This window comes from Ovis aries, chromosome 5, assembly GCF_016772045.2.
Source record: "Ovis aries strain OAR_USU_Benz2616 breed Rambouillet chromosome 5, ARS-UI_Ramb_v3.0, whole genome shotgun sequence".
NCBI lineage: Eukaryota > Metazoa > Chordata > Mammalia > Artiodactyla > Bovidae > Ovis > Ovis aries.
The window spans coordinates 14,327,155-14,434,560 of NC_056058.1; the positions used below are offsets into that span (position 1 = coordinate 14,327,155).

Genomic DNA, 107,406 nt, shown 5'->3' on the forward strand with positions numbered 1-107,406 from the left:
CCATTTTTCTTCCTGTACCAGAAATGTGACCTGTTATTTTTTAAGGCTATCTTGTTTTTAAATTTTATTTTATCGAAGTATAGTCAATTTACAGTGTTGTGTTCATTTCTGCTGTACAGCGAAGTGGTTCAGTTATTCACATATATACAGTCTTTTTCATATTCTCTTCCATTATGGTTTATCACAGGATATTGAATAAGGCTCCCTGTGCTCTACAGTAGGAACTTATTATTTACTCATCTTATATATAATAGTTTGCATCTGCTAATCCCAGACTCCCAATCCCCCCCCACCCCCTTAGCAACCACAAATCTATTCTCTACGTCTGTGAGTCTTTAAAGCTATTTCTGTGTTGGAGAGAGGGGAATGGGACTAGGGTGAGTTAAAATTCCACCAAGCTCACTGTTCTTTATTGAGATTCAGCCGTATTTCTTGTCTAAGTACTCCCTGAATTACTGTGAGCGTTTGGTTGATTGCCAGCGTTCTAAAAGTGTTGATTCGGACAAATTCTGCAGTTTTTCCATTGCATTCATGGAAGGGCAAAATTTTTACTCTGCCATTTTTGCTGACATTTCTTTTTTTTCTTTCTTTCTGTTTTTTTGATGGTTAGAGTGTCTTTGATTTGGCTAGTGGGAGCCTTTCACTCTGGCTCTGTGTCCATTTAACATGTGCTTATCAGTTCTTTTGCCGATCAGACTTTCCTTGCCCAAAGCCTGGAATCACCCATTTTCCAAAAGAGACCCGGTTGGTTTTAAGTGGAGAATGACATTCAGAAACCAAGACCTGAGTGTTAAGTGCATCGTTATTATTAGGGTGTCACTGATCCCAGGACCTCTGAGTAGACAGACAGGAAAACAGATACATGCACATTTATTTCTCCATCAGTCAGTTCAGTCGCTCAGTCGTGTCAAAATCTTTGGGACCCCATGGACTGCAGCACACCAGGCCTCCCTGTCCATCACCAACTCCCAGAGCCTGCTCAAACTCATATCCATTGAGTCGGTGATGCCATCCAACCATCTCATCCTCTGTCGGCCCCTTCTTCTCCTGCCCTCAATCTTTCCCAGCATCAGGGTCTTTTCAAACGAGTCAGCTCTTTGCATCAGGTGGCCAAAGTATTGGAGTTTCAGCTTCAACATCAGTCCTTTCAATGAACACTCAGGACTGATCTCCTTTAGGATGGACTGGTTGGATCTCCTTGCAGTCCAAGGGACTCGCAAGAGTCTTCTCCAACACCACAGTTCAAAAGCATCAATTCTTCTGCACTCAGCTTTCTTTATAGTCCAACTCTCACATCCATACACGACCACTGGAAGAACCATAGCCTTGACTGGACAGAACTTTGGTGGCATATTTCTCTATATATATCACAGATTTGGAAATGACTGAGCAACCAAGCACACACACATATATGTTGAAAACCATGAGTTCACACCAACACTAAATACAGTAGAGTTCATTTTTAATTTGCCCTCCATTTTTTTTTTTTTTTTTTTTTTTGGTCACACAGTTTTCAGCATCTCAGTTTCCCAAGCAGAGACTGAACTGGAGTCATGACAGTTAAAGCCTGGAATCCTAACCTCTAAGCCACAAGGGAATTCCCACTCCATTCATCTTTGTAACACTCTTCTCTGATGGTGGGAAACCTGGTTCCCATTATCCTGGATGCATTTATTTACTTATTTCATCAGTCCCACCATATGTATAGCCAACCTCATCTTCCCATCACCAACCCTTATACTGTGTAGATGCACTGGGCACTGACCCCCTCCGGCCAGCCAGACAGGCCCTCCTGTTGTTGTCCTTCTTACCTCACTTGAGCTCTGACATCCCATACCACTCATCTCTCCACTAGGATGCTCTCCTCCCCAAGTCTGGACTCCAACACTCTAGTGGCCGTCATTTTGAATGCTTCCTTCTGTCATCTAAGAACTGGCTGATCTATCTTGTCCCCAAAACACCTCTCCATCCATGTGCGCCTGTCCATACCCAGAGCTTGCGCCTGCCCATCCTCTGGTGTAGAAGCTGCAATTGCTGTTGGCTCACCTACAAGGAGTTTTTTTTATTGTTAATTAAAAAAAAGAAAAGTCACACCACATGGCATGTGGGATCCCAGTTCCCAGGCCAGGGGTCAAACCTGTACTTCCTGCAATGGCAGCAGAGTCTTAACCACCGGACCACCAGGGAAGTCCCTGAAGGGCTCGTTTTTATTTCTGAAACCCAGCTCCTCGAGGCTTCCTTGCATTTACCACTCTGACTAGGAAAAGAAAAGTGTGGGGTCTTCTAGTTATCACCATAGAAAGGAGGATCTTTGGGAAATTTCTGCATTATCACCAGTGGAAATCCTGTCATCACTCTTTCAACACTTATTTTGTGCTAAATGCTTTTCAGACACGATCTCAGCAAATCTCCACAACACAGCTACTACTGTCCTCATTTTACCTATGAGCAAACAGATTGAAGGGCTTCCCAGGCGATGCAGTAATAAGGAATCTGCCTGTCAATGCAGGAGGTAAAAGAGATGTGGGTTTGATCCCTGGGTTGGGAAGATTCCCTGGAGGAGGAAATGGCAACCCACTCCAGTATTCTTGCCTGAGAATCCCATGGACAGTGGAGCTTGGCAGGCTCCAGTCATAGGGTTATAAAGAGTTGGACATGACTGAGCAACTGAGTACACGCATACAAACAGAGGTTCAAAGGTCACATCAAATGTCCATGATCCATCAGCTTATAAATGCTGGGGCTTAATCCATGAAAACACATCATTTTCTTTTCTTATATAGGTTTTTTTTTTTTTTTTTTTTTTTTTAGTTTTTGGTCATGCCCTGCTGCATATGGGATCTTAGTTCCCCCAGCAGGGATGGAACCCACACCCCCTGCGTTGGCACAGAGTCTTAACCACTGGACCACCAGTGAAATCCCAAGCACATCATTTTCATTCATCGCTGTGTCTCTCAATTCAAACCAGCTCAAAAAATACCCATTGGAGTGCGGAGTGAGAATTGATAGTTTGCATCTCTTAACTGAGAAGTCTAAGAGAAAGAGAGCACCAAAGAATTGATGTTTTTGAAATGTGATGTTAGAGAAGACTCTTGAAAGTCCCTTGGACAGCAAGGAGATCAAACCAGTCAATCCTAAAGGAAATCCAGTCCTGAATATTCACTGGAAGGACTGAAGCTGTAGTTAAAGCTCCAATATTTTGGCCACCTGATTCGAAGAGCTGACTCATTGGAAAATGCCCTGATACTGGGAAAGATTGAGGGCAGGAGGAGGAGTGGGTGACAGAGGATGAGATGGTTGGATGGCATCACCGACTCAATGGACATGAGTTTGAGTCAACTCCAGGAGATAGTGAAGGACAGGGAAGCCAGGTATGCTGTAGTCTATGAGGTCACAAAGAGTCGTACACAACTGAGAGAGTGAACAACAAGAAAAAGAGAGAAGAGGACAAGTTTCAGGTTCAAAAACTTGAACCTAGCTGTCTCACCCAGAAGGTAACCTTCTAGACCAAAAACTGGCAAATGTTTTCTGAAAAGGGCCAAATATTCTGGGTGTCATTTCTGCCACAGTTACTCCACTGCACCCCTGTAAAAACTGGGACAATATGTATCAGTGGCTGGGTGGGGCTGAGTTTCACTAAACTATTTATAAAAACAGCTGGAGCCAGCTGTTCAGAGGAAGGAGACTGATTCTGTTTTATTCACTGCTACATCCTAGTGTTAAGAACACTGACTGGCAATTAATGGGCAATTCAAAGATGATAATAAATGAATTATCACTTGTGTATTCTTTTTTCCCCTTTATCTCTTTCTAAGTTTTTTGGGGGGGGCATGCCATGTGGCTTGAAGGATCTTAGCTCCCCAAACAGGAATTGAATGCACGCCCTTAGCAGCAAAAGCACAGATTCCTAAGCACTGGTTGTTGTTCAGTTGCTAGGTTGTGTCCGACTCTTTGCCACCCCATGGGCTGCACCACGCCAGGCTTCCTGTCCTTCACTGTCTCCCAGAGTTTGCTCAAACTCATGTCCACTGAGTCGGTGATGCCATCCTTTGAGTCGGTGTTGCCCACCCCTCCTCCTGCCCTCAATCTTTCCCAGTATCAGGGTCTCTTCCAATGAGTCAACTCCTCGCATCAGGTGGCCAAAGTACTGGCACTTCAGCTTCAGCACTGGTCCTTCCAATGAATATTACCTAACCACTGGACCACCAGGGAAATCCCATCGCTTGTATATTCTTGATGGAAAAGTAGTGATACAACCAGAGTGAGCAGTGCTGGTGGGATGGTTGGACAGAGCATGGGAGATTCAGCTGCGCAACATATTCAAGGTGTTTTGGAGGAGTTTTTGCTCTTTAAAGAAAGGAGCAGGAATGGGACTCCCATGGGGGTCCAGTAGCTGAGATTGCAAATTCCAAAGCAGGGGACATGAGTCCGATTCCTAGCTGGGGAACTAAGATCCCACAGGCTATGCCAAAAAAACCGTTTTTTAAAGGAGAGAAAGAAATGAATTTTATTGGGCAACTGTTTGGTGCCAAGAGACCTAACTTTTCTCATGACAGACTTGTGAGGTGGGTCTGTATTATAGACTGAATGCTTGTGTCCAACATCCCCACCTTGGTATTCCTACTTTGAAACCTAATCCCCAATGAAATAATATTCAGAAGTGGGGTATTTGGGAAGTAATTAGATCAAGAATGGGATCAACACTCTTATAAAAGAGACACCAGGGACTTCCCTGGTGGTCCAGTGGTTAAGATTCCAAACTCCCAATGGAGAGGACTACGTGGTTCAGTCCCTGGTCAGGGAACTAGATCCCACATATTGCAACCAAGGGTTTACATGTTGCAAATAAGACCCGGCACAGCCAAATAAATTTAAAAAAAATTTTTTTAATAGAGAGACACCAGAGAGCTTTCTCCCTGCTTCTGCCCCCTGAGGACATACCCAGAAGGAGATGGTCTTCCATGGATCTGGAGACATATCCTCAGGTTGTGCTAATGGTAAAGAACTCGCCTGCAATGCAGGAGGTGAAAGAGATGTGGGTTTCAGTCCCTTGGTTGGGAAGATCCCCTGGAGGGGGAAGTGGCAACCCCCTCCAGTATTCTTGCCTGGAGAATCCCATGGGCAGAGGAGCCTGATGGGCTACAGTCCATGGGGTCACAAAGATTCGGACACGACTGAGCACACACACAAAAATACAAAATCCTCAGCAGATGCCAAATTTCACCACATATTGATCTAATTTATTTTATTTTGGGGCTGCACTGGGTCTTGTGGCAGCATGTGGGCTCTTTGTTGTATTGTGCAGGCTTTCTCTAACTTAGTTTCCAAGCTCAAGCTTAGTTGCTCCATGGCAGATAACCTCCTGTCCCCTACATTGAAAGGTGAATTCTTAACCACTGGACTCCCAGGGCAGTCCCCTCACACGTTGATCTTAGACTTCCAGCCTTCAGAACTCTGAGAAATCAATGTTGGTTGCTTAAGCCCTCAGAAGTCTATGCTATTCTGTTACAGCAGTCTGAATGGACTAAGATGATCTATGTCCCCATTTCTCATATGGGGAAAACTGAGGCTCAGGAGTTGAGGAGACACACCACTCATGGCCTCAGAGCTAGAGACACAGTTGGGAAGGTGGTGGCTTTCCCATCTCCAAAGACACATCAGCAGAGTTGGAACACCAGCCTCTCAGAAAGGTGAGACAAGACACTCTATCGGATGGGCTATTCCTACTACATTCATTATAAACCTCTCTGCCTTGTAGGGCTTCCTTGGTAGCTCAGCTGGTAAAGAATCTGCCTGTAATGCGGGAGACCCAGGTTCAATCCCTCAATCCCTGGGTCGGGAAGATCCCCTGGAGAAGGAAATGGTAACCCACTCCAGTATTCTTGCCTGGAAAATCCCATGGACAGAGGAGCTTGGAGGGCTGCAGTCCATGGGGTCACAAAGAGTCAGACACAACTGAGCAGCTAACACACACTGCCTGGTGTTCAATACTTCGTGATTGGATCCTGAACTGGCCACCCCGTTTTTCTCTCCTGGGGCGGCAGAGGCCTGCTGAAAAACTTTCTGTTCCTCTAGGAAGCCACATTCTCTTTCACTTCCTAACCTCTGCATGTGCTGATTGCCCGAACAGAAAACACCCATTCTCCAACCACCCTGTCCCATCTCCTCTTGAACAATCAGTCCTTCAGGATGTAACCTTTCCCCTAGAACATGATCTTAAGAAAGCTCCACAGTATTTTCCAGCATCCTCGAGCCATTCTCCAAGTCTCACGGGACTCCAATGGGATGTCCTGCAGACTGAAGGCAGTTCTGACACCATCCACCTGGAGACCAAATGAAATCTGTTAAAAAAAAAAAAAAAGCAACTGCATATATGTTAAAGATCTCATTGGCTTTATCCAATGATGCATGAATCAGGCAGCATCCAGTTTGGCAGACAGAAAGGAGCTCTGAAGAGCTGTACAAGGCTAGAGGTTTTCTAGGCAGATGGGAGCAGGGTCAAGGAAGTTGTACCTGAAAAAAAGTGGGTGGGTCATTGCAAAGTTATTTTCCAATAGAGGGATGGCAGAGGTCTATCAGATGATTCCTGACTGGCTGGTTTAAGATTTCATTTCTGAAACAGCTGAAACTGTCATGAAGGCTGAGTTAAGCTTTATTGAGGCTTTCACTGGCTAAATCAAAGATCTCCCTTGGTATTAATAAATATCACATTGCCCTTGAAAATGTGCGTTATCTTAAAATATTTTTTGACATTGATTTCTGACATAATTCCACAGTGATAAGAGAACAGACTGTATGGTTTCAATACCTTTAGACCACGAAATTTTTGCACCTTGTTTTATGTCCCTGGATATGTTCCAGTGTCTCCTAACTTATAGTCTATGGAAACTTGAATAGAATTTGTATCCTACTGTTGTGTGAAAATCGTATAAATTTTAATTATGTTGGATTGGTTCATAGTGCTTTCCAGGTCCACTATATCCTTCTACTTTTCTGTATATTCATTCTATTAATTTTTGAGAGTTTGATATTGAAACTCCAGCCAAAAATCTTAACTTATCTACTTCAAAAATTTGTAATATATAGTGAAACAATTGGAGAAGGAAGTGGCAACCCACTGCAGTATTCTTGCCTGGGAAATCCGATGGACAGAGGAGCCTGGCATGTTACAGTCCATGGAGTTGCAAGAATCGGACACAACTGAGTGACTAAACCACCACCACCAGGTATATGTAACTTTGTTCTGTATTTTCCAAGTCTCCTGTAAATGTGTTATCATGCCTTCATAATTAAATTTTTTTAAAAAAAAAAAAAAGAAAGAGAGAGAAAAGACTGAGTTAGGTGTCGTGAGACTTACCATACGTAACTCCACTGTTGGTCTGTTGTCTTATTTTTTTTTTAATCTTTATTTCTGTGCATGCATGCTAAGTTGCTAAGTCATATCTGACTCTTTGAGACCCCACAGACTGTAGCCCGCCAGGCTCCTCTGTCCATGGGATTCTCCAGGCAAGAGTACTGGAGTGGGCTGCCATGCTCTCCTCCAGGGGATCTTCCCGACCCAAGGATCAAACCCACGTTTCTTATGTCTCCTACACTGGCAGACAGGTCCACTAGCGCCACCTGGGAAGCTCCAGTTATTTCTGTACGTACCTTTATTTTTGGCTGTGTTGGGTCTTAGTTGCAGCGGGCTCAGTAGTTGAGGCCCTCGGGCTTAGTTGCACCCCAGGCATGTGGGATCTTAGTTCCCTTACCAGAGATTGAACTCGTGACCTCTGTATTGGCAGGTGGATTCTTAACCATTGGACCACCAGGGAAGTCCAGATATATTTCTTATTCTATCACAAAAGCTGTCCTAGGTTCCCTCCGGGCTGGGTCAGGTTGCCTCTTCTGGGCAATCCCAACCCCCTTTTCAGGTATCACACAAAAGTTCTCTGCTTTCAGATCTGTGTCCCCCTCCAGATTGTGAGTTCCACAGGAGACCGTGTCCTTGGAATCAAAGCAGATGTTCGACAAATGTCTAGTAAACAGATGAGATGAGTGAAGAAATGTTGTCTCATTCTATTGCCTATTTCATCTTCTTACCACCCAGACATGCGTAACTGTCCAGTCCTCCATTCCCACCCAGAATCTCACCTCTCTCTTCCACTGACAAATCACATCTTTTAATGCCACCTCCTCCAGGAAGACTTCCTTTCCCACCCACTTGGAGCCCCATCCAAAACCAGGTGAGGAGCAGACTCTGTCATCCCTTAGAAGGTCTCATCTGACAGCAGGAAGATTTCCCCAAAGACTTGCCCCAGGTTAGACCCCACCTTCCTCCTCTCAGACGAGTGCCATCCGCTGCTTTAGAGGTGTCATTGAAATAGGGCTCAATGGGCTGGGCTGGCCTTACAGAAACTTGCCAGCACCAGAATTCCAGAACTTCAGCTAACATCGTAGACTGGGAGAAGACCATCCTGGGCTGCGGGCAGGAAATCAGGGAACCAACAGCCTATTGGGTTTCTCGCCAGGCTGGACAACGCCACCCAGTGGTCAAAAAGGCTTCGACATAGGTTAACAGAACAGACACTTTCCTGCCTCCTTGACTTCGTGTTGGCTGGTCCTTTTGCCTGGCATGCCGCCCTTCCTCTGTCTCTTGTCTTACCTGCTCTTTAGAGTGACATCACAGTCCTCCAGTTTGCTCGTTTCCTCACCTTGAGCCTTAGCTCCTCTAGAGCCCCAGGAAGGAAGGCATGTCCCACCATACATTCTGCCCTGCAGTAAAATGTCCTGAGTCAGCTGCTCCTCCAGCCTCAACGGCTCCACTCCTGGTCATGTGGGTAAACTGTGCCCCACGTCTTGGAACAGGAAGACTTCCAGGAATAGGACCACGTTTCTTCCATCTTTGGGGGGAAAACCTCTGGGTATCATCACACTTCTTAGAAGAGGGCTGTTCTCATTCTTGCCTTCACCCCTTCCCCAAATCACCAGTGACGGTATCTACCTTTCCTTTGAGAAAAAGAGCAGACCCATTTTTGTCTTGGTCCCACCCGTGATAGAGGTGGCCACTTCCTCCTTCCTGCCTGAACTCCACTTTCCTGGGACTCCCCTGATAGCCTCACCTGCTGTGTCGCCTTCTTCCTCCTGGGCTGCTCCTGCTCCATCTCCCTTCCTCTTCTTTTGCCTGACCTTGCAACTTGCTTGTCATTGATGAATCTTTGCTATCCAAGTCCTCTTCTTCTGTTGGGAGGACGAGAAAGGAAGAATGCCAAGGATGGACTGATTGTCCAGTTTCTCCAGGATTGCGGCCAGCCTGAGGTTGCAGAGGGCAGCAAAGTCAGAGGGAGACACCAGGGCCAGAGCCTAGTAAGAAATTACCCAAGATCCAATAGGTCAGAAGTGAAAACCCAGGGACTTTCCTGGTGGTCCAGTTGTTAAGACTTAACGCTTCCAGCGCAGGGACCTCCCTCCTGGCACTAGTGATAAAGAATCTGTCTGCCAATGCAGGAGATGCAAGAGACGCAAGTACAATCCCTAGGTCAGGAAGGTCCCCTGAAGTAATAGGCAATGGCACTCTGCTCCAGTATTCTTGGCTGGAGAATCCCATGGACAGAGAAGCCTGGCAGGCTACAGTCCATGGCATCATAAAGACTGAGAACAGGTACACCTGCGCGCGCGCACGCACGCGCGCGCGCACACACACACACACACACACACACACACTTTTCCAGTTCAGGGGTGCATGGGTTTGATCCTTGGTCAGGAAACTAAGATCCCACATTCTGTGTGGTGTCGCAAAAAAAGCAAGAATGCCCAAACTGGTTTTAAACACCAAATGGCCACAAGCTAGGGAGACCAGGATGAGGCTATAAAACCATCTTATCCTGATGCTGTTTCAGGTACTTGGTCTTTAATCATCTTCCTTTCTAGCGTCTCCTATGATGTTTAGTCTGCTCAGTTTTCAAACCTCTTCTTCGTGGATCCCTTCGGATATCTTGTGTCATTCTATGGTCTATTTCCAAACTGTTCTTTGACTTGTTTGTTTCAACTCTGGCTCCTCTATATAAAAGTTATCTATTATCTATTATCTAATTGCTACACACTGAGTGGATTAACATGCATTTATTATTCCAGGCTTTTGTGGCTTAGGAATGTAGCTATGTGTTAGTGGATCCTTTGCCTAGGGTCTTTCTTGATGACCTAGGGGGTGGGTTGGGGAGTTGGAGGGAGATTCAAGAGGGAAAGGATGTATGTATACATAGGACTGATTCACAACATTGCACAGCAGAAACTAGCACAACCATTGTGAAAGTTGCTCAGTCGTGTCCGACTCTTTGCAACCCCATGAATTATACAGTCCATGGAATTCTCCAGGCCAGAACACTGGAGTGGGTAGCCTTTCCCTTCTCCAGGGGATCTTCCCAACCCAGGGATTGAACCCAGGTCTCCCACGTTGCAGGCAGATTCTTTACCAGCTGAGCCACAAAGCTAAACCCAAGAATACCGGAGTGGGTAGCCTATCCTTTCTCTAGCAGATCTTCCTGACCCAGGAATCAAACTGGGGTCTCCTACATTGCAGGCGGATTCTTTACTAACTGAGCTATCAGGGAAGACCAAAAATATGTGAAAGTTCACTCAGTTGTGTCCAACTCTTTGCCACCCCATGAACTATATAGTCCATGGAATTCTCCAGGTCAAAATATGGGAATGGGTAGCCTTTCCCTTCTCCAGTGGATCTTCCCAACCCAGGGATTGAACCGAGGTCTCCTGCATTGCAGGTGGGTTCTTTACCAGTTGAGCCACAAGGGAAGCCCAAGAATACTGGAATGGGTAACTTATCCCTTCTCCAGAGGATCTTCCAGACCCAGGAATTGAACCGGGGTCTCCTGCATTGCAGGTGGGTTCTTTACCAACTGAGCTATCAGGGAAGCCCACAACCATTGTAGAGCAGTTATATTTCAGTAACAAAATAACTACCTTAAATTCAAGCTGGAAGACTCATACGTTCTGATTTTAAACAATGCAAATCTATGGTAACAAAACAGTTCAAAACAGTGTCGTTCTGACCCAAGAAAAGATGTATTACCAACAGAAAAGAATTAAATGTCCAGAAATAAACCCACGCATCAATGGCCAGTTGATTTTTCACAGTGGTGCCAAGTCCATTCAAAGGGGGGAAAAATAGTATCTTCAACAAATGTTACTGAGACAACTGGATTTCCACAAGCAAATGAATGAAATTGGACACTTGGATCACATTGCACATAAACATTAACTCAAAGTGGAACAACAGCCTAAATATAAGAGCTAAAACTATTAAACTCTTAAAAGAAAGCATAAGGGTAAACCTGTATGACATTGTATTTGGCAACAGATTTTTAGACATGACATGCAAATCACAGGTGACCGAAAAAATAGATAAACTGGACTTCATCAAAATTTAAAACTTTCATGCATTAAAGGACATCTTCAAGAAAGGGAAAACAACCTACTGAGTGAGAGAAAATACTTGTAAATCATATATCTGATAAGGACTTGATATCCAGAACATATAAAGAAAATCCGCACCTCAATAACAACAAAAACATACAATTCAGTTTAAAAATGGGCGAAAGACTTGAATAGACATTTACCCCAAGATGATGTACAAATGGCCAATAAGCACATAAAAAGATACTCAATATTATTTGTCATTAGGTAAGTGCAAGTCAAAGCCACAGTGAGATAACAATTCACACCTACTAGAATAACTATAATTTTTTTTAAAAAATAATAAATATTGGTAAGAAGGTAGAGAAATTGAAACCCGCAGGCTTTGCTGCTGGGAATTTAAAATGGTGCAGCCACTGTAGAAAACACTTTGGTTGCTCCTCAAAAAGTTAAACATAGAATTATCATATGGTCCAGCAATTTCACTCCTGTTGTTCAATCACTCAGTTGCAACCGCATGGACTGCAGCACACCAGGCTTCCCTGTCCTTCACCGTCTCCCAGAGTTTGCTCAAACTCACGTCCATTGAGTCGGTGATGCCATCCAACTATCTTGTCCTCTGTTGTCCCCTTCTCCTTCTGCCCTCAATTTTTCCCAACATCAGGGTCTTTTCTAATGAGTCAGCTCTTTACATCAGGTGGCCAAAGTATTGGAGCTTTAGCTTCAGTGTCCGTCCTTCAAATGAACATTCAGGATTGATTTCCTTTAGGATTGACTGGTTTGATTGCCTTGCAGTCCAAGGGACACTCAAGAGTCTACTCCTGGGTATATATCAAAATAATTGAAAGCAGGGACTGAAATAGACACTTGTACACCTGTGTTCATAGCAGCATTATTCACAGTAGCCAAAAGGTGGAAACAACCCAAGTGTCCATTCACTGATGAGTGGATAAGCAAAATACAGTTTATGCAAACATCAGAATATGACCTAACTTTTAATAAAAAGGAAAGAAGTTCTAACACAACATGAATGAACCTGCAAATATTTGCTAATGGAAACAAACCAGACACAAAAGGACAAATATTGTACGATGCCACTTACGTGAAGTGCCTAGAATAAATTCATAGCGACAGAAAGTGAAACAGAGGTTACCAGGGTCTGGGCAGGGTAGGGGGTGGGTAATGGGGAGTTTTTAAATAGGGATGGAATTTCTACATGGGAATGATGAAAAAGTTTTGGAAGTAGGTAGTAATGATTGCACAGCATTGTGACTGCACCAAATGCCACTGGATTGTACATTTTAAATGGCAAATGTTAGGTTACATGTATTTTACCACAATCAAATATTCTCAAAAAAGAAGAAGAAGCTGCCATGTCTCTTAAGTTCTAGGCTCAGAACTAACTAGCCCAACATCACCTCTGATGTATTCTGTTGGTCAGAACAAGTGACAAAACCAGCTCAGATTCAAGCGATGGGAAAACAGACTCCACTTCTTCATAGGAGGAGCTATATGTATTATCCCCCTGTCTGCTCTTTACAAGACAAAGTATCAAGTCTGAGCTCACAGTGATCAATATCACAACAAACAAATTTTGAGTTAAAAATCTTAATCTCAAAAAAAATTTTGTGCTAAAACTTCTTATCCTCTAAATACTGAGATAAAAGTAATTTAATCAGTTGAAAGATGCAAAATTTGACTCTGAAGAAATGATAACCACCTCCCCCACTACTGGAAAAAATCACAGAGAGAGAATTGACAGTTGGTAAAAGAAAAAAAAAATTGGACAAAAAGAACCCAATGAATCAAATGTTTACTGCAAAGATCACATGGAAAAAATGTTCCTGATAAAAATTATTTCAATCAAATAAAAGTAAACACTGAAAAAAAATGGGGACAGTTTAAGTGCACTGAATAAAAGCAAAGTTATCCAGGAATCTAGTTGGCTAGATGCAGCTTAGGATTCAAAATCTTTTCCAACAGAAACGTGTTGGATTTTTTTTCTCACTGAGCTTTTAAAAATGGAATCAAAGTGTCCCCAGAATAAAACCATCCTTTGTGTGAGCATGGCAGGGTGAGTAAGAGAAGGTCAAAAGCCCTGGGCATCCTTCTGGCATTTAATTTTATTCCCCAGACACCAGACACCAATTATCTCCTAGGCAAATTCCCAGAAACGATCCAGTCCTTATGTCTTTCTGGGCTTCTCTGGACCCCACCCAGGTTTGTATCTCTGCAGACCCCTGTCTCCCACCTCTCATAACAGTCCAGGTATTTTGTTCCTTGAAAGATGTAGGTCACACTAAACTGTTCTTTTCTGGGGGTGAACCCCAAGATTTGTCCTCACTCCTCCACACTGGGGAGCAATGGGCAGCCAACTCAGAAATTATCCCTTGGTGGTTACTTGGCCCTCACCACATCCTGGGTATTACTCTTGCCCTCCTGACTCGAGACCATGTGTTCCATCTCTAGGGCTCACCTAGTGCTTCCCAGGTGGCACAGTGGTAAAGAATCGACCTGCCAATGCAGGAGATGCAGGTTCCATCCCTGACTTGGAAAGATCCCCTGGAGGAGGAAATGGCAACCCACTCCAGCATTCTTGCCTGAAGAATCCCACCGACAGAGGAGCCTGGTAGGTTACAGTCCATGGGATTGCAAAGAGTCGGACACAACTGAGCAACTGAGCACATCCCATATCCATGTCCACAGGGATCCTCCCCTCACCTCTTAAGTCTGCTAGGAATCAATGGACAATGTCCATGAGGTTCACTTCAGCTTCATACTCTGCAAATACAAGGCCACCTTGTGACTATGTCAGGACTATGAAACGTCTAGCACATAAATTTTAAACGAAGGGAGCAAATAGAGACGTCCCAGGTGGTCCAATGGTTAAGTCTCCACCCTTCCACTTCAAGGAGCATGGCTTCAACCCTGGCCCAGGCAATAAGATCCTCCTCCCCAAAAGGAGAGGGAAGGCAAAGATATGCTTTTCTGGCCATGTGGCATGCAGGATCTTAGTTCCTCAATCTGGAATCAAATCCCAGGCCCTTGGCAGTGAAAGCACAGAGTCCTAACCATTGGACTGCCAGGGAATCAAAGATGTGTTCTTTAAAAAAAAAAAAGAAGTATGGGGAAATATGGGCATGTGGAGAAGGAATTCATTATAATTATTTTTACCATTGAGTTTTTAGAAATATGCTTCAAAGCTTTTCTGAACAGTTCCAGAATTTTAATAGATGCAATGTACAATAGATAGTAAGAGAGAGGGGGAGAGAGAAGACATCCACTGAGGGAGTATAGACAGTGGCAAGAGGGTGTAGACAGACTCAGAGTGGAGACCAGAGACAAAGAGAGAGAAGGCAAGCAAAATGTAGATTAGACAGAGTGTAGACTGAGGCGGAGACAAATGACAGGGGCAGGGAGTGTGGCCTGATGTCGTTCACTGCTCCCCAAACCAGAAGGAACCTCCTACCTACTATTTAGAAGACTGAGATCTCAGACCTCAGTAGGTCCTGACATGGCCCATCTTGAGTCCCAGGCTTCCCGTTCCCATTTCTGTCTCTTTCCATTTTCAGCTCCATTCTGAGCTGACGATGTCACCCTATCTTCTGTGAAAGGGTCCTTCTTCCCTGCCCCAGCCCCTCCAGGACCCTTCCCTGCATCTTGGGGTGTAAGCGTGTCCTTTTTGCTAAGTCTTGCCCCCTATCAGTAACTCCCCAGCCTGAATGATCCTTCCACCCTTCCCTTCCCTTCCCTGTTAATCATCTTGGGCCCGCCATTCATTCATTTATCAAACATTTTATAAGCAGTCCTATGTGCCAGGCCCCTACTCAGCAATGCTGAGGACCACGGAAGGAAACCTGACCTAGGCCCTGCATCACTCCCACCCTGCCCCCGTGGGTCTAAGAGGTGTTGGGGGCGTGGGAGTCATGTAAGCAGTGATAACGGCATGCTCACAGTTTGATGGAGGAACATTAGACACTTAAGAGAAGATATTTAACCTGGCCTAGACTAGCGGAGGGCCTGAGTCCCCGGTGTGACACCCCAATCCCCCAAAGCCCCGCCCCCAACACAAATAGGGCAGTGTGAAGATGCTGTCCCTCAGCCGCAGGGACTTCTGATAACGCCCCTTCTCAGATCCAACCCTTTAGCCTCTACCTGCTCAGCCCCTGTCCCAGGGCTGATCTAGGCCACGCCCCTCTCAGCCCCTCCCCTATTTCATTCACGCCCGAAGTCCCACCGCCCGGGAGGGCAACTGCACAACAATATCGCAATCTCATTGGCCAGAAAGCGTTACTTCACCGCCCTCCTTCAGTGTCATTGGCTCGCTAGATGTCAATTTTCTTTATAGCGGCCCAACAGTTGCCATGGCCGAGGTTTGAGGGACAGATAATAATAGACGTCCCAGGACGTCTCATTACTGGGCAAAAAGCCCGGCTCTGGGCGGGGCTTAGCGCCAAACGCTCGCCTGCCTCTGTCTGCGGTTCCTCAGGGACGCAGTCTTTCCTCAGAGACACACCCCTCTCTCCTCGCTATTGGTCATGCCAAATGTTGATCAACAGGGCGCCACATTTCGATAGGCAAAACTATCCGTCCTTCACTGCTTCCCTAACTTCAATTCGCTTCTCTCCTTAAAGGCGGCAACCTTCTGGCCGTAGCCAGGGCCCGCCTTACGATATGACCAAGGATTGGCCAAACACGCCATCACTCCTTGACAGTGGGCGGAGCCAGAGCGGCTGGGGGCGGTGAATTGGCTGACTGGGCCTCGGGGGCGGGGCAGCGGCTCCTGTCAGCGGGTGAAATGGCAGCGGCGGAGCCGGCGGCGACCGCGGTCCCGGGGGGCGGCTGAGGGGGCCGGGCCGGGCCGGGGCTGCGGGGCGAGCGACACGGCGGGGATCCGGCGGCGCGGCCCGGGACGGCGAGACTTGACATGGCGATGGCGCGCTCTTCACAGGTAGGTAGGCGGCACGGGCCGGGCCTCCCGGGCGCCTTCTCAGGCCCGCGGCTCCGCGTTGCGGCCCACGGGGGCCGGGCAAGACCGGGACTCCGGGCCCCTTGCCCCGGAACCCGCCCCGGGAGCCCTCGGCACTCCCAGCACGGACACTGGCCGTCAGCCTCGGGCCCTGGCCCCTGCACATCCTCGTTCCTGGAGCTTCCCGACCCCTCTGGGCCCCTCCCAGGACCCTTCCAGGTGCCCTCCTCCCCCACACAGCGCCCTTCCCGGGAGCCCCCCTCAGGCCCGTGACCCCCGCTTACCCTCTTTACTGATCCTCAGGACCCCTTTCCAGGCCCTTCAGGGCTCCCCCAGTCACCACCCCACAGACCCGCCCCCTGCAAATGCCCCCTACCCCGCCGCAAGCCCAGGACCCCCGCCCTCCCTCTCTCCGGATCCCCCAAGACTCCTTTCATCTGTAGACCCCTGGTCACGCCGTCCCTCTTCTCACTTCATATCCCATCCCTGGGCCCAGACCTGCCCCCACCCCCAAAGATACCAGCCTTAGAGCCATACCCCTCCAGTCTGACCCCTCCTCAGCCTCTGTAAATCTGGATTCCTGCCCACAAGCCTCACCTCAGCCTGCTGGCCCATCTCCCACTCCCAGAAGCCCCATGCCCAAGGGCACCCCTGAAAACCACTCCTGGGATCCTCCACACACACACCCCTGAACCTGATTCCCCTCAATCCCTGCTCCTGAAAATCCACCCTCACTTTGTGCTTGGAACAGCCCAACAGATAGTCTGAACCCCCCAACCAGGGACACCCACCCCTCTGAGGGCTCCACTCACTTGCACAGACACACACACACCTGAGAGCTAACAGAGCAAAAGCTATGAATCCTCAACAGCTCATACTGATATGAGTATGAGGGGCCCAGGGTGGGTGTGATAGACGGCCTGGACCCCTCATACACAGACATTCAGGAGCCCTTCACACAAACACACACACACAGAGTCTGACTCTTGGATCCCCAGCACACACAGAAACACTTAAGACCTCCAACACAGACCCAGGCAGTTGGGAACCCCCAACTTGCCTCCCATACACACACACACACACACACACACACACACCACACACTTGCCTCCCATACACACACACGTGCATGCATGTGTGCACACACACACACTTGTCTCCCACGCGCGCACACATGTGCATGCACACGCACACACACACTTGCCTCCCATACACACATGCGCATGCACACACACACACACAACTCCTCAGCACTTTAGCACTCCTCCTTGGAATTCACCTGCCCAAGTCCTCCTGGAAGCCGCCACCAGCTCCCAGCTCAGGCAGAGACTCCGATGTCAACTGCCTGCCCTGCCCCAGATGGCCAGCCTTTCCGTCCACACCAGCCTGCCTGAACCGGTACCCTCACCGTAGCCTTGCAGGTGGCAGAGTGACCCAGAATCTCCCAGCATCCCTGTGGACACCTGTCCCAGACCTCTTCCCATTCATCCATCTCTCCCCATTCATCCATCTCTCTCCCTTCAAAGGGAAGGATGCTCCCTCTTTCTCTCCCCTACACCAGTCTCCCCCAAAGACCCAGTGCCTTCCCCCTGATTGATGCCACCCGTGGCATAGGCTGGGGGTGCCGGCTGCCCCTGGCCCCAGTCCTGAAGTCTGACCAGACTGGTAGGACCAGCATCCTGACCCCATCACGCCTGCTGGCCTCAGATGGCAGCAGCTCCCCAGATGCCGCCCATGACTGGCCCGGGAGCTCCTTCCCCCATGGCCAGTGTGTCATGAGAAAATGAAACAGCTTCCACCCACCCTGGCATTTGGGACCCGGTGGGGCTGGGTTTGGGCCTGCCAGAAGCAGGCAGCTCTTTGTTAAGGAATATTTTCAGAAGGGAAAAATGTGCTGAAGAGGCTCGGGTGGAACACGAGTGAGGAATTGGCTTGGTTTTGGTTTTTATTTTTTTTTTCCCCACCTTGGCCTGACTGGGATGGAGCTGGGCGACCTGTGTCCACATGTCTTTCTAGGTGTTCTGGCTCTTTCTGCCCAGACGGCCCTGGCTGGCTGACCCACAGCCCACCCCCTCGTGTCCAACCTGTGGGTTCCCCTGGGCTTCAGCAGTTGCCCGCAGGTGGTCCGGCCCTGGCACAGGGAAGGGGCAAGTCACGGAGGGGGCCAGATCAGAGAACTGGGGAGACAGCGTGTCCAGGACCACAAGGTTGGGGAGGAGCCCCAGGTCCCCCCCAAGGGGAGTCTGGATCAGTCCAGTGCTGCCTGCTCTCTCCTTCATCTGACCTGAGCCTACCTGGAAAACCCCAGAGAAATAAGCTCAGCTTCTCTATGGACATTCACCAGTGGTTTCTGGGTGGCTCTGGGGAAAAGTGCATCTTGGCTTGAGGCCTTGACTTACCCATCTGGAAAATGGGGAGAGAAATCCCACGACCAAGACCTGGGACTTCAGGGGAGCCAGCGAGATTAGGATGTGTCCCTGAGTGTCTCCCTGGGCACCATGTGAAAGAGGGGTCCATGGGGTCTGTGGTCACTAGTAGAGTCACTGGCCTTCTCAGTCCCCTGGTTGTAATTTGCTGATGCCTTGGTGAGTAGCAGCTGTTCTTCCATGGCTGGGCTATGCTCAGGGCTGAGAGTCTGTTATGAGATTTGTGGTCACACAGGGACCTCCCAGAGGGACAGAGGGCAGTCGGGGGTCCACTGGCTGGCGATGCCCACACCCCATGGAGCCCTCTGATATGGGGCAGAGCGAGGTTTGTTCTGTCCACGTGCTGAAGGGAGGAGAGAAGGGGAGACTGCTGAAGGTCACAAGGTACACAGGAAGCAAACTCCACAGCCTCCCTGGGGAAGGGGAGACTTTGTGCTAATGCACTGAGGTCAGGAGGCTCCCAGGACAGACTGTGAGCTCCTCAGGAAAAGACGAGAAGGCTCCCAAGGAGGGCTGGTGAGCGACATCGGTGCCCTTTTACCCTGGTCTGGGGGTCCGGGGCAGGTCTTTGTGTCTGTGCTGTTGATGTACGGTACAGGGGGCACAGAGGATCCTGATCTCAGTTTCCCCATGCAGAATACAGGTGCTGGTTGGTTGTTCCAGGTGAGGCCCCCAGCAATGAACTGGGAATTGAGTCTGGGGTTAGGGTATGAAGGAATGTCAGATATGGCCCATGCCCTGTGTCTAAAGCCCCTCTCCATTTCAGGAGGCCAGAGCTGAAACCAGTAGGTCATGCCAATCAGGCCGTGCCATGTGCCATGCCTGGTGCCAGCCCCATTTACATATCATCTCACTTAATCCCCCCAAACCACCCGGAAGAAGTGGCATTCCAGCCCCTGCCCTGACCACCACATCCCGTGTGGGAACAGGAGACAGATTAATGGATGGCATGTGCTGGGAGCAGAGGGAAGGGCCCGGCGCATCCCAGAGGCATCAGGGAAGGGGGAGCAGGGATGACGTATGAGTTGGGAGAGGAGCTCTCTGGCTCTCCAGGCAGGCGTGGCTGGGAAGGGCATTCAGGCAGCCCGAACGCTTGGACCAAGGCGTGGGCAGCAGGAGCGAGCGTGGCGAGTATAGGGAGGTGCATCTCCTGGGTGGGTTTCATCCTATACACCTTCATGTCCTGCATGCAGTCCACGGGGCACATACTGGGGGACCCTCCCTGGTCAAAGGAGTCAGTATTTGGAACTGAACTTGGAACAGCAGTCAACCCTACCCTGCCCAGAGATGTCTGCAGCACGCATGCTCTAGAAGCCGAACACAGGGCAAGGGGGAGGTGAGTTAGGAGAGCTGACCGCCAGGGCCAAGGAAGAGATTGGGCCCTCCAGGGAGATCTCAAGGGCCTCACTGGCACAGTTCACCTGCACTTCTATTTCATTTCTCATCATGATGTGTTGGTGAGATCGTTTCTTTTCTTTTTCTTTAATCTTTCGGCTGTGCCATGCGGCATGTGGGAACTTAGTTCCCCAACCAGGGATCAAACCCGTGCCCTCTGCATTGGAAACATAGAGTCTTAACCACCGGACCTCCAGGGATGTCTCCATGAGATTGTTTCATTGGCGGCTGTTTTCCAGTCCACAAGTCCCACAAGGGCAAGGCGCATGTCTGTTCATGGCTGAGTCCAAGGTGAGAACAGGGCATGCAGAAGATGTTCAGTAAACACTTGGTTGGTTTCAGGAGCTGAGCATCCTCCCTACTCACCCACTTCTGCAAGAGGGCCTGGATCTCTTCTGCAGAAAGAGGTTGTGTCCATCTACTTGGAGAGCCCCCAAGGACAGGGTAGATGCACCCCACCTCAGCCCCCAGCCTAGCCAGCCTTCACAGCAGGAAAGCTACCATCTTGACTTGAAGAGCCAAGAGCTGTACAGGATGCCATTTCTCTTACCTGTCCCTGGAGGGCTTCTGGGGGCTTTAAATTATTTTCTTTGTCATCTTCAGGGACACTGAAATATGGAGAAATGAAGGATTTGCCAGGAAGGAACTTGTGACAGTGGCAGGAAGTATTAGCTGCTGACATGAAGGATAGTAAAGTTTTGGGGTTTTTTTAGGTCAGAAGAGATTCCAATGGTCATAATAAAATCTGCCCGTCAGATTTTAGCCTGAGGTTGTTTACTGCTGCTACTGTTACTACTAATAAAGGTGATTATAGTTTTACTGCATTTAACACTTAAACAGAGCCACCACGGAAGGGATGGGCCTGCTGAGGAGGGGAAGTTTGTTTCTTCAGTCCACAAATGTCAGATGCCTGATGGTACACTGGATGCTGGGGATCCAGTAGTGGGCAAGTCAGCCCCTGCCCTCATGGAGCTTTTCATCCAGGAGAATATTACAGGCCAGTTCCCCTCCTAGGCACTTGACAGGTTTTAGCCTGTACATTCCTCCCAACAAAACCTGTGAAGTCGGTACTATCGTCAGCCATGTTTTCACATGAGGAAATTGGCATAAAGTGCATCATACCCAGATCAGAAAGCAAGAAACTGGGAGAAGAGGGATTTGAACCCAGGCTTCTGGCCCCGAAGTCCTCCTTGGAGACCAGGAGACCTGGGATCAGTTATCTACACACATGACCGGGGTGGGAGGTACATGGACATGGAAACATTCTGTGTGGTACAGAAGAGAGGCTAGAACTGGGGATGAGAGGAGGGCCAGCAGTGACCACTTGGATTCCAGCAGCTGTCTTTGTTACCCAGGAGGCAGCTCGCCCATCAAATGCCCACCCCATTGCCAAGGGAAAGAGCCCAAGACATCAGAGTCAGTGTGGTCTGTGTGCCCCACCTGACAGTCCGCCAGTTGGGTAGATGGGGTCAGGTATCTTTGAAGACTTCAGGTTCAGAAATGATTCTATGTCCCTGTAATCGTTAGAGGTAGAGCAGGGGACTTCCAGGCCAGGGACCAGTACTTCCTGTCAGATCAGTGGCAGCATTAGATTAGAAATAAAGTGCATGTAAGTGTACTGTGCTTAAATCATCTTGAAACCATCCCCCTGAACCCCTGGTCCATGGAAACACTGTCTTCCATGAAATCAGTCTCTGGTGCCAAAAAGGCTGGGGTTGGGGACGGGGGGCAGAGGCAGAGCAGGTAGGGAAACAAAATTAAAGGAACCATGGGGTCTTTCTTCCTGCCTCAGAATGATGGAGCACACACCCTCACTCTCCCTGGTGAAAAAGAGTAACTCATTTACAGAGTGCCCACTGCACTCCATGTTTCACGTGAGTTATTTCTAACGTATGCAGAGAGAGTGGCAGCTCAGCGGATTAGCTTGGGATTAAGACTCTAGAGTCAGAAATCCAAGTGCAGGGAATTCTCTGGTGGTCCAGTGGTTACGACTCCATGCTTCCAGTGCTGAGGGCTCAGGTTCGATCCCTGGTCAGGGAACTAAGATCCCTCAAGCCATGTGGTGTGGCATGAAAGAACAAAATGAAGTGATTAAAAAAAAAAAAATACTTGAGTCACTCAGTATTTTAAAAAAGAAATTCCAAGTGTAAATCCTTCCCCTACCGCCTCATCTGGAGACCCTGTGAGTGACACTACCCACAAGGGGACCTCTCCCTTGTTACCACTGTCCTGTACTTTCCTGTCTAACCTGGTACAGAATCTTCTTTCTCTTTTTTTAAAAAATTTTCAAATAGGCTTTAGGGACTTCCCTGGTTGGTCCAGTGGTTAAGACTCTACAATTCCACTATAGGAGGCACTAGTTGTATCCCTAGTCTGGAAACTAAGATCCCACATGCCTCATGGTGCAATCAAAAAATAATAAAATTTTAAAATAAAGTAGACTTAGTTTTCAAAACAGTTTTAGGTTTACAGAGAAATTAAGAGAGCACAAAGCGCTCACACAGACCCCACACCCGCACCCAGCTTCTTCCCCCTGAGTAACCTTACCTGGTATGTTTGTTCTAATGAATATATGGACCAGTGTTCAGTTCAGTTCAGTCGCTCAGTCATGTCCAACTCTTCGCAACCCCATGGACCACAGCACTCCAGGCCTCCCTGTCCATCACCAACTCCCAGAGTCCACTCAAACTCATCTCCATCGAGTCTGTGATACCATCCAACCATCTCATCCTCTGTCGTCCCCCTCTCCTCCTGCCCTCAATCTTTCCCAGCATCAGGGTCTTTTCAAATGAGTCAGCTCTTTGCATCAGGTGGCCAAAGTATTGGAGTTTCAGCTTCAACATCAGTCCTTCCAATGAACACTCAGGACTGATCTCCTTTAGAATGGACTGGTTGGACCTCCTTGCAGTCCAAGGGACTCTCAAAAGTCTTCTCCAACACCACAGATCAAAAGCATCAATTCTTCGGCACTCAGCTTTCTTTATAGTCGAACTCTCACATCCATATATGACTGCTGGAAAAACCATAGCTTTGACTAGACAGACCTTTGTTGGCAAAGTAATGTCTCTGCTTTTTAATATGCTATCTAGGTTGGTCATAACTTTCCTTCCAAGGAGTAAGCATCTTTTAATTTCATGGCTGCAGTCACCATCTGCAGTGATTTTGGAGCCCCCCAAAATAAAGTCAGCCACTGTTTCCTCATCTATTTGCCATGAAGTGATGGGACCAGATGCCATGATCTTAGTTTTCTGAATGTTGAGCTTTAAGCCAACTTTTTCACTCTTTCACTTTTATCAAGAGGCTCTTTAGTTCTTCACTTTCTGCCATAAGGGTGGTATCATCTGCATATATGAGGTTATTGCTATTTCTCCTGGCAATCTTGTTTCCAGCTTGTGCTTCATCCAGCCCAGCATTTCTCATGATGTACTCTGCATATAAGTTAAATAAGCAAGGTGACAATATACAGGCTTGATGTACTCCTTTTCATATTTGGAACCAGTCTGTTGTTCCATGTCCAGTTCTAACTGTTGCTTCCTGACCTACATACAGATTTCTCAAGAAGCAGGTCAGGTGGTCTGGTCTTCTCATCTCTTTCAGAATTTTCCACAGTTTATTGTGATCCACACAATCAAAGGCTTTGGCACAGTCAATAAAGCAGAAATAGATGTTTTTCTGGAACTCTTGCTTTTTTGATGATCCAGCGGATGTTGGCAATTTGATCTCTGGTTGCTCTGCCTTTTCTAAAATGAACTTGAACGTCTGGAAGTGCACGGTTCACGTATTGCTGAAGCCTGGCTTGGAGAATTTTGAGCATCACTTTACTAGCATGTGAGATGAGTGCAATTGTGATGTGAAAGGTGAAAGGTGAAGTCGCTCAGTCGTGTCCGACTCTTTGCGACCCCGTGGACTGTAGCCTACCAGGCTCCTCCATCCATGGGATTCTCCAGGCAAGAATACTGGAGGAGGTTGCCATTTGCTTCTCCAGGGGATCTTCCCGACCCAGGGATCGAACCCAGGTCTCCCACACTGGACGCAGACGCTTTAACCTCTGAGTCACCAGGGAAGCCCAATTGTGCGGTAGTTTGGCCATTCTTTGGCATTGCCTTTCTTTGGGATTGGAATGAAAACTGACCTTTTCCAGTCCTGTGGCCACTGCTGAGTTTTCCAAATTTGCTGGCATATTGAATGCAGCACTTTCACAGTGTCACCTTTCAGTATTTAAAATAGCTTAACTGGAATTCCATCACCTCCACTAGCTTTGTTCGTAGTGATGCTTCGAAAGGCCCACTTGACCTCACATTCCAGGATGTCTGGCTCTGAGTGAGTGATCACACCATCATGATTATCTGGGTCGTGAAGATCTTTTTTTGTACAGTTTTACTGTGTATTCTTGCCTCCTCTTCTTAATATCTTCTGCTTCTGTTAGGTCTGTACCATTTCTGTCCTTTATTGTCCCCATCTTTGCGTGAAATGTTCCCTTGGTATCTCTAATTTTCTTGAAGAGATCTCTAGTCTTTCCCATTCTATTGTTTTCCTCTATCTCTTTGCATTGATCACTGATGAAGGTTTCTTATCTCTCCCCGCTATTCTTTGGAACTCTGCATTCAGATGCTTATATCTTTCCTTTTCTCCTTTGCTTTTGGCTTCTCCTCTTTTCACAGCTATTTGTAAGGCCTCCTCAGGCAGCCATTTTTCTTTTTTGCATTTCTTTTTCTTGGGGATGGTCTTGATCCCTGTCTCCTGTACAATGTCATGAACCTCTGTCCATAGTTCATCAGGCACTGTATCAGATCTAGTCCCTTAAATCTGTTTCTTACTTCCACTGTATAATTATAAGGGATTTGCTTTAGGTCATACCTGGATGGTCTCGTGGTTTTCCCTACTTTCTTTAATTTAAGTCTGAATTTGGCAGTAAGGAGTTCATGATCTGTGCCACAGTCAGCTTCCGGTCTTGTTTTTGCTGACTTGTATAGAGCTTTTCCATCTTTGGCTGCAAAGAATATAATCAATCTGATTTCGGTATTGGCCATCTGGTGATGTCCATGTGTAGAGTCTTCTCCTGTTGTTGGACCAATATTGATACATTGTAATTAACTAGATGGTAACATGGTAAAGAATTCACCTGCAAGTGCAGGAGATTCAAGAAATGCAGGTTCTTTCCCTGGGCCCAGAAGTTTCCCTGGAGTAGGAAGCTGGCAACCCACTCTAGTGTTCTTGCCTGAAAAATGGGCAGAGGAGCCTGGCGGGCTGCAGTCCATGGAGTCGCAAAGAGTCAGACACGACTGAGCGCCTGGGCACACACATGATTGACTAAAGTCCATATTTTATTCAGATTTCCTTAGCTTTTCCCTTTTTCTGTCTTAGGACCACATCCTGGATCCCACAGGACATTTTGTCATCACATCTCCTGAAACTTCTCTTATCTGGGACAGCTTTCTTAGGCTTTCCTTGTCTTTGATGACTTTGACACTTGAGGAGGACTAGTCAGGAATGCTCTAAAGCATCTCTTAATCTGGATCGGTCACATGATTTTCTCATAGTCTTGGGGAGGAAGACAGAGATGAAGGGCCCTTCTCATGTCAGCATATTAAGGGCACATGCTCTCCATGTGACTTATCACTCACTAATCCTATTGACCTTGATCACCTGGCCAAGTGGCGCAGGGACTTTTCTCTTCATTCATCCAGCAAAGACATTGATTGAGAACCTGCTAACGGCCAGATGCTGCCTTATAGGCTTGGATTAAAACATTAAGAAGACAGGCCTTTGCCCCCAGTACGTTCATGACCCAGTAGGGCAGGCGGGTGGATATACAAAGAATTGCTGTAGAATGTGTCTTGGGGGACTTCCCTGGTACTCCAGTGGTTAAGAATCTGCCTCCCAGTGCAGGGGATGTGGGTTCGATCCCTGGTGGGGGAACTAAGATCCCACATGCTGTGGAGCAGGTAAGCCCGTGTGCTGCAACTACCGAGCCTGCAAGCCTCAACTAGAGAAACTCACGTGCCCCAACAAAGACCCAGCGCTGCCGGAAAAACACCAAAAAGTGTGTGTTGGGCTGGGCTGTAGGGTTAGATATTTTCGGAGAGAGGGGAGAAAAGTGAGCCCGCATACTGGGGGTGGTGGGGTGGGAGGATTTACCAGGAAAGAGTTCACCACAAAAAGTCTGTTCCTTTTTATGGCTGAATACTATTCCGTCATATGGACAGACCACATTTCACTTATCCATTCATCATTTGGGTTGTTTCCACTTTCTGGCTATTGTGAATCGAGCTGCTATGAACAACCGTATACAGGTTTTCACGTGGATGTATGTTTTCCGTTCTCTTGGGTAGAATTCCTAGAAGTGGAGTTGGTGGGTCATACTGGTAACACTTTTTTTTTTTTAAGAGAGAGCCTATTTATTTATTTGACTGCACTGGGTGGTCCTTAGTTGCAGCACACAGGATCTTTTCAGTTGCATCATAAAGGATCTTTAGTTGCAGCATGTGGGATCTAGTTCCCCAAATAGGGACCAAACCCCAGTCCCCTGCTTAGCCACTGGACCACGAGGCAAGTCCCATATTGGTAACTATCTACCTTTCTGAAGAACTGCCAGACTGTTTTCCACTTTTGTTGTTCAGTCGCTAAATCGTGTCCTAATCTTTGCTACCCCAAGGAGTGCAGCACACTAGGCTCCCCGGTCTTTCACTGTCTCCCAGAGTTTGCTCAAACTCATGTCCATTGAGTCGGTGATGCCATCCAACCATCTCATCCTCTGTCACCCTCTCCTCCTCCTGCCTTCAATCTTTCCCAGCATCAGGGTCTTTTCCAGTGAGTCGACTCTTTGCATCAGGTGGCCAAAGTATTGGAGCTTCAGCTTCAGCATCAGTCCTTCCAATAAATATTCAGGGTTGATTTCCTTTAGGATTGACTGGTTTGATCTCCTTACAGTCCAAGGGACTCTCAAGAGTCTTCCAGCACCACAATTTGAAAGCATCAGTTCACTGCTCAGCCTTCGTAATGGTCCAACTCTGACATCCATCCATGACTACTGGAAAAACCATAGCTTTGACTATGTGCACCTTTGTGGGCAATATGATATCTTTGCTTTTCAATATGCTGTCTAGGTTTGTCATAGCTTTCCTTCCAAGGAGAAAGAGTCTTTCAATTTCCACTGCGCCTCATCTTTTATTCCATGGATTTCTCTCAATCAGTCATAGTAAGTTTGGGTGATCATTTCTGAGTCTCTTCTCCTCCCTGTTCCACATGCTCTGGGTGGGCAGGGGCTGTGCCTCTCTTTGCCCAGCAATCTTTAGTCCTCACCTCAGTGAGGTGAGGAAAAAGAAGGGAAAAGCTGGGGGCATGGGTGTCACAATCACAGACAAGCCTTTCTGTTCATTTAAGTCCTGAAAGCAACACCACCAAGGGCCTGAAGGGATAAGGGCCAAGGCGAGGCCTGTGGAAGAAGGGGCCTCTTGCTGGGCTGAGGCAGAGGAGGAGTCCCAGGAGGCCAAGGAGCCCAGTGTCTCAAAACTATATGGGAGTGGACTTTGAGAAGGAGGTAGTGTAGGGGATTTGCCTGATGGCCCAGTGGTTAAGACTCCAAGCTCCTAGTTCCATCCCTGGTCAGGGAACTAAGATCCCACAAGTCATATGGCATGGGAAAAAAATTATATTAACAGGAAAAAAAATTTACCAGGGGGAAGAAGCATGGTTGTCAGTGTCCAAACGCTCCTGCAAAGGAGGAGAAAAGAGAGGTAGAGGGACCCTGGCGTCTGGACCTCTCTGTACCAGCCCCACCCTGTCCCCGGCCCTAGCTCACCAGCAGTCTCCTCCCTCTCCTCTGGCTTGGCTTGGCCTCCTGAGCCATGCAGCCAGCGTTTGGGGGCATGGAGGGTAGTGGTGCCAACAGAGGCTGTGTTAGGTGGCCCACCGCCCACTCTTTAGGCCAGGATCCTGCTTTGGGTGGCCACAGTGGAGCAGAAACAAAGGGCATTGAAGTTGAAGCTGTTGAGAGGCTGGGACCCCAGACCCGGAGGGTCTGTGTGTGGATCTCAGAGGCTAGTGGCTCCTCAGCACTCGAGGGGACCTGCCTTGTTTCTGTGCCCAGCCAGCAAAGGGTGGGACAGCTGTATGCCCCGAGGAGATGGGGGCCCATTCACCTGGTTCCACTCCACATCCCCTCTCTAGGACAGTGCAAGCCCTCAGACAACACCCAGTAAGTGCCAGGGGAGGAGAGGCTGAGTCAGTAAGAGTCCAGGCGCTCAGAATAGAGGGGGGTGGGAGACAGGCCTGCTCACAGAGCTCGGAGGGCAGAGAGTCCGTGTCCATTCCTGTCTGCTGGATTCAGGCACGGGGAGCCTTGGTCAGTGCAGGAAGGGTGTGTGTGAGTGTATATGTGTGCACATGTGGGCAAAGGGGTGTGTGGGTGTAAGATAGCGTATGAATGTGTATCTGAGTGTGTAGGTGTGTGATTGTGTGTGTGTGTATCAGAGCATGTGTGCATGAGCATGCAAGACTGTGTATTAGTATATCCGTGTATTGATGTGTGAGATGGTTTATGAGTGGGAATGCATCTGAGTGTGTGGGGTGTGAGGTGTGGGTAAATGTGAGTGTGTGAGTGTGAAGTAATGTGTGTTCATCAGCTTCCAGGCTGCACAGTATTTAGAGAGTTGGGGGTGAGTCAAGAGAAAGTGCCTGAGGGATTGGAAGACCCCGCCTCTCAGACTGCACATTTCAGCCCTGGGTATGGGATCAGGTTTATTTCTTATGTGAAATACACATTAATATGTGATAAGTATCTGAGCAAACTCTGTGAGCATATGGCCCGAGTTGTTTCTTTTCATCAGAAACCCAGAGCTGAACCACTGGGCTCTTTTCAGGCCAGGGTGTAGGGTGGTGGGGCGGGGAAAGGCAATGCACTTCTGAGATTAGGGTTCCCCTCGGCTCAGCAGGGAAACAGTGGGCCCCAGCCCGAGCCACATGTGGCCTTTGTTCCTGAGCCCCACATGACTCTTCAAATCCAGCTGTGCTTCCAGACTTTGACCCTTTTCCCCACCTCTCCTCTCCCACCCCAGTCCTGATGTCAGGAAACCCACACAGCCTTCCTGCCTGCCCGCAGAGAGCCTTCCAAGTCAGCACTTGTTGTCCGCAGCCCATCTCTGTCCCGCAGCCACAGACTTTGACTCTGCGGGAAGCCCCAAGCGGCCCCCACGGTCCCTCTCTCAGGAATGATCAGCTCCTGGCTTGGAGGTGTGTGTGGCTTGGTCTTCAAGGCAGGTGGTCCCTGGGCCGGGCAATGGGAGGAAAAGTTCTTCCGGTTCTGAGGGGAGCCATCACCTCAAGTTTCTGCCGCTCGCTAAAGCTAGAGCCCTCAGTACCCACCCAACTCAGGGGGCCCTCGGGCGCCCGAGGGAGAACCAATTCCCTGGGGAGCCACAGAGTCCTGGGGTGAGAGTTCTGGGCACCCCCACGAGGTGAAAGAAAAATGGTGTCCCCCTCCCACCCCATGACAGCCCTGGGAAAGGAGACTAGACTAAAGTGCATGGCCAGGGCCAATTCCCACTGACCTGTGGGCTTGCGAGTGTTGGTAGGGGGCTGCACTTGGGCTGTGGGAAGGTGCCCAGTGACCTGAGGGTGCTAGGCAGGTATGTTTTTGTCCTGTCACTGTCCTGCTGCCACCTAGGGGACAAGATGCCCCTTCTCCAGAAACTGGCCAAGAGCCCCTCTGTGGTTGAGCTGTCCGAACCTCCACTGGGGTCCAAGGGAGCCTCACTTCAGATGCTGGTCCATTTGAGTCCAGAGCCTCTGTTTTTGGCATAGTGCTGAGCCACCTCTCCTAGGTCTGGCAGAGGGGAGATGCCAGTGTCCCTGAAGCTCCCAGGAGGGTGGGATCAGACCCTCCACAGGCAGAACAGCAGAGATGGGCCAGCACCAACCCGGCACATGGCAGGCCAAGATCAGGACACCAACCAGAGCCTGTGCCTCTCGCTCTGCACCTGCCAGAGCACAGATTCCCAGCACTTGGATGTGCCCCTGGCTTCCCAGCCCGGGAGGAGTTGGCTCTTCCGGCCATTGGCAGCACCAGACAATTAACAGTAGAGAATAATTGCTTTCTGGCTGTGCCAGCAGCCCACTCTGGTTGATGAGACAGGGCAGGTCAGATGCTGAGGCAGGGCTCTCAGGTCAGACCACAGCTGGGGACAGGGACCAAGGCTGACTAGAACAGGCACCAGAGCAGGGACGTCTGCAGGTCCTGGCAGGGGCCCTGAGTAACGAGCAGCCTTGGCCCCTGGCCCTGCTGAAGACTCAGGGGTGTCCGCTGGGAGTTGGTGTCCATGCCCAGGGAGAGCAGAATAGCACAGGCCCTGGCCGTGGCCCTCCTGACTCCTCGCTGGCGTCTGGACCATAAAAGTAGGGAGCCTGGTAGCCAGCACCCGGAGCAGAAGGAGCCAGCAACTGGACTGGGGTGCCTGGGGACAAAGGGTGACCAAGTGAACAGACCTGAGGTGGGAAGCCTGGGGTGAGGAGATGTCTCAGGTGAGCAGCAGCCTCACTGGTCCAGAGCCAGCAGGATAGGGCAGGCACCCCTCCCAGTGCTGACCACACGTGTCTCTGGTCCCCAGACAGTGCTGTGACCTGACCCTGCTCACAGCTGAGGAGCCTGACCACCATGGCGAGCCCCACTCTGAGCCCCGACTCCTCATCCCAGGAGGCCCTGTCAGCCCCCACCTGCTCCCCCACCTCTGACTCCGAGAACCTCAGCCCCGATGAGTTGGAGCTGCTGGCCAAGCTTGAAGAGCAGAACCGGTGAGTTGGGCCCTGGGGGACCAGGTGGGGCCCCAGGGTACAGCCTGGGCCCCAAACGGAAGCTCCTGGGTGCCCCCTGCACCTAGAGCCCTAGGCCAAGTGACACTCCTGCAGAGGCTAGGCAAGGGCATTTGCCATCACCTCCCAACAGGCATTCTCCCATTCGGGTGAGGAGATCATGGGGTCAGGGCCCAGTGAGCCCTGCCTGCACTTTCAAACCTTTGTTGAAGGAAAGAGTAAAGCTTCTGACCTTCTTCCCAACCTTCTTCTCTGGCTCAGCCCCCGTTTTAAAGTGTGGATTTTATTATTATGCCAGTAAGTCGAGGCCAGCAGATCAGGAGATGACCCCAGGAAGTCTGGGGACTTCCTTGGTCAGCATTTAGAACACTGAGCTTCCACTGCAAGGGGCATGGGTTCAATCCCTGGTTGGGGAACTAAGATCCTGCATGCCATGTGGTGAGGCCAAAAAAAAAACAAAAAACAGTTTGTTACTCACAGATTCCAAGAAGAGGGGCACAGTGCACCATGCACCCTGCGGGGCCACCCGGGGAAGCGCCAGGACCAGTCAGGAGGCCGAGGGAGTGAGAAAAATGTGGGTGAGAGCCTTTATTATGGTTTCCACCAGGAGTGGTGAGGCAGTGTGATCAGGGTTAGGACTGGCTAGTCTGAGTAACTTCAGCAAGCTGGGGCACAGGGTCTGGGCCTGTTAGTCTTTATCCGGCCCTGGGTAATTAGGGCAGAGGACAGTGGCCCTGAGTGCTAGCACCTAACAGGGGTGGTTGGTTTTGTGGACTCTGGATTGGTTGGTTTGCATATGATAGGTGCACTGACAAGCGAGTCTGTAACCATTTCTGCGGATCTGCGAGGCCTGGGAGGGGCTGTCCCTCCAGAGTCAGGGAGGCCCCAGATGTCAGAGCATCAGAAACAGCTGGTTAATGCAGCCTCTTGTGAGCCAGGGGCCCCCAGCCAGCCACTCACCCTCTCTGTACCTCATCTGTAAACACATCTTAACAAAGCCTGCCCCTCGGGACTAAATGAACTGATCCCCAAGCTTCTCAGCCCAGGGCACAAAGTGGGACACATGTATGGCAGCCTCTCCAGGGACCCAGGATCAAAACCAGAGCTCAGAGAGGTTAGGGCACCGGCCAAGGTCACACAGCAAGTGCCATGCAGGAAGAACAACTAAGACCCAATCTGGGACCCCAGGGAGGAGGGGCCGGGCTCTCTGGGGTCCAGGGGCTGGGGCTGGAAGTACCTGCAGCCACCCCCCACCCCCTGCCTGCCTGCCTAGGCTACTGGAGGCCGACTCCAAGTCCATGCGCTCCATGAATGGCTCCCGGCGGAACAGCGGCTCCTCGCTGGTGTCCAGCTCCTCAGCCTCCTCCAACCTGAGCCACCTGGAGGAGGACACGTGGATTCTGTGGGGCCGGATTGCCAATGAGTGGGAGGAGTGGCGACGCCGGAAGGAGAAGCTGCTGAAGGTGGGGGGACTGTGGGGCCGGGGCAGGCTGGTTGGTGGCTGGGGGCGGGCAAGGTCCAGGGCTGGAGGTGTGCCAGGCGGAGGGAGGAGAGGAGGGAGAGTGGGCGGGGCTGGCGTCCCAGACACCCCCGCCTGCTTCCTACCTGTGTGCTCCGTGACAGGCTAGAGCACTGTGGCACTCTGTGCCATGAGGTGGCTTAGCCAAGCTCTCTGGGTCTCCGGGGAGGCGTGGATAGGCCCCATCTCCGAGGCCCCGCTGGGAGGCCCTGGGGAGGCCACTCTGGGATGGGATCCAGCCCGGTCTTCTGCTCCCCCTCTGACCGTTCTCCAGGAGCTGATCCGCAAGGGCATCCCACACCACTTCCGGGCCATCGTCTGGCAGCTCCTGTGCAGTGCCACAGACATGCCGGTTAAGAACCAGTACTCAGAGCTGCTCAAGATGTCGTCCCCCTGCGAGAAGCTCATCCGCAGGGACATCGCCCGCACCTACCCAGAGCACGAGTTCTTCAAGGGCCAGGACAGCCTAGGCCAGGAGGTCCTCTTCAATGTCATGAAGGTGAGCCCTGGCCCTGGAGAGATGCTCCGTGGTCGCCGGCCCAGTGGGACCCCGCCCTGACTCCCGTGTGTTCTCGTGCAGGCCTACTCGCTGGTGGACCGGGAGGTGGGCTACTGCCAGGGCAGCGCCTTCATCGTGGGCCTGCTGCTCATGCAGGTAGGTGGCCTGGGTCAGCCCAGCCCGCTCTGTCAGTCTCTTGGAGGTGGACAGAAGCAAGTGTTCCCTCCATCAGTGTAGGCCTGGGGTCAGAGCCTCCCCCCGCCCACCTGTGACCTCCGACAGTCTCCCAACCAAGCACAGAAGGCTGGCCGCTGGTCCTTGCCACTATCCCATCCCGCTCGGTCACCTGCCAGGGTCAGATGGGGAACTCAGGCAGGGGTCTTGGTTCGGCCAGTGTGGTGTTTATGGGACTGGGGGTTTCCTGTGGAGGCTCCAGCAGGCTCAGGACGGGAGAATGGTGGGGACTGGACGAGAGGCTGCCTCCACCATGGGCTCTGGGGTTCAAGTCCCAGCTCCACCGTTTCTTGCCAGGCGGCCTTGGGCTCGCGACTTCGGCCTCTAGACGCTTCCCATCAGTGAAACGGGGACGATATTGACCGGAGGTTTGCCGTGGGGGTCCAGGCAGCCCAGCACCGTCTGTGTTCAGTCAAAGTAAACGGAGCAGAAACAAGCAAAGTCAGGAGAAGAGCAGCGGGCATCCCCTCCCATGCCACCCCCACTCACAGACACCCCCTGCCCCCAGATGCCTGAGGAGGAGGCCTTCTGTGTGTTCGTGCGGCTGATGCAGGAGTACCGCCTACGGGAGCTCTTCAAGCCCAGCATGGCCGAGCTGGGGCTCTGCATCTACCAGTTTGAATACATGTTACAGGTGAGCAGGCCCAGGTGGTCATGCCCACCCACTCCACCCCCACACACCCTGCCAGCCACACTCACGGGTGCTGTCCTTGGCCCTCCCAGGGAGTCTCTTCGACTGAAAATTCCAGGCCTGAGAACCCACCCAGACGCACCAGGGCAGAAAGGGGTCTTACTCCCCAAGGGGCCCTGGAGCACTGCCTGAAGGATGCTTCAGGGGCCAGTCTTTACAGTGGGGGCTTCTCAGAACTCAGGGTTCCCAGAGTCATTCAGGCCAGGATGGAGGGGTTGGCCTGCCTCAGACACACCCCCACACCATCCCTTTATATCTGCTCCCCAGTGTAGTGGAAGGGGGAAAGTGTTGTCTGCCTGCCTTTGCTGATTACTAGAGAGCTGCAGCCGCCTGTTTATAAATAGCAGCCCCCGCAGGGCCCGCTCCTGGCTGGCAGACAGCACCGGTGTACACACACACACACTCACACACTCCGGCCTGCTCCAGAAGCCGGTTGCAGGTGGGGCTGTGCGGCTCTGCACGAATAGGCAGGATGCGTCTGGTTGTGAAAGCCCCCCTCCTCAGGCCTGGAGGACCACGAGGTGCTGTCAGTCAAGGGGACCAGAAATGCCAGCCAGCAGATGGCCCAGAGCCACAGAGAAGGAGCCAAGAGCTCCCGTGGCAAAGTAGCTGGCCACCTGAGTCTGGAGGAGGCCCAGGGCAGGCCAGGGGACAGCCAAGGGTCCGTTCTCCCTGTGGAGGACCAACAGGGGCTCCTAACATCTTCTGCAGCCTCAGTTTCCCCAGTTTCTGTCACTTTCCAGCCATCTAAAGTTCAGGCCAGTCAAAACATCCCTTAAGTATGTCTGGGCACAAAACGCAAAGCATTGTTGGGGGTGGTGGTGAGGATTCCCTGGCAGCTGGGCCTGCTATCCCTGCCTGTGTCTCCCCTCATGCTGCTCAGAGTTCTGGGGTGCTTCTGCCCCACCCAGGGACAGTGTGGTGGGAGGGCTGCCCAGGGCAAGTCAAGGAAGGCTCCCTGAAGATGCAGGTACTTCCGGGTAGAGGGAACCTGAGGGTGTGGAGTGCTGTGCCCAGCGCCCTCCTCATGGTGCCTGGCCTCCTCCCTGACCCCAGGAGCAGCTCCCGGACCTGAACACCCACTTCCGCTCCCAGAGCTTCCACACGTCCATGTATGCCTCGTCCTGGTTCCTCACACTCTTCCTCACCACCTTCCCACTGCCCGTCGCCACCCGTGTCTTTGACATCTTCATGTACGAGGTGAGGACCCCTTCCTCTCCTGGGCGCTCTGGATGGAGTGGCTCAGGTCCCCACTGGAAATGATCCCAGGGCTCAGGGAGGGCTCAGTGGCCCCCTGGAGAGCAGAACCAGAGATGCACTGCCTCCTCTGCCTTTGCAGGGCCTGGAGATCATCTTCCGGGTGGGCCTCGCCCTGCTGCAGGTGAACCAGACGGAGCTGATGCAGCTGGACATGGAGGGGATGTCCCAGGTGGGCAGGGGTCCAGGGTGGTGGGTTTGCCCCCAGCAGGGGCACCTGGGCAAGTGAACCCTTCCTGAAAGATGGGGAGACCCTGGACTTCCTGAGTGCCCTGATCCTTTCCCATCATCTCTGCCCCACAAGATCTCCCTGAAGGGCCCGGCGGAGGGGGTGGCCTGAGGAGCCGCCAGCTCTGCGAGACTTGGGCCAGGGCCAGCAGCCTGGCAGCAGGGAGAGAGGAATGCCAAGCTCGGAAGTCCACCCCTCTTCACCTGCCCCCAGCTCCAGATCCCCTAGAGCCTAATGTGACAAATAGCAATACTAGCCACACCTGGAGGCCTTGGGTGTGGTTTCAGCCCCAGCAACCAGGCCAGGCGAGGGCCCAGGAGGGAGTGAGGGTCTGGGGCTGACCCTCCCCTTGCCTGCCCCGGCCAGCTGCCCTGCCTGCGGAGAAGAGGCTGGCCTGCTTCTCACCACTGTGTCCCCCTCATGCAGGCCCCTGCCCCCTCCCAGCGTTCTCCAGCTGGTGGTTTGGGGAAGAATGCACAAAGGCCATAGTTGTGTTCATGAACACGGGCACTCATTGTCCGCAGCTGCCAGAGGGGGCCAGCTGGGCTGTGGAGCAGAGCCAGCCCAGTCCCAAGCTGCAGAAAGCTATGTCCACCAGCAGCGTGTGCTTAAACTCTGCTTGGAGGCCCCAGGGGCCCTGGGCGAGCAGGCAGGCCCCCAAGGGCTCCTTCTTTCGGCTTCCTCCCTGCCACCCTGATCCTTCATCTTTTTTCACTGCCCTGGGTCAGTGGCATGGCTCCCCCTGCCCCTACCATGAAGGCCCCTCTTCTCAGACCCCACCCCGGCCTTTCCCCTCAGGAGCTCCCGAAGCCTGCTTCTCCTGCAGACAGAAGTCCTGGCCACAGGCAGCTCCTTCTCACGATTCCTGCTTCTCATACTTGCTCGCTCGATCCACATACACTGATGGAGCGCCCACAGGGGGCCAGGCCATGCAAGGCCCCAGGCCAACGGGCTCTGGCTGACACTACTGGCATGCCCAGGCCCCTCCTCCAGGGAAGCAGGGCCTCCCAGGGACTTGAGTGGTCCCAGGTGGTCAGGGCCCACATGTCAGTGACTACCCATGTCCCCACAGTATTTCCAGAGGGTGATCCCCCATCAGTTCGACAGCTGTCCAGATAAGCTGATCCTCAAGGCTTACCAGGTCAAGTACAACCCCAAGAAGATGAAGAGGTCAGTAGCGGGCATCTGGGGTGCAGGCAGTAAGGGGGTCCCTGAGGGTGGGACAGTGAGCACATCGGCCCTCCCCTCTCTCTGCAGGCTGGAGAAGGAGTATGCGGCCATGAAGAGCAAGGAGATGGAGGAGCAGATTGAGATCAAGGTGAGTTCAGGTGGAGATGGGCCAGGCTGGGGCAGGATGCCCCAGAAGCCCCCTCGATGAGGGTGGCCCCACCCAGCATGGGCCACACACCAGGGTGTCCCATAGCCTCGAGGGGTGATCCCTTGGCCCAGCTGCCCTTTCACTCACCACCAAGCCGAGTGAGAGCAAGAGCCACCCCCACCCCCTGAACTGGGGACATGGTTTAACAGGTGGAGTTTCCTGTGCATGGAGATTCAACTCCCAGCCCTCTCCCTTCCCTGAGGTCAGGCAGAAAGTTCCAACCCTCTCATCACAGGATCTGATCACCTGGCTACCAGCCCCATGCTTAGGTGACCTGGGGGATTTCCAAAAGTCACCTCATTAACATAACAAGTAACACCTTGATTCCTTTCTAAGAAAATTCCCAGGGTTTTAGGAGTGCTGTGCCAGGACCAGAGATGAAGACCAAATATATATTCCTGGTAGATCACAGTATCAGAGGGTCTTTCCTGGGCATGCAGAGCCTCTACACACAGACTCCCTTCCATCTCCTTCCCTCTGCTTTCAACCCTCCAGATATGATCTTGGTTATCTCTCCACAGGCATCTAGCAGGCACCTACTATGTACCGGAATCATGGCAGAGACTGAGGGCCCCCAGTCCAGTGGGGGTGGGGGTCAGACACAGATGCAAACCCCAACACAGCCTGGCTCTGTCTTCTTCAGGGACAGAGTCCCACAGTGCCATCTCGGCTCTACTACAAACCAGCTGGGTGACCTGCCAGGAGCGTGAATGCACCTCTCTGAGCCTCAGTGTCCCCTTCTGCAAAATGGGGATGACACTTGCTCTACTGTTCAGATTGTTATTATGAACCACCACCATCATCCCAACTTCCTCTCGAAAGACAGAAACAGAACCTAGATTATAATCCAGGTTACCTGCTGCCCATATCTGAGTGGGGAAAGAGGACCTTATTGTCCTGGCCCTGTTGGTAGGTTTTCTAAGAAAGTTTTGTGTCCTGAACTTTTAAGCATCTCCCTTTCTCAGGAATGGCAGCATTACTGATGCACCAGTCCAAACATGTACATGTGTCTTGCTCGTGCAGACAAGGGCCTGCTCTCACCTGGTGGCCAGGAGGGCTCAGCAGTAGGGAGGGGTGCAGCAGACCCTCAGAACACGTGCCCAGCCTGGAAATCTCCCACAAGACAAGCCTGAGCACCCCCAAGGGCAGGGCAGGCCAGATGCTTTGTCTCTTGTCCCTGCCCTGTGCCCTTTCACCTTTTGCCTGTTTTAAAGCAAACCTGGAATTTGTTTTCATCAAGTACAGTGAGGTGACAAACACAGACAACTGCCTTTAGAAGGACAGTTTGTTACTCACAGTTCCCAGAGGGGCACACCTGCTGTGTGTGCAGGGCCACATGAGGAAACATCAGGGCAGGGCAGGAGAAAAGCCTGGGCCAGAGCCCTTGCTGGGATTTCCTTGGGAAGGGGTGGGTCATGGTTCAAGAGGGTGTGTAGGCAGGTTCAAGAGAGTCAAGATTGGCTGGTTTGAATAATTTCCAGGGCTCTGGGCTATAGGAGTGGTCACCACCTGTCCTGGGACAATTGAGGGCATGGGAAATAATGGTTTGGTGTGTGAGAGGTAAGGGAGGTAGGCAGGGGTGTGACCGGTTAGTATGTAGAAGGCAGACCAGCAGGCATGCTGTCTACTGTCCCTAGGAATTAACTAGTCCTAGGAGCAGCAGTATCTCCGGGATTAGCAAGGCGGCAGGATATCCAAGTATCAAAAATACAGAACAAAAAATTTTTCAGTACTGTGATTAGTACGTAGGCCCCCATAGTCCTTGTTCACACCCTATCTGGTTTTCTCCTGGGAGGAAGAGGAGCGAGGTGAGGTGTTGGTCAGCACACTCAGCTCCTCCGAGGATGGCTGAGCTTGGCCATCCGTGCGTTGAGGCCAGAAAGTAGACAGAACCATCCAGGGGTCAGGGGTCAAGACTCTGGTTCTGGATCCCTATGATGGACAGAGACCTGGGCCTGCAACAGCTCTTGACTCTGGCAAGCTAGGAGCCTCCGGCAAGACCCTGCCTGCCTCCAACTCAGTTTCTCTTGACATGAGTCAGCGCCCATCAATCAAGTCTGTGATCCTCTCTGACCATAGCTGCTTTCTGGGTGTGTTCTGCATGTTTCCATCACCTTCTTCTCTCCAGAAGAATGTCCTGTGTGATACACAGGGAAGCAGGACTCTCGCTGACCCACTGATGGAAGGGCCCACTGCTTAAAGGGCCCTGGGGTAGAAACTAGGAGTGAGGTGGATGTCAACCTCCCCTGCTTCCCAGAAGGCTGTGGAGAAACCTAAAACCATGAGTACCCCCACCAAAACCACCAGCACAGTGGAAGGAAGGAAGACTGCCTCAAAAATTAGAGGGGGGGGGGGTGAGGGAGACAGTGACAACTGTCGGGCGCAGCTGGTTCTCAAAAGGACACAGAAATGTAGTCATCAACAGCATGCACGTTCCGCAAGACCCCTTTCCTTTCCTGGACCTAGACTGCAAGTCTGTCCTCTAAGCCTTGGGGCTCAAATCCAAGCTGTGAGGGGCAGGGATTGTCTGCCAGCAGCTTCTCCCAAAACACAGAAGGCTCTGCCCTTGACAGGCCCGAGTCGACTCCACAGGAGGACACGGATGCTGACTGCCCCCTCCATACCCCCTCCACCCCCACCATACCCCCTCACACAGTGCATATCCACCCAAGCCATCACATTGGTTTTCCTGAACCAAGATTTGTTGTTGTTTTTTTTAAATACCTAGTGGGCCATTCCAAATGAGAATTGGCCTTGACTGTTTTCTGGAATCACCAACTTGGACCATTAGACTCTGGTGCCCTCCTGCCTGAAGATGGCCTGGCCCCAAGGGGACAGACTTCTGGGTGCACAGGAGCAGGACACGGGGCTCTGACTCACTCTCCCCTCTTCCCCCCACTACAGAGGCTTCGGACGGAGAACCGGCTCCTGAAGCAGCGGATTGAGACCCTGGAGAAGGTGAGGGTGCGGCTGCCAGCCTGCGGCAGCAAACCCTCTCAGTCCTAAGCGGGACCTAGCAGCCAGAGGGCTGGCCAGCCAGCCTCCCGCCCCAGGCGCAACCCCACCCTAAACTCCCACCAGAAATCCCATGGGCCCCACCATGCGTTTCCCTGAGACTTTGGCTGCTGTGTAAATTGGGGACCAAGGGGAAGCTTTGCCTGAAAGGGGACTGAGTTACAACCCCATTAACTGCAAACACAGAAATCCATTTGGGTCTGGCTCCCTCCCGGGCTGCCTGGGTGTGGGCTGCTGTGACAAAAGAAAGGAGGAGAAGAGGGTGGCCGTGCACAATGGAGGGGGTGCCATAGCTTTGACCCTTGCCCCAACCTGTTTTTAAATATGAGAGTAGAGATGGGGGCTCTCAACTTCCAGCTCCCCGCTCAGTCTCACTTGACCCACTACTGACCGCAAGTGGAATTTGTTCTTGCCCCAAAGCCTTGAGTCTTGTTCTGCCTCCAAATTAAAACTGCACTCAGGGCCCAGGGCTCCCCCACCAACCCTCCTCAGGTGAGGCCCCATCCCCGCAGCTCCCATGGGTGACCCTGCTCCCCCCCACTCACACACAGACTCCTCCCCAGGACGGAGCTCGCTCTGGCTTTGGCCTTCCTCCCGGCCCTCTCCTGCTGGTTCTCTGGTTCTCCGGTCTCACTCCTCTCTCCCGCTTCTAGAGATAGCCCACCGCGTTAGTGACATGTGGTTCTTGTCTGTCTCCCCTCTCCTGTCCCCGCGCCTTCCGCTCTGCCTCCTCCCCCTGTCGCTCGGAACCCCTCCGCCGGGTAGGAGAGCGCTGCTCTGGCTGATAGGTTAATACAGGTACTGTAGCTTTTCCTCTCCCTCTCCCAGTTCTTCCTGGCGCCCACACATGACCACCAGACGCCTCTGCCCTGGCTGCTGCCATCCTCGGGAGAGGAGGGGGGAGGGAGCAGACCTGGCGCTGTGCATGGGGGCGGCTGGGGACCGCTTCTTCAGGAGACAGAGGCTTCCCTCTGGGGGAGGGGGCATGCGTGTGAAGGCCTGGTGCCTGTGGGCACGTGTGAGTGCACGCAATGCACAGGTTTCCTCTCTCCAGGGGACACTGGTAGGGATAAGGGTGGGGACCCTGAGGTTACATCAGCAACAGGCCCTGGTTGGTGTGTGCACAGCTGAGCCACCCCAACACACACACACACACACATATACACACACACACGCACACGCACACACACACACTCTCCCCTACCCTTATGGCCCCTCGCGCTCTTCTCTGCTCTGGCCTGCAAGGCTGTCCTCTTTTGTCACTCGCCTGTTTCTGCTGCTGCCTCTTCTTGAATGGCTTTCTCTGGAAGCTTCTGCCTCACCACCTGGTGGCTCTGAGCCTGGAATGGGGGGCCTAAATTGGGGGTTAAGGGGATGAGGCTGGGGAGTCTTAGCCTTGGGCAGGTGGAAGTCTGGGGGCCCAGGACTGAAGGAGGTTGGGAGAGAGGTGTACCCCCAAACCTGGCCCCCAGGAGCCCGTCCTGAGCCTCTGGGCCCTCGGCTGTCCCCAGATCCCCGTCATCTGTGGCAGAGCCTGGCCTCTGCTGTGCTGTCCACCCTGTGGACAAGGACTTATTTCTCCTCACCTGGGACAGAGGCTGCAAGCCAGAGCCTGCGTCCCAGGTGGGTCTGTTCCTCCAGATTCCTCCTGGTTCCTGTTCCTGCCTCCCCCCCCCCCGCAACATCCCCAGGCCCCACGGGGCACCCCATCCCAGGCTCTTGAGTGTGGGAGGTCCTCCTCCTCCTCCCACCCCGCCTCCACCCTCTCTGGGCCTCCCCCCTGGCAGGCCCCAGGCAGAGCCGGGGGTGTGAGCAGAGAGTCATGGCACTTCATCCTCGCTGTCCTCAGGGGCAGGTGACGCGCGCACAGGAGGCAGAGGAGAACTACGTCATCAAGCGGGAACTGGCTGTGGTGCGGCAGCAGTGCAGCTCGGCGGCCGAAGACCTGCAGAAGGCGCAGAGCACCATCCGGCAGCTGCAGGAGCAGCAGGTACCAGGCCGGTGCCTGCAGAGCTCTGGGGCACCTGGCCCCAGTCAGCCCTGCCTCAGCCCCTGGCCCTCCTGTTCCTTCCTTGGGGACAGGGCACCCAGAGTCTCCCCCAGCCCCACACCCGGGGGGATCCTGTGGTTTCTGTTTCCCACCCACCACTGGGGCATCCAGCCTACCAGATTACTACACTGAGGGCAAGACAGTCAGCCTCCCCCCCCTCCCCCAACTGTCCCTGCAGGGACCCCGCCCTCCACTGATAGAGCTGTGATTCCTTGGGGGAGCCTTGATGTCTCTCCAGGGTCTGAAGGGCTGTTGGGCTGTTATCAAACCAAACCTAGGCCCACTCATCTGACATGCAGCAAAACCAGCTACCAACACGGCTTGTGGTGAAGGAAACTACAGCGTCTTTTGCAAACAAGGAGAAAGGGCAGCTCATGCTCAAAAGAACCCAGAAAGTCCCCGATGGCTTTTTGGCAGGGGTTTTTTAGTGCTTTCGTTTGTTTATCTGGCTGAATCAGGTCTTGGCTGTGGCGCTCGGGACCTGCTGTCTTCACTGCAGCACGTGGGATCTCTAGTTGCAGCATGTGAGCTCCTAGTCGTGGAATGTGGGATCTGGTTCCCCAACCAGGGATCAAACCCAAGCCCCCTGCATTGGGAGTGTGGAGTCTTAGCCACTGGACCCCCAGGGAAGCCCCTAGGCAGGGTCTTTTTTTAAGAGAGTGCCAGGGGAGAGGGTCTTAGTACACAGGGTCAGCTCATGGACCTTCTCCTGATTGGCTGGTGGTGAGGAAACAGGGTGATGTTTAGGGAACCTCAGTCATCATCAACCCTCTTGCTACAACCAGTCTGGGGCCTGGTGCTGGTGGTCAGTGTGTAGTCACCATGCTCCACCTGGCTGGGGCTCTTAATTTCTGCAGAAGAACTCAAAGACCCATGTCAAGTAGTTATCTCTACTCCTTCAGGAGGGCCTAGGCGTCCTGGGACTCTATGGTCCTCATCATTTACTGCCTGAGGCTGCTCTCTGGAACTCAGCGGAGGCCTTGGAGACTACAGCCTTTTTCTACAAACAAGAAACAGGGACACGGAAGGGCTTTTGTACCCAGGAGGACCCACGGGATCCTGCTTGGTTTCAGCCCCTCCATTTTCTTTGAAACTCAAGAGAAGGGTGGCACAGGAAAAGCAATAAAGTTTTGGGGGGTAGAGAGGTTAATCATACACTCAGCAGGGGAGCTCAGTTTCAGAGCTTCCTCAGGGGGTGCAGCCTTCCTCAGCCATGCATGGTAGGAGTGGGGATGAGGGAGGGTAACCCCCTCCAGTGCCCAACACCTTGCCCTCAGAAGAGGGTCTGGTCTGTGCCCACCAGCCTGAGCTGATGGGTTGGGGATAAGGTGGGGGGCAGCCCAAGTCTGTTGTGGAGTCATGAACTCAGGTGGGTGGTGGACAGCCCATGAGCTGAAGCATGGCAGAGTCCACTTCCCCCAAAGAGGGCTTCCAGAACTCTCCTCCAGCCACACCCAGCAGCTGCCTTCCTGATGTGGTAACCCACTGGCAGCTGTGGCCTCCAAACTCGCAAGTATGACTGAGCACAGGCCCCGAGGGGCAGGAAAGGGTGCTGTCAGCTCCCCACACCCCAGGGCTGAACCAGCAGGGCCTGGCAGTGAGGTGAGGGTCCCTGATGTGGAGAAACCACAGGGTGCTTGAGAAACGGAGGAGAGAAGGAATGGTCATTGGCTGAGGAGAATCCCTCCCCTATGTGTTGACCCTCTGCTCCTGGGGACAGAGGGGCAGAACTTCACTACTGCTGACCCGCATCCACCTCCCGGCTCAAGCTCAAGTGCTGCAGCCCCACCTGGCTCTGAAGCAGCCAGGCCAGTGGGGAAGCTGAGGCTGGACTAACCCTACCCATGGCACAGTGCCCTTCGTCAGGCCAGGTGGAGAGACATTCACCTGCCCCCTCAGGGCTCCAGCCCTTAGGCCTGCTGCAGAGCTAGGTGAGGCAGGGATGTCACTGCAAGGCAGAGGGATGCAGGGAGGGAGTGTGGGAGATGCTGGTGGGGCCCCTGGAAGAGATGCAACTGGGCAGAGCTGCCACAGGGCCCAGGGCCGAGAGAGAGCCACCCACACCCCTGGACTTCAGAGACCCCCAGTGGTCCAGGGTAGCAAGCAGACCTGGGCAGTTAGGCAGGAGGGCCCCATGAAGAAGACCTGGTCAGTGGGGAAGCGGGGGTGGGGCAACTGAGGAGCAGGGTGGCTGGGGCAACTTGCCAGAGAACTGCCCTGCCAGGCCACCCAGGCAGCAAGATGCAGGCTGTGCTCCGACCCCAGGGGCTTCCTTCCTCACTCTCGAGGTCTTCTGTATGGGGCCCACCCGTCACCCCTGGGACTCCCAGGTACCTCTGAGAAGCCCCTGGACACTGACCAAGAAAGTGGTCTCAGCCAACTCTTTCCCCATCTGCTCCTCACAACCCCCATGGTGTGGTCAGGCCACAGACCACACAGCAGGAAGCAGCGCCCAGAGAACTCGCTCTGCATACTCACCCCAATGATTCTGTGAACCAGCCATTGGTGTCCCTCAGGGGGCCTCCTGAGGCCATGTGTGGTGTTCCCAGGACCCCAAGACAAAGCATCAGGGCCCCTGTGGTGTTCTGCCCCTCCAGGGTATATGGGCTTTCTCCTTGCCCTCCTCTGCACCCACAACCTAAGCCCCGCTCCTGGCCCTGGGGGCGGAGGAGGTGGGCCCAGGCCTGGGCCCTCACCTGGCTGGCAGGAAAGCTGCCCACCTCCAACCGCAGCCTGTCGCCCAGCACAGCCCTCTGCCTGCCCCCCAGGATAACCCGCGCCTCACCGAAGACTTTGTGGCCCACCTGGAGACGGAGCTGGAGCAGTCACGGCTTCGGGAGACCGAGACCCTGGGGGCACTTCGGGAGATGCAGGACAAGGTTCTGGACATGGAAAAGGTGTGACTGAGCGGCCGCTGGGTGCACCCTGGAGATGGGGCAGTGAGGGCGCCCCTGGGAGGTGACAGCCGGGCCCTTGCCAAGGATAAGGGGGGCAGCCCCAGGGACTTGAGGGCCAGGCCCTGGAGTCAGAGCCCTTCCCCTGCCTCCTCCCCCATAGTCTCCACAGCAAGGTATGTACCACTCAAGCCCCGGAGGCACGCACACACACACAAACACAGCAGCACGACTCCATGAGAGCCACGCCTGCCCTCATATGCCAGCCACCAGGCCAGCACCACAGCGGCTGTCAGGCCCCCTGGACAGCCCACCCTGACTGTGTATGTCCCCCTCAGGCCCTGAGCTGCAGGGGGAAGGGAAGGCGCAGGCCCATCAAGGCTGCTCCCCTCCACAGCCCCACCACCTAGGGGGCCGCCTTCTCCCACCTGCAGCCCTGCAGGGAGCACCAGGCCTCTTGGTCCCTTCCAGTTCCTTCCAGCCTGGTTATTGTCTCAATTCCTTTGAGCCACCAGAAGGGAAATGCCCTGGCCACCAGAGGGCAGTACTCACCCACTAGTGGAAGCCACACACACATTACCCCCCACCCCCCACCCCAGCTTCAAGCTGCAGTTTGGGGTGTCCTCCTAGGTGGGGTGTCTCTGCCACAGCCTTGCATGGGGCCATTGGCCTCACAGTCCCTAACAGACCCACCACCCAGACTGGGCTTTCCTCTCTCCTCTCTACATCAGAGGGAAATGTGGGCCCAGAAGTTTCACCACCCTCCCCCCAACTCCCAGACAAGGGGCAGCAAGAACCTCCTGCAGCAAGTTGGCTTTTGGTCCAAGAGGCTGGAGCATAAATCTCTCATCACTGAGCCCTTGGGAGGCCAGGATAGGGCCTAGGCCGGCCCTCTGTCCCCTGAGGGCTGTGCTGAAACCTTCTCAGCTTCTGCTGGGCCAGGTCTGGGCCAGGAGGGTGAGGATCTCAGATTCCCAGGTGAGGAGCACCTGGCCTCGCTGCTCTCCTGGTGTTATCAACAATCACTTATGGTGTGGGGGTTGCCCTGGACCAGCCCCCTGAGAGAGCAGGTGCTGTTACTACAGCCGGGTTTACAGACCAGTATTTCCAGCAGGGGCTGCGAGGGTGGGGTCTCCTCCCGGGGGCCTCCTCCTCATTCCCCTGGGCATCCGGGTGTCCAGGGTGCACCCTCTCCCAGCCCGGCTGCCTGTGGTGAAGCCCAGAGGAGAAGGGGCTGGGGAGTGAGGCCTGCGGGCAGCTCTGAGCGCTCCTCTCCCCGCAGAGGAACAGCTCGCTGCCCGACGAGAACAACGTGGCTCGGCTTCAGGAGGAGCTGAAGGCGCTCAAGGTTCGGGAGGGTGAGGCGGTGGCCTCGGCGCGGGAGCTGAAGCTGCAGCTGCAGGAGCTCTCGGACACCTGGCAGGTGAGGGCGGGCCTCGTTCCCGGCGGTCGAAGCGGCCTCGGGGGCCCGGGCGCAGGCTGACCGCCGACCTCTCCTCGCAGGCCCACCTGTCCCGCGGTGGCCGCTGGAAGGAGTCCCCGCGGAAGTTGGTCCTGGGCGAGCTGCAGGACGAGCTGATGAGCGTGCGGCTGCGCGAGGCCCAGGCGCTGGCCGAGGGTCGAGAGCTGCGGCAGCGCGTGGTGGAGCTCGAGACGCAGGTGGGCCGAGGCCGGCCCGGGGAGGGAATTCGGCGCTCGGGGTCGGGCCCTCGGCAAGGCCGTGACCCCCGCCCATCCGCCCCCAGGACCACATCCACCGCAACCTGCTGAACCGTGTGGAGGCTGAGCGCGCGGCACTGCAAGAGAAGCTGCAGTACCTGGCGGCGCAGAACAAGGGGCTGCAGACGCAGCTCAGCGAGAGCCGCCGCAAGCAGGCGGAGGCCGAGTGCAAGGTGCCCGCACCCCCACTCCCCCCATCCCCTAAGCCCTGCCGCGCCCCTTGACCCCTTTTCCCCCACCCCCGCCCCCAGAGCAAGGAGGAAGTGATGGCCGTGCGCCTGCGGGAGGCGGACAGCATGGCGGCGGTGGCCGAGATGCGGCAGCGCATCGCGGAGCTGGAGATCCAGGTGAGCGGTGAGGCCGAGGGGTGGGGCGGGGGGAGCGCCGCGGACTGGCTCGGGGACTGGACCCCGTGCTGACTGGCACGGCCCGCCCTCAGAGAGAGGAGGGCCGCATCCAGGGCCAGCTGAACCACTCGGACTCGTCGCAGTACATCCGCGAGCTCAAGGATCAGATCGAGGAGCTGAAGGCCGAGGTGAGCGAGGGAGGGGCGTGAGAGCCCCGGTGGCCACGGCCAGTGATGGGCCGGGCGTCGGCGTTTTGGGGAGCGGGAGAGGAGAGGGGCCCGGCGGCCGGAATCCGTCTATGGAGACGTCGATGCATGCCTCCAGCGCTCGGGTCCCACCTTACCCCAACCCCCTGCCCCAGGTGCGGCTGCTGAAGGGTCCGCCGCCCTTTGAGGACCCGCTGGCCTTCGACGGGCTGGGCCTGGCGCGGCACCTGGACGAGGACTCGCTGCCGTCGTCCGACGAGGAGCTGCTGGGCGTGGGCGTGGGCGTGGGCGCCGCCCTGCAGGATGCGCTCTACCCGCTGTCCCCGCGCGATGCGCGCTTCTTCCGCCGGCTGGAGCGGCCTGCCAAGGACAGTGAGGGTAGCTCCGACAGCGACGCCGACGAGCTGGCTGCGCCCTACAGCCAGGGCCTGGACAACTGAGGCCGTGCCCCGCGTGCTCGGCGCCAGGGCGCGGGGATAGGCGGGTGGGCCGCCGCCAGCCCGCTCCTGCATGGGCTCCAGCTCTTCACAGACTCCAGGCCCTTGGCGGTTTCACCCACCCAGAGGGCCAGGCCCAGCACATAGCTGGGCACAGAGGGCAGGGCCAGAGGCTGGGGATCCTCACAGTGCCCTGGCAGGCCCACCCTCCCCAGCAGTGTTTTACCCATCTTGGTCCGTTCCCTTCTCGGCCCATTTACCTGGAAGGTCTGCCTCTCTTAACAGCCAGGGCCAGGAGGACCCAAGGGTCCCAGGACTGCACCAACGGAAGCTCCCTCTCCTAGCCGGCCTCCTCCTGGGACAACAGCGGCCCTGCCGGGAAGGGCCCAGGCTCTGGGGCAGGCCTGAGGAGGAAGGTGCCCCTGTAGGCCAGACTTTACCACCCATGAAGGCCCTGGGGACCCTTGGCCTCTGGAGATAGATGGCCAGGCAGGGCTTCCCTGCCTGGTGCAGGCATTGTGGCCCCTGCAACAGAAACCAAAGTCCCCCCTACTGAGTGCAGGGCTGCCAGGGTGTGACCGGCTAGCTGGAACCAGCCAGGGCCTGGGCAGTACCTGTCCCTATTTCCTAGAGGCCAGAGCAGCTGTAAGGAAGTGGAGAGACCTCCCCCTCCCCAGCACCCCACCTCTTCCTCTGTGGCAGCCCCATCACCCCAGCTTGGCCAGTGACAGGGGAGAGGGGCTCCCCATGCAGGCTAGCCTCCTCTCCAGGGGATCCCCAGCCTCCAAGTCCCTTCCTCCTCTGTATCCCTAGCCCCACCCTCCAGCCCCAGGGGAGGAGGCCTCCTGGCTGAGTTCCCCCCACAACCTGCTCACAGTGGTCCCGTGGTCTCTGCTGAGTCAGAACCAAGAACGGTGCCAAAGTCCAACGATGCCCCCAGACCCGACCCCCCGGGACCTCATGACCCCCGGGCTGACCTTCTCGGTGCTCCTGGAGCCTAGAACAGCATCACAAACAGTCCCCCTGGCGCTTCCTGGGGTGGAGATCCATGCTCAGTCCCCTCTTCCCGGTCGCCCACTCAGTGTTACAAAGCCTGGGGACCAGGGTGGGCATCCCAGGGGCTCACCCACATGCCCCCCGCACTGCCCACCACCATTTTGCACACTGCCTGTTCACACTCCACATGTCGCCCAGGCGGGAAAGATGGAAAATAAAGTGTATTTACACAGTCACAACAAGGGGCGCTGAGTGGGGCAGGCCTGGGGGTCCCTGGCCCCTTGTGAAGCAGCGGGGAAGGGAGGAGGCTGTCTATGCCCTTGGGAGCCTCCCACTGTCTAAGAGAACCAGGGGCACAGGTCACAGCAGGCCAGCAGGGCCCCAAAGAGGCTGCCTAGGATGGGGTGCAGTGTGGAAGAGCAAAGTTCACACTGTGCGTGTGAACATTAAGTGTGGGGGTAGGAAGAGAGAGGTTGGTATTGGAGGAACAGGTCAGATGCACCCTTAGAGCAGGCATTTTCAGGAGGATGGCTCTGGACATGGAGAGAGTGGGCCATGATTTCCCATCAGGGCATTTCAGCCAGGGCCTCCCCTGAGAGTCATGGAGAATGAAGGGGCTTGGGCTTGGGGCCTCAGGAGGATTCAGGATCTAGTTTCCTCCATTTGGCATGTACTTCCCGCAGCCTTCAGGGTTTTCTGCTTTGAGCCTGGTTCTGAGGGGTCCCAAGTGCAGTGGAGGAGACAGACAGGGATAAGCCTGCACTAAGAGTGGCAAGTGCCTAGATGAATGTGTAGGGAGATCAGGGAAGGTTTCTTGGAAGAGGTGGGGGGTGGATGCATCTCCAAGGGCAGAAGCATAAGGGTGAGATGTGGAGGGATCAGCAGGAGACACGTGAGATCTGTGAAGAAGGAACAGGAGAAAGTGGGCATGGCCAGACTGGGAAGGGGGTTTTCAAATCAGGAGAAGAAAGATTTTGCACTTTGAACTGAGGGTACTGGGGAGCCATGGAGGGCTTAGGTGAGAGGGGCACCATCAGAGGGACTACAGTCTTGGGGGTCAGCACAGAGACAAAACTGAGCCAGGCAGTGGGGACTGCTCTGGGGAAAGAAGGCCCAGAGAGGCAGGGTTTTTTTTAGGGTTGCCCACAGAGCTGAGGCGTACTCCCAGCTAGCGCAGGGAGTCAGATCCAGGGATGGCAAGGAAGGCTTCCTGGGGGAGACATTTAACTGGGTCCAGCCAGATACCAGCCTGGCCCTGGCCTCTACGCCCGGTGTGGACCCACAAAGTGTGCCCTGCTCTGCTGCATGATACCTGCAGAGCAGCAAGCAGAACACCTGTCATGCACCGGGACAGCTGCGCCCCTCTCACACCACAGCTCCTGTAGACCCATCACCATCCCCACCACACAGTTTGAACACTGAGACCTTGACCATGGCTGCCTGCCTCTCCTGCTCCCACCGAGTAACTCTACCCGGTTAGCTCCCAGCATGGGGCAGGAAGTTGGGAGAACTGGGGCTCTGCCCTGCTCCTTCTCGAGGGCTGGCCTTGGGGCCTCAGCTACCCAACATGTCACGAGTCAGCCCCTACCCTTGGGCTTGTCTCAGCATCTGGAAACAAGGACACCCAGATCCTCACCAGGGCCCAGCTTAGAAAAGGAACCTCTGGAGTTTGTCACCTTAACTGATCAGCTCCCAGGGATGGAGGTGACAGTATCCCATCAAGACTGGGCCAATTTCTCTTCAGATCCTAGGTTGGGAGGCAGTTGCTTCTGGGGTGGGGACCAGCAGGAACCCAGCTTCAGGGACTGGGTCTGTGGGCAGAGAAATAGCCCCACATGGGGTCCCTCTCTGTCCATCTACCTGTCCTGAGGATTGTGGTTCCCCTCGGGCCGCCATCATTTTGGATGTAAAGCAGGACACCCTTGGGGAGGAAAGGCCTAGGGGATCCATTTCCTGCACGGGTACTTGGGAAGAAGGAGGGCCTGGGCTGTGGTTTAAAGGAGCTAGAGTCAGGATGACTGGACTGTGGGAGGAAGGGCAAGGAATTCTGACTCGGGGAGACAAGCAAAGGCAGTGGTTGGCTCTGGTGAGGACCCTCGACATTGGTGCACAGGCAAGGATGCCTGGCTAGAGGGCTTAGGGGGGACGTCCTAAGTTGGGATGAAAGGCAAGGCCCATGGCTGGGAGGCAGGCCCAGAGGGGCATGGTGAGGGCACCTGGAGAGGAATGGGCAACGGAAGCATGCCCAGATCTCCCATCAGCCTTGGAAAGGCTTCTCCTTCCCTGTGCTCCTCAATGCGGTCCGCCCAGGAGGCAGTGACTCCCCTTCCCAAGCCCAGGGCTCAGCTGCGGGGCTGCTCTTTGCACTGCAGCCTCCTTGGTGAGCAGAGAACAGTGTGCCCTCTTGGGAGACCCTGGAGGGACCTGAGATGGCCATCAGTCTCAGGCCTCCCCTATCTCCAACACCCCAGGGTGTAGAAAGTAAAGGGGTGCACACTGTGAGGAAGAACCTCAGGAAGTGGCTTGCACCCTCTCCTGAGATCCAAGCAATCCCTCCCCAAGTGTCTCCCCCAGCCCTGCAAGGAGTGCCTGCTCCCGTGGCAGAGTATAGGAAGAGCTTGGTCAGCTGGCCACACCGGGCACACCTCGTTCATTCACTTTCTCGCGCAGCCCCACCTGGGCCCCTCCTGCACTTGATATTTCCATGAGAAGTCAGGCATAAGAATGCCTACATTCACGCACGCTGGTGGGTGCACGGCGCTGGACCACGGGAACTCTCAGCATTTCCTGATCCCACCGCAGCCCCTCCTTGCACGCCCCTACCCTCAGTGGAGGAACTCTGGGGAAAGCCTTCAACCAGAGCTACAACCTGCCGTGCACAGCCGCCAGCATGGCCTGCCTGGCCGCTCGCGCCGCCTTGTGGTCGGATGCACCCAGGAGGCCCCCCAGCCCGAGACCGCGAAGGAGAAAGTGAACAGGCCTCAGTCTTCGCTTTATTGCAAACTCGGGCTGCGCGGAAGACAATACACTGGACACCGGGAAGAGTCTAGGCCGAGGAACGGACGGGGCTCGAGGGGTGCGGGAGTGCGTTCTAGGCCAAAGGCGAGGGGCTCAAGGGGAGGGCCTTGGCCAAAGGTGTGGTTGGGTCGCAAGAGTGAAGTTAAGTGAAGTCGCTCAGTCGTGTCCGACTCTTAGCAACCCCATGGACTGCAGCCTACCAGGCTCCTCCGTCCATGGGATTTTCCAGGCAAGAGTACTGGAGTGGGGTGCCATTGTCTTCCCCAATGGGTCGCAAGCCTGGACCAAAATTCTAGGGCTCTAAAGGGACTGAGACCATTCCATGGGAAGCCAGGCTCCTGGAGGAAGGGAGGAGGAAATCTAAGACCTTTAAGTGTAACCTGAGGGGCAAATCCTAAGGCAGGGGTCGGGTGGGGTGGGCGGGTGGGGACAGGGTCGGGCTCAGTGGAAGGTCTCCACCTCTACCACGGTCCAGTCACCCTGCGGGGAAGCCACGTCATCCGGGGAGAAGCTAGTGACTGAGGTGATGCTGGCGCGGGACTCGTCCAGCGGAGACAACAGTTCGGCCCAGCGGCCCAGTTCGGCGTCGCTCAACGCAGTGCGGGCGCCCCCCGCGCTGCCACCACCTCCGGCGCCCCCTGGACCACCGCTGCCTCCCGCGGCCTCCTCGGTCGCAGCTAGCAGCAGCGTCCGGCTCAGCAGGTGCTGCACGACGCTCGCCTGCAGCGCCCCCAGCGGCAGCTCTCCCAAGCGCGCCGGCTTCGCGCCACGAGAGGCCGAACCAGCCACAGCTCCGGCCGCCGCCTTCCCACCGCCCGCGCCGGGCCCAGGCCCGGGATCCAGCGCGTCTGTGGCGGGACTCGCCGACTCGGGACCTTCAGCCTCATAGATGGTGCACAAGCCATCAGCAGAGCCCGACCCGGATGCAGGAGACCAAGGCAGGGGCGCTCCTGCGTGGTGGGGGCGTGATCAGAGGAGAGGGAGGGTCTTGCAGAGGGGGTGAAGCAGAGGGAGAGGGGCGGGGATGCACAGCGAGAGCGGGAAGCCCCACCCCCGCCACGAGACTCCGCCCCTCCCTTCAGCTCCGCCCTCAGACCCAACTGTCCTGCCCCCGAGCCGAGCCTCCGACCCCGCCCTCTCACATCCCAGACCCTCGCCCCTTCTACTGCTCCACAGAGTCCGGAGGACTGCTTACCCGGGGTGCTACGGATGGCCAGAGGCGGCGCGGAACCTCGGCTCCAAGCTGCCGGGTGGCAGGCGGCGAGCTCGGCATCGGCAGGCGGAGAGGCTGCGGCGCCTCCTTCGGGCCCACTGTCGTAGCCGCGCAGCTCCTCGGGCGTGCTGGTGGCGCTGCTGCTGTGGCCCGCCAGGTCCGGGCCACTCAGCGTACTGGATGGGCTGCGCGACGGCGGCGGCGGTGGGCCCGGGGCCAGCGCCAGGGTCAGCCGTGGGCCCGAGATGGGGGCATCGGGACCTGGGGTTGGAGGGCGGCGTGGGGCCTGCAGAGGAGGTGAGGCAGGGGGAGAGGGAGGGGTCTGCAAAGTCGGCAAGGCCAGGGAAGGTGGAGCACGTGGTGGGGGCGTGATCAGAGGAGAGGGAGGGTCTTGCAGAGGGGGTGAAGCAGAAGGAGAGGGACCCGCCTGTAGAGGGAGCGAGGACAGAGAAGGTGGAGCCTGCAGAGGAGGCAAGCTCTGAGGAGGAGTGGCCTGTAAAGGGGGCGTGCTCAAAGAAGGCGGATCCCGCGGAGGGGGTGTGGCCAGAGGAGAGGGAGAGTCTTGCAGAGGGGGTGAAGCAGGGAGAGAAGGAGGGGCCTGAAGAGGGGGCAAGGCCAGAGAAGGTGGAGCCTGCAGAGGAGGCAGGCTTTGAGGAGGAGTGGCCTGTAAAGGGGGCGTGCTCAGAGAAGGTAGAGCCTGCGGAGGGGGTGTCGCCTGGGGAGAGGGAGAGTCTTGCAGAGAGGATGAAGCAGGGGGAGAAGGGGAAGCCTGAAGAGGAGGCGAGGCCAGAGAAGGTGGACCCCTCTGTAGGGGCAGAGCCCGAAGAGAGGGAGGATCATGCAGAGGAGATGAAGCAGGGGGAGGAGAGGGTGGGGCCTGCAAAGGAGGTGAGACCAAAGAAGGTGGAGCCAGCAGGGGAGGCAGGCTCTGAGGGGAAGTGGCCTGTAAAGAAGGCGTGGTCAGAGAAGGTGGAGAGTGCGGATGAGGCACGGCCAGCGGAGGAGGGGTCGCCCGCAAAGGTGGTGAGGCTGGAGATGGGGTCTGTATAGGAATGGCCTGTCGAGGGGAAGTAGCCAGAGGAGGTGGAGTCTGTAGCAGAGGCCTGGCCAGGGGAGAGGGAGACTCTGAACGGGGAGAACCCTGCAGAGAGAGTGTGGTCTGAGAGGGTGAGGCCTGTGGAGAGGGTGTGAGAGGCGTGTCCAGTGTATAGGGCGTGGCCTGAAGAGGTGGAGACAGAGGACTGGCCTGCGGAGGGGGCGTGGCCAGAGCGGAAGGAGCTTGAGGAGGGGGTGTGGCTAGGGGAGAGGACAGGTTCCTCACAGATGCTGCTTGAGACAGAGGGGCTTGTATGGGGGCAGCGGCTGGTGGTAGAGGACCTGCCGAAGGTGGTGTGGCTAAGGGAGAGGGGAGAGCTGGAAAAGGAGGTAAAGTCAAAGACGCCTCGGTGGGGAGTACATTATGCAGAGCGGGTGAAACTGGAGGGAGAGGGGCCATGGCCAAAGGAGAGGCGGACCCCTCCAGAAAGGATGTACCCAGGTGTGTGTGTGGAGCCTGCAAAGGAGGTGTGGCCGGGGGAGAGGGGAGGGTCAGCAGAGAGGGTGGAGCCGAAGAGGGAGGGGCTAGTGAATGGGGCGTGGTCAAAGACCGGCTGAGGGCCTGGGAGGGGGGCGTGGTCGGTGGAGAAGGAGGGAGCGCGTCCCGAGAGGGAGTGGCTGGGACACGCGGAGGCGGTGCGGTAGGACAAGGTAGAGAGGATGTGGCCAGAGGAGAAAGGCCCCTCACTGGGGCTGCGCCTTTCCTGGGGGATGTGGCCTGTGGGACACGAAGGGTCTGCAGCCCTTTCGACTTGGGCTGAACAAGAGCCCGGGGTGTTCCAGCCGGGGAGGCTCCAGAGCGGACAGGGGAGGATAGAGGGGTGACGCCAGAGCCCAGGGGGCGCGAGGTTGGCCTCTGGAGGCTCCCGCCGGCGCTGGGTCGCCTCCTGGCGGCAGGGCTCGGCTCCGCCGCGCTGCGTTCTGGGGCGCTGTTCACGGATTTCCTGGAGGCCTCAGTCGTCGGGGGCCGGAGCCGGGCACTTGGAGCTGCCCGGGGGACACCCACCTCAGCGCCCGCAGCCCGAGGCCGACGGGAATTGACCGGGGAGGGTATGGCTGGGGTGGACCCAGAAGAGTCTGGGGACAAAACCGAAGGCCAAAGGTCACCAATACTTCACAGGTCAGGAACCCCGCCGGTTCCTCCCCCCAGGTCACATACCTCTCCGTGCCCCGGTACTCAGGGTGCTTCTTCTGGGTGAATCTGTGGCTTTTCCTCTGGCCGCAGGTTCCTCAGTTGGGGGACGGAGCCCCTTCTGCCCAAGAGGGCCTGGTCTGAGGACAGGAGGGGCTGCGATCAGGGCAAAGCTCCAGCTCCTGTTTCCTCTCCCAAGTCTACATTTCCCCATCTGTAAAATGGGGCATATGCTCTCTCTGCCAGCTAATAACAGCTTTCACCGATTTGCGCCCAGTGATCAGCAAGTGCTCCCACACACTTTAATTAAAGGCTTCCAGATGGAGACACTAACCCTTGCCTAAGGGACTGGGCGGGGGGGGGGGGGGGGGTTGTGTGTTACCTGGTGGGCGCGCTGGCATGCCCGGGGCTAGAGATACAGCCTGAGCCTGGGGTCCTGGCAGGGGCCCGCTCTCCTCTCCCAGCCGCTGGGGGCCTGGAGGCTGTGGGGAGAAGGCCGAGTCAACACAGGTGCCCCAGATATCAAGGGGATGCTGGTGCCTCAGAGGAGAGGAGGCAAGATAGGGTCAGAATCAGGGAAAGAGGCTGAAGTACCTGGGCTCCGGGGGCCTGTCCCAGCGCTCCGCGTTGGTCCCAACTGGGGAGTAACCTCCGGGAGAGCGGTTCCCCGGATGCCCCCAGTTCTCTCTGCCAGGGGCCCTCGCCCTGCGGCGGCTGCTGCTCCCAGAACTCGGAGAGCCGCGCTGGTTACTGGAGGAGGGGGTCGTGGAGACCCTGCGGACTTGGGGATCGGAAGGCCGGGAGGGCGAGAAGCGGGCAGGCGACCGGCGGCCGCTGCCCTGGACTTGTCCTTCTTGTCCATCCAGCACCTCACGAAGAAACAGATTAATCAGCATCCCAGGTCCTGGACCGCTATGCTGCCTGCAAGGCTCTGGGTCCTGGCACCTCTCTGCTCCTCCTGCGTCACCACCCATGGGTGCCCAATTCTCTGCTTGGATCCACTTCCTTCCACCCACCCACCACTCACCAGTGCAGCTGCTCATGGTGGTCCCCAAGTCTCGTCCTTATCGCCTTTCCTCCAGGCCACGCCTGCCTCTGCTCCCTCTCAGGACTAGAGATCAACCCACCTACCCCTCGCCCCCTCAGGGCCTTGACCACCAGCGTCGGGCCAGGGGGCCTGCCACAGGTTCCATATGAAGGGATGAGCACACACCCGGGTCCCCTCGCCAGCCCCCAGAGCAGTCCCGGGCCTCCGGGAGAGACGCCGGCACCTGCCGGGAGGAGGAGCGGTCCCGGCAGCCCGCGCACGGGCTTGGGAGACAAAGAGCCGCGTTCCGAGCCCGTCCCCCTGCGCCAGCTGGGCCCTGGTCCGCGCCGCCTTTCCACCTGCTCGCGCCACTGCTCACCTCGGGCTTCGGTCTTCCTCCGCTCCACGCTGGGTCGCCTGGGGTGGGGCCGGGTGGGAGCGCCGCGGCGGTGGCTGCGGCGAGCGGAGGGCAGGCGAGGGGAGGGGGCGGCGGGCGGCGGCGCCGCGAGGCGGGCCCGGCCCTTGGCGGCGGGCGGGGGAGAAGGGGGCGCGTGCTCTGGATCCAGACCGGGAAGGCGCAGGCGGGAGCGCGCGGAACTGAGTGGGGAGGGGGGAGCGCGTGGGAGCCACAGGCGGCTTCTTTGCGGCTGCGCCTGAGGACTCAGACACCCAACCGGAGGGGCTTCGCGGAGGGGGTAACCCCTTGGGGTGTCCGATCCAGTCTAACCCCCTCTTCCCCATCCGCTGCCACACACACACCTGCCCAGGCCCCCACCCAACCACCTGGAGACCCGAGGCCGGCCTGACCGCGGATAGGCTGGGCCCTGGCAACCAGGAGGGGCGGGACCATCGCGCCTCGTGCCCAGTTCGCCAATCCGGCCTCTTGATGTCCCTGGCCCAGTCTTTGCCTTCGCGACCGCAGAGGCTGCCCCCGGACCCAGGTTTCCTGGGGCTTCCACCTCTCTTTTACCCAAAGCTTTTTCACAGACCCCAGGAAACCTCCTATCTCGTTGAGCTCGGGAGACTGGTGGGAGAATGAAGCCCTGGGAAAGTAGGGGTAGGCCCCGATTTGGCGGAAGAGAGGAAAAAAGAATGAGGGGGAGAGAGAGACCGAGGCTGGTGAGAAGTGACCCAACCTTCTACAGGGCAGCGCACCCCCACTCTCCACACCCTCTCGGGTCAGATAAAGTCAAGTCAGCAAAAGCTTCTGGATAGAGCCAGGCTTTGGGGAGATGAGATTATTGGGGGGGTGGGGGAGGGTGCTGGAGGTGTCAAAACCAGTGCATGAAGGAGCTGAAGAAATCCCGTTCGAGGTTTCCCAGCCCAGCCTGAGGGAGTAGGGGTGTCATTTTGGTGACTTGACAACTGGTGCAGGGGCCACCTGGAGTACCTTGATAGGGGACTGTGGCATGGAGGGGATAGAAGCATGAAGAGGGAGATGGCCGTCTTCAGCCGCCCTGAGCTGGGGGACAGTGCCAGGCACCCTCCTGCACCTCTGCTTATACTCAAAACCACACTGGGGACTTCCCTGGTGGTTCAGTGGCTACCCTCCCAACACAGGGAACTAGACCCCACATGCTGCAACTAAGAGTTTGCCTGCTACAACTAAAGATCCCGTGTGTCGTAACACAGACTGAAGATCCTGTGTGCTGCAACTGAGACCCAGTGCAGCCAAATCAATTAATTAAAAAATAAAAGACCACATCGACCCCACAGAAACACTGGGCTCTCTGCTCTCAAGCCCAATCTCTCCAGACTCTTAGCTACTCACTATCCCATTCCAAAGAACCAGCTCCCTCTGCCCCACCTCGTCCCCATCACTTTTGTTCATACAGAGAGCTTGAGAATGCCCTGCGTGGTCCCATTCATACAACCTTCTGGAAATTGCAAGCTAATCTATAGACAGTGACAGAAAGCAACTCAAGGGTTGTTGGGGTCCAGGGAAGGGAGACTTGTACCACTCATTGTAGCCACTGTCCCTGATTCCTCACCCTGAGAAGCTGCACGTGAGCTCAGGTCCCTCAGTTGAGTCTGACTCTTTGTGACCCTATGGACAATAGCCCACCAGGTTTCTCTGTCCATGGGATTTCCCAGGCAAGAATACTGGAGTGAGTGGCCATTTCTTCTTCTGGGGATCTTCCCAACCCAGGGATAGAACCCTTTTTCTCCTCTGTCTCCTGCATTGCAGGTAGATTCTTTATTGCTGAACTACCAGGGAAGTCCTGAGTAACTGTCAGACAGTAAATTCTTGTTGTCCTAAGGAGTTAGGTTTTGGGACAGTTTGTTACACAGCAATAGATAGCTACCTCAGGTTCACAAAACCTTAAAAGCTGGTTATAAATAAACAAGTACTGGTGAGAATATGGAGAAATAAGAACACTTGTGTACCATTAGTGGGAATGTAAAACGATATAGCCACTGTGATCCACTTATATGAGGTCCCCAGAGGATTCAGATTCATTGAGATGGACGGTATAACGCTGAGTGCCAGGGGCTGGAGAAGAGGAATAGTGAATTCGTGTTCCATGAGGACAGAGTTTCAGTTTTTGCAAAATGAAAAAAGTTGTGAAGACGGATGGTGGGGATGGTTGCCCAACACTGTGAAATTACTTAATGCCACTGAAGTGAGAGTACTGGTTGCTCAGTCATGTCTGACTCTTTGGGGACCCCCAAGGACTATAGCCCTCCAGGCTCCTCTTGTCCATGGGATTCTCCAGGCAAAAATATTGGAGTGAGTTGCCATTTCCTTCTCCAGAGGATCTTCCTGACCCAGGGATCAAACCTGCATTGCAGGGATCAATCTGTATCGCAGGCAGATTCTTTACCTTCTGAGCCACCAGGGAAGCTCTTAATGCCAGTGAGCTGTACCCTTAAAAATAGTTAGGATGGCAAACTGTTTGTTACGTATGTGTACATTACCACAATTGTTAAAAAGCCTGGGTAGTGTGCATGTGGGGAAACTCATGAACTACCAGTGGGAATGTAAAGTAGGCAGTCTTTCTGGAGGACCACTGGGCAGCATTGCATGTATGTCATATGGCTAAGACATCCCACTCAAGCATTTGTACCTGTGGCAGATCCCATACAGCCCCTCCCACACCCTCTGAGCACCCAGAGTCCCCACGTGCAGGGAAAGTCAGGAGTCCCAAGGCGTGAACGCCCCCTCCACCCCCGTCTCCAGAGAAGCCCTCAGCCACGACAGACAGAAGCTGGTGCAACAATGCTTCCACTCCCCGCCACTTGGGTGGGTACACCTTGGAGGTGCATCTGCCATCATCTCCCAGAGCTACCCTCATTAACACTTACTGGCTTCCTTCTCTTCCCCACTGGCTCACCGTTAATGCTTCCTGAGTTCACCTTCCAGAGAAACTATTGCCATCTAATTCCTTGCCTCGGAGTCTGCATCAAGAAGAGCCTGAACTAAGCATCCATCCATCATTTACTGAATGCCCACTGTGTGCCAGGCACCATCTGAAGTGTCAGAAAAGATATGTGTCTAGGGCTCGTGGGGCTTCAGTTCCAATGACTGCAGAGACTATTGCACAGAAGTGCAAAGCAGTGTGTAACAAGACACACATCCCAGCATATAGCTGAGAACAAACCCTCAGGGCATGGGTCTCAAGGAGCTACTCCAGAGGCTAGAGGAAAAGGAGAAACTATTCATCTCAAAAGGCCCCTTTGCTACCACTTCATCTCACCCTGTTTTGCTATATACACAGCATAAGTGCATGCTCAATCGCTCAGTCATGTCCACCTCTTTGAGACACCATGGGCTGTAGTCCACCAGACTCCTCTGTTCATGGGATTCTCTAGGCAAGAATACTGGAGGGGGTTGCCATTTCCTTCTACAAGTGTCCTTCCACACCCAGGGATCAAACCTGCATCTCCTGCACTGGCAGGCAGATTCTTTACTACTGCACCACCTGGGAAGCCCCTATATACACAAGCATTTGTCACAAATTGACATTATCTTGTTCCTTAATTATACACATCCTTACCCTCTCCCTCTCCCCACCCCCACCCACCCACCCACCCACACATACCCCAATAGAGCAGAAGCTCTGAGAGAGAAGATATAGCCTCATTTATCTTGTCCACACAAAGGTTTATCTTTGGGCGGCCCATGGCCGAGCCCACAGGGACTTCTGAAGGGGGTCACGCCCATTGCCAGATTTCACAGAGGAACCTAAGCTTAGGGGGTCCCAACCCTCAAGGTTTCAGAGTATCTCTAATCTGGTGAACTTGTGGGCTTCTTTTCCCCATGAGATGGGGTCTCACTCTCCCACCTTCTCAGGTCTCCTCTCTCTTGAATCTAGCAGACAGAGCAGATCAAGGTAAAAGTCTTGTCTGAGATCTAGGTCAGGCCTCCCAAAGTGGGGAGGAAATCGTGGGGGTTGGAACAGCAGGGTCTCCCTTTGAGAAGCAGATCTCCCAGATTGGACTCCAACCTTGGCTCCCAGAGCCCTCTGATCCCGGACTCTGTCTCCTCCCCAGTGGAGAGCCTCCCTTGGTTGGGTGGTCAGAGCAGGAAGGAGAAAGCGCCCCGCCCTCCCTTGGGCCCAGATCACTGATTCCCTGTTTCAAAGCCAAGTAGCTGCACCTGGGAGTGAAGGGAGGAGGAGGGCTTCCACCTGTTCCCGACTGGCCTATACAGCTTAGATCCCAGAAAGCTACTCTCAGGTTGGCTTTGGGCGTCCAGCGCCTTCAGCCCCTTTCAGTGTCCCCCACGCCAGGTCCGCCCCACTGCAGTGGAGCGCAGAATTCTACCGTTCCTGCTCCTCCGACGAGCTCCTCCCCTCAAGAATCGCCTACCTCCGGCTCTCCGGCGGTACCGGGAGTCCGGGAGCGTCCGAAGGGAGGCGGGGCCGAGACGGCTGGTGGGCGGGGCGGGGCGGGGCAGCCCGCGGCTCCGGTCCCGCCCGCCCTGACTCACCCAGTCCTGCCCGCGAACTCCGCGGGAGTCCCGGCCGCTCAGCTCCCCGGGACACAGGAGTTGGAAACAGCGTCTGGCCCGTGAGGTGAGTAGGTGGCTCTCCGCGGTTGGGCACCGGGTGGCGGGGTGAGGACCTGGCCCACAGGAGGACAGCCCGAGATGCGGCTGGCCCTGCGACCTGAGCCCTAAGCCGTCTGGGGCACAGAGGAGCTGGGCGTTGAGGGGGGGGGGCGGTGGTGAGAGGGGGCGGTGCAGAGAGAGGCCCGGCCCTGGCCAGCCCAAGGGCGCCTATCCAGGGAGCCCGGCAGGCCTGACCAAGGACAGAGTGAAGATCGAACAGCTAGGGTCCACCCTGGGCATCTTGATACCTTGTTCCCCTCTCCTCTTGGCGGTGACAGCTCATCCCAGCGAGCCCCTCACCTCTCAGAGCCCTAACACGTGGGGGCCTCCCCAGGCTGTCCCTTCCGGGTCCCTTGAACCTAAAGACTGCCCAGATCCCCCAGTTCTGGAAGGGCAGCTTGGAAAAGTTCTAGGTTGGGACTCCCCAGGCCTAAGGCCCAGAACTGGCTCTGCTGCTACTGCTCCCCGCACCCCTGACCATAATTTCTCCCTCGTGTAGAAGTCAAAGGTTAAACCGAGTGCCCTCCAAGGCCCATTTCGGGGCTGACAACTGTCACTCTTTGTTCTTTGCCGCTTAGCTTGGACAGTGGGTGGAAATGGGGGGTGGGGGGATCAGGGGCACCCACCACCGCTGCCAGTGTTTAGAGGCAACGTGGGGGCTTGGGGGAGGCCTGAGAGAGAAGCAAGGGTGAGGCATGGGTAGGCGGAGCTAAGGCTACGCAGGGGGCAATTTCCCGTTCAGAGGCTGACAAGGACAACTTAGCCTGGTAGGCAGAGCAGACATCCTCCCGTCATCTCTTCTCTACCGGAAGAAGCCCCCTTCTGAGGCCCCCTGGCAAAGATGCTTCATCCCAGTGAGAGGTTCTTGCTCAACCTGGAACAGAGTGCCTGTGATCAGACGGACAGGACTCAGGGGGTCTCCCTCAAATGCTGCTTGTCACAAGCTGGGACACCTTGAATGAGTTATTTCACTTCCCCGAGTCTGGGAAATAAGGGTCTCCATATCCATGCTCCCGGAGTTGGGGGTCAAACAAGACACTGAAAACATCTGGTGGCCTTAAGTTCTCTGTCCCCACACCCCCATGATGCTTTCCCCCCTAGCCCTCCCACCAGCCTGGTTCAGACAAAGGGGGGCCAGTCTTGTGTCTGGGGAAACTTAATGGCAGGTTCCAAACAATCAAGATTGAGTCATGGAGACAGATAATGATAACCCCATGTCTGCCTTTGAGGCTGTTGTGTATACACCTTGCTCCATGGGAGCCTCTGACCCATCTGTTGGGGACTCTGGGTGTCTCTGCCTTCTTGCTTTTGATTGTGGGTCTGGGATGACCAGTAGCAGAGCTTCCACAATTGTGAGATGTGTCCTGAAGGGTGGCAGGGCCTCGGGGGCAGGAAGTTGGTCCTCCCTGCCTGTCTGTGTGGCATTTCTGCTAAGAGTCACCATTCTTAATTGAAGCAGTGTCCATTGCAGGGGCAGGTGGCCAGGGCAGGGAGAATAGTGGGTGGCCAGAACTGGAAGAGAGTGTATGGCTGTGTCTCTGGTACTGAGTCTCCCTTCAGCTTGTACACACGTGCACTGGTGTGTACACACTAGAATGCCCCCAAGGTTGTCCCAATCGGTGGCTGCAATTTGGCCCCTGGGGGCTGTGGAGTTGCCCTGGGTGTGTTTCTATTAGATTCCCTGGTGCCTGAAGCCTGTGATGCACTGGGGGGGCACCTTTACTAGGCTTGTTGTTGAGGACAGGTTGTGAAACTGAGTGCAAGGGCTGGGTCATTGGGTGAGGGATCCTGTGCTCTGTGTACCCCCTTGCGTGTACCTGGTGCTGGGTGAGTCAGGGCCTGAGTCAGGGGCCCCTGGAGACTGGGTGTAGGCAGGTGTGTCCCTTCCCTTGCATGCCATCCCTAGTGGGATTAAGGGGTGTGGCCGACTGCCCTGACTTCAGCCTGCAGGGCGGGGCCTGCATCCTATAGCCCCGCCCACTTCCACCTTGTCCTCATTCAGTAGCAATGGGAGGCCTTCCAGGGTTATGGGGACCAAAGAGGGAGGCACGGAGGTATCAGAGCGATTGGCTGAGGTGTGGGACAGAGGCCAGGCCCTGCCCCCCAGGAGATGGGTGGGAGACTGGAGGATGATCCGATGACCCAGACGCCTCCCTTCCTTGCCCAGCCAGTGACAAGCTATCAGGATGAGGACCACAGGGCCCAGGAAACCTACATGAGAAACAGGCTTCCGTGCTCAGTCATGTCCGATTCTTTGCAACCCCATGGACTATAGCCCCCCAGGCTCCACTGTCCATGGGATTCTCCAGGCAAGAATAATGAAGTGGGAAGCCATTTCCTCCTTCGGGGGATCTTCTCCACTCAGGGATTGAACCCACATCTCTCGCACCTCCTGCATTGGCAAGCAGGTTCTTGACCACTGTGCCATCTGGAAAGCATGAGAAGGATGAGAAACAGGGGCTTTATATTGGGGAGCATGGGTGCTGGGGAGGGGGGATGGACCGGCCTAGGAGCCCCCTCGGAGACAGTGGAGGCCTTGCTGCCTCCCTTTCTTTCCCCTTCTAGACCTGAGAAGAAGAGGCTCCAGGGCTGCCTGTCTGGGAGGGTGCTGCTCCAGCTTGTGGTCCACGCCCCCGAGAGCCTTGCGCCTGGCTGGCTGTATCTGGAATAATGATACCTTGGTCTAAAATGAAACCCAGGGACAGACAGAGTAGGCTAGCCGCCCAGGAGCCTGGCAGCCCAGCCCCGTCCTAGACTTTGTAGTCGTAGGTGTCACCCTGGCTCTCTCCCTGTGAGTTTTCCATTTCCTGATTCTTTGCCCCTCAGCCCTTGCCTTTGAGGTATCGGTTTTCCGCCGCAGATCCTAAACACTGGCCCCACCAGAAACCCAGGTGTCTTCGTCACTGCCACCCTCCACCCCCCAGGGCCAACAAGCCTTCAGCTCCGCCACTCCCTGCCCCTGGGGCCGGTAACCAGAGCCAGGCTCCAGCCGGCTTTTCCGGTTGGAGGTTGGAGGTGGTGCCCAGAGCGCCCCTGAAGGGGGTGGGGGTCCACGCCCCGGAAGTCCCGAATCTCGGGACTCTGTGGTCCAGTGACGGAGGGATCCGGGGCTAGCCGCCTGGGTACCGGGTGTCTGGAGTCAAGGAAGCAGAGCGAAGTGTTTGGGACCGGCGTCAAGGGTGGGAGGAGATGCCTGGGCTTGGGGAGAAGGCCACACCGACGAGCGGTGGTGCAGCGGCCTCGTGGAATGCCCCTTCTGAACTCTGAGTGGTCAAGCCCAGTCCCATCGGGGCAAGGGTGCCTGGGAACAGAGGTGGTGAGGACTTACCGAGCAGTAAGTACTTACCACCTTAAGCCAAGCATTCAGTCTTAGTCGCTTGGCTCCAGGAAGGAGGTGAGGTCTAGGGGACGGGGGAGGGGAAGGGAGCGCACAGCCGTGGGTTCTGCCGGAGTTCGGCGGGGCGGAGCGCGGATACTGGGAGCAGAGGCGTTGATGCTGGCTCTTCTGGGGGCCTGGCTCACAAGGCGCCCTATCCTGAGCTTCCTGCTGTCCTCATAGGAAGGATGATTCCGGTGGCGGAGTTCAAGCAGTTCACGGAGCAGCAGCCCGCCTTCAAGGTGCTCAAACCTTGGTGGGACGTGCTGGCCGAGTACCTCACCGTGGCCATGCTCATGATCGGGGTCTTCGGGTGCACCCTCCAGGTAAGGGGCGGGGCGGGGCGGGGCGTGGCCTGGATGGGGCGGGGTTTCCCAGGGGCGGGGTCTGGGAGATTCCGGAAGTCTTCCCTTATCCTATCATAGTTCTAGAGACTGGACATCCGAAATCAAAGTGTTGACAGGGCTGGTTCCTTGCGAAGGCTGTGCCTCTCGTCTAGACTCTGGTGGCCTCAGGCATTCCTTGGATGATAGAGGACACTCTCCCTGTATCTTCACAGCATCTTCCCTCAGTGTGAGTGTGTGTGTGTGCCCAAATTTCTCCCTCATCTTAACTTGATTACATCTGCTCTGCAAACACTATTTCCAGATAAGGCATCAATCACAGGTCAGGTATTTGGGGCTTAGGACTTCAACATCTTTTTTGTTTAATATTTATTTACCTGCACCAGTTCTTAGTTGCCTTATGTGGCATTTTTACTTGCAGCCTGTGAGATCTTCATTTTTTTTTTAAGTTGGAGCATGAACCCTTAGGTGTGGCATGTGGGATCTAGTTCCCTGACCAGGGATCAAACCCAGGCCTCCTGCATTGAGAGTGCCCAGTCTTAGCCACTGGGCCAGCAGGGAATTCCCTAGGTCTTTAACATCTTTTTGAGGAACACGAATCAACCCAGCTCTTTTATTTCCAGACAAAGTCCCGTATTCAAAGGTTTAATGACTCTTCCAAAGTTACAGCCAGCTGAGGACAGCTGGGGATCAAGGCAGACCTCTCCTGCTTGCAGCCTGCTTCCTCTCCCTGTAACTTCCCAGGCCACCCCAGATCCTTCACCCTCTTTCATACCCTCGCCCCCATCCCCAGGTGACGCAGGACAAGATAATCTGTCTGCCCAGTCATGAACCCCGGGAGAATTTATCTGAAGCCCCGTGCCAACAGCTGCTGCCCCGGGGGGTCTCAGAGCCCATGGGGGACCTCCGGGAGTTGAGCGGCCTCAAGAACAACCTGGACCTACAGCAGTACAGCTTCATCAACCAGCTCTGCTACGAGACGGCCCTCCACTGGTATGCCAAGTACTTTCCCTACTTGGTTGTCATCCACACGCTCATCTTCATGGTCTGCACCAGCTTCTGGTTCAAGTTCCCCGGCACCAGCTCCAAGATCGAGCACTTCATCTCCATCCTGGGCAAGTGTTTTGACTCGCCATGGACTACTCGGGCACTGTCTGAGGTCTCCGGGGAGAACCACAAGGGCCCTGCCGCCACCACAGCTGGGCAGGCGACAGTGACCTTGACCACAACGGCAGGGGAGGGCGAGAAGGAGAAGGTGTTGCCAGAGCCCGAGAAGGTGGTGACAGAGCCCCCAGCTGTCACCCTGCTGGACAAGAAGGAGGGGGAGCAGGCCAAAGCCCTGTTTGAAAAGGTCAAGAAATTCCGTGTGCACGTGGAGGAGGGTGACATCCTGTACACCATGTACATCCGGCAGATGGTGCTCAAGGTCTGCAAGTTCTTGGCCATCCTGGTCTACAACCTGGTCTATGTGGGGAAGATCAGCTTCCTGGTGGCCTGCAGGGTGGAGACCTCGGAGGTGACAGGCTACGCCAGCTTCTGCTGCAACCACACCAAAGCCCACCTCTTCTCCAAGCTGGCTTTCTGCTATATCTCCTTCGTGTGTGTCTACGGGATCACCTGTCTCTACACCCTCTACTGGCTCTTCCACCGGCCCCTCAAAGAGTACTCCTTCCGGTCAGTTCGGGAGGAAACTGGCATGGGCGACATCCCCGACGTCAAGAACGACTTCGCCTTTATGCTGCACCTCATCGACCAGTACGACTCGCTGTACTCCAAGCGCTTTGCTGTCTTCCTCTCTGAGGTCAGCGAGAGCCGCCTGAAGCAGCTCAACCTCAACCACGAGTGGACTGCCGAGAAGCTGCGGCAGAAGCTGCAGCGCAATGCCCGGGGCCGGCTGGAACTGGCCCTCTGCATGCTCCCAGGGCTGCCGGACACGGTCTTCGAGCTCAGCGAGGTAGAGGCACTGCGGCTGGAGGCCATCGGCGACATCACCTTCCCCCCGGGCCTCTCGCAGCTGGTGCATCTGCAGGAGCTGAGCCTGCTCCACTCACCCGCCAGGCTTCCGTTCTCCTCGCAGATCTTCCTGCGGGACCGCCTGAAGGTCATCCGAATCAAGTGCGAGGAGCTGCGGGAGGTGCCCCTCTGGGTGTTTGGGCTGCGTGGTCTGGAGGAGCTGCATCTAGAGGGGCTCTTCCCCCCAGAGCTGGCCCGGGCAGCCACCCTCGAGAGCCTCCGGGAGCTGAAGCAGCTGAAGGTGCTGTCTCTGCGGAGCAACGCTGGCAAGGTTCCTGCCAGCGTGACTGATGTGGCTGGCCACCTGCAGCGGCTCAGCCTGCACAATGATGGGGCGCGTCTGTTGGCACTGAACAGCCTCAAGAAGCTGGCGGTGCTGCGGGAACTGGAGCTGGTGGCCTGCGGGCTGGAGCGCATCCCCCACGCCGTCTTCAGCCTAGGCGCGCTGCAGGAGCTTGACCTCCGGGACAACCACCTGCGTTCCATCGAGGAGATCCTCAGCTTCCAGCACTGCCGCAAGCTGCTCACGCTCCGGCTGTGGCACAACCAGATTGCCTATGTCCCCGAGCATGTGCGGAAGCTCCGGGGCCTCGAGCAGCTCTATCTGAGCCACAACAAGCTGGAGACGCTGCCCACCCAGCTAGGCATGTGCTCCAGCCTCCGCCTGCTGGACGTCTCGCACAATGGGCTGCATTCCCTGCCAGCCGAGCTGGGTCTCCTGCAGAATCTTCAGCACTTGGCTCTCTCCTACAATGCCCTGGAGTTTCTACCCGACGAGCTCTTCTTCTGCCGCAAGCTGCGGACGCTGCTTCTAGGTTACAACCATCTGAGCCAGCTTGCACCCCAGGTGGGGGCCCTCAGGGCCCTCAGCCGCCTGGAGCTCAAGGGCAACCGGCTGGAAGCACTGCCGGAAGAGCTCGGCAACTGTGGGGGGCTCAAGAAGTCGGGGCTCCTGGTGGAGGACACCCTTTACGATGGGCTGCCGGCCGAGGTTCGGGACCGGATGGAGGCAGAGTGAAGCTGGGGAGGGAGGACAGGTTGAGGTCAATGCCTCCTGGATGCTACTGCCCTGGAATCTCTACCATTATCTTCGAGGGAGATGGTTAAGTGGGCCCCATCCAGGAGACAAGGAACAGACATGTCAGGTTGATGGAGCCCAGGCAAGATCCTGGGACGGGTTTGTCTGGGAGGCTGTGGATTTGGGGTGGAACATCCTGGAGGGATTAACTCAGTCAGAAGACTCTCAGACCAAAACCACACCCGTGTCTTTGGTTTGGCTGACCTGCTTCTAGCCCTGGGCCAGAGATGCTGCCCTCCCCCAGACAGCAGCCACAGTACCACATATGGGGGTTGGGGTGGGGGAGGCTCATCCCAGTGGGATTTAACCCTCTTCCCCTGACCAAAACAGCTTACATCTGGGGTTTTCTCCCAATGAGGGGACACAGACACAAGGGACCAACCTCCCCCCCCACCCCCAATTTTGATATTAATCCCTTATTTATAAATTGCTTGCTATGGACACCTGAACTCAGAAAGCAATGGTTCTCATATTTGGCTGAAATCAACATCTCCAAAACAAAACATCCCAGGCCCCACCCTTGAAAGGCTGACTCAGGATGTTGGCTGGAGGCCAGGAACTTGCTGGTAAACAGAAGCATCCCAGGTAATTCTGATTCAGACCATCCCAGGCCTGAATGTTGGGAAATGCTGACCTACAGAGTAGATATCTGGGTGTCGAGAGCAGGGATTCTGAACTTGGTTTTAGATCCCTAGATGCTTTGAGAAATCTGATGAAAGCTGGGCACCTCCTTCCTCAGGAAAATGCTCCTGTTCACATAAGTTAAAAGCTCTGCAGACAACTTCAAGCAATCAACATTCCCCTAAACCCCCCAGGGGGCTATTCTTGCCTGTGCTAAGGATTGGAACTCCTGCAGGGGAGGTACATTTTTCTGTAGGCTGGGACTTTGTCTTTCAATGTTCCCTATGTGAGGGAGTGTATATCAGTGGGTGCTTAATAAATAACACTATGAGAACTATATATATATTTTTGGCTTAGCTGGGCCTTCCTCACTGCACTCAGGCTCTAGCTGTGGTGCATGGGTTTCTCATTGTGGTCACTTCTCTTTTGCAGAGCACAGGCTCAGTAGTTGCGGCACAAGGGCTTAGTGGCTCCGTGGCATGTGGAATCTCCCCAGACCAGGAATTGAACCCATGTACCCTGCATTGGCAGGTGGATTCTTAACCACTGGGCCACCAGGGAAGTCTGAGAATAAGTTTGATCCCTTGTGTCCACTCCAGCCATTGTCTAAGTCTTCTATTCCACCAGACCAAGTAGAGGCAACTGGCAACAATCAGGTTCCAGAATCAAGGCTATAAGCCTCTTCCCTGGGAGCAGAGGCAGAGAGAGACCTCAGTTAACCAGGAGACATCAGGTGGTCGTCTACCTAGCCTTTTCCCGTAGAAGTGCCTGTCCTTTACATTTCGTTATTCTCATGGCTCCACAATTTTGGATCTGCTTCACCTGTAAGTTGTCAACCAGGGGAGTCATCAGAAACCTTCAGTTTTCTCGTGCTAGAGTGGGCAGGGCCTTGGCACAGCCTGCCCAACCCTGACTTCCTGGGATTCCCCACCCCCATGGTGTCTCCAACATGTGAGCCTCCTCCAGGCACCAGAGAGCAGAAGCAAGCTGCTCACCTGGGCGCCCCAGGGTTCCAGATTGGGGACATTTTCCCAGCGCTCTTCAGGCCAGCTGAAGAAAATGTGTAGGTGGTGAAGACACTAGGTGGAGGAACCAAACCCCAGGTCCTAACTTCTGCATTGTCCAGGAGCTAAACAGATGAGGGATGCCTTCAAATTTCCCACGGCCAATCTGACTTGGAACTCTCCAGCCTTGACCTTGGCCCCATGTCGCTGAGGATAGGGATCACGCCGCTGGATTCCCACCGTCCAGATAGTGGCCCAAACCCTACCCCGCCCCTTCAAGTCCTCGTGGCCAACCCTGACCCCGCTGAAATGGAAAGGGCTTCCCACAGGTGCCTAATTATGGTGAGTAGGCAGCAATTAAGCACAACAGGGACCGTAACGAAGCACTGTCCGAGATGAGAAAGGCAGTTTTGGAAGGCGTGGGTGCCAGCTAGGGCCGGCCGGGAAGAGAAAGAACGAGGCTGAGGACACAGCCTGGCGACCACCGGGGACAGCGGCAGGAAATTAAAAATAGAGAAAAAGAGAGCGAGAGACCAGAAGTGCGCATGCGCAGCAGACGGCACTCGTGTGCTCTCGTCTCACCTTCTGTACGCCTGCGCGCTGCTTTCTCCGCCCACCGCTCTTAACTGAATGGTGAGTGGGTTTTCAAACATCGCCTCCTGCCGGAGCTCTCGGGGATCTGCACATGCGCATCACACTGAGAGGATGTGTACGCTGCCACCCGCGAGCTCTGGGAGGCGTCTTCCCTCCGGCTGGAACGAAGCACGCACGCGCGGAGGTTCGCACGCGGGAAGGGCGGGTGCGCGTCCCGGGCATGCGCCATGCAGAGCGAGACGGCGGCTCGGCGGGGTCATCCAAGCGCAGGCGCAGTGCGGTGTTTGTCTGCCGGACTGACGGGCGGCCGGGCGGTGCGCGGCGGCGGCGGCGGCGGGGAAGATGGCGGCGTCCTCCCTGGAGCAGAAGCTGTCCCGCCTGGAAGCAAAGCTAAAGCAGGAGAACCGCGAGGCCCGGCGGAGGATCGACCTCAACCTGGATATCAGCCCCCAGCGGCCCAGGCCCAGTAAGCACGGCGGCGTGGGGGAGGGGGCGGGCGGGGCGGGGCGCGCGCCGCGGGAGGCCCCGCCCCCGCCGCCAGGCCCCGCCCCCGCTTCCGGGGCGCTCTTGCTCCTCCTCCTCTCCGCCCGGCTCCCCGCTGTCGGCCCGCGGGGAGAGGGTCACGGTGACCCGGGGGGCGTGGGGCCCGTGAGCTCCCCGTCAGTCCTCACCCTGCCTCGGGGCTCCCCCTAATGGGGCCTGGGAACCTAGTTACCGGCTCCAGGGCGAGGCCCTCCATCTGATGACCCGCCCCCAATCACCGGGAACCTCGGAGCCTCTGTCACCTACTCTAAGCCTTCGTGCGCCTACTCCATGCAGCCGTGACCACATCCAGCTCCTCCGTATACGTGTACACATGCCTTTTCACCAGCTGATTCCACTGTCGCCATCTCAGAGACTGTCGAGAGGTCCCCTCCCCCGCCACCTGGGTCCTTGTCAGCCGGGTTCAGATGACACAAGTGCAGCTGACCTGGGGACACCCGACATCGCTGGACCATATATAACTGCTCCTGTGATTGTGTCTGGTGCCTCCTCCCCGCTCAGGGATCTTATCACTGGTTCAGCAGGCTCCCTGCCACCTACCTTTTTACCCACCTAAGCCAGGCCCCCTCCTCCTACTCCGCGGACTAGTTTCACTGCCATCATCTTTCTGGATTCTCCAGAAATAAATACGAAGCTTCCAAGCATAGCAACTTTGTCAGCTTGAATCAAAGCCAGTGTGAGGCTACCTGGGCATCCCAGGATATACACGTACCGCTACTTTGTGATCCCATGATCTCAGTGCCTGTCTCTCCGGAATCCTGTCCTCTGGCATCAAGAGCTGCCCCTCAATACCCGCATCTGGCCCGGGATCACCATGCGACATCTAGTCTGCTTGTAACGTCCTCCGGAACCCTTCCCCACATCCTCGAAGCTCACAGGGAGTCAGATTTTCCCCCTTCCTAGTGACCTGATGAAGAGCATTCCCCACACGTTTTCTTTTCTTTACATAACTTTTTGGCCACTTCTTGAGGTATTTGGGATCTTAGTTCCACGACCAGGGATGGAACCCGTGCCCCCTGCCTGTGTTGGAAGTGCAGAATATAAACCACTGGACCACCAGGGAAGTCCCCTCCCACACGTGCTTTCTGTGTCCCTCTTGACCCAGCAAATTCCCCTTGTTAACCTCTCTGATATGATTCTTGTGGCTCCCTGTCGGGTCATCTTGAGAGGTGGGGAAGATATCTCCTCATCTGGGTACTCCCACCACTCCCTCCTCACCCTCCATTCTGGTGTACGGTCCACTCCCCACCCTCCCTTTTCTGCCCTTGATCCAGGTGGGTTCCTGATTGGAGTGGGGAGGGGTCTCTAGGGGCCCAGGAAGAACCCTGAGGCAGCAGTGCTGTGTTAGACTCTGCCTGGGGTAGGAAGCCCAGCCAGGACTGGAGGGTCCCCACCAGCCCCAGCGTGGATGAGACAGGCCTGGGTAGGGCCTGGGGTGCCTGGCGGGGTGGCTGTCCCAGATGGGCAGGAGGCACAGGGAGGCCCATGGAGAACATGCCCTGGGGAGCCCCCTCCTGGTGCCTGTGTCTGTCAGCTCCATCCCATCCTCTCAGCCCTCCCATCTCTGTTCTCTGCAGTTTGGTGCCGCGTGCCTCCCCCCTCCTCCTTGTTATGATTTGATTTTCTTTTCTTTTGGACAAATCAGTTGTTTCTGTTGTGATTTATCGTGGTGTTGTTTTTCTTTTTTTTTCTTCCTTTTCCCCATCCAGTTATTGTGATCACTCTAAGCCCTGCTCCTGCCCCGTCCCAACGAGCAGGTACCAGCCTTTTTATCATCGCTGCTTGGATCTCTGCACCATTGACCTAACCGCTGCCCTGGCCGCAGAATGCCATCCCTCCTCCCCCCCCCCTCATGCTCCGTGTGTGCGTGTGCGTCCCCCCATCCCACCCTCACTCTCTCCAACCACACGGTCAGCGTCTGGCCCACCCGGCCACTTCCTCTGTGTCCTGTCACCTCCTGCTCCTCTCTTCCTCTCGGGCTTAGGTTTGGACTCCCCACAGGAGGAAACAGACTCCCTCACCCGCCAGGAGTCTGTCGCCTGCTGAGGGGGTCCCAAGTGTCCGTGCGTGTGCCTGCAGGCGTGTGTGTGTATCTGTGTGTGTGTGCGCGCATGTATGTGAGTGGAGGGAAGGAAGGTTGGGCTCCCTACCTGCTGATCCACTTCATCAGCTCAGTGGACCCGTGTCGCCTCCCACCCTGTGCTGAGCAGTGCTAGGCCTGGACTGAGCCCATCTGTTCCAGGGGCTGGTGCTCCCCTGGGGGTGGGAGGCCCTGCGGGTTGGGGGGTCCTCCGGGCAGGGAGAAGTGGAAGAGGCCCCGTGCCTTGGAGGAAAGGCCCAGTGGAGCAGGGTCATGGATTCTGCAGGGTTGGGGGGTGGGGGAGGGCGGTGGTTGGGAAGCCTGGGGAGAAGGTGGCATTTGAGCAAAGTCCCCTGGGAAGTGGGGGAGCACAACAGTGGAAGTAAACAGCCCCCCAGGGCCCAAGAGGGAGCCAGACTTGCCTGTGGGGAAGGTGAGGGGTGGGGGGCGGGCTGGCCTCATTGATCCTTGTGTGCGTAATAGGACTGGGTTGGGAAGTGTGTGTGTGTGTGTAAGAACATGAGGGAGAGTCGGCTCTGTTGGGGGGCCCGTGGCGTGTCGTCTGCACCTGCTTGTGGGTTTGTGCCATGCCCTGTGTGTGTACGCGTGTGTGCTCACGGACAGCCTGGCAGGCTGCATGCTCCCCCCCCACCCCACCGCCCTGTGTCTTCCCTCGTCCTTGCTCATTCATCCTCCTCTTTTCTCTCTCCCCTTCAGTCTCTGGCTCTCATTTGGCCTTCCTGACCTGCCGTGGGCCCGGCACCACCTGTGTGATCTCTGTTTTCAGGGCCTTTGTATACCTCCTCCCGCCTTACCCCCCTTAGCCATCCTGCACCGGCTCCTCTTAAATACCTGCCGTGCTTCAGTTTGTGGGACCGGCTGGAAGCCTCTCTGCCCCCACAAACTGCCTTGGCCCCGGGCTCTGGGGGAGCCCTCAGAGGGCCCAGTGGACTGTGTGGGGGGTGGGGGGTGGGGGTGACAGGGCACAGAGAGGCCTGGGGAGGGGAGGGGAGGGGTGTGACCCTCACCCAGGGAGCCGAAGACAGTGTGGGGCAGTCTGCCAGGGATCCAGGGTCTTTGGGAGCCCTGGAGAGTGTCCAGCCAGAGAGGGAGGGTTTAGGACCAGGCTTCTGGCCATGGTAGAGCAGGGAGGGCACCGGAGGAGAGGCCTCTGGGCCAGTGGAGGGGACTGGGCTCAGCCACGTCCTCGGGCTCCCAGAGCTGTTCCATCACTCTCGCCATGCCCTCCTGGGACTGGCAGGCCAGGCTTATAGGTCTGTTCCTCGCTTTGGCTGCAACCAAGGTCGTAGGCCAGCAGGGCACAGAAAGTGCCCAGGCGCCAAGAGCCACACTGCATCTGTCTGTGCCTGTTGGCCACTGGGCCCACGCCACCAGGCGCCTGGAGAACTTGCAGGGGAGAAGCTCTGCCCCCCCGCCCAGCTCCCAGCCCGCTCTCCAAGGGGAGGTGGACCTGGGGGGTGCTTGTAGCCTTCGGCCTCCCCAGCCAGGGGCTCCCTTCTGGAGGCCGAGTGCCAGGGTCTCTGAGGTTTGCGGGTTCGCTGGAGGGCCGTCCACCTTTTCCAGGGCCACTCTGGCCTCTGCTCCCACTGTGTAGCCTGCCTGACCGGGAGGCTCCTTGTCCATCAGGGGCCTGCTCTCTGGTCCCCAGCCCCTCTCCGGCCTGTCTCTGCAGCGCCTCTTCTGGGCAGCTGGGCCCAAGTCTCAGCTCCCATCTGTCTGTCTCCCACCCTCCCGCCCCCTAATGCCGCCTGCCCATCCTGGGGTGCCCGCTGCCTGCCCGCTGCCTGCCCGCCTGCCTGTAGCATGCCCAAGCTGTCCGCATGCAGGCTTCTGGAAAGAACCAACCTCCCCACCTGGCCCGGCCCCTGGCCCTGGAGCCCTGCCGGCCCCTGGAGGGGCTGGGTCACCTGGCTCCCTTCACCTGAAGGACACAGGTCCAGCCTGGGCTCCTGCCCTGGCCGCATTGGCCCCAGCTCTGCAGGCCAGGCCGGAGGCTTACAGAGTCTGCTGGCCAGAGGGCAGCCCTCCCTGACCCTGAAACAGAACAGGCAAGGCAGCTGGAAGCCTGGGTCTCTCACCCACTCTCCCCAGTTCAGCGTTGCCACTTTGTGGGGGTGGTGGCCCTGAGCCTCTTCCTGGGCAGAGTGGGGAGGAAGGGGCCCCAGGGTAGGGGCGGCCTACCTGCCCGAGGTCCACTGGCAGCCTCAGGGCCTCCTTTCTCTATCAGGGAATACTTGGGGTGAACCCTCAGCCTCTGGGGACCACCCCTTCCCCCACCAGCCCACTGCAAGCCCTTCCCAGTCATGGGGGCTGGGAGAAAGCACCCCGAGAGTGGTCTAGGATTGGGGCGCGCTCCGTGTCTGCCAGGGCTGGGGGCTGTGCCAGCCCACCTAAGGGATACCAGGGAGGGAAGGATGGGGGCACCAGGGCCTGCAGTTGGGGCCAGCCAGGAGCTAACCCCCTCCCCACCCCTGGTTCTCACCACCCCCCAGCCCTGCAGCTCCCACTGGCCAACGATGGGGGCAGCCGCTCACCGTCCTCCGAGAGCTCCCCGCAGCACCCCACGCCCCCCGCCCGGCCCCGCCACATGCTGGGGCTGCCATCAACCTTGTTCACACCCCGCAGCATGGAGAGGTGAGCCTCCTGGTGGATGGTCGGGAGGTCAGGGCGCGCAGGGCCAGCCTCAGGGTGGCACTGGTGAGCTCTGTGGAACCCTCTGCATGTTGGAGGCTGGGGTAACCTCACGTTGGTCAGGACCCCCCTCCACCGGCACTCCCTCCCTCTCCTTTCAGCATCGAGATTGACCAGAAGCTGCAGGAGATCATGAAGCAGACCGGCTACCTGACCATCGGGGGCCAGGTAACCTAACGCACTTCCCTTGGTGGCCCCAGGGAGGGTGGGCACGACACAGCTGGGAGATGTGGGCCAGGGGTGAGGGCAGAGGCCTGCTGGATCCCCAGCCCTGGCTCTCCTTGCCAGCGCTACCAGGCGGAGATCAACGACCTGGAGAACCTGGGGGAGATGGGCAGCGGCACGTGCGGCCAGGTGTGGAAGATGCGCTTCCGGAAGACAGGGCACGTCATCGCTGTCAAGGTGAGCCCACCCCACCCTGCCCATGGGAGCACAACCCCCTTCCATGTCCCATGGGGCCCCTGCGCCCCAGGCTCAGCGCTAAGCCCTCGGCTGTCCCATGCAGCAAATGCGGCGCTCGGGGAATAAGGAGGAGAACAAGAGGATCCTCATGGATTTGGATGTGGTGCTCAAGAGCCACGACTGCCCCTACATTGTGCAGTGCTTCGGGACTTTCATCACCAACGTGAGACGAGGGCTTCCCCCAACCCCCCCATCTCCTCCCCTGGGCCCTGAGCCTGTCGGGTGGGCAGAGGGGTACAGCCACTGCTGTCCCTGCAGACGGACGTCTTCATCGCCATGGAGCTCATGGGCACGTGCGCAGAGAAGCTCAAGAAGCGGATGCAGGGCCCCATCCCCGAGTGGATCCTGGGCAAGATGACGGTGGCGGTGAGTGGCCTGGAGGGCACAAGTGGGCAGGCAGGCGCCCCCCCAGCCTCGGCTTCCACGTCACCGATAAGTGCCCTCCCCTGCCTACACTGCAGATTGTGAAGGCGCTCTACTACCTGAAGGAGAAGCATGGCGTGATCCACCGTGACGTCAAGCCCTCCAACATCCTGCTGGACGAGCGAGGCCAGATCAAGCTTTGTGACTTCGGCATCAGCGGCCGCCTGGTCGACTCCAAAGCCAAAACGCGGAGCGCGGGCTGTGCCGCCTACATGGCAGTAAGTAGGGGGACCGGGGGTGCTGGCGGGAGGGGTGGTGCACCCACCCCGGGCCCAGGGCTCATTCATCACCCTCTCCCACCTCCCACCTGCAGCCTGAGCGCATCGACCCCCCGGATCCCACCAAGCCTGACTATGACATCCGGGCCGATGTGTGGAGCCTGGGCATCTCCTTGGTGAGTTGGGGCCCCGGCTTTTGGAGGCTGGGTTTTCTCGCGGCCCGGAGGCAGGGAGTGGCAGCAGAAAGGGCAGGGCCCCGTCCTCCCTGGCCGGCCCAGCCTTGCCCGTTTCTCTCCCAGGTGGAGCTGGCGACAGGACAGTTCCCCTACAAGAACTGCAAGACGGACTTTGAGGTCCTCACCAAAGTCCTCCAAGAGGAGCCCCCGCTCCTGCCCGGACACATGGGCTTCTCGGGGGACTTCCAGTCCTTCGTCAAAGACTGGTGAGCACCCCCAGCCCTGCCCTCCAGTCTGGAAGGCAGGGCAAGGTCAGACGTGACCCTGAGCTTAGGCCACTGGGGTGGGGCAAAGGGCCCCCTGGGATGGGGGTGGGGGGGCTGCAGACTCCAGCCAGAGCCCAAGCTCTAGGGGCTAGGAGTTGGGTCCAGACTCAGCCACAGGGAACCCCTAGCCCTGGGGTATTTGGCAGGGTGGTCCTTGGGCTTCACCAGGGGACTGTGAATGAGCACAGGTGTCCCAGGGCTGAGAGCTCAGAGGGTCCCATACCAATAAGCAGGGTGTCCGCACAGGAGCTTTCTGGGGGGAGGGTGGAGAGGTGGGTGAGAAGCCCACCCATCTACCTATCCCCCCCACCTACTTACTTCTCCCATGGGCATCTCACGGTGCATGTCAGGTTTTTGTCACAGATAAGGGGCCTGAGTGCCAACCCTGGCCCCTCTGTCAGCACAAGGCTTGAGGGGCGAGGACGTGGGCTCCGGCCCACAGATCCAGCAGCCCTGAGTCAGTGGGGCGGGCGGCCAGGCCCCGCCTCCTGGCTCTCATTTCTCTCCTTTCTCTCTCTCTTCAGCCTTACTAAAGATCACAGGAAGAGACCAAAGTATAATAAGCTACTTGTGAGTACCCAGGACCCCTCCCAGCCCCCATCCAAAAACCCCTACCCCATTGGAGGCCAGGGAAGAGACACCTTGGTCCTGAGCCCCACCCCCTTGGGCCCCCAGGAACACAGCTTCATCAAGCGCTACGAAACGCTGGAGGTGGACGTGGCTTCCTGGTTCAAGGATGTCATGGCGAAGACGGAGTCACCGAGGACAAGCGGGGTCCTGAGCCAGCACCACCTACCCTTCTTCAGGTAGCCGCACGGTGGCGGCCGGCCCGCTGGGGGACGCGGCCTCAGGCCCCCACTTCCCTGCACAGTCCCCCAGCTACCCACCAGGGGAGCCCTGGGACCCGGATGGCCGACAAGGGCTGAGGACAGATAGTAGGGGGCGCCGACCCACCCCCGACTCCCTGCCCACCAGCTGTGGACAGATGGGCCTGCCAGGCCCCAGCCCTTTCCCATCCTGGGATCAGCCGGCCGTACACGTGCCCCCAACCCCGACAGACACTGTGAACGGAAGACAGCAGGCCGCGAGCAGTCTCGCTATTTATTCAGTTGTAACCTCTGGGCTGGGGCGGCCCCCAGGGGTCGGGAGAGAGCCGCCATTCCCTGCACCCTCCCACACCGCGCTGTCCCCACCACCCCCTCCATGCACACATGCACCCTGGCTCCATCTCCCTCTCTGCCACTTCCCTCTCTACCTCTCTGGCTTTCCCCGTCTCCCTCCCCGCCTCTGCCTCTCTCCTGGCCCAGGTCCTGCCACCCCCGGCAGGACCCCTGGGTCCACTTAGGTCTCTGGCCAGTGATGAGCCAGTTGGCGGGTGCCCTTCCCCCGGCAGGCGGGCTGGACATTGTGACTGCATCCGGACCCGGGCTGGTCTCTCTCTCTCTCTTTGATCTCAGGGGGTCCTTTTTGGAGTTTATTGTATTTTATTGTACTTGGTGGGGTGTTTGGGGGTGGGGGGAGGAGAAGAGCTTGTTCTCATGGGCTTTGTTGGTACCTTCAGAAACTTTTACCAAAGTCGTGTTTAGCTGCTTGTGGCGGCAGCCCCCTGAACCGCCTGTGGGTACTGGGGGGCTGGGCTGGGGGCTGAGCTGTGGGGGCTCGGGCCACCACCCGGGAGAGACTAGTCCCAAAGGTAGGCTCTGGGGATGGGGGATTGCTCCTCCCTCAGGGCTGGAGACTGGCCAAGCTTGCAGGGGTGAGTGGAGGACCTCAGGGGGTACGGAGGAAGCCCAAGGGGCCGTGGCCACACAGGGTGGCCTTCAGGGACAGTAGGCGCAGGGCGTGGTGGAGGGCAGCCAGCGCTGGTGTGGCAGGGAGGTGGCGGAGGGAACGGGTGACAGAAGGGGGTCCATGGGGCCCCGGGAGGCAGGGATGAGGGTGCACGGATTGGACGTGGGGGTTCGAGGATGTGTTGACAGGGACAGAGGTGGGAGCAGGCCAAGGGCTGGGCGTGTGCAGGCAGTCACGCCCTCGTAGTGGCCCACGAGTGCCCCTCGACTCACCCGGAGCTGGCCAGTCCCCAGCCCACCCTGAGGCCCCAGCGTCCATGGGGCCCTGGGCAGCAAGCAGCCAGAGCAGGAGGGACCGTGTTTCCTTGTTGTTGGTGATGCATGCGAATCAAGTGGACAGTAGAACAAAATAACATAACAGGAAAAAAAAAAAGGAAAAAACAAAACCCCAGAAAAACCACAAAAATCAACCAACACCAAAGGTGAGGAACCTCGCTGGATGTAGCTGAAGCAATCTAGACTAGGCATCACTGTACCCTCCATTTATCTCACCGAATCTAGTTACTACTAGGATAGTCACAAAACGCCGCATGTTTTAAAAGGACTCAAAGTCATCTTTGTCCCCCGCCCCAGGGGGTGGCCACCTTTTCTTGCTCCAGTCCCCATTGTGAGGGGAGGGGGGCAGGGTGTGGGGCCAGTAAGCATGGCCTCTGCCCTCCCTTGCCAGGGGCCTTTCTGGGTAGCAGGAAGGTTGCGTGGCCAGCCCCAAGGCCCGCACAGGCCTGAGGCTAGCTGCCTGGGTTTAATTTTTATTTAACTTTCTGTTTCGTGTGTAAGTGTCCACCCATGTCCCCCCTCCCCTTCAGTGTTAAATGGGAGCCTCTCCTTCCCCCCTCCCTCTCCTATGTCTCCCTCCCCCCGCCCCCCAGTCACCAGCCACCAGCCACCCCGTCTCAACCAGGCAGAGGGCAGAGTGGGCAGCCAGGGGCCTGGGGCGGCCTGGCCTAGCCCATCGGCCCACCACCCCTTCTCAGGCCGCCAGTATTGCCCCATCCCTTTTTAAAACAAAATGCCCTCGTTTGTAAATCCTTAGACGCTTGAGAATAAAACCCCTCCCTTTTCTTCCACTGAGTCTGTGGTGTGTGTCCTGAGCCTGGCAGCAAGGTGGGAAAAGGGGAAGGGGTCCTGAGGCCTGACCTTGGAAGTGGGGGGCTGGGGGCCATCCAAGTGGAAGAGGCCTATGCAGTGAGGGGAGGCAGGGCTGGGGGCCGGAGGGGTAGTTTGTAGCAACTTGCCTCATATTTAATGGCCAGTGTCTGGGACCTCCCCCTAATCTGATAGCCATAGGTCCAGTGGGAGAGCCCTTAATCCCTGGCAGGCCTTGGGCGCCAGCTCTGATGTCGACCCAACAGTCTGCCGCCCCCGCTCCTTGCCTCCGGAAGTGGCCACCCAGCCAAGGACAGGGCTGCCTGCCCACCTCCTGGGTGTGGGTGCAGCCTGGCTGTTGCCTCTGCCACCAGCCCTGTACGCTCTCACCTCAGCCAGGCCAGCATGCTGGGCACCATGCTCCTGCTGCTGGCCCTGCTCCCGGGGACCACCGCCTTGCCCAGTGAGCCACCTGGTATGTACAGGCAAGGGGACATGGCCCAGCACACCCCCATTCCTGTGCTGCCCTATCTCAATGCAACCTCTCATCTACCCTGCCTGGGGGAATGGAGGTAGGTGGGTGGAAGGTGGGGTCTCCCCCACCCTCCATTCCAGGTTGTCTTGGATCCCCAACTTCAAAGTCCCCAGCAGCCATGGTGAGGCCAAGGGCTGTGGGAGGGGAGTGGTCTGCACAAATATCTTTGGAGTGCTGCACGTTTAGATAACATCCTTCGAGAACATAGCTGAGTGCCTCCTGAAGGCAGATGCGGGTAGCAGGGTGATCACACACTCCAACAGGGTTAGGGTTCCATTGCTGCTGCTGCCCTCAGTGCAGAAGTGAGGAACCAGACTTGGGGAAAAGCCCCAGACCCTGGTGGCTAGGCTGGGCTTCCATGGTGCTGAAAGGTTTGGAGGAAGACCACCTTGCTGTTCTCCCCAACTGTTAGAAAGGAAAGAGTGGGGTCAGCATCATCCCCGCTAGACGGCCCTGCTGTGACCCCAAAGCAGTCCCTGGTGGGTGGGGACAGGGGAAGACCTCTGCGCCCACCCAGACTGACCATCCACTGCCAGGCGCCCTCAGCCCCTTCCCCGCCAGGGATCCTTTGCCCACTGCAGGTGGAGAAGACGAGCTCTGGGAAAAAGGGCGCCTCTTCAGGAAGGTGCAGCTTTGCGCCCAGGCTCAGGGGCTGGGCTGAACGTCCTGGGGTTCTCCAGGGGGTACATCACAGCAGCTTTATGGCTGAGGGCGTGAGGCACAGGTGAATCCTCCACCACAACTGCACCCATCTTCCAAAGAAGGTGGGGGAGGCGGGGAGGTCGGCCGGGGGGACCGAGAGACAGCGCGTCCTCCCTCTCCTGTGCCGCTCTTTCTCCCCTCCAGAGCCCCCGTTCCCTGCGGCGCCCGGGCCCTGGCTGCGCCAACCCCTTTTCAGTCTGGAGCTGTCAGACGCGGAGGACGCCTTCCCGCGCCGTGCGGGGCCGCTCGAGGTCCCAGCAGACAGCCGCGTGTTTGTGCAGGTAGACGCGGGACGCACGGAGGCCGGGTGAGGGCCGATGGGGGCTGCCGATCCTGACGGCGACCCCGCCCCCCCAGGCGGCCCTGGCCCGTCCCTCCCCGCACTGGGGCCTGGCCCTACACCGCTGCTCCGTAACACCGTCCTCGCGCCCAGCCCTGGGCCCCGCCCTGGCGCTGTTGCGCGGGGGCTGCTCCGCCGACTCCTCGGTCACCTTCCCGCCACCGCGGCCGCTCCTCGGTGCCGCCCGTCTTGCGCGTTTCAGCTTCCGCCTGCGCCCGGTCTTCAACGCCTCTGTGCAGTTCCTGCACTGCCAACTGAGTCGCTGCCGCCGCCGCCGCCTCCGCCGAGCCCGCTGGACGCCTGCGCCTTTGACGCTGCCTCCACTGGCGCCGGTGCGCGGGCGCAGGAGCGCAGGACCGGGAACCTGGGCGCCGGGGCCCATCAGGGGTTGGGCGAGTGCCTCTGACATCCGAGGGGGAAACTCCTTAGGGTTTGGGCATCTGGGCGCTTTTGGACCTGGGGGCGGTGGTATCTCGAAACTGGGAGTAGGTACTGGGTCTCAGGCTGCGGTTGGGGGTTAGAGACGTCCGAAGGGGCCAGATTTCCAGGGTTCTAGTGATGCGATCCCTAGTTGCAACAGAGTGCTGGACATTTAGATCTGCCTGCGGCCCAGTCCGTGGAGTCCGGCCCCTGACATTCTCGTCTCTTGTGCCCCCTCTCCTTGCAGTGTCTGCCTCAGGATGAGGCGTGCGCGGGCGCCGGCAGTGGCAACGATGAGAGCCTGGGTGCTAACAGCCCCCACCTGCACACACTGACGCAGCCCATCGTGGTGACTGTGCCACGGCTGCCCCCCAGTGAGCGCGCAGCAGTCCTCCGCGAGGGGATCTCTGGGGTCCAGAAGAGGGGTGGGGAGGACATCTGAGGCCTGATCCCAGTCTTAGCGTTGTACTTCTCACAGGGCTACCCAAGGGCTTCCCCGGCAGAGCTGTGCGCCCAGAGTCTCCCGCGCCGGCCCCGGAGGCCCTGGAGCCCGCGCCGGTGGTAGCACTAGTGTTGGCCGCTTTCGTGCTGGGCGCCGCTGTGGCCGCCGGCCTCAGCCTCGTGTGCGCGCACTCAGGTACCAACCTCCGCCCTCCGGGATCTCAGCCTGGCCCCCAGTCTATTCCAGCGCGTCGGCCTGCTCCGCCCTGAACATCCCTAGACCGGCCTCCGCTACACCCGCAGCAGCCTCCAGGGGTCGCTCTAGCTCCGGCCCTGCGCACCGCAACCCCTACTCCTCAGCTTCCCTCTCTTCTCCAGCGCCCCAACTCCCCGGTCAGCCCCCGAGAGCCTCGCCCAGCGGCCCCCTGCCCAGGAGGCCCCAGTGAGGCAGGTAAGTGTCTGGGCGTAGGAAGGAGGGGGAGTGTAACCTGGGGCGGGTTAGGGCAGATGGAGGAGGGAGGGGATGATAAATGATCTTCATAGCCCGTTCTTTCTGCCAGGTGGAGTTCCAAATGATTAACGCATATTAATCCTTGTAACAACTTTCTACTATAATCCCCATAATAGAAGGAAAATGAGGCACTCTCTAAAATGGACTTGCTAAAGGTCACAAAAATTTAGTGGAACTGGGATTCGAACTCAGGTAGTGGGTGACCCGTAGCCGACGGCGGGTTTAGTGTCGTGAGAAAGGTTCTCAACACCTCACACAGGCACTAGGCAAAGAGAATTCGGGTTTCAGACTTAGCATCCACTCTCACCCGGCCACGCAGACTGATGAGGCGGCCAGCGATGGGTTGAGAAGGGGGTGACCAGCCTTAGCGTCCTCTCCCCACTCAGCCTGAGTCGTCTCTTTCCAGAGATGGCGCGCCCCCAGCAGGGTCCGGACACAAACCAGCCACGGCCTCGTATCAGGCCCGCCTCGGGGGACTACGGTACTCGCTGGGACTACGATCACTGCGCCCGCCCTCCTTGCTTCTCCTCCCACCCAGCACCCTCCCACCTGAGCCCGAAATAAACCTCTGGCCTGGACTGCAGCTTTCTGAAGTCCGCGCGTGCGCGTGGCGCGTGGGTGGGGATTCCGGGCAGGAAGAGGTCCAGACTGGAGGGTGGGGCTTTGAGGAGGGGCTCACACGCCCTTATACACGTGTGCAGATACCGCCCACGGGCATTTTGTCCCTAACAAAAGGGAGCACCCAATCCTACCAGCTTAAATAGCCTCGTCTCCTCCTCCAAACCTGCACCAGCACACCGGCCTTCTCAAAGCCTCTCCGCGCTCCACTCCCACCGCCCGGACCCTGCCCTTGCTAAGACCTCGAGCTCAAGTCTCTGCTCCAAGCTCCTCTCCGTCTAGCCTTAAGGTCCTTAAATCCCTCCTGCCTGACCTCACCCTCCTCACAGCATAGACAAGGGATTTTAGCTCCATTTTACGGCTGAGGAAACTGAGGCTCGAAAGGCCACATCACTTGAATCACCAATCTGGGCTATCCGACCCCACAGCTGAGGTTCTTGGCTACAAAGCACATAACAGGAGTTTCACAAAACTTATTCCTGGAATGGAGGGGAGGGATGAGATCTAAGGTCTCGGCTCCAGTTCACGAATAAGACAATGCGGGCGGTGGGGTCTCGTTCTCCTTAGCTTCAGTTAGATATCAGTCCCCATCGCTTCCGGGGTAGGCAGTTTCCTACGGGCCGGCAAACGCAGAGCCACGCCCCCATCCAATTCTGCTTCCGCGCGGGGTCTTTTGGACCCAGAGGCCGCCGTAACCCCGCCCACCAAGGAAACACTCCGGAACGACGCCGACGCCCTCACCCGCCTCACCGGCATGAAGCCACCGCAGCGGCGGCGAGCGATCCCGAGGCGCTATCTGGTTGAGGTGACTGGCCCCGCGGCCTGGAGAGCCAGCGAGAAACGGCAGCTGTTACGACTACTGCAGGCGCGACAGGGCCAACCAGAGCTGGACGCCGCCGAGCTGGCCCAAGAGTTGCCGGGCCGGAGCAAGACGGAGGTAAGAGTCCCGAGATGGGAGCAAGGCTGGAGGCGGGGCTAGGATGTGTCCGGGGCTGGCATAGGGGCGGGTCCTGAGGGTGGGCTGGACGGAAGTGAGGCTTGGGGGCGGGGCCTTGGAGTGGGCCGGTCGAGGGTGAGGCGGGGACGAGGCAGAGGTTGAGGAACCGGAAGAACGCCGGAGAAGGCGGGACTAGTGCAAGGCTGGGCCTTATGTGGCTGCGAGAAGCTGAGGGCGGGGTGAGGGCGGGACAGAGTGAGTCGAGGGGCGAGGCTAGGAGGAGGCCGTGTCGCCGAAGTCTGAGAGGCGGAGCGAAGGCCAAATTTAGGGGCGGGGCGAGCTCTGAGTTCGAAAGGAGGCCCCAGAATGGGTCTTCTCTGCTGGCTCAGATGGTGAAGAAATCTGCCTGCAATGCAGACGGCACCGATTCGATCCCTGGGTCGGGAAGATCCCCTGGAGAAGGGAGTGGCTACCCACTCTAGTATTCCTGCCAGGAGAACTCCATGGACAGAGGAGCCTGAAGGGCTGCAGTCCATGGGGTCGCTAAGAATCGGTAACGACTGAGCGACGAACACTTTCCTTCACTTCCCAGAATGGGTGCAGGTCGCAGCGGGACTGGACGGGAATGAGGTTGAAGTGGGAGTCAGGAAGTGAGGGTCAGAGAAATAGAGCGGAGTGGAAGGAGCAGGTAGGTGACTAGGATAGTACTTAACCACGGGTGTGGGCTGTGGCTGCGGGGAGGAGCCAGAACCGGCCAGGGCCTTGTATCTTTGTCAGGTAGCTGGTCATGCCTAGGGCCTTGGCCCGAGAACCCCGGGCAGAGTCCCTATGACCCTCGACCACTGGCCAGCGGGAGGTTAGGGAGCAGTGGCTAGCCCTGGAACAGGCAGGACTGCCTAGCCCTGGGCTTCTAGAAGGTCCATTTGGCCTCTTCTTACTTCCCAGATCCAGGACTTTCTCCGGCAGCTCAAGGGCCGAGTGGCCCGGGAGGCCATTCAGAGGATACATTCAGGTGGCCCAAAGGGTCCAAGGCGCTGGGAAACACAGACCCCAGCCCCCATCGAGGTGAGATGGGGCAAGGTTCCCCAGGGCTGGCCCCTGGGGAATGAAGTGGGAGTTCCGAGGGATAATCTGGACAGGGGAGCTCCAGGGAGGGATAGGGTATGGGGGACTCCTGAGGACTGATCCCGAAGTACCTTCTGCTTGTTCCACCCAGGTGTGGATGGATCTGGCTGAGAAGGTAACAGGCCCACTGGAGGAGGCGCTTACTGTGGCTTTCTCACAGGTACAGCCATCCCCCCCCTCCCCCCCCCACCAGACGGGATGGGGGTGTCCCAGAGGACAGGGTCATATATATGAGTCTAAGCTGGACCTGGATCCCTTCCCTTTGCCAGCTCTGTGATTCTGACCTGTCACTGGTCACCCTAGCCTCCATGTCCACCCTGTCAGCCTTCCTCAGGGTGGGAGGGAGGATTTGAAGGTTGTCTCCTGCAGGGCAGGGGAGCAACCCACGGGGACACTTCTGCCCTTCCTTCCCTGAACTTTCTCTGCCTGCCAGGTGCTCGCCATCGCTGCCACGGAGCCCGTCAGCCTCCTGCACTCAGTGCCCTCCAAGCCTACGCAGGCTTGCGGAAAGCCACTGCTCCTCAGCGCCCCTGGAGGCCAGGAGGACCTGAGTCCTGAGGCTTCCAGCCCCACCTCCGAGGCCCCCGGAGGGCGTGAGGTTCCTGGCTCTGCCCCCAAGACGCAAGGCCCTGCTCCTGAGGCATCCTCCGAGTCCCTGGCTGGCCAGTCTGCTGAGGGAGACTTTTCTGTGGACTTCGAAAAGATCTACACGTACCTATCATCCGTCTCCCGTGGTGGCCAGGGCCCTGAGCTTTCCGCAGCTGGTGAGGAGGGAGTGGCCAGCACTCTGGGGTGGGTTCTTTGGTGGCCAGCCCCGCCCTCCCGACTCATCCCTTTCCATCCCTCACCAGAGTCTGCTGTGGTCCTTGACCTGCTCATGGCGCTTCCTGAGGAGTTGTCCCGTCTGCCCTGCGCCACCCTGGTTCAACACATGTTGGGTATGTACCGACACCTGACGGCCCCCCAGCGTGACCTTGCCATTGGGGGCCTGGCGTCGGGAACTGAGGATAGTGGGGCAGGTTCCAGGGGTCAGGAGGAGACTGGCCAGGCCTGCTCTCAGGCCCCCGAGAATGCTGGCTCCAGCCAGCCCATATCCTCTTGGCAAGCAGCTGGGGTGTGCCCCCTGAACCCGTTCCTGGTACCCTTGGAGCTTCTGGGCCAGGTGGCAAGGTAGAGGCCTGGCAGGCAGGGGACACGCCAGACCTCGGTGAGCCCCCAGACCCTCAATCCTGCTTGGTCTGGCCCTGGATTGTCATGAGGATCTTGCCACGGTGGAAGGTCCCTGAGCCAATGTGCAGTGGCCTTAACATGCTTGATACAGTGGGGGTCTCAGAGACAAAGCCCAGTTGTACAAGGAGGGGTTCAGCCACAGAACTGGCTGCCTTAACACCACCATCAAATATTTCCACCACTGGTTCCTCATCCCTTCCGAAGCCCAGTATCCTGTTTCCTGTAACAGTGAATAAAGTTCTTGTCAATCCCCCTGAATGACTCTCTTTCTCCTGTGAGTTAGAGGTGGGAGAGGGCTCAAAATGCTGGAGGGAAAATCTGAGCTAGAGAACCACAGCTTAGAGTTCCTGGGGTCTGAGGGGGATCTGCCAGGCAGGAGGGTGTGGTGGGCAGTGAAGCAACCCTTGGTGATTATTTGGAGGGTCTTGGCCTGAGCCTGACTGAGGTGGGGGAGTCAGGTCCCTGGCCAGGGGAGGGTGAGGGGTGGGTACGCCCATGTGTCAGAAAGTTGGAGGGAGGGGAGTGAGTCCCTGAGGTGGGCTTGGGGAGGGAGGGAGAGCTGGAAGGGGAGCAGAGAAGGGAGCAGAGCTGGGCAGAGGGTGGGGCTGGGCTCCCAGCTGCTGTCAAAGGCCTTATGTTCCCAGGGGTGCTCCTCGGTCTCTCCCTGCCCGGCCCCCTCCATCAGCCTCCCTGAGGGCGCGGAGGCAGGGACAGGCTGGCTCAGGCTGGGCGGGGCACCAGGTGTCCTCCCACAGTGCCGCCTTCCCCCAGATCTCACCAGTCCTCTAAGAGCTGGCGAATTTTCTGTTCACGGAGCCTGTGCATTCACACAACCTTCCTTTTATAGCAACACTCAGTTTCTCCCCACACACACTGCACACGGCTCCCCCGGGGCGCACAGCATTTCTCCCAGGCGGGTCGTGGAACGGAGCCAGCCCACTCCGTGACCACGGCCCCACCACACCAGATCTGAGGTTCCTGAAGTTGATGGTGGGACGGAGGGATCAGGTCAGAGTGGTTTGGGGCTGCAGGTATGGTCACGGTGCCAGGAGGCCACGTCAGGTCTCGGAGACAACCTCCAGGGCTGGCTGAGGGTGCCCCATCCCAGCTCCCTACCAGGCTAACTCCATCAATGGCCCCCAGAGTCACCCCAAGTTAAGGGAAGGAAGGGTGGTCTTGGCTCTTTCTGGAATGGGGGGAATTAGAGACGGTTAGCCTCAGTTCCCCAGAGCATGCATCTACGTGTTTCTCAGCCCTGGGCAGCTCTTAAGAGTGTGCAAAAGTCAGCCCTGGGTTCAGATTCTAGCTCTGGCAAGTCACTGAACCTGTCTGGACCCGAGTCCCCAGGCCTGTAGAATGATGATGCTAATAGGATCCTGAAAATACAAGAGGCCAAGTGCAGAGTCTCTACCTCAGCACACTGCTTGGCATGCAGTAAGCGCTCAATAATAGCTTTTATTAACAGCATGGGCTCAGAGGCAAGGAGGATTGAGAGGCCAGGGAAGGGTCTGGGGAGGGGGTGTGGCAGTGGGATCAGGGGGAGGTAGCAGGGGAGCCAAAGGGTGGAGGTGGTAACAGAGGGAGGGGCGCGCTGACCTGAACTGGGGCCTGGGCTGGGGGCGGGAGGGAACCTGTCTGCCCTCTCCTCCTGTGGAAGGAGCCACCCATCCTGGACACAGCAGCCATTGTCGCTCTTCAGGCTCTGTCTCCGGGGCAGGCCGCGCAGGGCATATTGGTATGCAGTATCCCACCCTGTGAGCCAAGGAGAGCCTGCCCTGCAAGCCGGAGCCCGAGGAGGGGCTCAGCGCTTATGGGCGGGGTTGCGCTCGGTGGAGAGTGAGGATGGTCACAGAACAAGGAGGAAGGGAAAGGATACGGGGGTCTCCGAATACAGGAGTGGACAGGACACTCATGCTGCTAGGCGGCAGGACAACAGCAGAGAAACACCTACACGCTGGGGGCGGAGGGGTGGTACAAGGCAGGATAAAGGCACGAAGTGGGGCTCTGGCCTGGCCAGGAGGGAGGATGGGAGGGGTCTGAGGGGGGAGGGCTTGGACTTCTCATGCCCTCCCCACTCGGGCTGCAGGCTCGCGGGGCAGGATCCCGAGCGTGGTCCAGGCCTGGCGGCGCCCCTCGTCAGATCTGCCCTCCGAGAGAGACCCCGCCGAGGGCCGGCCAGGGGCGCCGCACAGCTCAGACCAGCGCGTAGTCGAACTGCCCGCGCTCGAGCGCCTCCTTGTGGTCGGTCCAGGACGAGGCGGGCATGCGGCTGTAGGGGTCGAGCAGGATACGCACGCAGCGCACCATCAGCAGCACCAGCACCACGAGCAGGCACAGCACGAAGGCGAACACGGTGCGCTGCTCCGCGTCCAGGCCCGCACCCACCGGGGGCCCCGTAGACGGCGGCAGCGGCTCGGGGGACAGCGTCCACGTCGCGCTCATGGCTCACATTGCCGCGCGCCCTGGGGAGGAGAGGCCCGCCCGGGATGCGGGGATGAAGCTGCGACCTCCCTCGCCCCCGCGTCGTCCCCTCCCGCCGCCGCCCCCCCACTCCCTGCCAAACCCCAGCCCCCGCCTGCGCCTCAGTCCCGGGGCTACGCCCATGCCCGGCCCCGCGGGCACCCAACTCCGGGCGTGCTCGCAGGTGGGGAAGCTATGAACAAGGAGAGGAAACCCCGACCCGGCCGGTCCGCGCACAACAGGTGCGAACGCGCGGTCCGGGGAGGTGGCGGGGGCTAGACCCGGCTCCCCCGCCCCACTCCCTTTGTTCTTACGCCCCGGGGACCCCCCTCCCCCACCACCTCCGTCCCGCCGCGCCCCTCACCCTGGCCTGAACCGGGACCGGGACCCAGCGCCCGGCAGCCTCGCTGTCTTCCGGGACCCGCACCTTGTCCGCTCTTGGCCTCTCCGCGGCGGCGTCCCCGGCTCTGCCCACCCCACCCGCCCCTGGAACCGCGGAGACCGAGGCAGGCGAGCAGAGCGAGCCGGGCCGCCGCGGCTGTTCCCATGGCGACGGGGGGGCGGGGCCGCCGCGGGGGGCGGAGGCTGCGCAGGGAGCGGCGGCGCGCCCGCGACCCCGCCCCGCCCACCGGGAAAACCGGGCCCCGCCCCGAGCCTCTGCATGGACCACTGGCCCCAAAGAACCGTGAGCACCAAGGACTTCACCCTCCCACCCCCACCTGTACTCCTAAACCTCCCAGCCCGACCTCAGCTCCCACACCCCCATTCTCCTCTGCAACTGACCCCTCAGTTTCCCTGTTTGGAGGATCCCAGTGCCCCCAAAACTCATTCCGTCGCTAAAGGTCCTCTGGCCCCAGGGACCTCAACCTTAGAGACCCCACCCAGGTCACCGAAAACCTCCATAGCTTTCCTTGTCATTGCCCCCCCTCATCCCCACACATAGCCAGGGTGGGCAGGGTCTTGCCCAGGTAAAGCTGCCCCCTCTTCTGTTGCAGCTTCTTTAGTGACCACGACTGCCTCCTCATCACCACTGGGCTGGCCCACCCCCCACCTCCTCCTCAGTCCCAGCTCCCCCACTCCAGTGACAGACACCCTAGACAACCCAAGTTGTTCTCTTGCACTTTGGTGATTTATTATTTCCAAATCTCCACTTATATACAGGATAACAAGGTCACGGTTTAAAAAAAAAAAAAAAAAGGAGCTAAAATGGCCTGGCTGATGTGGCCAGTGGGCCCAGGCCCCACTGCTCAGTCCTGGGAGGGAGTGCCTGGTCTGAGGCCCACAGGCCAGCAGCCCACCAGGGGGCCGATGCAGCCCCCTACCCTCCCCGCCCCATCCAGCCGGGTGTTGCAGCTGGCCTGGCAGAGCAGGGGCAGAGCTGACAGTCCTATCCCCAGAGGTCTGGCTACTGCAGGTGGACGCCAGTTCCCTGCATGTCCACAGTGAGGGTCAGCCCTGAGGGCCCGGGCATGGCCACCATGCTCAGAGGACCTGCTCTGTGCTGGAGGCCGAGATGTCCAGGAGCCGCCAGGCCGCATAGGGGTTCAGCTCGTCCTGGTCTCGGCAGAGAGCCCACACATACAGCATTCGCAGTACCTTGTCCTGCGGAACCCAGAAAGGATGAGGGCTGGAGGCAGGGAGCATCCGGTACCCACACCAGAAGGAGGGTGTGGGTACTGCAGCCAGATCAGGGCTGGGAGGGAGCAGAGAGTGGGTCTGGGGTGTTGGCCTGGGTCTGGAATCCAGAGTAGAGGCTTGGACTCAGGACTTGGTCAAACCAGACAGATCAGCGGCCCTCTGACCTCCACCAGGCCCAGTGCAACGTGCTGTCCTGGTGCCCTGCACTGCAGGAACTCAGTGCGTGCCCTGCCCCTCCCTTCCTGCCCACTCACCGGGTCGCCCTCGACCACCTCGCCTTTGGGGTTCTTGATCACCATCACCATCTGGGCCTGGAAGGTGATGATCAGCACTGGCCCCTGCTCCATCATCTTGCCCATAGCCAGCTGCAGGGGGTGGGGACAGGGTGGATGGGCCTCAGAGAGTGGTCCCTGGTGCCTTCCTTGCAGCCCCCGTCCAGGGGCAGACCCAAGCTTCAGCACCCCAGGCCTCCCTACTGCCGCCCACCAGTCTGTTTTCAGTGGGCACTTCCCAACTGTGAGCAGAATCTGAATCGCTGAGGACCCAGACACGATCCCTGCACTGAGGCTTTGTGGACACATAGCGGCCTCTCAGAGCCACCCATCTTCCATACGGGTGTGGGCTCCCCACACAGTCGTGGCAGAGAGACCAGTGGGGGCCTGAGTGGTCCCAAAAGAGCCCCCACCTTTCTCAGTGAAGGTGCAGGGAGAGCCCTGGCCTCAGGAGCCCCTGGATCTGGGCAGCAGCACCCCTGGGCCACCACTTGCTAGAGAATTCCCAACCCCAGGACTATGGAAACCCTTCAGTGAAAGCGACCCTACTCCTCCAGGGACAAGGAACTCACCCTTCCCAGCTGGGCACAATTCAGAGAAGCACCCTTGCCCCTCCCCCCCACCCTGGAAGAGGCACTCACATCGATGTTGTCAATGTCCAGGATACGGGAGTGGAACTGGAGGCCCAGAGCCTTGGCCTGTTGGATCGGGTGGGCCAGCTGGCTGTAGGTCTGCAACAAAAAGCCGAACATGCCCATGGGACCGGCCACCCTCAAGCAAGCCATCCCAAGGCACCTAGGAGCCAGGGGCACCACACACCCCAGGCTGGTAGTAGGCTCACAGGCGGGGTTTCAGGCTTTCAGCTCATGTATCTCCCAGAAAGGGCTCTCACGCCAGGAGTGACAGATGCCAGGAGCAGGCAGGCTGGTGCCACCCTCTTGCTGGCACGAGTCACACACTTCCCTCTCATTACCAAGAGCACTGTATCACCACTACTGAAAGCAGTATTCATCAGTGAGGTCGGGAATGCGCCTGGAACGCAAACAGGAACATGCTCCCAGAGAGGTAAGTTGAGGCCTCTCTGGCTGATGCAGAACATTCTCCTGTGGATCCTGGCCTGGAACCAAACGCTTTTTTCTAGGATTCATCCTGCCCCACGGCTGCACTGGGGTGAGCTGACTGGGTCTGCCCGGTTCTCCCTGACCAGTGCCTGTGGGTGGCTCTCGGCCGCAGGCAGCCTGTTCCTCCTATGGGGCAAAGACACCATAGCCCTCTCGTGCCTACTCCCAAGCCTGGAATATGGCAATCTCGCATCTCAATGGAAGACATTCCAACAGCACTCACTTTTTATGCCACTAATGGACCCACCAAATGAAAGAAAAAAAAAAGGTGCCAATCTTGAGTTCTGATATGCTTTCTTAAAGATGACATTCTCAGAACGCCCTGGGGTGAGTGGCTTCAACCTCGGCTGTTTCTAGGGGCAGCCACAGCAGCTCGCGGGTAGAGATAACCAGTCACATCTCAACAGTCCCAAAGTAAAAAAAAAAAAAAACCAACCCACTCATAAACGCCTGCTGGATTAGTCACCGTGCAGGGGAGTATTTAAAAAGAAAACCTGACATCTTCTCCTCTGCTTTTCCCAACTTGTTTGTGAGCTGGGTACAGCAGAGAATCAACCAAAAGAGATTCTCGATTATTTAGTATCAAGAAGCTGGGGGTGAAGAAAAACAAACTCCCAGAAGACACAGGTCAGGGAGCCAGAAGGATGGGGCAAGGTGGTCCCGTGGGGACAAGCAGGCTGCCAGGAAGGGACGGGGCAGACGGGGTGCTCCCGAGGCCGCCTGACTTGCCACCACGCAGCCCAGCCCTGCCCATGGCCTGAGACCTGGAGCTCCAACTCCAGGAGCAGCTAGGCCTCCTTAAGACACGCAGCTCTTACCCACGCAAAAATATACCAGTGTCTGCTTGGATCTGTGTTTGAGGATCTCATGATGAGAACAACAGCTAATGAATCCATCCAATGCCGCCTGTGTGGGAGCTCTGCTTTGGTGTCCCCGAAGCACCCTCTTGATCCCCAAGGGATGAGCCCAGTGATGTAACCCTGGCCTCGGGAAGAGGGGCCGTGGGGCCTCACACCCCACTTGCTGGCCAGCACCTGTGACCCCCACACACAGAGTGAACATCTGATGCACCCCAGGGTTCTCCAGTGTCCCTTTCCACCCACTTCCCTGACTCCTGGATCCCCAGCCTGCAGCCATTCCCACCCCCGACACCCCCATCCCCATCAATCTCTTCCTGGATGGAGCCACCCAAGCAGATCTCCTCCGAACTGTTATTTCTTCTTAGGCCTAAACAGGACAAAAAAAAAAGCCAGCAAGCACTCACAGCTTCATAGCACCAGTCTTTGAGAATGTCGAGTTCCCCAGAAATCATGGCCTAAAACGGGAAAGACAAAAAATCAAGTATGAGAATGAAAGTGGGGTTTGGAGGCAGGCAGATACTGCTGGAGAATGTTCTCCAGGGGGACCCTTTTCTCGCAGCCTCCCAGGCCCACCCTGAGGTCCAAGCCTGGGGAGGGGAGACCTGGCCAGGCGGGGGCAGTGGGAGGGGAGCTCCCGCAGCTAACAGTGGGGCAACCCAGGGTGGGTCCCCTGAGTCTGCGGGAAGGGAGAGGAAGGCGGCAGTGGTCAGAGGTCTGGGTCCCAGCTAGGAAACTGAGCTGAGCTGGCCAGGCAGGGACAGCCTGCCAGCCCTGGGGACAAAGCTCTGGATGGCCTGGCCTAGGAGGAAAGGGGCAGAGAGGGGGCAGAGGAGGAGTATGGAGGAGGGCTCCCAGGGTGCGAGGAGAGAAGCTGCCAGAGGAACTGGATGTGGTGAGGGTCCTAGGGGGTGGGAGGCACTGGGGGCGAACCACAGGGCACAGTGGGGGTGGGGGCTGAGATGACCTTACCCCAGAGGTTCCCGCCTTGGCTCGGGCTGCTGCTTTGGGGAGTTGCTACCTTTTCATCTCCTCCCAGCCCTGCCCCAAGTGTCCTGAGGAAACTGGGAACGCAGAGGAGGGAGAAGGGCCCCAAGAGGAGGGATCGGATGTTCTCAGAGGACCGGGGGGCGGGGCTGGGGGTGCTCCCTGCAGTCCCACTAGGCCACGCCACAGGGCTCTGTATGGGCTGGGCTGCAGGACTCCCAGGCTCCAGCCAGGGCTGGCAGCCATGGAGGGGCAGGGACGTGGCGCACGCCCACCTCCAGGACGTTGGGGATGATGTCGTTCTCGCACTGCTGCAGGAAGCGGTCCTTGTCAAAGGCGGGGTCCACACGCAGGATCTCTGTGAGCACCTCTGACATCTCTGTCTTCGAGAACAGGCCCCCTGGGATGGCCGAGCCGGCAGGGCAGTGAGGGCCTGGGACTCTGCCCCCTTGCCGGCTCAGGGTGAGGGGCTGGTCTTGGGGTGGCCCACTCACCCAGCAAGTCCGTGACCTTGTCTGTCAGCACACGGGATGCCCGGATGAAGGCGTTGTCGCTCTCGTCATACTTCATCTTCATCTCGAAGAACCCTGTGGCAGGTGGCGGGTAGGGTCAGGGCTCAGGGGTCCCTTCCAGAAAGACACACCCCCTCCATCACAGCCACCCCGAGCAGACATGGTAACTGAGGGGCCCTCTCCGAGGCTGCTTCTTCCTAAAGAGACCAGGGCCTGTGGGTCAACCTCAGGGTGGGGGTGTGGAGACCCTGCCACCATGAGCTTGGGGGGCTGTGTGAACTGTGGGGGGCCATCTCCACTGGCAGCTGCTTTCACCGCAAAGGAAACACAGGTTTCTGGGAATCACCATGGGATGAAGGACAGGGCTCCCCGTCAGCGCGAGGGAAGCCAGGTACCCCAGAGCAGGCAGAGCACGCTGGGCCTTGAGCTGGTTTCTGGCTTGTGAGGTGGGGTGTGTAGGGGCCAAATCCACAGCTGCACCATCGGGGTGGGGACAGGGTCGGGGGGCAGGGGGCACTCACACCTGCCTGCCCCATAGCCACACTGGCTCTAGTCAAGATGGTGACCCAGCCCCGACGGCAGAGCCCCTGCCGCCCGAGATGTACTGGGTGCTTCCCCTTGGGCCTCCTGAGGCCTGCACTCCACTGCGCACACGCTGGGTGACTCTGCCGCAGTGCCTGGCTCTCTCAGACCCCAGCCTCCTCCGCTGTCTGGTGCCTGCCCCCGGGGAGCACTCTGAGTGTCTCTCACCGCCCTGCCGTTGGGCCGCTCTGAGATGGGGACACTCACGATTGAACACCACATTGTTGTCCCTGAAGTCCTTCCACTGCTGGTACCACTTGGAATCCTTGTGCAGCACAACCCCCAGCGCCTCTCTGGGGAAGACCAGGGAACCAGTGAGCGCAGTGCGGGGGCTGCTCCCACGAGGAGAGGCAGCAGCCAGACAGTGTGATGACCCTGGCCTCACCTCCTGGCCTCCTGCCTTCTCGTTTCCCCTGCCCATCCCTCCCCACCTCCATTCTCTCAGGGAGCCAGGGAACCTTGGGCAGAAAGAAACCCCACAAGCAGACTTGGGTCGGAACCTTGTGTGGTCCTCAGAGACAGACAACACTGCAGGTGGCTAGAAAGGGAGGTGGATATGGGGCGAGAAGGCCCCTGACCGGTCTGGTACCTACTCATTGGCCTCAAATACTTTCTCTTCCTTGAATTTCTCTCCAGCGAACTCCTTCCTTTTCCGGAGCCGCTCAGGTCGCCGATAGGGCCCAGTCTGTCCCAGGACGCTCTCGTCGATCTCCTTCTTGACAGACTCCACGCCCTGCAGAGCACAGCCGGGCATGTGGGAGTTGGGCGACCCCCGACCAGAAGCTGTACACCTACCCTGGCTCCAGGTCTCAAGGTCAGCTGCCTTGCAGGTGCAGGCCAAGGGTTCGTCAGAGCCTCAGGGGGAGGCAGACGCTCACTGCCGAGAGGAGACCCTGGCTATCTGACTTCTGTCCCTGACTCCCCCTCCACCCCCATCAACCCCTTCTCTAAGAGCAGCCCCCAGACGACCCTCACATTCTGAGGTCGATTCCCCCATCTCCCTGGAAACCTCCCTTCAGGTGGGGAGAAACCAGCAACTGGTGGGGCATCCTGAGCGGCCCCTGCCCCATGACCCCCATCCAGGCTGACCCAGTCTGTGGATCCCGACTTCCCAAACCTCCGGAACCCATTTCCCTCCCGGCCCCACCACCCCAGACACTCTCCAGCCACCTCTGGGCCGCTGCCCGAGTCCTCGCTGGTGGCTGTGCTTTCAGGATAAAACCTGAACTCTTCCGTATGGCCCCCAGGCCCCTGCAGTGTCTCCGGTCACAGCCAGTTGGCCCCGGTGCCCCCAGCTGGCAATGCCTGCTCCCCTGGCCTGGAGCCGCCCCCGGACGCTCCTGTCATGTTACTCAGAACTGCCTGCCCCTCCCCTGTCCCCATGCCTGCCTTGTGATCCTTCGAGAGCAGCAACTCGGACCTTCTCTCCTGTGGCCCTGTGGCCAGCAGAGGGCCCAGTGTGCGGTCAGGTCTTCACAGAAGGAATTCAGGACCTCAAGTGACCGGAAGCGACAGTCTTGGGGTTCTGGGCCAGACCTAAGGGTGTCAGCCACTGACTGCAGGCTGGAGCTCTCGGTCTGTTAATCCGTAGCTCCCTAGGGGCCACGATTTGCCCAAGACCACCCAGCTGGGAGGGGCTGAGCCCAGAGATGGGAACTCAGCTCCCGGGGGGTGGGAACAGGACAGAGCCTGGAATGCCCACAGGCACAAGCGCAGCCCAGCTCACCTGGGAGAGGGCTTTGAAGGCAGCGGTCCGGCCAAGCCTCTCCCCGCCTTTGGACACTGACTCGGCAGACTGCTTGGCAGTCTTGGCTGCTTCTTCCACACCTTCCTTGATTTTCCGGCCAAGGTCACTTTTACTGACTTCGTCAAGACTCTACTGAGACGGAGAAAGGGGAGGTGTCAACGTGGCACAGGCCGGGGGCTGCAGGAGCTCCCTCAGGGTTAAGGGCCAACCAGGCCGAAGAGGGGTGGGAGTAGACAGCCTGAGCATGTCTGGCTGGTGGAGCTGTGACTGGGGTATGTGTGTGCTCGAGAAGGGTGCCTACGACTTCTGGGGCACTGGGCCTGTGGCTGCAGGCACTGAGCAGACAGGAGCCCCAGGCCTCCCAGGATACACAGGAGTGGCAGCCATGGGTGGCAGGGAGGCAAGAAGAAGGTGAGGAGGTATGCATGGAGCTGGGCTGGCCTCAAAGCCCTGCCCCTCTCTCCTGGAGATGCAGGAGACTCAGGTTCGATCCCTGGGTTGGGAAGATCCCCTGGAAAAAGGCATGGCCACCCACTCCAGTATTCTTGCCTGGAGAGTCCCATGAACAGAGAGCCTGGACAGAGGGCTACAGTCCATCGGTCACAAGACTGAAGCGACTTAGCAGGCAGGTCCCTCTCTCCAGCCCAGGAGAGCAGAAAAACCAAACAGAAGCAACAAAGAAAGCCCTCCAGGAAAGTCACTCCCACCTCCACCCTTGGAGGCAAAGTGCTCCCCTCCTATCCTAAGGAGGGAAGAAAAACATCCTCATTTGACCCTCCTGATTGCAGCACAGAGGCTTCTAACTTAAGCAGGCCAGTGGGCTGGTCTGACCTCGCCCTCCTTCCTGAGGGCATCCTGGACTCTATCTCTGGAAAGCCTCTGGAGTGGACAGGCTGCTCACCACCCCAGCCTACACAGTGCTGGCTGCCAGTTCCTCCTGAGGCTCCCAGCACTGCCTCCGCCCCCCAACTCCTCTGCCAGAGGTAAGAACAAACCGGGCCTGAAGCCTCGGCTAAGAGGCCCTGGGAGCCCTGAGGCCATTACCTCCTTGACGGTGCCTGTGATCTCCCCCAGCTTCTTCCTGATCACCTCGCTTGTCCGCAGGGTTTCCGATTCAATGGTTCTCTAGGGGGAAGGACATTGTGTCTCCGCGTTGTGATGCACAGTCCAAAGCAGCATTTTCTCAGCAGTCACCTCCTCCCCAGACACCTCTGCTTCTCTTGCCCCTCCCCCTCAGCCTGCCCAACGGGTCCCTCCCTTCCGGCAGGGTCCCTGGCTGCCCCGCAGCCTGGCATGAAGCCTGCACAGGGACCCGCCTGAGCACAAAGCCCTAGGCCCCGAATCTCTCTCTGGGTGGCAGTGGGTGAACTTGCCTATCTTCTCATCAGCGATATGTTGAGGGCGGTAGTGGGGGGGGTGCTGTTCCCACTCTGCCCCCACCCAGGCACCCTGCCCCAACCTCAGCCTCCTCTGCCCCCAGGTGGCCCCTCAGCCCACTCCTCTTCCTTAATGACAAGGAAGGGCGCTCTCCCATAGGGTGGAATCCCCCACAGAGAGTTTAGCGGAGACTCGGAGGGAACAGGCCTCACTGTGCCAGCAGCCTGGGATCGGGGATCAACACAGCAAAACACCAAGGGACCTGGGGCATTTGGGACAAGCGCCCACACCCCAGGCTCAGCCGCCCACAGAGGAGATGGCGGGGCTCTGCATCCACCTGGCAGAGCCCTCACAGGCCGGCAGACAAAGGGCCACAGGCCCGTTCTCAGGCAGCTGAAAGTTGTTTGGGTGTTTCCGTACGCTCTAATGGAAAAATCCAAGTTTTTGGGCAAGCGACCATGTAACAATTACACTAGCCCTGGAACCCACTTTCTACCCATTTCACTCAGAGGCCCTCCAGAGTATGCATCTCAAACCTAGTACCTGAGAGACCTATGGAGATGCAGATTCTTTTCTTTTATTTTTATTTTTAATTGGAGATAACTGCTTTACAATGGTGTATTGGTTTCTCCTGTAGAGCAGTGCAAGTCAGCCATAAGTATACACATGTCCCCCTCTCTTGAGCCTCCCCCACAATGCAGCTTCTGATGCAGGAGGTCCAGAAAGCCCCCCGCGTGCTGCTCTGTGTGTAGAGGATGCCACAGGCTCACCACAGACCTGACAGGCTGAGTGGCGCCCCCGCCCCCTTACTCCCCATCGTCAGGGACCCTGACAGCCAGGGCCCTGCGCTACGGGGATTCCTGGCTCCAGGGAGCAAGTAAGAGGTGAGAGAGGTTGATCAGGGATTAACATACTGGGTTGGCCAATAAGTCTGTTCAGAGACGAATCACGAAGGGGACTCACGTATTTCCTCCTGGCTTCCTGGAGCGCATCTGACTCTTCCAGCTTCTTGGCCTCGTCTCGGAACTTTTTAATACTTTCTTTCATTTCTTTGTTTTTGGCTAATTCCTGTTTGATGTTATCGAGCAAGCCGGAGAGAAAGCCTTTTCTGCTTCCAGAGGAATAGGATTTGGACTAGAAAGAATGTAGAAAGAGACAAAGGATTTTTTTTTTAAATTTTCTATTTTCTGTTGATACAGGTTTAACAATGAAGAGCTCTCTCTTTGCAGAAGAGTAGAAGAGGCACACTGAAAAACTATTAGGTGATAAACTGTGGGGCACCCAGGCGACAAGCTATTATTCAGCGATAAAAAGAAATGAGGCCAGGGACTTCCCTGGTGGCACAGAAGATAAGAATCTGCCTGCCAATGCAGGGGACATGGGTTTGATCCCTGGTCCAGGAAGATCCCACATGAGGCCCCGCTCCATGCACTGCCCTGCCCAAGACACGGGCTTTAGGGTCAGACACAGCTGGGTTTAGATCCTGGCTTCTCCTCTTTCGCAGGTTCAGGAAAGAGAAAGCTTCAAAAATTACTGTGAGCGAGTGACTCAAGTCACGGGGACATGGCCTCGGGTGCTTGGCCTCCCACTTCTGAGGGTGCACGGCGTCCACCACTAGGCCTAGGGACTCACCCTACTAGTTTCAGGGGCAACAGCCTCCCTGTCTGCTATCGAGCCCCAGCAAAAGAGGCGGAAAGTCTGGGTGCTGCCCCAGAGGTGGGGTGGCCAGATCTGGTGCTGGCACGTAGCTGTCTGGTCCAGATGGGTCCTGGCCAGCCCTTCTCCACGGGAAATCCAGGTTCCAAGAGTGTCAGGGACTACATCAGCTCACAGCAGCCCCACCACTCACCCCAGGGCTGGGGACTGGGTGGCAGTGGTGGGGGGCAGGGCAGATCAGAGACGTGGACAACTAATGGGAAAGACACGTCCCACACCTACAACAGCCCCAGGACACAGCTGGGGAGACAGGCTGGCACAGGTAACTAGAGGGTTGTGCTGAGACTCAAAAGGGAAGGGAGGGTGTGGGCTGCTCAAGGATGTGGAAGTGGAGTCAGTGTGAGGTTTGGGGCTTTCCTCCCCATGGTGGTGAAACACCAGCAGACACATGGTTGAGAAGGAGTGACGGGGAGGGCAAAAGCTCTAGAAAATGCTGTTTCTGACAAACAACGCCAAGAGTAAGAGAGATATCGGGGCTTCCCTAGTGGTCCAGTGGTTTAGAATCTACCCGCCAACACAGGGGACATGGATTTGACCCCTGATCTGGGAAGATCCCACTTGCTGTGGGGCAACTAAGCCCTGGTGCCACAATTACCGAAGCCTCCGAGCCCTAGAGCCTATGCTCTGCACCGAGAAAAGCCGACACAACGAGAAGCCCGCGCATGGCAACTGGAGAGGAGCCCCCACTCGCTGCAACTAGAGCAAGCCCCAAGCATAGCAACCAAGACCCAGGATAGCTATAAATAAAAGTATGCAAATTTTAAATATAAATTTTATAAAAATATAAAAACTAACATTATATAAATATATAAACATAAAATTATATTAAAAAATTATAGAAATTTTGTACAAAAATATAAATGTAAGTTTTATGAATAAATACAATTAAAAAAAAAATAAAGGTAAGGACGGTCTAGCCTGGAGAAACCCAGTCCAGGAGATGTGTGACTCTGTGAACGCAAATGCCTATGGGGCCGCCTCCCAGAAGCAAGGCCCAGCTTTGCTTGAAGGACCCAGACGTGCGACCCAGTAGGCGGTGCATTTCAGCTCCACTACAGGGATCCCACTCCACTCTGGGAGGCAGGAGCCCCGCCCCCAAGTGTGCCGAGCACTTCCAGATACCAAGAGCACCAGGCCCTGGGGCTCTCTGACTCCAGAAGGCCTGCCCATCAGATGCCCGGCAGTGTGGGCAGCATCCTGCAGGGCTCTTCTCTCACCTATGCCTGACCCTCAGACTGCCCGTTCCAGCCAGCTCGCTCACGTCTTGAGTCACTCACCAGGGTCAGCTCTCCACTAGGCCGGGGCAGCTGGTAGGTACCATGGGGCAGTGGCACTAGATTGTGGCTGGACAAGAGATGGACTCCGCTGCCAACACATCTCTAATCGAGGGAGAAGAGATAAAGATCCATTTAGACCAGAGGGTGATGAGGAAGGAATGAAATAGGCCACCTAAAAGAGCAGAGATTGCTAAGGCTCATCTGACGATTTTTATCCCATGCCACCTGCATGCCTGATGCTCGACCATCTTCTCAAATTCTGAGAAGCCAGGGGAATCTGGTAGAAAATCTTGGAACTGCAGCTGCAGGGCCTACATGTACCCTCCTGGCTCTGAACCTAGGGGAAACCAGATGGGTCCTAGGAAATGCCAACCTATGGTGGAAGAACACTAAAGGCTAAATGTGCCAGTCTGATTTAAGGCCTTAGTCTGAAAATGGGCATGCGGAGCCTTGATGCTGGTGGCAACCAGTCTTCTCTCACCAGCCTTCTCTACTTCTGCCAGCCTTGGAGGACCAGAGGCCTGGGCTTTCAGAGGTACACACTGATAACTTACTGTCCCAGGCACGACCCGGCAATAAACCTACCATGTCCTAATCCAGGGTTAGGATGTGAGAGCAGAGCAACTTAGGGGAGTCACCTGGGCAGAGATGCTGCTAATCTCATGTGAAAGGCATTTCTTCTCTGACCCAATGATGAACTTAAGCTCCAGGAGGGAAGCTCCATGTAGGTCTTGTTCAGTGCTGCATCCTAGCACCCAGCATGGAGCCAGTAACACGGATGTCAGTGACCTGACAAAATCACATTTCCATTTCTACAGTCCCTGGGCCTCTCCTCATCCTGTTCCATGCTTCCTGTCTCCAGGAACTCTAAGCAACATACAGACTTACACAGATGCTATGATCTCCTATAGCTACTCAAGAGTAACTCCTGTGACTTATCGAAACTTTTAATTGCTTTGTTGTTTTCTTCTTCTAAATGCCTACAGCCATTGGTCCTGGAGCCACCGATGTCAGCAGCAGTCTGAAGTTGAAGCAGATCGCTCTCTAATTGGGAAGGAAAACCCCACAGGAGGACGGAACCTGATGATGGCTCCTCTTTTGTCTTGTGCCCAAATCAAACACCTGTACACGCAGCCTTCAAACTCTGACTCAAAAGACAATCAGTCCAGAAGAAAAGCTCTGCCCTGAGTCAGAAATACCTTGTTTCTCCTAACACTCAGATTCCTGTGAGATAACGTTTCATTCCTTCCTGACCTGAGGTTTGGGCCAGGTCAACCACCCTGCTAGCTCTGAGACTGTGGGCAGCTTGCTTAGCAAGACTGAGCTCCCAGTCTCCTAACCTGTTGAGACAGCATCAAACAGTAGCAACGTGAGTACTATTGTCCCAATGCACTTTATACGCCTTGACCCCCAAGGCATCTGTGAGCCCAGATTCTCAACCAGGGCGACAACTACCTCCCGTACTTTCAGAGGATTAGGAGGAGAGACGGAAAGTGCTCCCGGTCGCGGACAAAGCTTATAAAGCCGAGCCGTGACTGTCACGGTTTCTGCCTTTTCCTCGCCACTGCTTCTTCACGGAGCGCCACGGTCACCATTCACTCCTCGGTACACGTGGCGTCAGCCAGAAATGAGGGGTGATCCTCTCCCTGCCGGCTCCATGCATTACTGCCCCTGGCCGGACAGTCTTGGCTCCCCAGCCCTCAGGCCTAGCTCCAGGCCCCACGTTACCGGGCCCCCGCCCCGGCCTCGGCTGACCCAGTGACCAAACTCTGAGTCTCTTGCGGAGCCCAGGGAAGGCGCAAAGAGGTCAAAGATCTCAGGACAGCGAGATCCTGGAGGTCGCCGGTCCGGAGCTCCCTAGCCCCGCCCTCCTGGCCCCGCACATCTGCTCACCCGCGGGCAGCGGCACCAGCCTGCCCGCAGCGCCGCCGCCGCCATGCTGGAGGATCCCGTGTGACCTTCTCGGGGCGCGACTCGATACCGTCATCCGCCGCGTCTGCCTGGTAGGGTCTGGGCCTGGGAAAAGCAAGTCCTGGGGGCGGGGTTTGTGAAAGGAAGGGCGTATCATTGGACAGTGCTCCCAAGGAAGGAGGGGCCGTGGAGGGAGTCCACAATGGAGGCGTGGCCTCACAGCGGGCGGGAGAGTCCTGGAGAGCTAGGCCTCTGATAGGGCAGAGTTTCGGAAGAGCGGGGCCTATGACTGGGTGTGACCTGGGGGGCGTGTATTCCTGTGTGGCAGAGACCTATGGTTGGATAAGAAAGCGAAGAGGCGGAGCCTGAGGATGTGGAGTCTGTCACGAGCGAAGATTTTCCTACAGACAGCCCAGGGTTCGCGTGGCCGGAAAAACCGGTACAGAGCGACCCACCATAAGAACCGATTCAATTGGGTTCTGACTGATTGACCGATGGGCCTACCCTTTGCCACTGACTCTGACTCACTGACAGTGACTGACATTGACTAACAGACGAGCAAGTGAGTTGCTTCAAGAGCAAGAGAGAATGAGCCCACATTTGTACAGCACTTTCGGAAGGCACCTGTTGGTTTTGGTCCAGAAAAGGAACGGGAAGCTGAGACCTGGCTGAGTGTGAGCCACTCTTCCCTCCATCCATTTAGTGTGAATTGATACACCTGGACCGGAAGAAGGTCATGCCTCTTTCACGTCAGCGCTCAGATGCTCTTTTCCATTTAGAGAATCCACCACCAAGTGGCGGTACCTGGACATGGTCGTGCAGCTGGGAAGAGGTGGCGCGTTGGTAGCGTTGTTCAGTCTCTCGGTCGTATCCGACTCTTCCTGACCCCGTGGACTGCAGCACGCCAGGCTGCTCTGTCCTTCACTATTTCCCAGAGTTTGCTCCAGCTCATGTCCATTGTGTTGATGACGCCATCCAACCATCTAATCCTCTGTCGGCCCCCTTCTCTTGCACTCAACCTTTCCCACCATGAGGGTCTTTTCCAGTGAGTCAGCTCTTAGCGTCAAGTGGCCAAAATATTAGAGCTTCAGCTTCAGCATCAGTCCTTCCAATGAATATTCAGGGTTGATTTCCTTTAGGACTGACTGGTTTGATCTCCATGCTGTCCAAGGGACTCTCAAGAGTTCTCCCGCAACACAATTCAAAAGCATCAATTCTTTGGCGCACAACCTTCCTTGTGGTCCAACTCTCATATCTGTACATGACTACTGGAAAAACCATAGCTTTGACTATATGGACCTTTGTGGGGAAAAAGTCTCTGCTTTTAAATACGCTGTCTAGGCTTCCTTGGTAGCTCAGTTGGTAAAGAATCCACCTGCAATGCAGGAGACCTGGGTTCGATCCCTGGCTTGCGAAGATACCCTGGAAGAGGGCATGGCAACGCAGTCCAGTACTCTTGCCTGGAGAATCCCCAAGGACAGAGGAGCCTGGCAGGCTACAGTCCATGGGGTCTCAAACAGTTGGACACTACTGAGTGACTAGGCACAACACAGGTCTGTCATAGCTTTTTTTCCAAGGAGAAAGCATCTTTTAATTTCATGGCTGCCGTCACCATCCTCAGTGATTTTGGAGACCTAGAAAAGATCTGTCATTGTTTCCACTGTTTCCCCATCTATTTGCCATGAATTGATAGGACTGGGTGCCATGATCTTAGTTTTTTGAATGTTGAATTTTAAGCCATTTTTTTTCACTCTCTTCTTTCACCTTCATCAAGAGGCTGTTTAGTTCCTCTTTGCTTTCTGCCGTTAGGTATCATCTAGATATCTAAGGCTGTTGATATTTCTCCTGGCAGTCTTGATTTCAGTTTGTGTTTCATTCAGCCCAGCATTTCACATGGTGTTCTCGCTGGTACCATGGGGAGAGTTAATGTACGTTGCCTTTGCCCTATTGAAACCTTTGTCATTACTAAAACTGTGATAAGGTCTATGGGACTTGGAAGGGAGGCAGCATACACTCCCTGGCTTCAGGGTTGGACCGATCTGCGTTCTCTGTCCCTCAGGAGCGCCACCTGGAGGTGAGAAGAAGTGTTGAGGGCTTCCACTCTGGCTTTGTTGGAAATGCCTTTATTTGAAGAGGAGCAAACTAGTTAACAGGTTGGGATATACAGGTTTGCTGCTGAGAAGGTCTAAGTGTTTCTTAATTGTAGCTGAAATCATGGAGTTAGACAAGGGCACCCAGAGAGAATATGTCAGGTGGGCACATCAAAACTCCATAGTCAGATGGAGGAAAAAGAGCCCTTAAAAGAGACTGGGCAGGACTGGTCAACAGGTCAGAAGAGGACCTGGAGTCGCTTGGAGAAGACAGGTGGAGTAAGCGGTGCTGAATGCAGCAGAGAACTCAGGCCAGGCAGACCAGGTCAGAATGGTATCCATCGGCCCTTGTACTTTGTAATATGGAGGTCCCTGAGTAGAGAAGCTAGAAGATTTTGGTTGAATGGTGGCTGTGGAAGCCAGATTTCAAGTGGCTGAGCTTTCATTTTTTACAGAGGTGTGCTGGAACCAGCTTGGACTGCCTGGCAAGAGCCAATTGTCAAATTTTCAGGAATTTTGGAGCTAGTCGTTAAACACGGTCATTTTAAGACTGATTGTGTAAACTTACAATAAACTGGACTATATTAACATAAAGGTAATAAATTCTCAAAACTCAACACTTCTTATTATGTCCCTGTCTATGCTACTGAAGTTATTTACATATGTCTCTTCTGTAGGCTGGAAATACCATGTTAGATGTGCTATACCTCTTATTAATTCTGTCTTTTTTTTTCCCCTAAAGTAATGGTTTATTTGCAGGGTGCCACACAGGGAAATGGGAGACAAGTCACAGGTCCACTTCATCTTGGTCACTGAGTTAGGGATTCTTTTTCATATTTATTTTTGTTTATTTAATTTGGCTGAGCCAGGTCTTCATTGCGACATGTGGGATCTAGTTCCCTGATCAGGGATCGAACCTGGGCTTCCAGCATTGGGAGCACTGAGTCTTTGCCACTGGACCACCAGGGAAGTCCCCACCAATTCTGTCTCTAATGCACCACATTAGTAGCCCGAAATTGGCCATGGTGGGGGTATTTATGCCATAGGAATTGACAAACACTACAGATCGAGAACTTTCTGGCATGTTTGGAGAGTCAGTTATTAAATGTTTAACAGGCACATAGAGAAGGAGAACAGAGATGCCTCTGAGGAATCTTTGCCGTGCTTAGAAAGTGAAATGATGACAGCTGGAGGTACATATGGGGTAGCGTGAGGGCGGTTTATGTTTTCCCTACCTTTTCATTTTGAAAATGTTCACAGCTACAAAAAAGTTGCAAGAATAGTATAATGAACACTCGTACACCCTTTACCTACGCTTGTTTTGCCACAGTGCTTTAGCACGTGCTATGTACATGTGAGGGCTTCCCAGGTAGCACTAGTGGTAAAGAACCTGCCTGACAATGCAGGAGACATAAGAGATCCTGGTTCAGTCCCTGGGTTGGGAAGATCCCCTGGAGGAGGGCATGGCAACCCACTCCAGTATTCTAGCCTAGAAAATCCCATGAACAGAGGAGCCTGATGGGCTACAATCCATGGGGTCACAGACTCGGACATGACTAAGCATCTGAGAACTGACAGTTGATTTACAATTTGTGTTAGTTTGGGGTGCACAGCTAAGTGATTCGATTATATACATATATATAATTATTTTTAGCAATTCCTTTCCATTATAGTTTGTTGCAAGACATTGAATATAGTTCCCTGGGCTATACAGTAGGTCATTGTTTACTTTTTTTATATATGTGCTCAGATGCTCAGTCGTGTCTGACTCTTTGTAACCCCATGGATTATAGCCCACCAGGCTCCTCTGTCCATGGAATTTTCCAGGCAAGAATACTGGAGTAGCATTATGGGTATGGGAAAAAAAAAAAAGAATACTGGAGTAGGGTGCCATTTCCTCCTCCAGGGGATCTTCCCAACCCAGGGATTGAACCCACATCTCTTACAACTCTTGCATTGGCAGGTAGATTCTTTACCACTAGCTCCACCTGGGAAGCCATTTTTATATAGTGGTGTGTATCTGTTAAGTCAGTACTCCCAATTCATCCCCCCACCCAGTGCTCTTGCCTGGAAAATCCCA

At 56.4% G+C, this 107,406-nt stretch overlaps 8 protein-coding genes and 1 long non-coding RNA gene across 23 annotated transcripts; 5 read left to right on the top strand and 4 right to left on the bottom strand.

The window, feature by feature from the left end:
• The first annotated feature begins 16,194 nt into the window (after window positions 1-16,194).
• Window positions 16,195-48,718, top strand: EVI5L (ecotropic viral integration site 5 like). Of its 5 annotated transcripts, XM_042250022.2 has the most exons (22): window positions 16,195-16,360; window positions 20,327-20,490; window positions 29,256-29,430; window positions 30,804-30,987; window positions 32,279-32,468; window positions 32,799-33,023; window positions 33,105-33,179; window positions 33,766-33,891; window positions 35,005-35,148; window positions 35,288-35,377; window positions 36,507-36,604; window positions 36,692-36,752; window positions 39,717-39,770; window positions 40,593-40,625; window positions 41,677-41,817; window positions 44,646-44,774; window positions 46,054-46,194; window positions 46,275-46,430; window positions 46,517-46,663; window positions 46,742-46,837; window positions 46,930-47,025; window positions 47,199-48,718. In XM_042250022.2, exons 4-22 carry the CDS (start codon window positions 30,851-30,853, stop codon window positions 47,481-47,483), a joined length of 2,424 nt encoding a protein of 807 aa, XP_042105956.1. In that variant the 5' UTR covers window positions 16,195-16,360; window positions 20,327-20,490; window positions 29,256-29,430; window positions 30,804-30,850; the 3' UTR covers window positions 47,484-48,718. The 5 variants fall into 5 exon arrangements, with proteins under 5 accessions (XP_042105956.1, XP_042105957.1, XP_027825529.1 ...); XM_042250023.2 differs by lacking the exon at window positions 29,256-29,430; XM_027969728.3 differs by lacking the exon at window positions 20,327-20,490.
• A 2,738-nt stretch (window positions 48,719-51,456) lies between these two features.
• PRR36 (proline rich 36) lies at window positions 51,457-56,746 on the bottom strand. 2 transcript variants are annotated; one of them, XM_042250019.2, is made up of 7 exons: window positions 56,341-56,746; window positions 55,529-55,803; window positions 55,317-55,416; window positions 54,962-55,074; window positions 52,690-54,879; window positions 51,954-52,444; window positions 51,457-51,832 (listed from the first exon to the last, which is right to left on the bottom strand). In XM_042250019.2, exons 1-7 carry the CDS (start codon window positions 56,700-56,702, stop codon window positions 51,668-51,670), a joined length of 3,696 nt encoding a protein of 1,231 aa, XP_042105953.1. In that variant the 5' UTR covers window positions 56,703-56,746; the 3' UTR covers window positions 51,457-51,667. The 2 variants fall into 2 exon arrangements, with proteins under 2 accessions (XP_042105953.1, XP_042105954.1); XM_042250020.2 differs by having other exon boundaries at window positions 51,715-52,444.
• Window positions 56,747-60,896: 4,150 nt separating this feature from the next.
• On the top strand, window positions 60,897-68,785 carry LRRC8E (leucine rich repeat containing 8 VRAC subunit E). Of its 5 annotated transcripts, none has more exons than XM_004008562.5 (3): window positions 60,897-60,979; window positions 64,574-64,716; window positions 65,528-68,785. In XM_004008562.5, exons 2-3 carry the CDS (start codon window positions 64,579-64,581, stop codon window positions 67,763-67,765), a joined length of 2,376 nt encoding a protein of 791 aa, XP_004008611.4. In that variant the 5' UTR covers window positions 60,897-60,979; window positions 64,574-64,578; the 3' UTR covers window positions 67,766-68,785. The 5 variants fall into 5 exon arrangements, with proteins under 5 accessions (XP_004008611.4, XP_027825532.1, XP_027825534.1 ...); XM_027969731.3 differs by lacking the exon at window positions 60,897-60,979 and adding an exon at window positions 64,074-64,408; XM_027969733.3 differs by lacking the exon at window positions 60,897-60,979 and adding an exon at window positions 64,074-64,348.
• Window positions 61,534-64,725, bottom strand: LOC132659801 (uncharacterized). Its single transcript, XR_009600636.1, has 3 exons — window positions 64,361-64,725; window positions 63,230-63,442; window positions 61,534-61,888 (listed from the first exon to the last, which is right to left on the bottom strand). It is a non-coding gene; the product is annotated as an uncharacterized LOC132659801 (long non-coding RNA).
• A 1,533-nt stretch (window positions 68,786-70,318) lies between the features above and the next one.
• Window positions 70,319-79,901, top strand: MAP2K7 (mitogen-activated protein kinase kinase 7). 2 transcript variants are annotated; one of them, XM_027969172.2, is made up of 12 exons: window positions 70,319-70,510; window positions 72,297-72,344; window positions 75,181-75,322; window positions 75,481-75,547; window positions 75,668-75,781; window positions 75,885-76,004; window positions 76,100-76,207; window positions 76,303-76,482; window positions 76,578-76,658; window positions 76,782-76,924; window positions 77,509-77,554; window positions 77,660-79,901. In XM_027969172.2, the coding sequence occupies exons 1-12, from the start codon at window positions 70,387-70,389 to the stop codon at window positions 77,792-77,794; spliced, it is 1,308 nt and encodes a 435-aa protein (XP_027824973.1). In that variant the 5' UTR covers window positions 70,319-70,386; the 3' UTR covers window positions 77,795-79,901.
• A 407-nt stretch (window positions 79,902-80,308) lies between these two features.
• On the top strand, window positions 80,309-83,452 carry TGFBR3L (transforming growth factor beta receptor 3 like). Of its 2 annotated transcripts, XM_042250025.2 has the most exons (7): window positions 80,309-80,395; window positions 81,302-81,438; window positions 81,515-81,829; window positions 82,165-82,291; window positions 82,396-82,554; window positions 82,737-82,809; window positions 83,276-83,452. In XM_042250025.2, exons 1-6 carry the CDS (start codon window positions 80,326-80,328, stop codon window positions 82,802-82,804), a joined length of 876 nt encoding a protein of 291 aa, XP_042105959.1. In that variant the 5' UTR covers window positions 80,309-80,325; the 3' UTR covers window positions 82,805-82,809; window positions 83,276-83,452. The 2 variants fall into 2 exon arrangements, 1 of the variants encoding a protein (XP_042105959.1); XR_006059859.2 differs by having other exon boundaries at window positions 82,396-82,809.
• A 734-nt stretch (window positions 83,453-84,186) lies between these two features.
• On the top strand, window positions 84,187-87,037 carry SNAPC2 (small nuclear RNA activating complex polypeptide 2). Of its 2 annotated transcripts, XM_027969735.2 has the most exons (6): window positions 84,187-84,424; window positions 85,017-85,112; window positions 85,370-85,489; window positions 85,641-85,709; window positions 85,983-86,313; window positions 86,401-87,037. In XM_027969735.2, exons 1-6 carry the CDS (start codon window positions 84,242-84,244, stop codon window positions 86,721-86,723), a joined length of 1,122 nt encoding a protein of 373 aa, XP_027825536.1. In that variant the 5' UTR covers window positions 84,187-84,241; the 3' UTR covers window positions 86,724-87,037. The 2 variants fall into 2 exon arrangements, with proteins under 2 accessions (XP_027825536.1, XP_042105958.1); XM_042250024.1 differs by lacking the exon at window positions 85,017-85,112.
• A 1,150-nt stretch (window positions 87,038-88,187) lies between these two features.
• CTXN1 (cortexin 1) lies at window positions 88,188-89,793 on the bottom strand. 2 transcript variants are annotated; one of them, XM_060415516.1, is made up of 2 exons: window positions 89,667-89,793; window positions 88,188-89,241 (listed from the first exon to the last, which is right to left on the bottom strand). In XM_060415516.1, exon 2 carries the CDS (start codon window positions 89,219-89,221, stop codon window positions 88,973-88,975), a length of 249 nt encoding a protein of 82 aa, XP_060271499.1. In that variant the 5' UTR covers window positions 89,222-89,241; window positions 89,667-89,793; the 3' UTR covers window positions 88,188-88,972. The 2 variants fall into 2 exon arrangements, with proteins under 2 accessions (XP_060271499.1, XP_014951131.2); XM_015095645.3 differs by having other exon boundaries at window positions 89,604-89,793.
• Window positions 89,794-90,346: 553 nt separating this feature from the next.
• Window positions 90,347-103,264, bottom strand: TIMM44 (translocase of inner mitochondrial membrane 44). 2 transcript variants are annotated; one of them, XM_027969738.3, is made up of 13 exons: window positions 103,219-103,264; window positions 101,326-101,427; window positions 99,296-99,466; window positions 98,000-98,080; window positions 96,935-97,084; window positions 95,802-95,941; window positions 95,416-95,501; window positions 94,609-94,701; window positions 94,390-94,514; window positions 93,535-93,585; window positions 91,791-91,880; window positions 91,132-91,242; window positions 90,347-90,841 (listed from the first exon to the last, which is right to left on the bottom strand). In XM_027969738.3, the coding sequence occupies exons 1-13, from the start codon at window positions 103,261-103,263 to the stop codon at window positions 90,722-90,724; spliced, it is 1,365 nt and encodes a 454-aa protein (XP_027825539.1). In that variant the 5' UTR covers window position 103,264; the 3' UTR covers window positions 90,347-90,721. The 2 variants fall into 2 exon arrangements, with proteins under 2 accessions (XP_027825539.1, XP_027825540.1); XM_027969739.3 differs by lacking the exon at window positions 101,326-101,427.
• Window positions 103,265-107,406: the final 4,142 nt, after the last annotated feature.

Excerpts from the sequence above, each read along its gene's own strand:
- SNAPC2 (XM_027969735.2), top strand. The coding sequence starts at position 84,242 with ATGAAGCCACCGCAGCGGCGGCGAGCGATCCCGAGGCGCTATCTGGTT. Across the intron at positions 85,113-85,369 it reads GAGCGGAGTGGAAGGAGCAG|ATCCAGGACTTTCTCCGGCA; the intron begins GTAGGTGACTAG and ends CTTACTTCCCAG. Across the intron at positions 85,490-85,640 it reads AGACCCCAGCCCCCATCGAG|GTGTGGATGGATCTGGCTGA; the intron begins GTGAGATGGGGC and ends TGTTCCACCCAG.
- EVI5L (XM_042250022.2), top strand. The coding sequence starts at position 30,851 with ATGGCGAGCCCCACTCTGAGCCCCGACTCCTCATCCCAGGAGGCCCTG. Across the intron at positions 35,149-35,287 it reads TTGACATCTTCATGTACGAG|GGCCTGGAGATCATCTTCCG; the intron begins GTGAGGACCCCT and ends CTGCCTTTGCAG. Across the intron at positions 41,818-44,645 it reads GGCAGCTGCAGGAGCAGCAG|GATAACCCGCGCCTCACCGA; the intron begins GTACCAGGCCGG and ends CCTGCCCCCCAG.
- TGFBR3L (XM_042250025.2), top strand. The coding sequence starts at position 80,326 with ATGCTGGGCACCATGCTCCTGCTGCTGGCCCTGCTCCCGGGGACCACC. Across the intron at positions 80,396-81,301 it reads CTTGCCCAGTGAGCCACCTG|AGCCCCCGTTCCCTGCGGCG; the intron begins GTATGTACAGGC and ends TCTCCCCTCCAG. Across the intron at positions 81,830-82,164 it reads CGCTGCCTCCACTGGCGCCG|TGTCTGCCTCAGGATGAGGC; the intron begins GTGCGCGGGCGC and ends CTCTCCTTGCAG.
- MAP2K7 (XM_027969172.2), top strand. The coding sequence starts at position 70,387 with ATGGCGGCGTCCTCCCTGGAGCAGAAGCTGTCCCGCCTGGAAGCAAAG. Across the intron at positions 75,782-75,884 it reads GGCACGTCATCGCTGTCAAG|CAAATGCGGCGCTCGGGGAA; the intron begins GTGAGCCCACCC and ends TGTCCCATGCAG. Across the intron at positions 76,208-76,302 it reads TGGGCAAGATGACGGTGGCG|ATTGTGAAGGCGCTCTACTA; the intron begins GTGAGTGGCCTG and ends CCTACACTGCAG.
- PRR36 (XM_042250019.2), bottom strand. The coding sequence starts at position 56,702 with ATGGGGAAGAGGGGGTTAGACTGGATCGGACACCCCAAGGGGTTACCC. Across the intron at positions 55,804-56,340 it reads GAGGAAGACCGAAGCCCGAG|GTGCTGGATGGACAAGAAGG; the intron begins GTGAGCAGTGGC and ends TTTCTTCGTGAG. Across the intron at positions 55,075-55,316 it reads CATGCCAGCGCGCCCACCAG|ACCAGGCCCTCTTGGGCAGA; the intron begins GTAACACACAAC and ends TCCTGTCCTCAG.
- LRRC8E (XM_004008562.5), top strand. The coding sequence starts at position 64,579 with ATGATTCCGGTGGCGGAGTTCAAGCAGTTCACGGAGCAGCAGCCCGCC. Across the intron at positions 64,717-65,527 it reads TCTTCGGGTGCACCCTCCAG|GTGACGCAGGACAAGATAAT; the intron begins GTAAGGGGCGGG and ends CCCCATCCCCAG.
- CTXN1 (XM_060415516.1), bottom strand. The coding sequence starts at position 89,221 with ATGAGCGCGACGTGGACGCTGTCCCCCGAGCCGCTGCCGCCGTCTACG.
- TIMM44 (XM_027969738.3), bottom strand. The coding sequence starts at position 103,263 with ATGGCGGCGGCGGCGCTGCGGGCAGGCTGGTGCCGCTGCCCGCGG. Across the intron at positions 98,081-99,295 it reads AGGAAGCCAGGAGGAAATAC|AGAACCATTGAATCGGAAAC; the intron begins GTGAGTCCCCTT and ends CCTTCCCCCTAG. Across the intron at positions 90,842-91,131 it reads AGGTGGTCGAGGGCGACCCG|GACAAGGTACTGCGAATGCT; the intron begins GTGAGTGGGCAG and ends TGGGTTCCGCAG.